Source organism: Phyllopteryx taeniolatus, chromosome 6 (genome assembly GCF_024500385.1).
Source record: "Phyllopteryx taeniolatus isolate TA_2022b chromosome 6, UOR_Ptae_1.2, whole genome shotgun sequence".
NCBI lineage: Eukaryota > Metazoa > Chordata > Actinopteri > Syngnathiformes > Syngnathidae > Phyllopteryx > Phyllopteryx taeniolatus.
In genome coordinates this window covers 6220637-6324844 of record NC_084507.1, presented here as the reverse complement: position 1 = coordinate 6324844, position 104208 = coordinate 6220637, and the positions used below count along the sequence as shown (strand labels likewise).

The following is a 104208-nucleotide window of genomic DNA, read 5'->3' as shown; positions in this document are numbered from 1 at the left end:
CACATTTATCACATCAGTAATAATAATTTAAAAAGTTCAGTTCAGTTTAAATGTTAAATTGTATTACATTCTAAAATCATCAATATGAACAAGCCGTTCATTTGAGAATACATACCTACATATTGGGCTCATGGTCTTGAGATATGTCAGCAGTAAAGCATATTTATGTAAACCCATAATTATTTAAAGCATATACACTCCCCTCCATAAGTATTGGAACCTTTATTTCTGCTACAGACATGAATATGATAAAACAGTTCCGCATTTGATCTTTAATTTCCATGTATTGAGCTTCTGAATGATCCAAGAGCTGACTTGGAGCCAGTCACCTATGACAAAACCCCTTTCGAGTCTGCATTTGCTTGTGTCTCGGTCAAAGCAGCGCACTGTGACAATTGCTTGGTGCTGACCTATCCCAGATCAGTTATTTGGGTGTTATGCAATGTTGCATAAGATGAGCACTGGGGACGAGTCAAATCAAACAAAACATGGCTTTAATGCGGTTGCTGGCTTAACCAAAATTATTGCCGTGATAGATTTATTTGTGAAATGATTTGTTTATGGGATAGCCCCTTGAAATGAATCATCTTGTTTTTAAGATGGTTATTTTCCATCACTCAGTAATATATTTGTCTTCCACTAAGACTTCGCAATGCATCACTTCAAACTTCTTTTCTGCTTGCAATGCTCTTCTAAATGTTTCATGTTGAAAACCATCAGTGCTACCAGCCAATCAGTAGATGAAGGAGATCTTAAAGAACACATTGCTAGGTGTGCAAAGGTAAGAAGAAAATATCCAAATCACATTTTGGGGAAATTCCCACTCCAAAGAGTGGAATGCTGGGAAGTATAGGAAGTATTGCTAGAACTTGAAAGCAATACAGACAGTCATGAGTCAGCAGGTTCCCAGTGAGCATAAACTATATACTGAATATATACCGGTAGACTTTGCACATGCGGTCATCTGAAAGAGTACAATTCTTCAGGATCAGAAAGAACTGTGATTGATTATTACAGATTACAGTATAATATTGAAAATAACCTGAATAAAGATTAATGGTGAGCATTGCAGTTTGGTAAGTGTGGAAGCGACCGTGACCAATGACAGTCCAGTTGCTTGATGACGCAAAGAAGTGGAAAGTACAGTATCCTCTTTAGAATGTTTTTAGAAAGGGTACAAACCTTGATGATGCACTGTATGTTGTCTCTCATAAAGATGGGCACCCCCCCAAATAAATCTACATTGGATGTTTTTTTTAATTGGCAATTTGGCATGACATGCAAGTCATTGCAGTTTGTATGGCGAATTTGCATCCTCCTGTGGAGACTCTGTAAAAGAGATGCGAAAAGAGATGATGTGGGAGAGGTTCATTGTTGGGGAATGTTGGGAAATGTATGGGGGTGTTTTTTCATAAAAATGGAGAGGAAAAGGTCCAAACTTTCAGGTGCACAATTTGGAAAAAAAAAAAAAGGGAAGAAGAATATGATAAATGAGCAAAGGATGCAGGTATGTATGACAGCTTTGCTCGAAATGAACACAGTGTAGTAGTGTATTGTTACTTTATTGGCGGGGTCAAGGGCCCAACTTGAAATTGTTGACGTAAGGTTAATTATTAGCATAGTGTCACTGCCTTGTAGTGTCTCTTTTATTAACCAGTTGCCAACATGCTTGATTGATTGCTTCAGATGATTCCCCCCCATACATATATATATATATATATATATATATATATATATATATATATATATATATATATATATATATATATATATATATATAATTAATATATCATATATATAGTTATGATATATACATATATATAGTTATGATAAATTATAGTCTATTCATTTATTATATTATCCCATAGTGTCTGTGTGATTTACCTCAGTAGTTCTTTTTCAAACGTACCTCGTACCTTAATTGTTTTTTCCCTTCCCTCATCCTGTCTCAGTGCTTCTACCAGCCTTCCTTTCTCTCAAGGACAAGATAAAATAATTGTTTGAATAGGCCTTTCTTCGTTGAATCCATACCATTTTAGTTTCACTATGCGTTGCTCTTCCGTGTTCTTCAGAGTCAGAGAGAGGCGTGAAGCAACTGTCAGCTCTCTGTCTGTCTTTCTCTTTGCAAAGATTTCCTTAAAATGACAAAAGACAAGATCGTTTCCTGATTTAATTCATATATATATATATATATATATATATATATATATATATATATATATATATATATATTTATGCTATTGCTAATTTATTAACTCCAACAATTATTTTATTGTGCATTAATGTAGTTTGTATTTTTTTTATGGTAAGTCTTGCTTAGGGCTGCGGTGCTCACTGAAAAGGGAAAAGAAAAGTAGTGGTGGATAAACAAACATGGAGATGGGTACGGACGTTTTACACGGTCATTTTAATTTTAAAGTTCTTCCAGACGCCACAGTCGAAGGTACAGTATTTGCAACCACTGCACAGTTGAATTTTCTTATCATTGACCTACAAGACGTATGAAATATCATCTACAGTAAATGAAACAGACGCTGTTGATACCAGCAAACCATTCAACGAAACAAACAGTGGCGCGATGCTTCGGCAGACTACGTGAGATGCAACGTGTGGGAGAACAGTTGATAAACAAAGAAAAGAGAAGCTAACAAATGCTATAGCAAAGTGGATAGCTACAGACTGCAGGCCGATTAGTGTTGTGAAAGATGTCTGTTTCAGAAACGTTCTCAGAATTGCAACAAATGACGACAGGTATGAAATTACCTCAAGACACACCATCACAAGAAAACTTGAGATGTATGAAAAAGAGAGGACTGAAATTAAGAGACAAGTTTTACAATGTACACCCTTCTGTTGCTCTCTCTGGGGACTACATAACATCGTTAGATAACCATAATTACCTTGGGGTTACAGTGCATAATATGGATGAACAGTGGGAGCTGCATTCACATGCACTGGCTGTAATGAAAACACAGGAGAGACATTATGCTGAAATGTTCACGGGACACTTTATTCAAGCTGCACAGCAGTGGAACGTGTCAAATAAAGTCACCACACTCAGCACAGACAGTGCAAGAAACATAATCGCTGCTGTGAGACATCTGCCGTTTGAACATATCCCCTGCTTTGTGCACAGTCTGCAGGGTTCTGTCACAGATAATAATGCGTTTGACAGTGCCCTGGCCATGTGCATAAAAGTTGAGGAGCACTTTCAACACGGTCCAACTATTGCTGCAGAATTAGAGCAACGACAAGTTAATCGTGGACAAATGAAGGAGTCGCTTATGCAAGACCATTCCAACCAGATGGAATTCAACTCTGGTCATGATAAAATGCATCATCAGAAATGGACAGCCACTGAGGGATGTCCTCACCGCACGCACCACGATTGCAATGCCAACTACAGCTGAAATTGACAAACTGTAGAAGTTGGAAACGCCCAAAAACAGGGTGCCAATGTTTTCAAAAGTGGGAGAGAAAATGTATAAAGAGATGAACGTATATGTATTCTGTAAGTTTCAGTTCTGCACACAAAAAAAAAAAAAATGAACATTCACTTTCTCCCAGCACATTCCAAGCATTACAGAGAGTGATTTAGGCCCACTCCTTTGTCCGTGATGAGGCAAAACAGTGGAAAATTCTACAAAGAGCGTGTTTCCAACAGGATAAAAGAATTCCACGATTCAACCCATCACATGTTCCTAAAATTGGGATACTCAGCCTTCAAGTTGCAGCAGCAATAAAACTTGCCATTATTTCCACACAGTGAAAATGCCATAAAACTAAAAGTATTTTGAAAAAAAGAAGTCTTGAGTACGAAAAGAAAAAGAGGAGTGGTTCTATCTTTTGTTGGAAGTTAACAGCTTCGGAGCATGTCTAAGGTAAGAGACGTGAAGTTTCCTACAAATATGCCCCATGGATAATCAACAAGCCTTTTCACCAAATTCTAATATGTACAGTAAATCATTTCATTTTTTAAATCTCCAGTTTCTGTAACTTCACCATATACATTAGGAATTTCTGGACAACTCCCGAACAGGAGTTAACAAAACAGAATTACAGAATGCTATTCAACAAATACAAGACGATTTGTAGGGTAGCCATATGTGTCAACAAAGCCATGCACAAGCGCATCGGTTGCGTGCGCCGTGTACGCCAAGCCAAGTGTCCCGACCGCCGGCCCGAGTACCGGCGAAGATTCTAGCCTGTAGGCTACACCATGTGTTTATGATACGTGACTTCGTCGGACCCTTGCTGTTGTGCCATGCGTGGTGCGACCAACAGTTGTTGTTAAGCAGCAAACAAGCACTAAGCAGGTCGTCTCCACCCCCTAACCGCACACCAGACGTGAACCAAAATGTGCAAAGTTGGCAGATCTTTTCAGTGGAGAAAGGGTCCAGCAGCATGACTACAGGTGGACTCAGTGGGAAAATGACAAAATATTAGACCTAGTAGACTATGCATTTGTTATGCAAATGATTTGGTGTACACGATTGTGAAATACTTTATACCTTATGTATTGCAAGCATCATTGATTCTTGTGTTGCTCACCATCAGAAAATGATCAAGTCTCTGTGACCTGACTTTGTGATTTCCACTTTAAGCAATGTAGGGTTACTTACATATTATTTGATATGTGAACAAATGAGCAGGATTACTGTGATATGAGAAAGCGTAAACCCTCCAACAGGGTGCATGTGTGTGTGTGTGTGTGTGTGTGTGTGTGTGATTTATGGCATTTTCTTACATGGATTTCCTTTGTGTATTAAGAACATAACTCTTGTCATCATTTCATTCATTCATCTTCCGTTCCGCTTATCCTCACTAGGGTCACAGGTGTTCTGGGGCTAACTCTAGGCGAAAGACGGGGTGCACCCTGAACTGGTTGCTAGCCAATTGCAGGGCACATATAAACAAACAACCATTCGCACTCATGTTCACACCTACAGGCTATTTAGAGTCTTCAATTAACCTACCATGCATGCTTTTGGGATGTGGGAGGAAATCGGAGTACCCGGAGAAAACCAACACAGGCACAGGGAGAACATGCAAACTCCACACAGGCGTGCAATTTGAACCCCTATTATCAGCAGCAGCAGTACCAGGGGTGAAGGTGACTAGCAGAGGGCTTATTGAGGGACTGGGTGACACTATGGTGGCAGTGAGGAGTTGGTGCTGGTCTTGGAGAACGAGGAGGAGGAGGAAGATTTGGTGGTCTTATTGCGGGAGAAGGAAGAGAATGGAACATGACGCAGCAATAACCAGACAGGTATAGATGCCGTGTGTAAGGTTGCCATATTGGGCAGGCAATTGTATTATGCATACAGTGTATAGAGCAAAAATGATGACACCTAAAATCACAGTCACCGCTCCTTGGTTAGTATTCGGGGCTTTGTTGCAAGGCAGGAGGAACAAACCAAAAAAAAAAATTGGTCTTCCGTTGTGTGCACTGGGGGCCTCTCCATCGAAATTCCCAGGCTGCATCACAGTTATATACTCCCCCCACTTCTTCCTTCCTTTCACTTCCTGGGTCACATCAGTCTGCGGTCAAAATCTTTCCTACCCTTTCAACCTTTCTGCAACCCACTCACACTGTCAACAAGCGCATAACATTAGCTGCCAACAGAGTGACATTCACCTAACCTTGAAGAAATAACACTTTTAAATGTGGAAGACAATTTTTTTTTCCAGCCAGCAAGCCCTGCTTGTTATCAATAGAGCAATGGGGCACATGACTTCTAACCACAATGGTATGAGTTCTTTTGTGCTACTTTCAGTATGGCTGGATTGTTCACAACAATTATAATGACCACAAAGGTCAAATAAGTGGTCTGATGTTAATTTAAACCAGAACTGTTTTGGGAACACACAAACACAGATGGACTGATGGAGTTATGAATGGTGAACCAACACAGACAGAGGTTGATATATTACAAGTGACAATCTAAACAATGGCAACACTGTGGTTGCTATTTAAGCCTGTGTAATTGTAAATTAATTTAGCCTCACAGACGCAGAAGTCCATGTATGCATAAAGACATGCACATTTGTACAGTGTCCATATTCACAGACTACTTGACTGGAGACTAACATACTCTATAATACTACTCTCATGTATCCTTGCAGGGGGGCTGGACAATGTGCCAGCCATGACTCACGCCCAGACGGATGCCCGTTTTCCGCCCCCATAAGAACAGAACCGCTGCCAAACCACACAAGGTGATGGAAATGGTATTTGGAGGAAAGGGTTTTGTTCAACTATTTCATTACACACACGCACACACACAAACACGTATACACCAACACACACATGCACACACTGACTCATAACCACATGAGCGCACGCAAAACAGAATGTAGCCAGGCAGCAATTAGAGGCCTGTTCATTGTTAACGCAGTAAACTTGCTCGATACATTTACAAGCTAATGTTTGAAAAAAAAAAAGCACAATTGTTGATGTTCATGCAGCAATCAGAGGTGATTGAAATCCTCAAGCCATTTTTGATTATTTGACAGCCCATTTCACCAGAGAATATGCATGGTAAAACACACCAAAAAACACACACACACACACACATTGTAAAATATTTGTTGAGTGGCGTGGACTAATATCTGAACACTAATTTATACGAATTCGATCTACCTTCGACATTCTCTGAGATTACAGTATGTTCACATTCCGAATGTATTACTTGGGAATGATGCCAGTTTGACTGCAATGCGTCTTTTCTGTGTTTTTATTTACTTTTCTCAATATTTCATTCATCATTTTTTTAGTCTTATACTTTGAAACATAATGGCGATCTTAAAAGCATACCAGGATTTTAGAGAACTGCATTATAACATCCATCCATCCATTTTCTTTACCGCTTATCCTCACTAGGGTCGCGGGCTGCTGGAGCTTAGGTGTTCTGGGGCCTATCCCAGCTATCTTTGGTCGGGAGGCGGGGTACACCCTGAACCGGTCGCCAGCCAATCGCAGGGCACATAGAAACAAAAAACCATTTGCTCTCACATTCACAGCGACGTGCAATTTAGAGTCTTCAATCAACCTACCACGCACGTTTTTGTGATGGGGAAGGGAACCGGAGTACCCGGAGAAAACCCACTCAGGCACGGGGAGAACATGCAAACTCCACACAGGGGATTGAACCCCAGTCCTCAGAACTTTGAGGCAGACACTCTAACCAGTCGTCCACTGTGCTGCCTGCATTATAACAATATAGTGTAAATACATTTGTAATTTTACGCCATTTTTGTAATTACATCACACCAAAAATGCTCATTTTGCACCTTCCATTTTTGCTCCTCTCCAGTTTTAAGCCTAGGAGTACATTTGACGAGTGAGCAAGCATTGCTCATATAGAAATAACACTTTTCTTCTGTACCGTTTATCCTCGGGGGCAAGTTGGAGCCTATCCCAGCTGACTCTGGGCGAGAGGCGGAGTACACCCTGAACTGGACGCCAGCCAATCGCAGGGCACAGAGGAAATACTGCCTTGCATAATTTATATTTCACACTGATGCAATGTTTACACAGCAGACCTTTGGAGGGTTAAACTGTTGCCATCATAAAACCTTTATTAATTGAACACGCATGCGTTTCAGAAATGTAAAAAATTAATTAACCACTGTCAATATGACTGACTAAGTAAACACAATGAAACATTTGAAGCTTAACTTTAATAACACAGGTGCAATGGAAATATGATTCACATTGCTGATGGGCCTCATTTCTCAAGTGCTTAGATCAGACTACAATATTTTAGCCGTGTTACTGGTCCGATTTGCATCATGACCGATTTCCCACATTGGACCCAACATTTTTTGTCCGAAATGTCAAAACTCCTTGCAGTGTGACATAAGCCATGATCAACGATTTGGCATCAGAGAAGCCCTACAATGCTAAAATGAAAAGTCTCACATTAGATTTTTTTTAATATCTTCCGTATCATGAGACATATCAACGAGAACCCCGAGATGTAGCACCTTGACGTGTACCAATCTGATTGTGTCTTGCAACGCTGCCTTACCTCCCGTGGTTGCTGTTGTCACCATTTATTCGCACGCACCATATAGCTAAAAAAGAGGGAAGAGTGGAACAATGAAACTGAAGAAAAAGCAAGTGGACTTAGCAGCACCCCACACTTTTGATGTTGGGAGTGACAATTATCTTAACGTTATGGAGCGATCTACTTTATCCAGCTATCTTCAGTACGTCACGTTATGTCGCCTGCTTCCTTGTGGTATTAAAAGTACACGAACATTAACTCGAGCTTTCCTTGAAGAATAGACAGCCCAAACCGTCCTGACCTCATGTTTTTTCTTCTTTTTGTTCTTTTTTCCTGCATAAAACATTGCCACAATCAAATCTACTTCCTCCGTGATTGCTGTTGTTGCCGCTATGGTAACAGTTAGATCTGGTAGCGTTGACACATTATTAGTCCCACCTTCCTTTGACACCTTGAATTGACAAGACTTACCCAATGATTTTAAAAGACGGGATACGGTGATGTCATAATACTGTACGGGGCTAATAAGTCATGTGCATCATAGGTGGCGAAAATGTCAGTCGAATTATGCATCTATTGGAACATTTGACTTTAGACAACTATTGTCATGTTATTCAAAAATAAAGCTAACTTCTGTAATAAATTCATTTTCATTCATTTGGACAAAGACTAATATATGTTGTAAATGCAAACACAGCTTACCCTGTTGCAACAGGATAACTGTTAAACATCCCAATGTTGAATTGGCATTGAGAGCACTTTAAAATGCTGACAGTATTTCTTCAGAAGACCAGTAAATGAATGGATAGCTGACACACTGAAATAGAACTTTGGAATGGTTTTTGGTTAGTGTTCCCCTTGACCACAGTTGTTTCAGACTCTCAACCGACAAATGAGTCATCCCTCTTGTATGGTTAATCATTTAAACCAGCATCAGGCGAGCTCTAGTGTGAACCAGAAACTCCACCGCAGGTCATACTCAGCAGTTAAATGCTGTAAGTCATCTGCCTCCATACACTCCTACGTAGAGAGACAATTAGTGCCACTAACATGAGGTCAAGACCCTCTTGACAGCTGACTTGATTGAATGCGCTTGCCACACACTGAGCAATAAACTCTGCTGGGCTAAGGATGATGAATTTGCTGCATAACCAAAAGATCCAATCCCCAGCAATTTAGATACAATACCCTAACTTCTGAGCTCCACCTCCACCCACTTGAGGTATAACTCAATATACTGTTTGTACTTATTCATGTATGAATGGATAATTCCTCTTCAGACCCTCCAAGTGAAGGCCAATGTTGTTTCTGATTAATCGCACTGCATAAACAGAATCTGAATGAATGGTGGGAAGGAAAACATTCCAGAACAATGAGACCCCCGCCTTACACCCTACTGTACTCATACCCACTAAATCTGTTTACCCACAATGCAACACTTGGCTCAAGTAAATAACCCTCCTGGAACCAGGGCAATGCCCACTTCAAGAAGCCACAAGTGTCAGCCATGGTGCAAATACATGCTTTCCTGGCCCTTAGTGAGCACATTATATCCTCTTCAACTGGTCTTAATATACTTTAATAAGACCTGTTTTTGATTATTTCTCCCTGGAAACCGGTAGTAACACGGCTACTTGGCACATATAAAATTGAATGAATGGAGTAGGATTGCCAAAGAGTCAGGAGGGGGAAAAAGAAAACTTGTGGATTTGTCCACACCAGCTGGATTTGGAGCCCAATATAATACTTGGGCCCATGGCTCTGAAAGTACTACTATGAGGAAATATATGCCCAGCCTGTAATGTTTTTAAGGTGTGCATGATTCAGCTCAGGTCATAAAGCACTCACATATCACATCCTGTGTGGAAGGACATAGAGGCTTAATTTTCCTCATGGGAACAGGTACAATGGTTAATGTGTTGTACTTGGAACCCTAATTTCAGAGCAACATGGGCCAAGAACTTATTGCACTCATGGGGAAAAGCTATACCAGTATGGTGAAAAACGCCTGCAGTTACATGGATGGTTATAAAAATCCATGTCCCCAATGCACCTGTTCTAACCAAGCTGAGCTGCAGGTACACTTACACGCATGTAAAAATGCTCCCCTCAAAAAGTATTGGAGTACTGAGGCCAATATCTGGATCTTTGCTGAAGACTAAAATATTTTGGGGTTGGCATCAAGAGATGAAAATCAACGCCTAACCCTTTATTTCCGCAAACTGTGTTTAGATCTGGGAATGATACGCAAATTAGAAGAATTATTTTGTGCTTGTAATGAAACTGAATTTTTAGGTGAGCAAAAGTACCGGAACAGAAAGATTTTAAGGCAATATTTTTTTGCTAATTAAAACGGTCCCCAGGAGCCTGAACAAAAAGGTCTTTCAACATTCAAGTGTGTGCTGGTTATTAGAAGCTAACATGGTATTATATGGTGACACTGCAGCTCTGCCTACCGACCACCCTAGCTGCCAATTCGTGAGTGGAGAAACCGGGGTATCATGTAAATTGTGACGACACAATCCAGGAAAATTTAGAATGGCTCGCTCGCATACAGATTTTCAGAAGTAGACAGATGAAGGATTTATTTGGCTGTTTCATTTCACACGTTATGGTTAGCCAGACACTCAAGAGACACATCTATTTGGATGCAAGCAATTAAAAAGTACATTTTCCATAATTTGTCCCCTTTAAGTCAAACTAAAGTGACTCCATCCATCCATCCATTTTATGTATCAGAATGCTTTTGTTAAAACACTTTAAGATCACATAATATGGAATTTATTTTGTTTTGTAATATAAGACTCGATAAGATATTTTGTTAATATAGTCAGTCAGAGACTTATCAATGTCCTCTGACCACCGTTCCTGTCATACTGTGTTGTGTGTAAGCAGATAAAATAAATAATAAGGGCGGGCCTTATTTTTCATGATTTCAGAAGCGTTAAAAAAACAACAACAATATTTTGTCAAAGCCAGGTGTGAATACGCTAAGCAACCGGAGACAAATTCCTTGTGTGGTTTTTGGACATACTTGGCAAATAAAGATGATTCTGATTCTGATTCTGATTCACCCACTTCATTCGTTCATTCACCCCTGTTCTGCTTTCAGCCTGTACAAGTCTCTGATGTACTGTCTGAGCTGCTCAACATAGACATAGTCACACATTTCCCAATCTGGATGGGCGAGATCTTTTGTTTTTTGAAAACTGGAGCTCACAGGATTGTAGCCCCCATCTGCGATCTGTTCAACCTTTCTCTACATACTGGAGTGTTATAATGCATGCTATTGGTAACTCTCTTGCCCATTTGTACGCAGATAACACAATTTATTTATATTTCTAGCTCCTCCAGCCATACTCCCCTGTCGACGCTACAGATGAGTTTCAGTAACATTCAAAATGCTTTTCTTTCCCATCTACCCTTGTCACTGAACATAAGAAAAACAAAATGTATGATCTTCAACAGAAGCCTCCCACAAACTGAGCACCCCAGCAATATTCTGTCTCTTAATAGTTATGCTGTTCAATTCATCACTGACTATATATATATATATATATATATATATATATATATATATATATATATATATATATATATATATATATATATATATAATTATTATTATTATAAATTAAACACTCATTGGCAAGACCCCGCTCTATCTTTGCTCACTATGCACACCACCACACACCCTCAGTTCTGGGAGTTTTATTAACCTCTTTGTTCCGCATAATCTAATAATAAGCCCCTAACAACTGGAGCACTCTGCAACAAATTATTAAATTTAGCACATTAATCCCAATATCGTCGTTTAAAATGTTAGTGAGGGTTACTGTACAGGATCGCTGCACTTGTTTTTTTTTGTTTGTTTGTTTGTTTTTTCAGCCTTTTTGAACCTTTTATTCACCATGTGCTAAGATGTAATATATTATGTAACTATGTAACTATACTTTTTGGAATTTGGGTAGGTTCCAACAAAAGATGTTACCTTCTAAATTTTGTATAAGGTGCAGATTTAATTTCCTAGAAATAAATCCTTGAATAAAATGTTGATCTAGTGTCTCATATTTATCTTTTTTGACAGGAAAAGATGAAAATGAGTATAACAGTTTAAGTCTACATACAAAATAAATAATAATAAATAAAGGAATTTGTCTCGCTCTTCAGATACTTTTGGAGTCGAGTGAATCTACACTTTAAATACTTTAATGATCCCCAAGAAATATCCCAGTACGAAAGATGAGCATAGGCACACTGCCCATTTAGATATGCTGTAAGCAGAAATACAATATATCCTACGGTATGAATATGGTTATTATAAAAAGAGGATGCTGTATTTCCAGTTCAGCACCATAAATGTTTTGCAATTTCCTTTTCCGTCATTTTCATTCGGAAAAAAACTCTAAAGCAAAGTAAAAATGGTCACAGACAATTTACTTTTATTGAAAAAAATTTATTTAGGGCGTTAGCGAGCAACACTATATTAGGTCATTCAGAGTAGACTTATTTGACACTTTGGAGTTGGGTGATTTAAAAAAAACATTGCACCATACACTAGCTTTTTACACAAAATTATGGTCAACATATGGTAATCGAATTCATGAGCATTAGTATTCAGACATGTTTTGGCTGAACCCCAAGGCTGACCAATGTGATTCCAGATTCCAGACAGAGGTGATTCATAATAACTGAATTATAAAAACATGTATCATCCGCTGCAAATCTATTTGCCATTGGAACAAATGTGTCACTTGTGCTCCAACTTCACACTTACTGTAGGATACAGCATGGTAAAGTAGAGTGTAGCTCCTCATCTTATCCCTTTACTGTCTTCCATTGCATGCAGTAGAACCACGACACCACTAGTAACTTGCTATAAAGCAAAGATTGCTATCACGGCGGAGCCCACTGGGTTATTTCCTGTTAGTGGTTGCACTTGTTGGGCCTTTGAACCAGCCTTTAATAATAGACTTAACACGACTAATGAAAACGCTAGCAGTCAGACTAAAAGAGTGGTTCAGTCTAAGCCAACTAACCGCATTTAGAGCAAACACTGAAAGACAAACACATGCATGCATGCACACGAGCATGCACACACACGCACACACACACACACAGTTTACAGATGTGGTTTCAAAGGAGAGGACTATTCCCTCTGATGTGTAGATGACTGCTACCCTCTTACCAAGTGCCCCATATCTAATGCATGCACAAAGCAATGTCAAAGTAGAATGGTGGCAGTAAAGTCATCCTTTCATACAGGATGCATTTTTCAATTGCTTATTTGTAGCCAATTTATTTCTGCTATACACTGTAAACTATGTAATGTGTGCTTTAGTGGTGGTCTTGTGTTTACTGCATGCACTTCAGCACAAAAAAAGCCTTTAAGGTTTACCTAGTTTAGAGGAGTGATAGTCTGGCCCAGGAGATGACATCTGGGAATCGCTAATTAACCTACTGTGTAATCGGCAGCAGATGTCTTTAAAAAAATCCCTATTACATGAGAGCTGATCTTCTTTTTATGGAATATTTGTTGTTTGCTTGTCTGACGCACTTCTTAGTAGAAAATAATGTCTAATAATTAGGTAGCGTAATATTGAGGATCAAGGCAGCATGGGGTACTAGTGGTTAGCACGTCTGCCTCACAGTACTAAGGTTCGGGATTCAAGTCTTGGGTGCGGCCTTCCTGTGTGGAGTTTGCATGTTCTCCCCATGGTTCCATGTGTTTTCTCAGGGTACTCCGGCTTACTCCAACATTCCAAATACATGCAATGTTTGGTTCATTGAAGACTATATTATCCATAGGTACTGTATATGAATGTGCATGTGAATGATTGTTTGTGTATGTGACCTGTGATTGACGAGCAGTCCAGGGTGTCTTGCCCAAAGTCATCTAGAATAGGTTACAGGTCACCCGCGACTCTAATGAGGACAATCTGTATAGAAAATGCTGGATAGATATTGAGGCTCAAAACACATCCATCCATCCATTTTCTGAGCCGCTTCTCCTCACTAGGGTCGCGGGCGTGCTGGAGCCTATCCCAGCTGTCATCGGGCAGGAGGCGGGGTACACCCTGAACTGGTTGCCAGCCAATCGCAGGGCACATAGAAACAAACAACTATTCGCACTCACAGTCATGCCTACGGGCAATTTAGAGTCTCCAATTAATGCATGTTTTTAGGATGTGGGAGGAAACCGGAGTACCCGGAGAAAACCCACGCAGGCACGGGGAGAACATGCAAACTCCACACAGGCGGGGCCGGGGATTGAACCCGGGTCCTCAGAACTGTGAGGTTGACGCTCTAACCAGTCGGCCACCGTGCCGCCGGCTCAAAACAAACAAAACAAAAATAAACAAAGTGGAGTAGAATTCAAGGCGTTTTCCTATTTCAACAATAATTTAGATCAGTATATTTTTACAGCCTCATTTAAATTTTCAGTTCCTCATTTTTACATTTTTTGGGCTTGGCAGAGATCGGATTGAAATTTTCCACAAGCAACCTGCTGGGCCAGGAAGTGTAAGGAACTGGTAAAAACTGTTTCTTTTACAGCCAGACGCAAATGACTCACAGTCACAGGAAATTATGTTTTCCCAGCAAAAATGTTGTCAGACAATTTTGACTTGTATATGACCTCATAGTGATGTCATAGTAATGGTAGTCAAACCCCGAGTTACTGCAGTTAGTAGTCGGGTCAAGTTAAAATTTGGGTTGCCACCAAATAGGCTGCTTGAGACCAATGGTAGGGTGGTCGTCTGTCAGCATGAAGGCTGCAGATTTTCACCTACAGTGGTGCCTTGAGATACGAGTTTAATTCATTCTGTGACCATGCTCATAACCGAAAACACCCATATCTCAAATAATCTTTCGCCATTGAAATCAATGGAGGAAATGCCATGAATCCGTTCGAGTCTCTCCACAAAAACAAAACAAAACAAAAAAAACTAATATTTTTGTAATGTGTTTTTAATGAGCAAAATAGGACTCTATAACAGTGATTCTCAACTGTTGTCAACCTGGGCCCTGTATTTTCTTACTGTTGCAAAGTTGCGACACACTTTTGTAGACTTTTCAGAGTGTAGCCACATATATTAGAGCTATAGATGATAACAAACAATCATCATACAGTCACATGAAATGTTGTTTAATAAAACACAATGTACACATATGCAGTCCTATGACCATACATTTGCTGGCGTCTAATTATTAAACTCAGAATATATCAAAGCAGAGTTGTATACGTCATTTTTGCTTCTTCTTTGAAACAATGAAATCAGTAGATGTGGTCGAATGGATGGAATACAACACTGTTACATTAAAAAAACAAATTCTTGCAGATATGCACATTATGTCAAACTCAAAGAATATTAAAGCATATAAGAGTAACAGTATGAGGCAAAACGAAATTGTCATTGAACAAAAAAGTACCAAATAGAATTAATAAATAAATCAAATATATACCATATAAATGAAGTAGCTATGTTTTGACTATGTTATTGTTTTTAATTATTTTAATCTGCAACTTGGTATTACAGCCGTTTCTCTACAACATTTAGAATGGTGAACAAGTCAATACTGAAAATACAGCAATAAGCTTTCAGAATTATATAAACTATGTACATGTGTGTCTCTTGCCATGCGAGTCAAACAACTAAAGTTCTTAGGGTTTTTTTCTTATGCACACTATACAGTTAGAGCATACAGCGGACTGAACGTAAACAGTTTGTGCTGAGGATAAAATACTTTTCAACTATGCATGGTAATTTATTTAATATTACTCTCAAAAATGTACAGAACATAAAGGCCACACATGGGAACAGTCCATATCCATTCAGACAGAAAGGTGAGGGTAGCTTTGACATAAATATAGAAACAAAACAACTGTCTCTTTCAGCTCAAGGTGCCATTTTCTTGGCCGTCAGCCTCACTTTCCTTAGCCCAATCTCATACCTCTTTATCCTCCCCCATCTTTATACTTGCTCCCTAGTTTCCTCTCCCCTTACCTACTCGCCCTTGAACAATATAGCTTGCCAACTCTCTTACTACCTTTCTCTTCCACCTCCCTCTATTTGGCTTGCCCGCCTTTCCAGTCTCTGATTGCCCCTCCATCCTCCATCACCCTAGACAGTTAATGACATTATTATTGAGGGGAAATGAGTTCAGTCATGTCAACTGTAAAGGTCCACAAGGCAAGGCGTGGGGTGGGGTCACGGAAATTGAGTCACCTGGCTGAACAGTGCAGCCAAGGGGAAGCAGCAAGAGGCAAGTGTGTGGAGTATGTTTTTAGAGTGTTGGTACTGATATTGTATAGTAGACACGTACTGTATTTTTGCAGTGACAAATTTACCAATCATAGCAATGTTCTGGTAGGTGAGGGGGTATATGGGATGTTATTGGAGGTCTGAGAGGCAAGAGAGGTTGACGGTGCTTTGTGATATTTGTCAGTCAGAGCATGGTTGCAGCTAGCAGCTTCGCGTAGGTTCTTTGTTCAATGGTGAGTCCATCTTTTCAGTCCTCACTGGCTGGAGCGTGCAGAGGCCAAGTGGTCACTGTGCTGGTCCTGGGCCCAAAATCGCAGCCTCTTCTTGTTCTTTTTCTTGGGTTCTTTGGATCGATGCTTCCCTGAGCCTCCTGAGAAAAAAAAGAGAATAAAATGTTATCCCATTAATCAGCTCCTTTCTCATTTGCTTACCATAAAACTCCGGTTGTACCTGGAGAAACCCCACACAGGCACGGGGAGAACATACAAAATCCACACAGGTGAGGCTAGATTTGAACCCCATTCCCCAGAACTGTGAGGCAGATGTGCTAGCCAGTCACCCACTGTGCCGGCTGCATTATAACAATATAGTGTAAATCAATTTGTAATTTTAGGCCATTTTGTAGTTTCATCACCCCAAACATGCTTATTTTTATAAGCCTGGTCCCTGCCACCCCCAGTTCCAAAATCCCATCTGCGCCCCAGGTACTGCCCCAGGGAGGCATGTTCTTTTACAGATATCAGTTTTATCATGATCAGACAAACAGTTATTTAAAGCGATTAGCTGTCAAGCTTTGTTCATGTCATTGCCTTTATATTTCATTTTGGCATTCAAAAGAGACAGCATTTTACCGCTTTTCTCCTAACTGACACTTGTGTTACTTGTGCTCACCAAGCTGGCAGTGGAACCAGCCGGACAAGCCAGTTTGTGAACCTGACTTTGTCCAATCATCTTCCAAGATTTACAGTGCTTGCGCTTTCAAAGAGTTTCCATGGACTCTTTGGTTCTGTTATTACCACACGCTAACATGATATCAAATACATACAAAGCATTAAATGAATCTGTAGTATATGTTATTCGGGTCTGAACATGAGATTTGAACTATCTGTTCACCCCAACACTTTCCAGTGCCAATGGAACAGAAAAGCGCAGAAACTTGTGAAACTCAATTCTTCCCAACTTCGTCCCTCTGCCCAAGGTTAATCCATCCCAGGTTTTCCCACTGGGACGAGACATGCTGGAAAATGACAGGCTGTCCTCATAGAAGCATGTGTGGTGTAGGTTTTGCACCCTCAACTCTCTGTGACAGGGAAAACGCAGGCTACTAAACCGCAAGGCAACAATCTGGCTGCCAAGGCCACAAATAAGATAACGAGGTGTGTGTGTGTGCGCGCGCGCGCGTCTGTGTGTGTTTTGTGTGTGTGATTTATGTAGAAGGGAGTGAGTGTGAGGGAATTTAAGGTAAAAGAAAATCTAATGGGGGGGAAAGTACAGTGAATCTTGGATGATGAGACCAAATCTGGGTCCTGATGTAGAAAACAGTTCACTCCACGCTATGGTTCATGTGAGAGTGGAGTGATGCTCGAGAAAAATAAATATGTTTTGGCAAAGCTTTCAATAGCTTCTGGCTCTCCTTATTGCACTTGTTCAAGCTCTTTCTCACGAAAAAATAGGTAACCGTGTGTAAAATGGCATTATCCCTAATTGCCTTCTCATATGTGCTTACACTTGGCCTTTTAAGCACCCCGAGAACACACCCTGTGCCCATTCCTGGAGTAAAATTTGCACTTTTTTTTTTAAGCTGACACGCATGAGAAGGCGAGATATTGCCCTGCTAATAGGCTCTCTCGATGAATAATACAGATGCATGCAAACATCAAACCATCTCAGAGCTATTTCCTGCAATTAATCTCAATTGGTTATTTTGAGCCACATTGCCAATTTAAGCCATGGCCATAAAGCTTCTCACACACAGTTTACCCTGTGAGAACAACTTTCACATCACTTCCATCGAAATTGTATGCCCTGACATGGAAGAATGTGAGCGGAAAACTTTGTACACTTGCTTAACTGATGCCACTTTAGATTTTTAGCATGGCTTACAGCGCGAGAATGTTTGTTAAAGCAAACCTGGACCTGAAAGACATTTGGCTTATGGCAGAGTTTTCCTAGCCATTTAAAGAGGCAATTTTCATTCAAAACAGTGTTGCTAGGTGCCTGATAAACAACACTATTAGTGAATCAAACTCATTGTAAATTATATTTGACAGCTATAAAGAAACTGGTCCACCATTAAACTCCTGTAACACGGAAAACTCGATTCGTTGAACACAAGGTTAAATTTAAGCATTTACAGCAACTGTTTGAAATGTAAATAAAGATGAAAGTGAAAAAAACAGTTGTCGTTCGGGATTGGGAACTGGGAACGTCTACAATGAAGCGTTAAATGTTTATACTTGTGTTTGGTATCCCTATCAGACTTCTGCCTTCTAGAGGTGTTATGTGCGGATCATTTCGTACAAACATTGACCAATTGCTCAATTTCCCGCTTTAAAAAAAGTTTTTGTTATTGCTTTGGAGTTTGGTACTGTGTTGTTTTTATTTCTCATCCATTATAGTGTATTTGTCTTTGACAAGTGGACAGCTCCACTGTGATGGACAAGTGAAATATAAAACATTCTGAATAGCATAAGAGGACGTTATGGAAGCAATTACAAAGCAAATGCACCCTGGGAGCTTATCTCTGATGTTGTCCAATCATCGCATTTATGAATAACACAATAAATAATATCCTTAATGCTTAAGATTAACCTGACTACCATTTGTAGTAGATTCATACAGTACATCCAGTCTTACTATATCACCATTATTATTGTACCATATTGAAGGATTTGGCCCAAACTCTGCAAAGTGACTGGCATCCGTGCTATTTTAGGCCGCATGTTGAACACAAACTTCTCAGTGTTGGCAGCTAGAGGGCAACCAATCTCCACATAAACCTCTTCCTCCAGATTCTGATCCAATCAGAGATAATATATCATATAATTTCCAACAACTCCCGTTTAGTTTTTCCTCGAGGCACCATGCATCCTGTTCGCTTTCATCAACTTATATTTCAGTAATTACTTAAGCTTATTGCCAAGGTTCACAGAGGAGGCTGCTTCATTTACCTGGAAACAAATTATTAACTTAAATTGATAATTCCTTTCAAAACTAAGAACATATTCATAAATCTTATGGAATGTAAAGAGGATTTTATCTTGGGAAGCACAGAAAGTTTAAACCCATTTGCTGTCTCCATTTTTACATTGTACGTGGAACATAAAGAATTGAATTAAAGGAGAATAGCTTTTAACAGAAAATTATGATCCTTCATATGCTATTTATTTCCGTTATGGCTGCCTTTACACACCACAGCAGAAGCATAACTCACCAATGTTTAGTTTTCCTTTACAGATACAATCTTTTTCTGCCGGCTTGATATTTGAATTTGAGCTGGAAATGAATGTAAATCAAACAAATAAACAAACAAAAAAATCTCAAGTGCAAATCAAAATGTTTTGTATTGAAAATCAGAAGCAGAGCTTGTGGCGGGACAGTTGTTTATTGCTGTCAGAAACGACCTTTGGTGGAATTCTTTTAAGTTCATGTTCCTGTGTCTGTGTGTGTATGAAACAAAGGCATGCCCGTAATTCCTTGTATTCCTCTGAGTGTAAGCTACTATATCATCTACATGCAACTGAGAAATACTTTGGCAAAAATTTCAGCTTTTTCTGCGCTGTTCGCAGCCCTCAGAGATAATCAAGGGAAATTCATGGAAAAGATCCAAGAACAAGTTGCTTTTCCAATTAACTATTACACAGATCATATTATTAGTCTTGCTGCTGCTTAAAGGTATTAATATCACACAAGAATAAATCTTAGCAATTGTTTCCAACCTTAAACAGAAAATATGGAATAGTAGCTGCAAACAAGTCTCTAACAAGGCCACTACTGCACATGAACTCTTTAAAATCACTGACATTTGCTTCAGAAAAAAAGGACAAACGTTATTAGGGAAGGAGGAGGGCTACACTTATGGTTATTAAAATTCATAAATTAGCATTTAGTTTAAAGATCAGAAAGGGTTGAAATGATTCTCTTGCGCAGTTTGGCACACTTTGGGCATGGGCAAATTAAGCGCATTTTGGATCCACGAATTCTATTTTGAGTATTTTTAACGTGGGAAACTTTCAAGTCTTGACAGGCATTGTCTGTCATGTATTGTAGGGAGAAGGAAGCAAAAATTACAGTATTGTGATTTCCAATTCGTAAACTGTCCAACAAATTCTCATGAGCAGATGTTGCTACTCTGCGACTGACTTGTGAACAAATAGAAATGCACTGACTAGAAGTGTAGCCCAAAGGATTTCATCCACTAACAACGCTGGTAGCACTGCACAAATTGAAGGCCTAATCTTATCTCGATTGTGTGTGGTTTGAGAAAAATCGATGACTGACCTCAAGAAAGCATTAAGACATACTATAAATGAGATCCTATTCTGCTGTAACCGCCCCTGCCTATTAATACCCTTCACAGAAAAGGGAGGGGTTGACATGTTGTAAATCAACAAAATTGAAGCGGTGCACTGAATGACAGTAAATTCATATTCAGCGGCTCATCTCTTACATAAACAGGCCGTAGTGGAGGCCATCATTTGTGAGGGGGAAAAAGAGAACTACTGGCGCCAGTGAGATTTGATTTCAGGGGCAGGAATTGGATTATCAACCATTAAGGGCCCCCTCGCACATACATTTGTAACACAGTGAAGGGAAAAGGAGACATATCCAGGCAGTGCTCTCTTTACTTACACACTGGGAAAAGGTTACATACGATGATGCTTCTCCAAACTGCTATTAAGAGCTCATCTGATTGGTGGCACACAGCCAGATGACATCAGGTGAGCTAAAGTTCTATAAGATCTAGTCCAAAGCTTGGCCCAAACACTCAAATAAGGTTCAGTTAAGTTACACCTCAATTCAGAGTAGGAGATTATTTCCAGATAAAAATGTACCAAATATGTGGCAAAATACATCTATCCATCCATTTTCTGTACCGCTTCTCCTCACTAGGGTCGTGGGCATGCCAGATGACTCTGGGCAAGAGGCGGGGTACACCCTGAACTGGTCGCCAGCCAATCGCAGGGCACACATAAACAAACAACCATTCACACCTACGGGCAATTTAGAGTCTTCAATTAACCTAGCATGAACTTTTTGGGGGATGTGGGAGGAAACCAGAGTACCCGGAGAAAACCAACGCAGGCACGGGGAGAACATGCATACTCCACACGGGCAAGGCCGGATTTGAACCCGGGTCCTCAGAACTGTGAGGCAGATGTGCTAACCAGTCGTGCACCGTGCCGCCCTGGCAAAATACAATATTTTAGAAATACTAAGGCAAACACATGCTGGGAAAAAGAACCGAGCCTCATGACTGGGAGAACAATCATTTACAAGACGCTCATCTTGCCAACCAACTGACAAGAGGCTCTGCACAGTGTCACTAAACTCTAACAAGGTTACTGTGTGTCGCACTCTTTCATTCACTCTTACACTTTGTCCTTCTCTTCCCCGTCCCATGCTCTGCTTCCTATCACTAGGCAGCAGGGCGAAAATGATTTAAAACATACACATTCCAAATCAAAAAGCTAATGTTGGGATTAGTTTGGTCATTATTTTCTCATCTAAAACCTGGTGCTGGACATGCAGAGGGATTAACGCATGTTAGCTCACCCATTTACTCTTTGATGCGCTTTTTTACTGACAATAAGTTAGAGTGAAAACCAACTCGGAGATTAACATCTCTAAGCGGAAAAGTCCCAGCTAAACATGCATGAATGACAAGGTGATTAATATGGCGAATAGTCAGTATGGACAGTGTGTTTTTTCCTCTCTGAGAGGGTCTATCATAGCAGTGAAAATCAGCCACAAGTGGTCCAGTAGGGCCAAAGAACAGAGGATGACCCTGCACATTAAAGTATCCATCAGTCTGCTCCAAATTTAATATGACACTTTACTGCATTTCACAATTTCTTAACAAATTCCCTTGTGTAGTTTGGGATACCACCTCTGGCTCCAGTGTTAAAGGTGGATTAACAAGTATGATGGGAAAAAACTCCCACGACAATTTCTAAAAATGCTCAAATTCTGTTCTGTGACTCCGAAACTTCTCTTCCATACCCATCCATCCATCCATCCATTTTCTGAGCCGCTTCTCCTCACTAGGGTCGCGGGCGTGCTGGAGCCTATCCCAGCTGTCATCGGGCAGGAGGCGGGGTACACACTGAACTGGTTGCCAGCCAATCGCAGGGCACATAGAAACAAACAACCATTCGCACTCACAGTCATGCCTACGGGCAATTTAGAGTCTCCAATTAATGCATGTTTTTGGGATGTGGGAGGAAACCGGAGTGCCCGGAGAAAACCCACGCAGGCACGGGGAGAACATGCAAACTCCACACAGGCGGGACCGGGGATTGAACCCAGGTCCTCAGAACTGTGAGGCTGACGCTCTAACCAGTCGGCCACCGTGCCGCCCTCTTCCATACCTTCACTTACAAACATCTACTGTCTCCAACAGACTCATTGGAAACATTGTTTCCAACTGTGCAAGGAAAGATGTAATTCAATGATTTGTTTGTTCGGATCGTTAATCCTGGAAACACTTGGACATGCGTTCTCATCCTTCCAAGATGCACTTTGGAGGATACAGTATAACTGTGGTATTGTAGTTTCAAAAGCAAATTCAGTTGGGAAAATCAGAACCGCACTGAAGTTAAATAGGATGTTTGTCTGGAGACCTACAGTCTGCAACTAAAACAAATCAATTTAATCACATATTATTTATGGAAGAGAGCATTTTGATTATCTTCCCTTGGCCGCAAGTGATACAGTTCGGTTCGATTTGATACAGAAGGAGGTGTATTGCGTTTACATTGTAAATCTCTCTCTCTCTCTCTCTCTCTCTCTCTCTCTCTCTCTCTCTCTCTCTCTCTCTATATATATATATATATATATATATATATATATATATATATATATATATAAAGAATATCTGACCCGAACTGTACCACTTTTCAATATTGCATTTTGGTGGCGCAGGTGGCATTGGAACACGAAAGCAGGCTTGTAGGGTAACTATGAATTCAGTATCATCCTGAAGGATATTTTATTCTGCGAGGAATCAAAAGTTGAAACAGTGACGCTGCCCACTAAATCCGATACAATCAGCTCACTTTTCTGACAATCAATGCATAGCTCAACACTCTTCACTACACGTCAACCGTAATGGAAATCAAAGTATTACTCTTTGAATGTCCTCTTTATACAACTTCTGGTGTAAACTTTTCATCTCTTGTATTTCTTCTCCTAAGGCCCCTTGTGTAACCTGATCTTTCTCTTGGAATAAGTGTCACAAAATGACAAAGAAAAAAGCAAAATACACACTCAGTGAGGTCTAGCAAGACTTGGCAGTTCAAACTCTGAAGATCTGTGGGACTTTCAGTGGCATATTTCCTCATAAGACTTTAGGAGGATTCGACGTAAGAGGCTCGCAGTATTGCAGACTAAGGACGTTAACAAGGGCCCCACACAGGACCAGATGGTTTCTTACCGCCCCATGCAAGGTTTATTAGTTTAAAGCTACTCTCTGCAAGATTTACACTATATGGAAAGATACACCTGGTTTTTCTTCAAAAAATTTTTTTAAAAAAGAATCCAACTCCACAGCAGTGTAGTTAGACTATTACACAATACACAGCACCCATCCATCAATCCGACTAAGAGTCTGCTCTAATTGGGGTACACCCTGGACTGGTCACCAGTCAGTCATAGCCTATTGAGTATTCACACTTACAATCACACATTTTGATAATTTGGAGTCTTCAATTAACCGAGCAGGAATGTGTGGAAGGAAACCAGGGTACCTGGAGAAAAATCATCCAACCTGAGGTAGAACACACAAACTCCACACTGGATAGTCCAAACTGGGATTAGAACTCAGAGCCATTAACTGCGAGGCAGACATGCTCGCCACATGCAACACAATTCTACCTAAACAGTAGCCTTTTTGTCGAAATTTAAATGTACTCCAGTTTGAAAAATTATTGATTGAATGGAAAATGATTCAAATGAAATCTAATGCTTCTAATGCAAGCAGATCTTGTTTAGCTATTATTAGTGAATTCTATGTTGCTGTACAATATCATACACCAAGAAAGAGAAATAGTAGAAGAGTTCCATTTCATGACAATACGCCTTCCAGTTTTTTGAAGTGCAATACTTGAGGTGCTAATTCAAGGCAGAAATAAATACCATCAATATTTGCTCTGTTTCTGTCTCTCTGTGTACACTGGCTGCTGAGTGCATGAAGCTCCTTTTTTGTTTTCCACTTTGATTTCCCCCCGCCCCCCCTCTCGACTAAGTAACAGTGATTTCACCAAGCCAATGGTGCCATGAGGGTAAGCAGCCAGGCAGTGAACAGCCATTAACGACAGGCCCGCTCAGCTTGATGCGCCTGGAAACCACAGGACTCCTGAGACGAGCGAAGCCCCCTCTGCGGTTTGCTATCTCCCGACTGACTCATCGACACATCTGGACTTAAGTACATGTGGCTCTCATGCCGCATGGGCACTTGGGTAAGTGAGGCATAATTAGGCTTAGTTGACTTTAATGAATGGCTTAATGTGGTGTTTCATTTCGGATGAGAAAAATATCAAGCTCAGCACTTATCAAAGGAAGGGCCGTGGTGATGCTCCTGAAGGCGTGTTGCTCTTGTGGCCCTGATAGTTTTGTATTTCTTGTATGGCTGGGGTCAAGGCAAAGTGAGCTTAAGATAGCAGCGGCACACGAGGGAGTAGTTGCAATTTAACGAAAGATTTACAGATCGGTCACACGCTGGGATGAATGGTAGCAAATTGATCATTCAAACTGTGAAGTTAGTACAGATGTGATCTCTGCCATTAATAAAGGACACAGAATGAGCTATAGTTGGCTGCGTTTCTTATGCGGTAGATCAATATGAGGAAAGAGTCTCTGATCATCTCATCATACTTTTACATTGCTTCATGACTCTCTGCATCATCTGCACATTTTGTCATTGGATCAGTATTACCGAACTATTGGACACTTTATATTGCTTAATGACTCTCTGGACTTTTTTTTGTTTACAGTGGCTTCTTTGCTGTAGTACTATTGTGGCTCCAACTACCATTCATTTGATGTTTTAACATAATTAAAAAAGATGGTTCTGATTCTGACTATATTACACACGTACTATATGATATGATGCAGGCAATGCCTTGCAGACTTAATTGATTGCTTTATTCGAACATATAAACAAAAAAACTATCTAAAATAAAGTAAAAGTGGCCATAAATGAAATCATTTGGCACAATTTACATTTTCAAAAGGTGTAGGAGAAAAAAACAAACGTATCCATCAACCCAGACTTCATCTATTTACATATATGCATACATACATACATACATACATACATACTGTACATGGATGCATCTAAAAAAACAATGTTTGAGCATTTTGCTCAACCTCTTCCATGATTTCACTACAATTCCATGATTGGGCATAAAAGGAGCTTCCCTGAATTGCTCAGTCATTCTCAAGCAAAGATGGGGCGAGGTTCACCTCTTTGTGAAAAAGTGAGTGAGAAAATAGTTGAATAGTTTAAGGACAAAAAGTTCCTCAACGTACAATTGCAAGGAATTTGGGGATTTCATCATCTACGGACCATAATATAATCAAAAGGTTTAGAGAATCTGGAGAAATCACTGCGTGTAAGCGGCAAGGCAAAAAAAACAACATTGAATGCCCGTGACCTTCGATCCCTCAGGCGGTACTGCATCAAAAACCGACATCAATGTGTAAAGGATATCACCAAATGGGCTCAAGAACACTTCAGAAAACCAATGTCAGTAAATACAGTTCGGCGCTACATCCGTAAGTAGAACTTGAAACTCTACTATGCAAAGCAAAAGCTTTATCAACAACACCCAGAAACGCCGCCGGCTTCTCTGGGCCCGAGCTCATCTAAGACGGACTGATGCACAGTGGAAAAGTGTTCTGTGGTCCGACGAGTCCACATTTGAAATTGTTTTTGGAAAATGTAGACGTCATGTTCTCCGGGCCAAAGAGGAAAAGAACCATCCGGACTGTTATGGACGCAAAGTTCAAAAGCCAGCATCTGTGATGGTATGGGGCTGTGTTAGTGCCAATGGCATGGGGAACTTACACATCTGTGAAGGCACCATTAATGCTGAAAGGTACATACCCCCCCTCACACACACACACGGTCTTGACTACGTTTCACTGCACCTGAATTCTGAAACTGGATCCAGACAGGAAAAGAACATGTTCTATTTACAACCATTGTTGATTATTTGAGAAGGTGGCCCTACATTATCACCGTGTGTAAGATGGGGCTTCAGGTAAGATGGGGGGTCAAACCATGAAGAGGGGTCGAGGCTGCTTGACTTACTTGGCTCCCATCAGTATCAATGTTATTTTAAAAAAACGTTTCTATTTTTTTCTAAATCGAATCTATCTAATCTGAATGTTGTATATTTAAAACTCGAGAGTCTAACAAAAGCTGGTTTAGAGTAAAATCTAACTATCATAGGTTTGCCCAAACTAGGCTGACAAGAGTACTCTTTCCCTTTTATGTCTTTTGTTAGCGTACAAAAAGCATGCATGATTTCACTACCTTACTTTTCACAATTTCTGTTCTTAATGTAAACAATTTCAAACCATAAGTTATTTGAAATACACTTGGGATTTCATTACTTCATCATTGGCATGCACTCTTCTACGGCAGTGGCTTGGGTTTCTGCTTAGGTCCTGCTTTTCTACACGTTCTGACAGTATTTTGCCAATTTTACATGTCACTATAGTAACAACACTGACTTGTTGTCACAAAAATGATGAAGCCTTCCTGTTTACGACTGATATTAATAACACCTCAAGCTGCTTAATATAACAGCCATTGAAACAGTCAATCAATTTACTTTATAGTGAGACAGACAAAAAACAGCGACCATGGATGTTCCCACCATACAAAGAATTTGCCTTCATGCCAAAGTGTTCTTCATTCATGTGCGTGCACACATTGATTCCCTAATTTCCCCTAGACTGCATCCCCCTGGTCTCCATGGACCTGTAACGGAATGGAGGACAATATAGGAGGAAATTGTCCAGGATGATTCACTCTAATTTCTGCACAAGGCCTTTCATCCCTCCTTTTCTCTACTGAGAAATGTTCATGAGGAAATCCCTCACATGTTTGGACATGGTGCACAACTGTCCCAAAACAGGACCAGACCTCAATGAGAGGGGACTCAAACTAAGTCAGGCAGGCTTAGGCACTAAAACAGAGACAGAGGCCATCAGGATCAGGCAGCAACCCCTCTGCAATAGCGGTGATGAGGGAATACATTCAGGCTGGTGCTTTTTGTTTTCTCTGATTGTTGTACTAACCCTGGAAGGCGCTGTTCAGTCTCCTTTGGTGAGCCGACACATATTGTTTGATAAAAATAGCTCATTAGTTCACAGAGTTGTGGAAGGAAGGGGAGTGTGTGTTTGATGTATTAGCAAAGCTGCTGCTGCACAGGGTAAAGGAAAAGCCCATCCAGGAAGGGCCTGATCCTCTTTAAGGCCTGCACTGCATCAAACACTTGTCAAACACCAGGCAGATGGACAGCTGAGTGGCTACGACAGATTGGATCACAGAAACGGGTCAGCAAGAATCACTGCTGCTCAGCTCATCTAGCCAGACATGGCTCTCAAAACTTCTGTCAATAATCCCCCTTGCGTCTCACTCAAACACAAACAGAGGGCTTTGGGCCATATGGCAGACATTTTCTTGTTGGTTTTAGATGTGTATGATTACAGTGCAATTTCAACCGTCATTTCAGGGTCTCACCTCACTGAGGTTTGTGTACTCCAAAAGGCAGCAGCATCTGTTAGAGATACAGCACAGGAAGGTGAAAGGAATCAAATTAAAGAGAGACCTAAACTCCCACTAATCCAAGAGATATGTCCAAGGTCTATTGGGATCACGGACCTGTACCTTGCCACCCAGCAAGAAAGGATATTTATGTTTTAAAGAGGTTTGATATGGTACCTGGACGGAGTGCAGTTTCTTGACAGTAACCTTTCAATTATGTCTTGGATTTTGCTTATCATTCAGTTATGCAGTCTGCCCACATCTATGGACCAAAGGTGTGTCTATGACAACTTTTTCTTCTAAGGGCTGTATACAGAAAAATGGATGCAGGATGCAAGGGCCATTGACATTCTTTACCTTTAATCTATTTAACAAGCTAAAACCAACCCATCAGCATAGGTAAGGTTTTGATATTTTGAAAACAGCCACATCCCCAGTGATAAAAGCGTGTGCACACTTGTGCAACCACATCTAAATTGGACATTTTTACTTCCGCTCCCTAAAATACTTTTTTTTCTTCCAACTGCGTTGTACAGGTTATAGGTTATTGATCTAAGCCTCATTTTACGTGACCAAATCCTGGCAATTCAACAGGGATGTGGAGACTATATATCCAATGCAATTATCCATCCATCCATTTTCTGAGCCGCATATTCTCACTAGGGTCGCGGGAGTGCTGGAGCCTATCGCACACGTAAACAAACAACCATTCACACTCACATTCACACCTACGGGCAATTTAGAGTCTTCTATTAACCTACCCTGCATGTTTTTGGGATGTGGGAGGAAACCGGAGTGTCCGGAGAAAACCCACGCAGGCATGGGGAGAACATACAAACTCCACACAGGCGGGGTCGGGGATTGAACCCCGTTCCTCAGAACTGTGAGAACGATCTAACCAGTCGGCACTGTATATTAGATAAATTTATTCAAAAACCATGTAGGTGATGAAGCAAAGAATCAGGGAGGTTTCAGGATTTTTGGGTGACCAGCGGGCCTGTATCCCGTGAGAATAGATCCGCCACTGTAGTGAGAGGCGCAGAATCACAGCTCCACTTTCAGAACTAAAACAAGTGCAATCGGTTCAAAGCTCACATTCCCACCAATGATAAATTTAAAGGGCCCGTATTTTGGCTATTTAGACCTACATAAAGTTACGAGCTAACATGGATTTAGTATAAAAGTGTCAATTACATTTTAAAAAACACCTTGGTTTTGTCATACGAGTGTCCAGAAAAGGCTCCTCTGACAGCTACTTCTGTTTGACCCAGTTTTGTATCTGCTTTGTCCATATTTGGCTAAGATCGCCCCCATTCCTCAGATTGGTTGCCTCCGTGTAGAAGACCCACTTGTGAGAGCACACGTGTTTGTTATGTGCTGGCTCGGGAGCGGAAAGGGAAGGCGCAGATCTTCACTAGTGACGCAGATAAACTTGAGAATTTCGAATGACTTGATTACCGGAATGCATGGACGATTTTAATTCCTATTTCACGTTTACTGAGGCACCATACAGACAAGATTACATCCTAGATAGATACTAGAAAAAGTTGGTTTTGGCAAAATATGTCCCCTTTAAAGATTTCCATTAACTGAATATGCATGTTTTTGAAATGTGGGAGGAAATAAGAGTACCCTTAGAAAACCCATACAAGCACATGTGCACCATGCAAATGCCACACATAAAAATCCGATAAGAGCCCCCACTGTGTTGTCATCCATGTCAATTAATGCCCAATGTTGTAAGGTAACATAATAACATGGCTGTATTTACAGCATTTACTCTCCTCAATTGACCAACATCTGTGAATGCAGATCATACTTGTGATAAACCATAGGCCAAGTAAGTAGCTCATAGATTTTTCTAATCCTTTTGGCAAGAAAACTCATCTTCATTCAATGTTTTTACATTGGCTCTGGCAAACTTCGGGGCTCTCTGAGTTCATCTTCAATTCTTGGTGTAAAAATCTCCTTTTTGTGGTCACTGGCACCAAAAAAGGGACTTATCTCCAAAGTTAACAGAACAGAAGACGTTTGTAACCTTCAACAGCCTCATGGATCCAGGTTGGTTCTTATGTTTTATGTCATCAGAAAACCTGTTAAAGTCACTCCTTTAAGCTCAAATTGCGAATGCGTGACATCACCTCAGTGTTCAGCTTTTCAGTGATTGTGGGAGTGCAGTGCAGGGCTCTGCTGCGTGGTCTCTACTTACCACCATAAAGGTTCTACTTTTAGTTGCCCCCCCACATTTCTCACTGTGAAGTTGAAACGCACACACACATGCACACGCACGCACACACACACACACTGAAAATCACAAAGATGTGCATACAACCAAAGACAGTAGGTCTATACTTGTCACTTTGTTGTGTCTCAAAGTCTCCACCCGAGCTCATTGCTCATGGACAAGATTGGGTCAGAAGTCTTGCTCTGAATCACTAGATGTAATTAAAAGCTGTAATGTCTCCATAAAAGTGACGGCCAGATATAGAGATAGACAGGGAAGGAGGGTGGAAAGAAGAGGAAAGCTGAGAATGAGGTTCTGGCGGCTGAGTCTGAGTTGCTGCAACTGTGCACCAGATGTTTTCGGGCACCCTTGTTCAGATTTCCTTCTTTTCTCCTCAAGCCAGATCACTGGAAGCAGACAGCATGCAGAGCTGCTCTCAACTAGGTGCACCATATCCTCCTCTATGACATGCGTGTTGTTCCTCAGGCAGCCTCGCTGATTGAAATGTAACAAGCAAGCCAGAGTCATTCCTATCTGAGACAGGAAAGGCGTGGAAACAAGACCAAGAAAAAGTGCTGCTAGTGTGGTGACTTGCTCTGCCTGTGAGGTCGATTTTATTGTTTCTTAGTGACTTTTACTTGTTTCTCACAGTCTGTTTGAGAACGTATGCATGTGATTCCTCATCTGCATGGTGTGGGATATGATGAAAGTTTTGTGGCCGACTGGAGAATTGTCAGCAGCACTGACTGAGGTCTGGCAGACTAACCAGCTTGGGTTATCTAAATACAGTATGAGGTCAGAAACTCTGACACTGGGCCTGCTTAAAACAAAGGTTAGATAGATATTTAGACAGGTGAAAAATTTGAGCAAGCGGTCAGAACAGCTTCAGTGTGCTTTGGCATTGATTCTACAAATTTCTGGAATGCCACGGGAGTAATACAAAGCCATTGTTCCTAAGATATTTCCTTTGTTAGTGGGGGTGAGTACCTTCTCCAATGTTGATCCAATGTTGAAACTGTCCTTATTAAATTGAGTTCAAATGATTTCAATTCCCCAATAAACCATTAAGTGGTCTATGTTCTATCAGATCATCTGCATTTGTTTCTGTTTTAATTCATTCACAGTTTACCTTTTGTCCTGAGTCTGTGGATACTTTTGGATGCGAGTATTTCAAACAACTTTCATACAACCTTTGCAGTCAGTTGTAAATGTGTTTTTTTTTTTTTTTATCAAATCATTACATGAATCGCTTTCCATTAAATTATTTGAGCACAAACTTCTTAAATAAGTAGCTGCTACTAGACATACTGTATTTAACAATGTATTAACAAAACATGATTCATAATAAAGTTCTTTATTTTTGCTTTTGGAAAAATCCAATCAATCAGTCATCACCATCATCATCTTCAATTCTTAGATAATATAAATACTAATTGAAACAATTAAAAGTTTAAAGTTATTTTTGTGTTACCAGAAAAAATAACAGAAACACTACTTCACACTACACCCCCTCCACATCCTCGTTTCCTTTTTGTCATCTTTTAAGCAGGCAGAACTATGGTCGAACAAAATACTATGCTTCGATCTGAAATGCATTCTGGTCAAACAGCCACACTGTTACGATAGTTTATACATTTTTGTGACATTTTAGAAAAACACATGATTACTAAAAATATTCTGCTCTTTCTCTACCTTTTAATTCTTGGAACGTCTCTCATCTTGGTGACTACAAAAATGATTGACATAAGCATTTGTTGTCCCTCTGTCATTAAATTGCCCTTCCCTCCCATCAACTTTTTTGATGGATGTTTTCAAACTACCATTTTCAAACTACTGCTCTAATTAATGGCTGATGGATTAGAATTAGGCGGCACGGTGGACGACTGGTTAGAGCGTCAGCCTCACAGTTCTGAGTTGCGGGGTTCAATCCCCGTCCCCGCCTGTGTGGAGTTTGCATGTTCTCCCCGTGCCTGCGTGGGTTTTCTCCGGGCACTCCGGTTTCCTCCCACATCCCAAAAACATGCATTAATTGGAGACTCTAAATTGCCCGTAGCCATGACTGTGAGTGCGAATGGTTGTTTGTTTCTATGTGCCCTGCGATTGGCTGGCAACCAGTTCAGGGTGTACCCCACCTCCTGCCCGTTGACAGCTGGGATAGGCTCCAGCACGCCCGCGACGCTAGTGAGGAGAAGCGGCTCAGAAAATGGATGGATTAGAATTAGAATCTTCATTGTTATTACAGTGTTCAACAAAATTTCCGATGCATTGTGGGATGTAGAATAATGTATGTTCACTGTAAAAAAAAAAAAAAGGGGCAGATGACTGTATTTCAAAATAATATTATTGTTTTCTAGGTCTCAGAACAAAGGGCAGGATTTGCCTAGGGGACTTGGTTTTGACGTATGTGTCACATAGTGTAAAAACCAGCATATACTGCCCATCACGTGGAATACTCTCCAAGGTCCGCTTCACAGCCTTAAACAGGTCATGGGTAATATCAGCCCATATACTGCTCAGCAGGGGGGAATAGCTTCCATTTGTGGAGCATGGGATCATGAGAAACATTCTACTTGTTCACAGTATTCCTTGCTGTTTTCTCACCTTGGTTTTCTTGCTACCTTATTAGCATATTGCATGGGGTGTTGATGGCAGCCCCTTATATCCTCCGCTCTCAGTGTGTGATTCATACTACGCACGATATGGTGAAATATGACTGTCAATATGAATATGTGAAAATAATCCTCAAACTCACAGGTGACACCACTGGGCCAGGTACAGTATGTAGACATCAACCATAGGAGTTTTCCAAGATAATCGAGACGCATATTGTGTATTCATCAGAAAGTTTCTGTTCCAAATATTACTACCAAAGCAGAATTTATAGCAAAGAATAATCTTATTTAAGGTGTTTACATGAGTCTCCAAAAGGCAGTTTAGCAGAACCATAACTCCACTGGAAAGTGAATAGTGTGAAAAAACACTGAATGGCACTACTCCTCTTTCGTCCTGCCTTGAAACAACCAGATGACAATAATATAGAGTAAGATGCTGAGAGCATTGCTAACCCTTTCACCTCCCACCTTCCATCCCTCCTCCCCCAAATCTTTGAAAACCTCCACGTTTATGGCTCATGCCTGTGGTATAAAGATGGGTGATCCATATAAAGCCACCAGGATTATGGGGTGTTACATATATTCCATTTTTGAAGAAAGTTGACGCCAAAATGAGAGCAGTCTGGTATTTATTTAGCTATGAGAGCAGGGGCATTAAGTGGAAAGTTAATCAGAAGTCCAACAAAACAAAAGGGGGTCGCAGTAGCTCATCTGTAAGGACCTAAACATAGTAACCGGACAGTCGCGGTGTGGACAAAATACTTTGCAACTAGTTAGAGAGGCGCATGGAGAACTACTTCTTTAAAGCATGAGGGCGTATTTCTTGTTCCTCTTTCCAGCTGAGCTCTTGAGTTTTACAACAACAAAGTTTTAATTGAGATTTCATGTAATTAATACACCTTGCAAGATTGCAAGGTATGGTGGTGATAAAAAGGGCAAAGAGTCCCACTGAGATTCAAAGCTGATCTAAACTTCCGGATCTAAACTGGCCTGACAAGTCAGGATACTTTTGAGCCCTTCTAACTAGCTCCTGTCTGCCTATATGGAGCGGTCTTATTAAATGCAGATTAAACCATACTCCCTCAATCACAACAGGCCACAATGTGAACCACACATAATCATTATGACAGGGCAACTGCCAATTAGTGCTCACTTGCTGTCCTGAGAAAGCACTTCTCACTTGGCTCCCGCTGGCGGAAAGGACTGATGCAGATTGCCCATTGTATTAGCCTGGCCAGAGATAACCTTCAATCACCACCCATCATTCCACGGTGGCAGAAATTAGAGCAGGACTCATCAATCATGTTCTTGTCCTCTCATCCAAAAGTCTCAATCTTCTGTACAGTACATCAAACAAATCATCATAAATCATTTATGTGTGCTTTTGTCTTTATTTGTTTATTTCTTTAATGTGCCTTTGAGTGAGGCTTCTATAGTATTAGCCCGTGTGTGTGTGTGAATTGTGGCAAGGCACAGATCTGGCCAAGGTTACAAAGGTTTCTGCTGCACTTAAGGTTTCTAAGAGGACAGTGGCCTCCATAATCCTTAAATGGAAGACGTTTGGGATGACCAGAACCCTTTTGCTGGCCGTGCGGCCAAACTGAGCAATTGGGGGAGAAGAGCCGTTGGTGAGAGAGGTAAAGAAGAACCCAAAGATCACTGTGGCTGAGCTCCACACATGCAGTCGAGAGATGGGAGAAAGTTCTAGAAAGTCAACCATCACTGTAGTCCTCCACCAGTCGCGGCTTTACGGCAGAGTGGCCCTATGGAAGCCTCTCCTCAGTGCAAGACACATGAAAGCCCACATGGAGTTTGCTAAAAACACCTGAAGGACTCCAAGATGCTGAGAAATAAGATTCTCTAGTCTGATGAAACCAAAATAGAACATTTTGGCCTTAATTCTAAGGGGTATGTGTGGAGAAAACCAGACACTGCTCATCACCTGTCCAATACAGTCCCAACAGTGAAGCATGGTGGTGGCAGCATCATGCTGTGGGGGTGTTTTTCAGCTGCAGGGACAGGATGACTGGTTGCAATCGAAGGAAGGATGAATGCGGCCAAGTACAGGGATATCCTGGACGAAAACGTTCTCCAGAGTACTCAGGACCTCAGACTGGGCCGAAGGTTCACCATCCAACAAGACAATGACCCTAAGCACACAGCTAAAACAATGACGAAGTGGCTTCAGAACAACTCCATGACTGTTCTTCAATGGCCCAGCCATAGCCCTGACTTAAACCCAGTTGAGCATCTCTGGAGAGACCTGAAAATGGCTGTCCACCAACGTTCACTAGCCAACCTGACAGAACTGGAGAGGATCTGCAAGTAGGAATGGCAGAGGAAACCCAAATCCATGTGTAAAAAACTTTTCCCAAACCATTCCCAAAAAGACTCATGGCTATATTAGCTCAAAAGGGTGCTTCTACTAAATACTGAGCAAAGGGTCTGAATACTTATGGCTGTGTAATATTTCAGTTTTTCTTTTTTAATAAATAAATGAATAAAGTTTTTTTCTGTCAATATGGGGTGCTGTGTGTACATTAATGAGGGAAAAATGAACTTGAATGATTTTAGCAAATGGCTGCAATATAACAAAGAGTGAACAATTTAACTGGGTCTGAATACTTTCCGTACCCACTGTATATAAACATCCTCGAGCCCATAGGTGTCAAACTCAAGGCCAGATCTGGCCTGCCACATAAAATGAATGAGTGTCAATTTCCATGATTCTTGCCAAATTTATTTAAATTTAAAAATCTCAGATGGGGTTGGGCATCGTTTGAATTTGAGCGATTCCGGTTCCTAAGTTCGATTCCGGTTCCAAACGATTCTCGATTCAGATTCTCTTCGGGCGGTGGGTCAAAAAAGTTTGCATGGTTTAAATAAAGGGTGCCCAAATTATAAACATCCATTTTCTTAGCAGCCCCCAGCATAGACTAAAATTAACATTTGACTCAAGGTTCTTTATAACGGCTCACTTTGTGATATGCGCGCCGACAATTTATCGAGTTCAGAAAATCTATCATGTCCATTTTTATTTATCAAACGATAAGTAGTCATTATTGTGACAGGCCTACCTGCAGTTGTGAATAAAAGCCACTGCACAACATGCTTTGCCATTTGTTTGAACCTCTTGAAACGACACACACTTTCAAAGTGCAAGGAGAACTGAGAATTATTCTACCACACATGAAGAGTTCGGTGATTATTTGCAAACATCTCAAATTCCCACCATGCGTAACCCGCTGTTGTGGTGGGCCCAGAACAAGGACAGGTTTCCCTGTTTGGCCAAGTTGTGCAAACGTTACCTGGCTATCCCAGCGGCAAGCACACCGAGCGAGAGGATTTTTGTCTCGGGGTTGAAATACCATCACCAGACATTTTGTATTTTAACATGCACGTTCTGTTTGAATTATTTATATGAGCTGTCAATTGTCAGTGAATATGGATTATTGCAGAGCATTCCCTCCTGTCATTAAAAATAATATATAGTACAGGACTTTACTGAAAAAATAACAATAACATCATTAGCGACTGGTCGACATCGACTCGACTTTCATCACTTTAGTCTGAAAATTTGAAATTGTGCAACCCCTAGCTCATACACGATACAAGATAATGTAAGATACTAAAATTGTTTTGTTTTTTGAGCAGAATGGATTTGGGGCAATCGCTGTGCATTGTTCTTCAGGGGCAGATATTTTGAAGCAGATGGTTCACAGACAGTCATGACCAGGGGGGCCACAGCACTGTAGATTCACCCCAGAACCAGACTGGCTGCAGACAGGTCCGGGCATGAATCCCACCATGCAAACAAATCCTCACAGGGCCTGAATGTGAATTTACATTAGCCCTTGTGCCAGACTAGAGCAAAGACTAAAATAAATAAACAACTGCCCCTTCCCTGACATGTCTATTGGGCTTCAACATAGTCAAATATGTTTTTCTATGTTGCCCTCTGGAGGAGTGATGAGGTAGTAATGAAAGTCTTGCAGACTGTACTGTCTTCTAAACCACGATTCTTGGACGCATAGGAAAACTGTGGCAGAGAGAATGAGATGATCCTGATGAAAACAGACATAGTTACAGTAACAACATGTTTATTGACACACATGCATGGTATGACAGAAAGCATATGTGGTGACAGCATTTTGGAGCTTAAATGACAGACGATTCGCTATGGGGAGGCTTGTCCTCCTTTGAGGCCCACAGCAAGAAGAGTGTCTCTGGTTACACATATGAGAAATCAAATCCTTCGCGAGAGCCTGATGCTCAGGTACATCTATCAAATCGATTGGCTAAATCTAATCATAGTTTCCATCTTTTGCATTAAACGTCTTTGTATGACTCTGGCAGCACCCTGTGAGGTGCATCCTACCTCAATTCAGCACGTCTAAGTTTGTTCTTAAAAATAAGCACTTAATACATGTTTTGCGTTTAAAAGGGCTGTGTCATATCATACCAATTCACATGATACAAAAATGCAATACTGCGATAAATAAAAAAACTGAAACTGCCTCAAAAAGGTTGAGAACCTCTGGTCTTGTATGGATGGCTGGCTACAAAAGGTGAGACCTACAACAAGTCAGAATATAACGTGCAAGAAAATAGTTATAGTTTCATGTTACAAATGTACCCAAAATTACCTCTTAAATTACAAAAAAGGATATGGCAACATATTAGTTGCTGCTGACAAGCAGCGAAAGAGGATTTGCTTTGCACAAATACCGTAAGTACGACAGGCTGTAAACTGCAATTACTGTTAAATGTCCTAAACTTTGAGGCTTATTCCTAGTTTCCAAATTGTTCAAAGAAATACATTGCAATGTCTAGACTGAACCCAGATGAAACACATGAACAAATCAGAACATAAGAGATTGTTTTAGAATTCAGGGGTGTCAAACTCAAATTCACGGTGGGCCAAAATAAAAAATGTTTCTCTTCTCTCCAGAAATGTAGTGTTCAAGTTTATCATATGACAACAAACTTAAATTTTGCTTTAACACTGAATCTGGAATAAACAAACTTTAATATTATAAACACGAGAAATTTGCGATAAAAGACATCAGTGGTATTTGTTTGTTGTTTTGCATTTAAATAGATAACATGAATTCTTCCATCTCTCCATCTTCTATTTATCTATCTCCAACTACCTTTCTTTTTGACACAACAACAAAACAACCCAAAAAAATTAGAATGTCCTTCAATAAAAATCCAAACTTCAAACTATTAACAGTCCCTGCCTAGGAGTTGATAAAGGGCATTTAAAAAAAAAAATCAATTATGTTGCAGCCACGTTGCGCCGCACACGACAAACAGGTCTGTCTTTTATGTTTTAGATGAAAAAAAAAAAAAAACACTTTCCACCAGCTCGCTCAGCAACAGGTGCTTGTTATTTAACATATTCACTGGACCCTTTATTAGGTACAAGTTGAATGAGATCCAATACAAGTTTTACCAACAATTCTGAAATGACACCAATCCTCTATTTAGATTGACACTGTCAGAGGAGTGCTAATTTTAACAACGTGTTAGTGGATGTACTTGTGTAGCCCTATACTGTATCGCAATCACAATGAATGATTCAGAAAGTTGTTTTCTTAATATTCTCATTGATTCCACAGGATTCCATTTTATTACAGTACAGTGAGGTTATACATGACAGCCAACTGCAATAACCCAGAACAAACATACTGCTAAATACAATTATTAGCAGTGATGCTGATAGCACTTTACAAAGTAACATAAAGTACCAGTGACGTCAAAAGAAATCGTCAAAAGTTACTTTTTATATTAAAGTAGTCAGATTACAGTTACTTCAATTTATGTGCCAAGAGCTACTTTTTTGTTCATGAGAACAAGAGATTAATATGCGTTTGATAATAACTCATGCTATTTATGCTCAGACAACAGATATTTCTCATTAACAAACTACAGTGCTTGGGAACATGAGGCAAGTCAATAACCAAGACACTTAATTCAATCATGGCGCATGTCATGAATGTAAACCAATTTTAAGCCTTTGTTTTAGTAAGGACTAATAAAACAGACAAAATACAAAATATTCTTAACTATTCATAACTAAAATGGACACAACGACTAACTACAATATCGGAAAAAGGCGAAATATTTATAAACGGAGCCGTCTGGGGCAATGACATCACGTGACGTATTCCACGTTTTCCGCACGTAGTCAGTCAACTCACGTGTACACCAGCAGCAGGGTTTGGCATACTTAAACTGGAAATGCAGTCACTACTTCGAGTTTCTCTAAAGTGCACAATACCAAGGTTCGTTGTACAACTATACACACACACACACAGTTACCTTCATTGCCAAGGTGTGAGTCAAGACACATCTCATGATGGGTAAGAGCGGAGAGCTGTCTCAACACCATCAAAAGGAATTGTTGCAAAACGTAACGATGGCATTGGTTACAGGTGCATATGTAAGCTTCTGTATGATCCAGTAAGCACAGTTGGGGCTGTAATAGTGGATAGCCAATCATACCACCATAAATGTGCGTGTATCAGGTGCTCCTTATAATATTTCTGACAGAGGAGTGCAAAGAATAGGCGGCACGGTGGCCGACTGGTTAGAGCGTCAGCCTCACAGTTCTGAGGACCCGGGTTCAATCCCCGGCCCCGCCTGTGTGGAGTTTGCATGTTCTCCCCGTGCCTGCGTGGGTTTTCTCCGGGCACTCCGGTTTCCTCTCACATCCCAAAAACATGCATGAATTGGAGACTCTAAATTGCCCGTAGGCATGACTGTGAGTGCGAATGGTTGTTTGTTCCTATGTGCCCTGCAATTGGCTGGCAACCAGTTCAGGGTGTACCCCGCCTCCTGCCCGATGACAGCTGGGATAGACTCCAGCACGCACGCGACCCTAGTGAGGAGAAGCGGCTCAGAAAATGGATGGATGGATGGAGTGCAAAGAATAATCAGAAGACTTGTCCAAGAGCCAAGGACCACCTGTAGAGCGCTTCAAAAAGACCTGTAATTATCAGGTACTGTTGTCACAAGGAAAACAGTGAGTAATGTACTCCGCCGCCATGGCCCGTATGCACGCTCACCACGTACGACAATCCCATTGCTGGAAAAAAATTATATAAATATAAAAGTATGTACACCTCCTGGAAGCCATCACCTTATCGTGGTGGAGGTGTTTGTGTGTCCCAATGATCCTAGGAGCTAAGTTGTCTGGGGCTTCATGCCCCTGGTAGGGTCACCCATGGCAAACAGGTCCTAGGTGAGGGACCAGACAAAGCACGGCTCCAAAAACCCCTATGAAGAAAGAAACGAATGGATCTAGGTTTCCCTTGCCCGGACGCGGGTCACCGGGGTCCCCCTCTGGAGCCAGGCCTGGAGGTGGGGCTCGAAGGCGAGCGCCTGGTGGCCAGGCCTGCGCCCATGGGGCCCGGCTGAGCATAGCCCGAAGGGGTAACATGGGTCCCCCTTTCCATGGGCTCATCACCTGTGGGAGGGGCCATAGGGGTCGTGTGGCCAAAGGCAGGGACCTTGGCGATCCGATCCCCGACTACAGAAGCTGGCTCTAGGGATGTGGAATGTCATCTCTCTGACAGGGAAGGAGCCCAAGCTGGTGTGTGAGGTCGAGAAGTTCCGACTAGATATAGTTGGACTCGCCTCCACACACAGCTTGGGTTCTGGTATCAGTCCTCTCGAGAGGGGTTGGACTCTCTTCCACTCTGGAGTTGCCCATGGTGAGAGGCGCCGAGCAGGTGTGGCTTTACTTATTGCCCCCCGGCTCGGCGCCTGTACGTTGGGGTTTACCCCGCTGGACGAGGGCTTGGCCTCCCTCCGCCTTTTGGTGGGTGTATGGGTCCTGACTGTTGCTTGTGCCTGTGCACCAAACAGCAGTGCAGAGTACCCACCCTTTTTGGAGTCCTTGGAGGGGGTGCTGGATTTCGCTCCCGCTGGGGACTGCATCGTTCTGCTGGGGGACTTCAATGCTCACGTGGGCAATGACAGTGAGACCTGGAAGGGCTTGATTAGGAGGAACGGCCCTCCTGATCAGTACCTGAGCGGTGTTCTGTTATTGGACTTCTGTGCTCATAACGGATTGTCCATAACGAACACCATGTTCAAGCATAAGGGTGTCCACACGTGCACTTGGCACCAGGACACCCTCGGTCGCAGTTCGATGATCGACTCTGTGGTCGGGTCATCGGACTTGCGGCCGCATGTCTTGGACACTGAAGAGTGAAGAGAAGGGCAGACCTGTCAACTGATCACCACCTGGTGGTGAGTTGGCTCTGATGGTGGGGGAAGATTCCGGTCTGACGTGGCCTCAGTCAGAAAAGGGAGGTGTGTCCTCTCCAGGTCGGGGATGAGATCCTGCCCCAAGTGGAGGTGTTCAAGTATCTCGGGGTCTTGTCCACGAGTGAGGGAAGAATGGAATGTGAGATCGACAGGCTGATTGGTACAGCATCTGCAGTGATGCGGACTTTGTATCGGTCCTTTGTGGTAAAGAAGTCGCTCAGCCGAAAGGCAAAGCTCTTAATTTACCGGTCAATCTACTTTCCTACCCTCACCTATGGTCACGAGCTGTGGGTCAACCCCAGGGACAACCCAGGACATGCTAGAGAGACTACGTCTGAGAGCTGGATGAAGTAGCTGGGGAGAGGGTCTGGTCGTCCCTGCTAAAGTTCCTGCCCCCGCGACCCGACCTCGGATAAGCGGTAGAAAATGGATGGATGGATGGCTACTATGTACACAAATAGTATTATAAATATTATGCTCTCAGTTGTGACGTGCCTCAAAAGTTCTGGAAAGCAGATCAAACTTATACATCACTTATTTTTGGGTACTTTTGAGGGTTTTTTTCTTTTTTTTTCCCAACTAAATCCTCTCAAGCTGGTCTGTATCGTCATACAGGTGAAACGTTATAAGCGCAGATACTACATATTCCTTAGATAAGTATAAGCCAGCTGATAGCAGCACAATAAATTGCCAAACTTCAAAAGATTACTTCAATGCTGTTTGACAGTTGGATGAAAACAACATATGGATACCACCACATATTTTATACATCCTCCATATAAAGGATAAACCCCCTTCTTTAGGGCAGAAAGAAGAATCAAGACACAGTTATAGTGGAAACACCAGCTGAGAACAGCTAATGAATCTCAGCAGTGTGTGCGATGTATGCTGTTTACACTGACCTGCAACTTATATGGAACGCATCAGACACGGTTTACACCACTCTTAACGTTTGCTAAAACAAGTTGCCTCTTGACATCATCTGCACTTTAGTTTCCATGCTTGTGTCTAGTTTCTCAGAGGATTAGATCATTCCAGACATAAGGAAAAGAATATGATCGGCCTCATCGTTCCTGTACGGCTCGGCTAAACTTGAAAACAGAGATCCATCAATAATGTCCAGTGTAATTCAGCTTCTACGAAATGCAAGCTAGGGTGATCAGATAAGCATTCCCATAAGTAATATACACTTACCTCTGCTGCTTTGTTTTAATTCCTCTCTCTGTTTAATCCACAAAATCCATATGGGGTTATATAATCCTATTCTTAACAAACACATTTGTGTATAGTGTCTAGAGAATTATGCAGATAAAAATGTTCATTTTTTAGATTATTTTCAACATTTAACCACTATAAATCCCTCATATAGATTCCAAAGCTTATATTTCAAGTGGGTATGGAGATGAATGGATAGGTATTTTTTATCTGGTCAAACCGCCTGCAACATGTCTCCCATCCCCTGCATTTCAGAAGTCAATGGATTTTGGTCTTTTTTACTTCTCCATCCCATTCAGCTTCAGCAGCCTTCATTTTCTACATTGTATTTATTTAAAGGAAAGAGTGTTACGTTTCATTGGCTTTTGTCAAGTGGGGATTTTCACAGGCAGTTAAGCAGTGGGGAATTAAAAACACATGCCAGAGTCTGAAACGTACCTCTAATAAAGCATGTCATAAGGTTAGGAACTGCTGTGATGCACATACAGTGACACTTTTACACACAGATTTAAACCCGCACAACAGAGATGTTACTCAGTAAGGATTCATAATGAGAGATTTACAGTGACCACATTAGTGGGGAACAGTAGCTTTGTGAGGGATGAACACAGGGAGCCTGCAACTCTTTTCCAAGAACTGAATAGAAATAGTTATGCAATTCAGATTTTACACGAACATTTCATTAGCACCTTTATGTCAGAGAAAATTTACTGCAGTAACCTTGCGTACAAAACAAGATTTTAATTAAAGATAGTAGCAAAGTCTCTTGAAAAGGTGAAGTAGGCAAGGCAAAGGCATTGGGAGATGTGTGGGGGTTGGGGGTGAATTTCCCTGACAAACAGGACAGGCTTTAAGAAAGAAATGTGCGGTGGAATCACAGTTTCCAGCAGCAAGAGCAGCAGCAGCTTCTGTATCGTTGAAATATGAGAAACCAGCTGAGTTTATTGAAGTTTATTAACTCTTTCAACACTTCACTTAATCACGCTTGGATTCAATGTGCAGGAGTAGTTTTCTCTATCTGTTATGAATTTTGCTTTCTTTACTTGACAGGCTAAATAGTATCTGCTACTGTAATTGCCTCCTTATTTGGTGTATTAAATATTTGTACTACTTGGCCTAACCTAAAGCCATTTACAAGAGAGTACATTAAGGTTTAGGACATTTGTTTTTAAAGCACTGGATACTGAAGCCATCACCCCAAATGGTGTGTTGAACCATTAAAAATGACTACTAAAGATTTGACTTCTCATTTAATGACCTGACATGCTTACCATGTGCACCACATATACTTGTACAGTATCTCTCAAACTGACAGGAGGAAACAGAGGCGACCATTGAGGTAACCTGCAGATCGCACTCAAGAAGGGAGGTGGGACAGTGGGGGGAAAATATACCTTAGAGAGAGAACTGCCTTCAACGAGCGTGCAATGGAAAATAACTGATCCGCGGAAACAACACAGAAAGCCTCAAAAGCACAGACGAAGAAAAAACAATGTGGTGTGTTGAGGTTTCATGAGACAGGTGGAACTGTGAGAGGGTGGACAAGGGCTATAGGATTAGAAGTGGGCTGTTATCTTTTATATACACAGTGTATGCTTTTAATTGAATACGGATGCTGTACAAAGCACTTCAACATTACTGTGTGACATCCCTACCTCTTCTGCAGTGTCTCATGGCCATTTTGCACCTGCGGGACTCGGCAATGGTGGGACACGGTATTGTGTCCTTGGGTGGTTTCTTTACAATGTGCCGCGTCCGGGTCTCCAGACCCCACCTATAGCCGCACGTTTTGTTTCTTCTGGTGCAAGCTCCCCATTCGCTCCACTGCCCAACCTCGCAGCCATCTGTAGACAGGGAAACCACAGCAGAATGTCATATAGAAACAACTCACCGGCTCCAGGTTAAGCTTTAGTACAGGGTGAAGGCGCTTTACTAGGATGTTATAAGCTTCTTGTGTGTGGTCTGCTTGTTTTTAAAATGTGTGAGAAGAAAATCTAAAAAAATATAAACCTTCAATGTGAATATGTGCATCTTTTTCATATTTGTCACCTCCACACTCCATGATGTCCTCCAGTGGGGCAAAGCCTTCGGGGCACATGTCGAAGCATCGCCCTTTGTGTAGGTAAAAACCTGACTTGCATTTCATGCAGAAGTCTTTACTGAAGCAAGATTCACAGTTGTCTATCCTGCACCCTGGAGAGAGAAAGAGAGACATCAGTGTCCATCTGATCAGCCCTTTCATCTGGAGTTGATTGAGAGGTTTTGGTGAGGGGGGTTTGTGAAAGGATTATACAGTCTATGCCTCAGAAAAAGATGCCAGTGCCCTGTGGATCATTTCCCACCAATGTACTGTGAATCTTGAGCTATTTTCCATCTTTTGAGAGAGCAAACAAGTGGTTTAGAGATAAGCAGAAATCCCGATAATGTCCTGCATGTCAGACTGTACTACAGTACATCAGCAGACTGCACCCGCATCTACCTGTTTGGACAATAAAACACAAGTAGCCATTAAGCGTTCCAGTACTGTACAGTTCAGATTGCAACTGTATAATTTGGAACTGTAGGCGGTTTCCTTGTTGTGACTCTGACCCAGTTACCAGAACCCCCCCCCCCCCCTCCCCCACCTTGATAAACTGCATTCTCCCTGCTGTGAGACTGCCCCAAGGAGACGCCTCGTGGACCCTAAACTAATTAACATTTACCCTTGAAGTGTGAACTCCCAAGCATCAAAGGCTCTCAGATGTTGCCACCGGACCACCTGTCTGTGAATAGGAACAATTTCTGGGATAAGGCGACACCCGCTGGCGTCGAGAGGAACTGCAAAGTCGAACTGGGGTGACTCTCATTTGATGTTTAAGCAAGGCTAAATGTCTGTTTTGATATTTCACGAGCTCTGCGGAAATTTTCCAAATGTATGCCCTGATGTCTGTGTCAGTGTGTCAATTTTACAAGTGCAATTGTGAGATTTTGAGGTACGCTCCCACCCAAAACGTGAGTTTTGCGAACATGCTAGCGGACCCCGGACCCAAGGCGGGGAGAGAGACGGTCATACTCTCCCAACAAGGCGTGACTAACAACAATTTTTCTTCGTCCGCCTCTTTTGTTTTGTTTCATTTTTGTGCATCTTTTTCTTCTGCCACCAACCTTGTCGCCGTGCTTCTGAGACACGCCCAGAGAGAGACCACTCCCAGAGGCCAGTTCATTTACGTTCGTGAGTAGACACGGCAACTGATTGACTGTACAATATTAGTGCCAAATAATTTCGGGGAAATTACTAGCTTCAGACAAATCTCAACTTTGTTCTCTCTCTCTCTCGTCTGGAATGGACTTTAGTCCAACACATGATGTTGAAAATGGTAGCTTGAAAACATCCATCAAAAATGTTGATGGGACGGAAGGGCAATTTAATGACAGAGGGGGAGCAAATACTTATGTCAATCATTTTTGTAGTCACCAAGATGAGAGACGTTCCAAGAATTAAAAGGTAGAGAAAGAGCAGAATATTTTTAGTAATCATGTGTTTTTCTAAAATGTCACAAAAACTATCGTATAAACTATCGTAACAGTGTGGCTGTTTGAGCAGAATGCATTTCAGATCGAAGCACAGTATTTTGTTCGACCATAGTTCTGCCTGCTTAAAAGATGACAAAAAGCAAACGAGGACGTGTGTAGTGTGAAGTAGTGTTTCTGGTATTTTTTCTAATAACACAAAAAGAACTTTAAACTTTTTATTGTTTAAATGCCCTGCGATTGGCTGGCAACCAGTTCAGGTTGTACCCCGCCTCCTGCCCGATGATAGCTGGGATAGGCTCCAGCACGCTCTCGACCCTAGTGAGGAGAACCGGCTCAGAAAATTGATGGATTGATAGTTAGACCCCTTTGTGTGTTTCCCTCCAGATCCCTTGTAGATGTCATTAAATATACCATTCCACTCTTGGTTGTATTTGGTGTGTGTTCTGAGTTTAAGTAAGCCTCTGTCATCTAGAACGCAAAATTTCATAAAGTGTAGCAACATCAGATTACGAGACTGATAAAAAGGTTTCCCGTCATGTTCCCTAAATTTTATACATATAAAAGATGTCACGGTGCCCCTTTAAGAGACATATTAGTTTGATTTTAACGATTAAACTTAAAATTACGCAAAACCGGAAGTAACGGAGGCGTCGCTTCCAGCTTATTCTTTTCTCCTGAATTAATTACGTTTTACTTAACCCTCATATACGCTACATCCTTCATGGGGTGTGTGAGCCAGATTGTGCAACGTCAGACTAACAAAACCTTGTAAACTACCAATGAATTAAACAAGGAAGAAAACTGTAAAAAGAAAAAAAAAAGGAAAAGAAAAAAAGCCAACAGTCAGGCTTTGTGTAGGTAAAGGGACATTTGAGTTCTTCCCGTTCCATTCTTATTGCATTAGTCTGTCCACTATCATCCAAACAACAGAATCGCAGCTCTCTCCACCTCTTTGGTAGTGTAGCACTGTGGTTGAGAGTTTGCGAAAGCGGGCCTAAGTGGTACAATATCTAGAAGTTGTTATGATTCCCAACTTTTGAAAATGGAAATGTGAGAAATGGTGCACCATACTCAAGTGAATCGAACTGTGGCGCTGAAGGAAATTTTAACATTTTGTTCATGTTTTCAACTATCGGTATGCTGCAATCAAATGAATACGTGTATGCATTGGGCTATAAATGATGTGCCACTGCTGTGAACCATGTCACTTTCAATTACTGATGTCCAGTTTTCTTGTTTCGACTTGGCTCATTGAGTGTATCTTTTAGGATTCATAGATACAAAAAAGGGAAAATGAGGGGATATGATGGGGTGGGAAAAACAATGTGCACACTATTACTGATGACACGATGTATTTATTCAGCAAACACAGTATCACATGCTACACGCTACAACAGTCGACTGTGCACTTGACACACACAACCAAGGATCTTCCATCCATTTTCTTTACCGCTTATCCTCACTAGGATCACGGGCTGCTGGAGCCTATCCCAACAAACTTCGGGCGGGAGGCGGGGTACGCCCTGAACCAGTCGCCAGCCAATCACAGGGCACATAGAAACAAACAATAATTTGCACTCACATTCTCACCTACCGGCAATTTAGAGTCTTCAATCAACCTACCACACATGTTTTTGGGATGTAGGAGGAAACCAGAGGGCCTGGAGAAAGCAAACCCAGGCACGGGAAGAACATGCAAACTCCACACAGGCGGGGCCGGGATTTGAATCTCAGTCCTCAGAACTGTGAGGCAGATGTGCTAACCAGTCGTCCACCGTTACCCCTAACCAAGGCTCTTCATCAGAAAAAACAAAAAAATCAGACAGGGCTAAATAACTCCAACACACCAATAGACCCTCATGATTAGTGAACTGCAGGGAGTCTTACTCTACCCTTTCAGCATTACACTGGTACTTGGTTCTTTCCATCTTTTGACAATGGTAAAGATTGTGCACCATATCAAAAACGACTTATCTGTATTGCTTGGTGGTGGAAACATGGCATATAATTTGACACTGCCTTTCTTCATCTACAAGAACTGCATCAAGGACCGTGAGTACGTTCCAGCTTCTTGGAGTTGTGAGTTCTCAGATGGTTGTACAGGTCAATTTGTGACCTGCATTGTCGTTGACAGGAAAGGCACTGAAAAGTGATGTCAGCTATGGGTGGAGGTGCAGCGGCCGATGTGGTATGACGACGGCTTCGCCGTTCCTCAGCAGTACGGCCTATCGTGGTTTGAAGATTAACAATGCTTGTTTCGCACATGGCGGCATGGTGGGCGACTAGTTAAAGCATCTGCCTCACAGTTCTGAGGACTGGGGTTCAATCCCCGGCCCCGTCTATGTGGAGTTTGCATGTTCCCCCCGTGCCTGCGTGGGTTTTCTTCCTTAGGCACTCCGGTTTCCTCCCACATCCCAAAAACATGCATGGTAGGTTAATTGAAGACTCTAAATTGCCCATAAGTAGGAATGTGAGTGCGAATGGTTGTTTGTTTGTATGTATCCTGCGATTGGCTGGCAACCAGTTCAGGGTGTACCCCGCCTCCTGCCCGAAGATAGCTGGGATAGGCTCCAGCACTCCCGCGACCCTTGTGAGGATAAGCGGCTCAGAAAATGGATGGATGGATGGATGTTTCGCACATGCTTTGCCATTTATCGTGGTGGCGAGTGACTGTCTCCAGCTGCATGGGTTCGAGTCCATATTTCTTCAGCGTAGCTTTCAGAGCGCTTGTATTGGTCACCTGTTGAGCGACTCCCTTCTTAAAGTTCATCGTACAACACACGAAGGGGGAGCCGATTGGTTGGCATCCTAATGACATGACCAATCCACCTAAGTTGTCAGGGAGTCAGCAACACCTCCAAGGAGAATTTCTTCACACATTGGTAAACCTCAGCGTAAGGGACTTTGTCCCACCAGTGTAGACCCAGGATGCGATGGAGGCAGGAGATGTGAACACGTTCCAGCATCCTGAGTGATGGTGGTAAAGAACCCATGCTTCACATCCATATACAAGCATTGACATGCAAACTGCCTTGTATACACCCACTTTTGTCAGGATGGTGAGGTTGCGATTGAAGAAAATTCTATGGGAGATTTATCACTGCCATTATATGACTTACTCGAGACTTCTCAGGTACGGTGTCATCTAGTCCTTGTGTCTTGTAAGTCACTAGTCAGTGAAACTCCAACTCTAAAAGTTAAATCCGAACTTTTGGAGTTTCTTGAAGAGTAAACATTGTTACTGTGACAGAGGCAGACGGTTGCACTTTTATCTGTGACCCTTACAGGGCCCAGGAAAGGGAAGGCTCTCACAATCACACCCCTTAATTACACCATCTCTAGCTAACCATCAGGCCTCCTCCTCGACATTCCTCCAAAACAAGGGGGTCCCTCCCCACATTACTTTGAACCCTAAAGTATGGCCTCAGCCCACTCACTCTGGTCTCACGCTTTCCAGAACAGTCTAAACAAATCATGGACACACACATGCACAAACACACCCAGCAATCAGATATGGTTTGAGATAGACCAACTGTGTGATAATGGGTCATAACACACTGAAAAGTGTTGCAACACTGAACATAAATCAATGACATATTTTGTTATTTCATCTTCTTCTAGTCGTTTGCTGTTATTAAAATTATCATTTGATAATATTTCCACATATACAGTGATTTTAATTTATTTATTTACTTATTTTTGTCCAATGACCGCAAAGTTTGGGTAGAAATGTGAAACTAAAGGAGGTAAGAATACATCTCTGCATCTCTGCTTCTCTGCTACTCATCAACTTCTGCCTGAATGAAACTAAGTCAGGCAGGTTTGATGCAAACAGAGCACAATTCAGGGGCCATTTGGGAAGCTAATAAATCACAAAGCAAATTAGAAAGCACAACACTGTCTTTTACCCTTCTCACCTCCCAGGCCTGTCATCACCAGAGAGACTTTCAGCTCCCAAAAACAAAAAAAGGGCAATAATAATAAGGGAGAGAACATCTGGCAGTACTCTCCAGCTCTCACAGTTTGTTGTGCAATCCTCAGGTACCGACAGTAACTACAAGCCGGAGGACCAGTACTTAACAAGATTCAAGAATATTAAACTAAAAAAAAATTTTTTTTAAATGTGTTTCAGCCATAAAATGGTTGGAAAGTTGTTGTTGTTTTTTCTAAAAAACGGAATTGAATAGCTTATCGATAAGACTTCATGGGCGTTACAATGCAGAGGTAGAGCTTGAGGGTCACAGGTCATCAGAGAATGGAATGAGTAGGGAAGAGATCATTATGACAGACAACTATCCCTCTGTCCAGTTATCAGGCAAAAGGCTATCTGTGACACTGGAAAATCTCCCACATTGACCACCAGCAAGTCTGCTGCCCGAGTCAGTGGATTGTTCAGCAGCTCCACAAACAGATACAGGGGAGCGGGTTCATTCTCCCAGCGGGATTAACCTCTGGACCACCTTTAAAGGCTTTTTCTAGGTGCCTCTGGGAAACTAATGAGAAATAATGAGGTCATCAGATCTCATTGATGGCCCGGTGCTCCTGGGACTTAAACATATTATCATCATTATCTTCAACCTGGTTCTGCATGTGAGTTATAGCATGAAGGCAGGAAGATATTGGCACTGTGAGAGGAAATTCAAAGGCTGCCGAGGCAATGCGATTATTGCGATGTCATAGCTGCTGCATGACTTTCGAATTCAGATGCATTTTAACTTGAGACATGAGTCATCAAGAGTCACTTGTCACACAGCGGTACATGCTTGGCAGATGCCTGGGTCTGAGGAGGAAGTGTACCAGTTGTATCAAGGACACGCAAAACCTCATGTCAGTTTCAGTTCCTCTGCAGGCCAACCGCGTCAAGTGTAATCATGCAGTTTATTTATAATACTCACTGCTTAGAGAAAGGGTGCTAAAATATCCTGGAAAAGATTGATTAATCTCCTGAGTGTCAAACCAGGTCATTTACATATCTGAGCAGGATATGGTTTGTCAGACCACTCATCTCAGACTCCTTCTGAAAGCCAACCAGACTTGATGTTGCATAGCAGGAGTGTCCATTTCCTAAAAGACCTGGCAATGTGAAAAGGAAAACAAGCCCTATTTTTTCCATTATTTGCCTCCAAGCTGAGTAGAACAGCTCTGACCTACTCTCTAGGCCTGGGGTTTGGCTGACATGGAAGCTTTGGCTTGCACACTGCCACTCAGCCATGACATGCGGTGCTATGGATGGCAAGAGTTCACGGCAAAGGCCAGAGCTGCCATGTTCCTCCCAACTCTTTCCTTGCTGTTTTTTCCACATGGGTGCACCTCTGCATGCCAATGTCAAACTAGATGAAGCAGAGGTGGTGTTCTTGTCAATCACAATGTCCTAGAGAGGAAATGACGACAGCAGAGATTTTAGTGGATCTGCTTGTTTTCTCATGCAAAGAAACAGTCAATGATATACCAAGATCTTCACTTCAGTTTATTTTCAGCCAGCTGCAGTACACACACAAACATGTCTAAGGTTCAGACATTGGTCAAGCACACACAGCATTTTTATAGTCACACAACAGTATGCAGTGTTTCAAAAACATGCAACTGTCCATCTGGCTGTGATGTCCTGGGAGCAGAGCTTGGTTTGTTGGGATCATTGAATTATCTGCCAAATCTGAAAGTGTGGTTGGTAAAGCTGTGATGATTAAATGTGCCTTGGTTAAGTAAAGAAGCCAAAAGCAACTCGTCGTTTTGTTGGTCAGGCAATAAAATGGAAGAACCCGCAAATTTCAGAATTTGACTGCAAATGACAGGAATTGAATGTGAACAATTCAGAGAAAAAAGAGAAAATGTCATCGCTACTGAAGCCAACAATCCAGTCCTTTACACCTTTGGTACTCATTTGACTGATGCCCCATGACGCATGGCTGACAATCACCACAAACACAACCAAGTCCTGTGAGGGACAGTGACCTCAAATGATTTCAAAAAGTTCCAAAGCAGTGATAAATACACAAAAGGAAACACCTATTTCTTTGTTATGACAAAGGCAGTGAAAGAGGAATCACAAATGGTTTTGAGTGGCACCGCATATTTTCACGGAAAGCCCTGTTTTATTTAAACTGTGATTCCAAGATGTTGGCAATGCTGTGCCCCTGATCAAGCTGGATGCTGATTGGCAGTTAGCATATCTGAGGTTTTTGTGTGGTTACAGAACACTGCCAAGGGGTAAGAGCAACTGTGTTCTTGGCCAGACGATATGTGTATGTGAATAGCAATGGGGGGAGGGGGAGTTCCTGGAAGTTGCGCTCATGCTGACCCTCTCAACACATTTTTTATTGTTAAAAAAAATGTTGTGATTGTTGACTTTCCATCAGCAATAGAGTATATTTGCGATGGCAAAATATACTTTGGCTTGGGAATATACTGTATGTAAAAGTGAGGTCTTCTGAAATGTGACAAAATTGGGATGTAAATATAGCAGCCCACTGTGTGACTAATACTACAAATCCTTCCTGTGGATTGACAACCAAAGACATTGGTGAGGGGCCACCACTGGGTGGATGATAAGCGCCCCTCTGGATAATACTAGTATCACATATACTGTAAACCTATCTGAGCTGCCAAAACACACTTTTGGAAAACAAGCACCCATAATAAATAGAAATGTAGCTATATATTAGGCATCAAAAGTAATTTAATAGGAGCATGTTTTGGGCCTCTTGGAATCCAAACCAAACTGGTTTGGGTTCAGCTTCTTCAAATATGTGCTTTACATATAATGCTTTTCTTTTAATATCTTACTCAATCATGGAAAGCTCAATACAAATACATAAGTAGAATTTAGGCATCTGGTAGAATGCAATCACTGTTGACATTACTGTTATCTCTGCTCATGGTAACCAGTGCAGCAGACAATTTACAAAAAAGTAATTTAACATCTACTATGTTGGTGATTGAAACTGGGGTCCTAGTAATTCAAGAGAACACAGTAGCAGACAAGACCAGATTCAGCGAGGCAGAATAAGTTTAAAGCGCCAAAACAATGTCAGCATCCGCAATGTAGGCATAAATTACAGTTTTACGACCAGGGGCTTAATTTGAGTTTACTCAGCAATGTGAAAATCCATCATAAATTCAATAATATTCCATGATATTTAACACATTGAGGGGATTGTGGAAAATAATGTACCATATTATAAAGGTCTATATTCTTCTTGTAACTTGCATCATAATGCATTATAAAGCCAGGTACTGTAAGTGTATAAAAATAATATATCTCCACTGTCTTTATGTACATTCCTGTGACTTCCCAAGAATAAAAATGAAAGTAAGGGTATAAGCTGCTTTCTGGTCAAGATCTTGTTTTCCTTTATCCAAGCAATCCACAATGAGATAAGGTCATGCAGGAAAAACTCTGGAGTATTAATAAGCAACTGCCCCTGTAGTGTTTAAAAAGCTCATGTTAACAGAGACATAAATGCAGCGTTTCAGGGCCCTTGGAAACCATGAGCACAGCAGTTTCATGTCATTGGACAACATCTGTTATTTGCACACTGTGCCTTGGAACCCTTGCTTACCTGTAACCCGCCGCCAGTCCATGTGTAATACTCACTGACCCAACCGCGGAAAGGAAATACAATATCCATTTACTGCATGAAGTGCAGAGATGAACTATTTTATGATAAGTGTGGTGAACTCGGGAAACTAGATCAGATAGACATGACTAAAGACATGATCGTAGCAAAATTGGTCTTACTCAATCATTACACTTTCATGACGGTAAATGACCAGTAGAGCTGGGCTTTGTTAAGAATTTGATTCAATTTCAATTCTTCAGGTTGTGATTCGATTCATTATCGATTCTTTAGGGTTGCAATTTGATTCGATTCAGTATTGATTTAAATGTTATCTGCTTAGTTGCAGACACTTTGATTTTAATAACTGCACCAAGTCTGTGACTCACTGGCATCCCCAACCTTTTGCTTTCTTCTTGTGCCATGCTTTTCCAGGCTTTTCACTGCATCTTCATCCTCAGATGTGATTTATTTTCTCTTTTTCGTCTCCTATTTAGCAAGTAAAATGCATGTTCTATAACACAGGTGTCGAACTCAAGGCCAGATCTGGCCCACCACATCATATTATGTGGCCCGCGAAAACAAATCATGTGCATGAACTGCCATGATTCTTGCTAAAATCTGTAGGAAAAAAAAGAATTAAAAACCCACACAGGCACAGGGAGAACATGCAAACTCAGCACGGGTGAGGCCAGATTTGAACCCGGGTCCTCAGAACTGTGTGGTAGATATGCTAACCAGTCACCCACCGTGCTGCCTATACAAGAAACAGTGCGGCCAAATCCTTCAATTGGGTTGGACATCAACAACCAGTTAATTTTTCTGACACACAGCTGAGAAGGGAGCACCTTGTGTTCCTATTACAATGATTGTTCAAAAAATAAATAATGTAATGTGTTTATGCTCAGTTTCTAATTTGAGCTTTGCTTGTGAAGACTGCAAATATATTTGTTAGAGTAGTAACCAACTTGAAAACCAGAGAGGTGTCTTTGATTGAAAATGAAGTGTGAAGATGAGAGAAGACTGCAAATTAATTAGCCATTGCCAGAACTTTGTCCATAGCCAGTACAACCATTTGGAAACAGATGTTGAAAAAGTGGGGTGAAAACATTTAAAAAGTTGTTTTTATGTTTTGGGAGGAAACCAGAGTGCCCAGAGAAAACCCACACAGACACGGGGAGAACATGCAAACTCAACCCAGGCGAGGTTGGATTTGAACCCAGGTCCTCAGAACTGTGAGGCAGATGTGCTTACCAGTCACACCGTGCCACACAGAATAGGCATTCATTATGTGAGCCACTTATCCTCACAAGGGTTGCGGGAATTCAAAATGTGCGCACAGGCATTATGTTGCTTTCTAACGAGAAAAAAATTTAAATGAGTTTGTGTTACCTTAATAGAGTCATAGAGATATTTTCTATTTTAACTGTATTACTCTTAAAGGTTAATGCTTTATCGCACTGCAGTCAAAACACACTTTTGATGGTGTGGAATCTGGAAAATTCAGCTGTAACTGGCTACATGTTCAAAGTTAAAAATTACTTTGACTGCCAATAAATTACAGTCTGGTAAAAGTCTCAAATCCACAAGCTCGCAAAAAAATTGCCAAGAGACATTAGCTTCATGCTTTAATGCTAATATGCCATCATCTTTGTTGCTCAAAGGGTATTCGATGACATGGCTAAATACAACCCCAATTCCAATGAAGTTGGGACATTGTTCATTCATTCATTCATTCATTTTCTGAGCCGCTTCTCCTCACTAGGGTCGTGGGCGTGCTGGAGCCTATCCCAGCTGTCATCGGGCAGGAGGCGGGGTAAACCCTGAACTGGTTGCCAGCCAATCGCAGGGAACATACAAACAAACAAACAACCATTCGCACTCACAGTCACACCTACGGGCAATTTAGAGTCACCATTTAATGCATGTTTTTGGGATGTGGGAGGAAACCGGAGTGCCCGGAGAAAACTCACGCAAGGTACGGGGAGAACATGCAAACTCCACACAGGCGGGGACGGGGATTGAACCCAGGTCCACAGAACTGTGAGGCTGACGCTCTAACCAATCGTCCACCGTGCCGCCTGGGACGTTGTGTTAAACATAAATAAAAACAGAATACAATGATTTGCAAATCATGTTCAACCTATATTTAATTGAATACAGTACAAAGAAAGGATATTTCATGTTCAAACTGATAAACTTTATTGTTATTAGCAAATAATCATTAACTTAGAATTTTATGGCTGCAACACGTTCCAAAAAAGCTGGCACAGGTGGCAAAAAAAACTGAGAAAGTTGAGGAATGCTCATCAAACACCTGTTTGGAACATCCCACATGTGAACAGACTAATTGGAAACTGGTGGGTGCCATGATTGGGTATAAAAGGAACTTCCCTGAATTGCTCAGTCATTCACAAGCAAAGATGGGGAGAGGTTCACCTCTTTGTGAACAAGTGCGTGAGAAAATAGTCGAACAGTTTAAGGACAATGTTCCTCAACGTACAATTGCAAGGAATTTAGGGATTTCATCATCTGCGGTCCATAATATCATCAAAAGTTTCAGAGAATCTGGAGAAATCACTGCATGTAAGCGGCAAGGCCGAAAACCAACATTGAATGCCCGTGACCTTCGATCCCTCGGGCGGCACTGCATCAAAAACCAACATCAATGCATAAAGGATATCACCACATGGGCTCAGGAACACTTCAGAAAACCAATGTCAGTAAACACAGTTCAGCGCTACAGCCGTAAGTGCAACTTAAAACTCTACTATGCAAAGGAAAAGCCATTTATCAACAACAACCAGACATGCCGTCAGCTTCTCTGGGCCTGAGCTCATCTAAGATGGACTGATGCAAAGTGGAAAGTGTTCTGTGGTCCGACGAGTCCACATTTCAAATTATTTTTGGAAATTGTGGACGTCGTGTCCTCCGGGCCAGAGGAAAAGAACCATCCGGACTCTTATGGATGCAAAGGTCAAAAGCCAGCATCTGTGATGGTATGGGGCTGTGTTCGTGCCAATGGCATGGGTAACTTACACATCTGTGAAGGCACCATTAATGCTGAAAGGTACATACAGGTTTTGGAGAAGCATATGTTGCCATCCAAGCAACGTCTTTTTCATGGACGCCCCTGCTTATTTCCGCAAAACAATGCCAAACCACATTCTGCACGTGTTACAACAGCGTGGCTTCGTAGTAAAAGAGTGCGGGTACTAGACTGGCCTGCCTGCAGTCCAGACCTGTCTCCCATTGAAAATGTGTGGCGCATAATGAAGCGTAAAATACGACAACAGAGACCCCGGACTGTTGAACAGCTGAAGCTGTACATCAAGCAAGAATGGGAAAGAATTCCACCTACAAAGCTTCAACAATTAGTGTCCTCAGTTCCCAAACGTTTATTGAATGTTGTTAAAAGAAAAGGTGATCTAACACAGTGGTAAACATGACCCTGTCCCAGCTTTTTTGGAAAGTGTTGCATCCATAAAATTCTAAATTAATGATAATTTTGTAAAAACAATCAATTTTATCCGTTTGAACATTAAATATCTTGTTTTTGTAGTGTATTCAATTAAATATAGGTCAACCATGATTTGCAAATCATTGTATTCTGTTTTTATTTATGTTTAACACAAAATCCCAACTTCATTGGAATTGGGGTTTATGGATCAATATGAGAAAATTATGTGCATTATGAAGGCACTCTGAAAAAAAATATAAAAGCAACACTATTGTTTCTCCTCCCATTTTACATGAGCTGAACTAAAAGATCAGACTTGTTTTATATACACAAAATGCCTATTTTGCTCACGTTGTTTACAAATCTGTCTAAATCAGTGTTAGTAAGGACTTTTTCTTTGCTAATATAATCCCTACACCTCAGAGATGCTGACGAGACAGCATGATTATTGAACAGGTTAGCCCACAATAAAAGGCCACTCTTAAATTTGCAGTTTTATTACATAGCACAATGCCACAAATGTGACAAATTTTGAGGGAATGTGCAATTGACATAATGACTGCAGGAATGTCCAATAGAGCTGTTCCGTAAATTAAATTTCAATTTCTCTGCCATAAACTGTCTCCAAAGATGTTTAAGTGAATTTGGCTGTAAGTCCAAATGGCATCATAACCGCAGACCATGTGTAACCACACCAGCCCAGGACCTCAACATCCAGTATCTTCACCTCCAAGATTATCTGAGACCAGCCATTCAAACAGGCACTGCAAACAATTGATTTACATAGCTAAAGAATTTCTGCACAAGCTGTCAGAAACCGTCTTGGGGAAGCTAATCTGCAATGATCGTCACACACATCAAGGTCTCGATCTGAATGCAGTTCATCGTCAAAACCAACTTGAGTGGACAAATGCTCACATTCGATGGCATCTGCCACTTCAGAAAGGTGTTCTATTCACATATGAATACTGGTTTTCACTATCGATGGCAGATGGCAGAAAGCGAGTCTGGCCTTGTGTGGGTGAGCGGTTTGCTAATGTCAGCATTATGGATCGAGTGGCCTCTGGTGGTGGTGGGGTTATGGTGTATGTAATGGACAACAAACAGGTAAATTTTATTGATGGCATTTTGAATGTGCAAAGATACAGTAACAAAATCCGAAGGTCCATCGTTGTGCCATGCATCCACGACCATCACATCATGTTGCTGCATGGTAATGCAGAGCTCCATGTTGCAAGGCTCTGTACACAATCCGTGAATGCTGAAAACATCCCAGTTCTTGCATGGCCAGCATACTCACCGGACATGTCACCCATTGATCATGTTTGGCATACTCTGGATTGGTGAATACGACCTTCGTAAAGCCATTGAAAGGGGTGTAGGCCAACCTTCCACAGGTCACAATCAACAGATTGTTCAACTGTATGCAAAGGAGATGTGTTGCGCTGTGTGAGGCAAATGTTCATCACAAATACTAAGTGGTTTTCTGGGAGTCTTTGAGCAATTTGAGGTGAAGTGGGGAAAGGAGTTGATGGTGAAATGCAGAGTAGACATGCAGGAGAAAAGAGAATGTACAGCCTAGGATCACTTACTGGAACACATGTTGAGTTCGGGGCTGCGCATGCCATAGTACCCAGCTGGACAATCATGAAGACACTCGCCATACTGTCTCATCCTTTCTCTCCGCAGAAACAGGAAGAGTTTGGGCTGGCAGTTTACACAGCCATTGTCTCTGGAGCACACTGAGCAGCCTTTACAGATGGGATACGCTCCATAGCTAGCTGCAGGACATAAAGGAGAGGCAATCAGCAAAGGAGAGGAACAAAACTAAAGAATTTAAATCCCACAAACGCTGATAATCACTTTGTATTTAGATCCTTCAGTAGCTAATTCACAGTCTCTGGTCCAAATCTTTTGTTAAATTGTGTTTGTTTGCTTGCTTTCATTTGATTTCCTTTTTTTTTATTTAGAAAAGAAAATCCTTCGCAGCAAACTCATGGTGATTGCTTTTCCCACCACCTTTGTTCTTACTGTGTGCTGCTGTGATTCCTTTTTTCACCTGACTAAACAAACCAGTCATCCATTTTTTAAACCACTTGTCCTCCAGTGGTCACTGGTGAGATGGAGCCTATACCAGCTAACTTTGGACGACATCAGGGATACATTCTGAACTGTTTACCAATCAATCACAGGGCGCATGTATGACAACAAACAACCACTCAGACATACATTCACACCTACAGTGTGGGAAATTTAGAGCCTTCAGTTGACCAAACTGAAATTTAGAATGTGGGAGAACATCTACACAAGCACTAGATTCTAACCCAGAACCCCTCGACTTGGAGGCAGATGCACAAAACAGTGCGTTGCCTCACCCAAACAAAAAACATCTAAAAAAAAAAAAAAAAATGAATCTGACCAAAACTAAAGCATGCAGGTGTGAAACTATTTTGTGTGTTTTCACATTAAACGTTGGTGTTTTCAAAGCTTGAACCTACTGTATATTTTACTTAGAGCTGCACGTTTAACAAGTAATTTCAATGCATCAGATACATAAACCTAAAATGACCAGGGAGTGATGAGAAGAATGGGTAATGTTTAATACAGTAACACTAACCTTTAATGTGGATGACTGACCACAGTATAAGAATTTAAAAACAAAAAAACATGTATAAGCTAGATTCAAAGCAAATGTCCAATTCAGGAATTTTGTCACTCATGCAAACAGTGGTTCCCCTTCTAAATGTTGATTAGTGATGAATCTGATAATTCTGGTCAGAGCTGGAATCCACAATGATTCAGTTAAGAAACCCGTCGAAAGCCCAAAAAGCCGCAACGACTTGTCTCGACTGAAGTTGCCTGTAGAAGACAAAGAATCCAATATAAAGACAGCTGTTTTCCACTATATGTGACTTTCTGTGTAATGTTCTTAGCAATGCATTCACCGGAAAAAGTCCTTGGGCAAATCCAATCTCTTCAAATAAGGGAAATGTCAGTTGATCGTCGCCAAGTTTTAAATATCCCAAGCAGTGACCACGCAACAGCGCCGATCCAACGCAGCGCCCTACCACAATGCTTCATAAAACACTACACAAAAATACTGGACAAACCTTAAAAGACAGAGCAGACGATTCCTGCTTTATTAGCCATGGATCATAACATTAGATTTCGCTGGACAGATGAAAGTGCAGAGCTAAGATGGCCCAGTACAAGTTTATAATCAGGTAAACACCAATCGGTTGATGCTGCTATGGTCTCAACTTTTAAAAAATATATATTTTTGTGTGTGCTTTTGGGGGGTTTGCTAAATGCCAATATCCACAAGTTTTGCTTCAGCAAAAGTGCATGGAACTAATATTAGGTGTCACCACAGTGGTCTTCAGCCGAGGAAATCAGCATAATTCACAGTTTAATGTTGCATTTGGCCACCTGGTTTTGATCAATCAGACTCAATTTAGCAGAAAATTACACTTTACTGTTAGTCATCTGTTCTGAACGTTACGTTCATTAGCCAAGGCTGTTGACCCTTAGTTTATTAAAACAAAGTAACGGTGATTGGTTAGTGTTTGCGCGCGCGTGTGTGTGTGCATGTGTGTGTGTGCGCGCGTGTGTGTGTGTGTGTGTGCTCGTATCTAATATAAAGTGAATTAAGGAGGTGTGGTTTAATGTGTCCTATGATTTGACGGAGAGTTCAGGTATCAAAAGGAGATACTTGCACTGGGTTCTACAATATGTCAATTTGTATTGGTTATTTAGCGCCAGAACTTTAAGCATCTGTAATCTAATGATGTCAAAGTCCTGATGTTGAAATTTTCATCAATGACAGTTATGTTCTTGTTACATTAAACCTCTTTAATTGAAAATGTCAAGACCGAGAATCTGGGGGCACGGTGGATGACTGGTTCGCACATCTGCCTCACAGCTCTGAGGACCCGGGTTCAAATCCGGCCTCGCCTGTGTGTTCTCCCCGTGCCTGCGTGGGGTTTTCTCTGGGTACTCCTGTTTCCTCCCACATCCCAAAAACATGCAGGGTAGTTTAATTGAATACTCTATATTGCCCGTAGGTGTGAATGTGAGTGCGAATGGTGTTTTGTTTGTATGTGCCCTGCAATTGGCTGGCAACCAGTTCAGGGTGTACCCCGCCTCTTGCCCGAAGATAGCTGGGATAGTCTCCAGCACGCCCGCGACCCTCGTAAGGATAAGCGGTACGGAAAATGAATGAATGAATGAATGAAAGACCGAGAATCTATTTTATCATCTGCTTTATAGCTGAATTGCATCATATTGTGGAGGTATTGTAATCTTGTTGCCAATGAGTCTTTTCAGCTGTTTCTTTATTGCATTTTCTCCTGCAGTCTTACCATTTAACACATTTCCTTCTCTAACATTCTCGATCATCATGATTAACATTGAATTTACATTACTGCATGCTAAAAAAGACTTCACTGACAGAAAAGGAAAGATCTTGGCAAAAATAATGAACTGTGTGGCTGGAAAGCTAATTCTCCAGCTTCTTTTGAGCTGGCTTAATCGTTTAAGTATCATTTGTGTGCTATCAATAGTATCCTTTAAATAATAGAAAAATAAAATCTGAAGTTGTCATTTAGTAAAATTAGCCATTTTAGATCACCGGCTGGTCAGACAACGGGGAAATTAAACTCAATAGAATGTCAATTTTCTAGATGGATCCATTCCCTTTTTTTACTTTGAGAAAAAAATTGTATTTGCATTACGCTGTGATTTTGAATTGTATAATATGTTTGATGCTGTGGAACAGATCCCATGTCCTGGATTAAGCATGTAACTGGGGCAAAAAAGAATGGCTGGATAGAGTGGAGACAACCTCTAATGCTGATCTTGGGAGATTAGCTTGTATTTGTCTGTGGAAAGGTTTTGAGGCTCAGGCCACAGGTATGTCAGAAAGCAGGCCATATTTCACAGTGTCTGGAGCTGCACTGTCCCTGCATGCAAAACCAGCTAGTGGACACAAATCCACCAGCAGGTTTCAGCAATTGTAAAATACAAACCACTTGTGAATGTGATGTTTTAGATGGAAATAGTAAACTGAAACGGAAGTTAAATGGTAATCTGAAAATTGTAGAAAATCTTTATTTAGAAGAATTTCTAAACACCTTGTGAGTGGCAACGAAGATGAGATGAAAGTTAAGAAACTCAAGCAAGCAGCTGTTGGTCTTGATGCAGCAAGCATGAGTGACCTAACTTGGCATAAATATATCCTTAAATGTGTAAGTGAACCGGCCGTGTTGTGGCTATTATTATTATTTTTTGTTATAACACACACATCGAAGTCCATCTTTTCAAACATATTTTACATTATGACGCATACATCTCTGTGTCTTCTCCATGTCATGTAAAGACACAGATTTATTTATTTTTTAAATTTCGGTTTAATTTTTTTTTTCCTCTGTCAGACATGTTGAAACAGGACTTAGATCTACCGAACATATGAAAATAAAGTGGTTATTGTGAGATTATGTATTTGAGGTTTACCATATTGAACAAGTTCAAAATGGGATTGAGGCACACATGCCATTTGAAGAGTCACTCCCTGCATTTGATAAAGTGGATCATTTTGTGTTTCAGCCACGAATACATATGATGTGACGCAAAAGAAAGTCCACATTTCCCACTTCTATCATTCTAAGTGAAAATTCCACTGACCCTAAAGCGTATTTATGAAAGACAGGGTCCATGCAAACATCATGGCAAACATTAGTGAAGAAACCCTAGTGAGGACTTCTTAACAACAAGGCCTAATATGTGACTCAGTGTGACAGGCCCGCAAGGCAAATAAACGTTTATAAGGCCACTGGTCTTCTTCAGCAACCACATTTAAAAGTTTTTAAATATCCCCTGCCTCACCCATCAACATGTAACAGCTAGATTATGAATTAATGTGGTGTGCTTCTCTAAGATTATAGTTGACTTTAGATTTACAAAGGAAAATGTGTTCAATGTGGACAATATGTTTGAAAAGAACAGTTCAGCATTTTTAGTCTTATTTGCCTTCTTTAAGTTTTGAATTGAACGAAAAAACAAACAAACAGAAAACCAGTAGTCAAACTGGCTGCTAATGAAGCTTTCATCAATGATATACACTTCCCTCCAAAAGAATTGAGATAGTGAGGTCAATTCCTTTATTTGTGCTCGAGACTAAAAACAATTGGGTCTGACATCAAAAGATGAATATGCCACAAGAAATCAACATTTTGGCTTTGTTTCAAGGTGTTTACATCTGGATCTAATAAACAACTTAGCATTATTTGTAACAAATAAACAAACCAAAAAATTATTATTTTTTTTTTAATTGAGTGGCAAATTTGGGTTAGCCCTTCCCACGCCGACTCTGGAGCCAGGCCCAGCAGGAGGGTTTCACTCGACTCTGCCGGGGCCACAAACGTGCTTCAAAGCTGCCCCACATCCATGTTTCATCCATAGAAAGCCCTGGTAGAATGTGAGGAACATGAGGGACCCCATCAGAACGTGACAGGGCTGGTAGGGAATGTACTGGCATCTGTGTTAAACCGCGGGCCGACCCATAGTGTGCCTTTCAAGCGCCGGGACTCAGCAGCTCCTCCCCCTAGATGGTCATTCACAGACTGTGAGAAAACTTAGCAAAGAACCGAATACAGAAGGAAAAAATAGCCAAAATGCCACGTTGCGGGGGACTGCCGTGGTTCCCGGGAACAGGGTGCAAACGTAGCTAGAGGGTCATGTCGCATTGTGGACAAATAAAAATGTCCAACGGTTTGTTGGAGAGATGTTAGTCTGCTTCTTGACTACTGTCGAGGTGTCTTCAACAAGCCCCCACCACTCAAGCTCAAGCTCAAGAGGTGCAGCACTCTGCGCAAAACAAATGCACAGCAGAGTGTGAGTTAAATGTCCCCATGAGGTATTATAATGTATAATATCCATCCATCCATCAGAATCAGAATCAGAATCAGAATCAGAATCAGAATCAGAATCAGAATCATCTTTATTTGCCAAGTATGTCCAAAACACACAAGGAATTTGTCTCCGGTAGTTGGAGCCGCTCTAGTACAACAGACAGTCAATTTACAGAACACTTTGGAGACATAAAGACATTGACAAAAAACAACAACAAACAACAATTGTGCAAAAAGATGCAGAGTCCTCAGTTCGAATGGCTAATATCGCAATAGTCCGGTGCAATGACCATTGTGCAAAGGGCACTGAGACTTCAAGGAGTGTATGCGGTTTAAAGTGACGAGTACTGCGATAATCTGGGACAATGGTTGTGCAAATGTTACAGATACTCCTCAATCAGTGTGCAAATGGAGCAGATGCTACTCTGGCATGAGTGGCCACTATATGCAAATAGTGCAGCACGGCGAGACAACTACAGTGAGTGCACGAGTAATACATAATACAGAAATGTGACAACGAACTCAAGTCAAAAAATTGCCAGCTTGTTGTAATGGAATTGTAAGTTAGCTGTTCAAGAAGTTGATTGCAAGAGGGAAGAAGCTGTTGGAATGTCTACTAGTTCTAGTTTGCATTGATCGGTAGCGCCTACCTGAGGGAAGGAGCTGGAAGAGCTCAAGGGTGGGTAGGGGGGTACCGACAATCCCTTCAGCAGTTTTGATTGTCCGTTGCAGTCGGAGTTTGTCCTTTTTTGTAGCAGCACCAAACCAGACTGTGATGGAAGAACACAGGACTGATTCGATGACCTCTGTGTAGAACTGTCTCAGCAGCTCCGGTGGCAGGCCATGCTTTCTCAGAAGCCGCAGGAAGTACATCCTCTGCTGGGCCTTTTTGAGGACGGAGTTGATGTTGGTCGCCCACTTCAGGTCCTGGGAGATTGTAATTCCCAGGAACTTGAAGGTCTCGACGGTTGACACAAGGCAGCTGGACAGCGTGAGGGGCAGCTGTGGCGAAGGATGCCTCCTGAAGTCCACGATCATCTCTACAGTCTTGAGCGTGTTCAGCTCCAGGTTGTGTCGGCCGCACCACAGCTCCAGCCGCTCCGCTTCCTGTCGATATGCAGACTCGTCACCGTCCTTGATGAGGCCGATGACAGTGGTGTCATCTGCAAACTTCAGGAGTTTGACAGTCGGGTTCGCTGAGGTGCAGTCGTTCGTGTGGAGAGAGAAGAGCAGCGGAGAGAGGACACAACCTTGGGGCGCCCCAGTGCTGATGCTGCGTGTGGATGAGGTGGCCTCCCCCAGCCTGACCTGCTGTGTCCTGCCCGTCAGAAAGCTGTAAATCCACTGGCAGATGGCAGGTGAGACGCTGAGCTGGAGAAGCTTGGATGAAAGGAGTTCAGGGATGATGGTGTTGAACGCTGAGCTGAAGTCCACGAACAGGATCCTCGCGTAGGTCCCTGCACTGTCGAGGTGTTCTAGGATGAAGTGCAGTCCCATGTTGACTGCATCATCCGCAGATCTGTTCGCTTGGTAGGCAAACTGCAGGGGGTCCAGCAGGGGACCTGTGACACTCTTGAGGTGGTCCAGCACAAGACGTTCAAAGGACTTCATGACCACAGATGTCAAAGCGACAGGCCTGTAGTCATTCAGACCCGAGATTGCAGGTTTCTTGGGGACTGGGATGATGGTGGAGCGTTTGAAGCAGGATGGAACTTCGCACATTTCCAGTGATCTGTTGAAGATCTGAGTGAAGACTGGCGCGAGCTGGTCCGCGCAGACTTTGAGGCAGGATGGAGACACGTGGTCCGGGCCTGCCGCTTTGTTAATCTTTTGTTGTTTGAAGATGCGTCTCACATCCTGTTCATGGATGGTTAACGCAGAGGTCAGAGGTGTGATTGTGGTCGCGGGTGCGGCCGGGTTGGTGTGTGGTGTGAAACTGTCCTTTTCAAATCTGCAGTAGAAGGTATTCAAGTCGTTGGCTAGTGTGCTATTGTTCTCAGCTTGGGGGGATCGTCACTTGTAATTAGTCAGCGACTGGAATGCATGCCAGACTGATTTAGAGTCGTTTGCGCTAAACTGTTTTTCCAACTTTGCTGTATAGATCCTCTTTGCAATGTTAATTTCTTTGGTCAGCTGGTTTCTAGCTCGATTATACAGGGCCCTGTCCCCGCTCTGATATGCGTCCTCCTTAGCTTGGCGAAGCTGCTTAAGTTTAGCAGTGAACCACGGCTTATTGTTGTTGAATGTGCGAAATGATTTTGTTGGAACACAGACCTCTTCACAGAAACTGATATAGGATGTGACAGTGTCCGTATATTCATCCAGGCTGCCAGCTGAATTTTCAAAGACACTCCAGTCTGTGCAGTCTAAGCAGCTTTGAAGTTCCATCTTGGCTTCATTTGTCCACTTCTTGACTGTTTTCACTGTAGGCTTCGCACATTTAAGTTCTTGCCTGTACGTCGGTATTAAGTGAATTAAGCAGTGATCAGACGAGCCCAAGGCTGCACGAGGTATAGCACGGTATGCGTTTTTTACCGTGGTGTAGCAGTGGTCTAAAGTATTATTTTCCCTGGTAGGACAGTCGATGTGCTGCTTGTATTTAGGGAGTTCGTGGTTGAGTTTAGCTTTGTTAAAGTCCCCGAGAATAATGAGGGGTGAGTCGGGGTGTTTTTTTTCAATTTCGTTGACTTGATCGGCGAGCGTTAGCAATGCGGCGTTCGTGTTAGCTTGAGGCGGAATATAGACGCCAGCGAGAATGAATGATGCGAACTCACGTGGGGAGTAGAATGGTTTACAGTTTAAGAATAGCAACTCCAAATGCGGGCTGCAGTGTGTGCTGAGCACCGTGACGTCCGTACACCATTTTTCGTTGATATAGAGGCATATCCCGCCGCCCTTTGTTTTCCATGTCCATGTCGCGGTCCGCTCGATGAATGTGGAAACCGGGAAGCATAACGGTGCCATCGGGTACAGCGTCGCCGAGCCAGGTCTCCGTGAAGCACATGGCCGCGGAACGTCCGAAGTCTTTACTGGTCTTTAACAGAAGATGAAGCTCGTCCATTTTGTTGGGTAGGGAGCGTACATTCGCGAGGTGGATCGACGGGAATGCCAATCTGTGTCCTCTCTTGCGGAGTTTCACCTGAATGCCTGCTCGCTTCCCTCTGTGGCGACGCTTCCGTCTCCATGCGCCGAAAACCGCGGACGCCGCTCTGGTGAGTAACTCGGGGAAAAAACTGAGCGGATATTCGAAAGTTGGTGACAGAAAGTCCGGAGTAGACTCCTTGATGGTTAGCAGGTCTCCCCTTGTGTAAGTGAGTCGTGTAAGGTCTCCAAAGACGGACGAAAAACACAAAAAACACAAAAACAAAGACAATACTAGAGAGCGCGTTACCGAGGCGACCACACTGGTAGGCGCCATCTTAACATCCATCCATCCATTTTCTGTACCGCTTATCCTCACTCGGGTTGCGGGCGTGCTGGAGCCTATCCCAGTTATCTTCGGGCGAGTTCTAGTGAGTTGTGGCCAACTGCAGCTCCTTAATTCTCCCGTTCAGTAAACAACTGAAAGTGCAATTGTTAGTTTGTTGGGATGAAATGCTGGTCTTTCATTCATAATTTATTGGGCCCACAAATGAAACATACAGTTATGGTATGTTTGAACCACTGCCCTCTACAAGCAATTGACAGATTCCAGGAATGCTCTGAATGTCACTCAAGAGAATTTAAGACTGTCGTGAAAACCTGTCGAAATCCAAACTCCGTACCAAGTACATTTTTAGGAGTGCAAAGGAAGCTACATTTTTGCCTTCAACTTTCCTACTGTTACCCATGAAAAAATGTATGCCAGTTGGACACCGATGTCCAGTTCCGTCTCGTACAGACACATCGCTCGGTGTGCGGCTGGCTTAATAATGTCACATTCCAACTTGCCTCAACTTGAAACTCTAACAAGGTAAATTGTGCATTATTTCTGCCTTTTTTACAACCCTGGAGTCATCGTTATCAAGATGAAATTATTATAAAGTGTTAATAATATAGGCGGCACGGTGGCCGACTGGTTAGAGCGTCAGCCTCACAGTTCTGAGGACCCGGGTTCAATCCCCGGCCCCGTGGAGTTTGCATGTTCTCCCCGTGCCTGCGTGGGTTTTCTCCGGGCACTCCGGTTTCCTCCCACATCCCAAAAACATGCATGAATTGGAGACTCTAAATTGCCCGTAGGCATGACTGTGAGTGCGAATGGTTGTTTGTTCCTATGTGCCCTGCGATGGGCTGGCAACCAGTTCAGGGTGTACCCCGCCTCCTGCCCGATGACAGCTGGGATAGGCTCCAGCACGCCCGCGACCCTAGTGAGGAGAAGCGGCTCAGAAAATGGATGGGATGGATGGATGTTACTAATATAGGCCAGGGTGGCTTTAAAACAAAAATCAAACAAATGTAAACATCGGCTAACACATCCTGTTGCCGCAAGTCAAACTAAAACATTTATAACATTTATAAAATATCTCATGTTAAAAGATTTTCTGCATGTTTTCTATATATTCCGTATTTTTAGAAGTTGGCAAAATGTGATGTGAGTGAAACCAGTAAGTGGTTACGTTTCTTTTTCACATCTCACCTGCTCACTTCAGTTTTTCAGTAACAAAATATTATATTAATATTAATATTATATTTGCTTGAAAATACCATCCTGTTATATTTTAATAATTCTATTATTACATTTTGTTCTGTCAAAGCTAAAAATTTATCTTGTCACTAATCATTTACAACCCTAATTCCAAGGAAGTTGGGACGTTGTCCATTCATCCATCCATCCATATCCCAAGCCGGGCACATACAAACAAACAACCATTCGCACTCACATTCACACCTACGGGCAATTTAGAGTCTTCAATTCACCTACCATGCATGTTTTGGAGATGTGGGAGGAAACCGGAGTGCCCGGAGAAAACCCACGCAGGCACGGGGAGAACATGCAAACTCCACACAGGCGGGGCCGGGGATTCAACCCAGGTCCTTAGAACTGTGAGGCAGACGCTCTAACCAGTGTTGTTGGAACGTTGTGTTAAACATAAATAAAAACAGAATACAATGATTTGCAAATCAGGTTCAACCTAAATTTAATTGAATACACTACAAAGACAAGATATTTAATGCTCAAACTGATAAAGTTGATTGTCCATCCATCCATCCATTTTCGGAGCTGCTTCTCCTCACGAGGGTCGCGGGCGCTCTGGATCCTATCCCAGCTATCATCGGGCAGAAGGCGGGGTACACCCTGAACTGGTTGCCAGCCAATCGCAGGGCACATACAAACAAACAACCATTCGCACACACATTCACACTTACGGCCAATTTAGAGTTGTCAATTAACCTGCCATGCATGTTTTTGGGATGTGGGAGGAAACCGGCGTGGCCAGACAAAACCCACGCAGGCACGAGGAGAACATGCAAACTCCACACAGGCGGGCCCGGGGATTGAACCCCGGTCCTCAGAACTGTGAGGCAGACGCTCTAACCAGTCGTCCACCGTAATTTTTTTTTAGCAAATAATCATGAACTTAGAATTTTATTCCTGCAACAAGTTCCCAAAAAACTGGGACAGGATCATGTTTACCACGGTGTTACATCACTTTTTCTTTTAACAACATTCGATAAACGTTTGGGAACTGAGGACACTTATTGTTGAAGTTTTGTAGGTGGAATTCTTTCCCATTCTTGCTTGATGTACAGCTTCAGCTGTTCAACAGTCCGGGGTATCCGTTGTCGTATTTTACGCTTCATAATGTGCCACACATTTTCAATGGGAGACAGTTCCGGACTGCAGGCAGGCCAGTCTAGTACCAGCCACTCTGTGCTAACACGTGCAGAATGTTGTTTGGCATTGTCTTGCTAAAATAAGCAAATAAGCAAAAAAGACGTTGCTTGGATGTCAACATATGTTTCTCCAAAACCTGTATGTACCTTTCAGCATTAATGGTGCCTTCACAGATGTGTAAATTCCCTATGCCATTGGCACTAACACAGCCCCAGACCATCACAGATGCTGGCTTTTGAACTTTGCGTCCATAACAGTCCGCATGGTTTTTTTCCTCTTTAGCCCAGAGGACACGACAATGCACAATTTCCAAAAACAATTTGAAATGTGGACTCGTCGGACCACAGAACACTTTTCCACTTTGCATCAGTCCATCTTAGATGAGCCAGAGAAGCCGGCGGCGTTTCTGGATGTTGTTGATAAATGGCTTTCGCTTTGCATAGTCGAGTATCAAGTGTTCACTTACGGTTGAACTGTATTTACTGACATTGGTTTTCTGAAGTGTTCCTGAGCCCATGTGGTGATATCCTTTACACATTGATGTCGGTTTTTGATGCAGTGCCGCCTGAGGGATCGAAGGTCACCGACATTCAATGTTGGTTTTCGGCCTTGCCGCTTCCATGCAGTGATTTCTCCAGATTCTTTTGATGATATTATGGACCGTAGATGATGAAATCCCTAAATTCCTTGCAATTGTACGTTGAGGAACATTGTCCTTAAACTGTTTGACTATTTTCTCACGCACTTGTTCACAAAGAGGTGAACCTCTCCCCATCTTTGTTGGTGAATGACTGAGCAATTCAGGGAAGCTCCTTTTATAGCCAATCATGGCACCCACCTGTTCCCAATTAGCCTGTTCACCTGTGGGATGTTCCAAACAGGTGTTTGATGAGCATTCCTCAACTTTCTCAGTCTTTTTTGCCACCGGTCCCAGCTTTTTTGGAACGTGTTGCAGCCATAAAATTCTAAGTTAGTTTGAACATTAAATATCCTTTCTTTGTAATGTATTCAAATAAATATAGGTTGAACATGATTTGCAAATCATTATATTCTGTTTTTATTTATGTTTAACACAACGTCCCAACTTTATTGGAATTAGGGTTGTAAATAATTTTAATAAAAAGAAATAAAAAGTGTTCTCCTGCCAACTGTTCATGGGAGTACACATGCAGCATTAACAATCCAGCAGAATTCCAGCAAACTGAAATAAAGAATCCAAAACATAAGTGTTTCTGCTCTCACAGTTTTCCTTGGGCACCTGGAATTGAAATATAATCATGCAAACAGAATGCAGCAAACTGGGATCAATAGTTTTTTTGGGAGGAGGGGGGGCGGTGAGAAAGACTGATATTGTTAAGTAACAGAACAGCAAACATTATTAATATTTGCTCATCATCTGACAGTAAGCGTCCAAATGATCGCACTTGAGGTTTTTGGGTAACAGTAGCAGCAGGTCAAAGATTTATGTTCTCTGTGAAAGCATTACATTTACAATAGATATAGGCTGTTGTAAGATTTCTTAGAGTCAATTATTGATTGCCCACTCCATTGTTAGCCCTGAATGATGGTATAAGTTCACTGGTGCTCGAGTTTAAAAGAAAAAGAGAGAGTTTGATAAAGAAAAAGAGGAAACACAGGACCATACAACATTGCCGTTACCAGCTATTGTAGATGGACTGAAGCAAACCAAAACAAGCCAAAATAAACCATTAACATTATGCAAACTTGTGAAAAGATGCCGAAAAAGAAATGGAACTGGCAGCAATAGAAGCCACTAAATGTTACACTTAGCTAAAAAACAGTGGAGAAAAAGCAGTTGTCGGAGTGAGACGTGTGATGAAGGCACATTTTTTTTCCAATTTAGCAGAAAATATGTTGGAGTCCTTTCCAGCTGGAAATAGTCAGGTTCTATGGTCTAAGGCTTTTCCTTCCGTTAACTTTTAACTGATCATATTGTAAGCATGTGTTTTTAATTTCAAACTTCTCTGCTGTTTATAATAATTTAGCAGGATTAAATTGAGAAAACACGTTTGGTGTCAAAAATATTAGCCAGGCCAACAGAGTTCTGTTATCTACTGGGTGAGGCTTGAGAAAAAGCAGCCAGTCAATGCTGAAACAGGCACACAACTGCAAAATGTGGGCTAAATGACAATTTATAGACCGTATTGTAACAGAAACTTAAGGGAAGTTGGTTGGTTCTATTCAGCAGGTTGTTACCAATCACATGCAGGTGTGGATGTACTGTACAAGACACATAGGTTGTGTAGTGGTTCACTCCGCTGATTTTAGTACTCCTGGCGTGGGCGCAATTCCCATGCTAAAATGTAAATTCCACCCAAAATTATGAAATTTGAATAATGTTCACTTGTGAATCTTGTCTAAAATGACAGCTGTCAGACAGACTTTGAGTGCATTTCGTCACTCTGTAAACATGTTCTGCACTTTCTAGACATCTGTCCACCTCCACTCATGTGGCTCTCCCCTGTACCAATTCAAAATAAAGACCTGAGGTTCGTTCATTGTTCGGCGTTGTTTTAGCATCATGATAGATTATAATTTATAATCCCATGTCTGAGGTCAAACCACGTCTGGGTCAGTTGATGTTAAAGGAAAATTACAAAAGAAGGTGACCTTGCCGACCTAATCGTAGATTGTTATGTAGCTAGTCATGACCAACACCATCCATGCATGTAACACGGAAAAGAAAAGAAACTAGAATTTATGAAAGTGAATCACATTTCAATCTTTGAAACAATGCTCTTCTAACAAAAGTATGTTTGTGAGTAATATCCTGCTATTTCCAAAATGTCACAATCAAGGGGCCATTCGCTTTTGGTTGTTTATGTTTTTATCACTGGCAACTAGTGCAATTTGGGACTTAAGTTAAAAGCCAAACTACCTGTAAATTCTGTTAGCCCAAAATGTCTCCTTTTTCATTCATCTTTTGTTTTACGATATCTTCCTGTCAAGAGGCACATGCCATCAGTCGGCATGTGCGTTTCATCCTTGGAATAGTGATATCCACTGCATATATTGTGTTTGGACAGAGCAGGTGTAGGAGCACTTTATGACACTAAAGAATTGAAGCACAGTAGGAGTTACCTGATGACTTACGATGGCAGACTGTCTCTCTCTGGGTAGAAGCTAACATGTGGTTTGCTTCTTGCCAACTCTTCCCTTCTCTTACCCATACATCTTTATTCAATCTTTCTTATAGAAAAGAAAACAGATGTTACAGTGATTTGCCCCAGTTGAAACCCCACAAGAGCTATAAATCGCCAATTGAGTCAATACAAAAAACACATTTTCGTCAATAAAGATGATACATTTCAAACCTAAGTTATTGCTGTTTGAAATTTTATATTATGACTCAATGTGGAAATGTGTCCAAAACACCTTTGGTGAGTCCAGAGCTCGTGAAAGCTACATTTGGGAATTATTAGTGCAGCTGTGCAGTAGGTGTTTGCAAAAAACAATCAATTTGTCAGGAAATTAAATTTGATGTGGAACTTCATTAATCTAGCAAAGCAAATATTAAGGACCTGATTTACTAATATCCCAAATATCAGGTGCTAAATTGTGTGTTCATTCACTCTAACACATTGCTCATGCTTTTGGCAACAGGTGCAAAAGTGGTGGAAACCGCAGGTTTCAAAAAACGGTTTCACTCTTTAGGTAGCTCTGATGGTTTTCACTATCGAAAATTTGGGAGAGCACCACAAATGGCAAAATGAAGTTTCAACTGGAAGTGTTAAAGGAAGGGGCAAACAAACATATTCCTGAGTTACAGAAAATCAATCTATCACTCAGATAATTTTGGGAAAGGCAGAAGCCGAAAAAACTCCATGTTTTGTTTGATTTAACTCGCAGAAAGTGCATAGCAATAGGATGGAGAGCATCTGCCCACAATGTGTAACGTTGCGTTCAAAACAAGGGACAGGGACAGGGACACCAGGAAAACTGCTCTGAGAGAGGCCAGCATCAATTGTCAAAGTGCGCTGAAATGACCCAAATGCAAAGAAATGTTTTGTCATATGTGATATGTCTCCTTCTTATCACTGGCTCCAAGTCAGCTGTTAGATCATTCAGAAGCTCCAAAATTCCATTGCTGAATAGATGATAAATTGTGCTCTTGTCGATCTTTGTTTCTGGCATTTCAAAAATGTTTGCACGAGTGAAAAAGATCTGTTCTCCCTGTCGCCTCTTATTTTTGCATCCACCTCCTTGTCATGGCTACAGACACCAGTGCCATTTGAACCTGCCTTTCAGACTTGCTTTTGAAAGATGAGAGAGAGAGAGATGCAGAGTCAGCCATCGCACGTCATCTCAGCTTTGATAAGTCACATTGCCCAGGCTAAATTATTCTCGCTGCACGTTTCGCAGATGCAAAACTGGGTTAATATCTTAGCGTCCACAACTGTTTTCATTACTAATCAAGTTCGTGTCCATTTTTGCACATTTAAACCTTTATTAAATCAGCCTCTTGGTGTTTTACATGTAGATGATGGCGCTTTAGGATATGGACAAAAAAGGGGCAACCTATACTGTGGACTAAAATTGCGAAATGGGCTGATCTGATTTTGGACCTGAAGACTTTAATCTCATTCACACAGTAGAACATTTGTGAGATCAGATTGCACTGGTGTTGGATGAGACGACCTTGCCAGCAATCTACAAATATGTCAATCTGTCCCAAAGCTCTTTCAAGGCTCTCAACTTCTTCCCCACCAAACTCAACCTCATGATGGAATACTTCAGATTCAAGTGGGACAAGGGAAGACTTGCCAAACAACCAACAGAATAATGACATCCGGAATCTCCCCATTGTATGTCTAATAAAGGCCTATTTTATGCAATATTACTTAAAGGTGAAGACTTGTGTGAATACAGTATAGCATCAATTTGTAATATTCTCTTTTGTGTTCTAAAGTTAATTCTGTTTAGATTTTTAAAAAAGGGACATTTTGTACGTTTTGAGTTTGTGCTGACAAGGCTTCAGAAAGGTTCTTAAGTTACAGTAGAACATGAAGAACTTAGGCATGTTCTGTCTATACTTTTGAGAGTCTTTACAAATGTTTTTGTACATATTTTACAAGCATGTAATCCTTTTAAACTGTGGAGAAATGTGACTCCCTTAGGAGAACACGGCAAAGGAAGCGCAGGGGCGTGATCTGTCTTGGCTTTCACAATCAAAACTCTAGTCCTGTCCAGGAAACAATGTCACTCACCAATGTTGCTGGTAAACAAATGGGATCTAAAAGGAAGTTTGGTGTTTTAGATATTTCATTACATACAGTATGCGCCCTAAAATCCGCTCAAGATGTGAGAGAAATGTGTTTCCCTTCGCAGGAGAGAGAAGAAAAAGGTAGGTGGAGTGGCTCTGATTAGGCCACATGTTGGTAATTCACAACACATAAAACTCACACCTAATTTTCACACCTCTAGCTCAACATGCTGTAAGTCTAGTAATTCGCTCAGTCACTCCTGCACACAGTTCAATGTGTCTTTTCTGTGGCTTTGCTTCAGTGTCTGACAACGAGGACATCAGAGGAGAGGATCAGTAAGATGGTGGGCATGCTTTGAATATTTGCACTCCATGTAGCCTTGCTGTGTCTTTCTCACCCAATGTGCTGACCGCACTCTCTGTACCATTTGTCATCACAGTGCCAAAACCCATCCCCACTTCCAACTCTCACATCTGAGAACCAAAAGGTGTTGGATGTGGATCTTTCCTACATGCCAAGAAGTTTACGCTCCAGATGGGAGATATATGTATTTTGACCAGGTGACTCACAAAATCAGATTGTGAATCATGAAAAACTCGATAGATGATAGAAATATCCTATACATGTTTTATTGTAGTCTTACTGATTGACTGTGCCAGCAGAAGTAGCCAAATGCATTGAAGAACAAATTGTTTCATGGACCATGATATCATTGGATGGGAAGAGAAATAGTCTGAAATATTTCTTTACAAAACTGACTAAATAAGCAACAGGAACAACGACAGTCAACGCTGGGTGATGCAGTAAAGTTTGTTAATAATCCTAATCTAATCATGTTGTGTTATTTCAACCCATTTCCATGGTAACAACCAGACCAAAACAATCAATTTTTTTCATGGCTTCAACTCATTATAAAGTTAAATACTGTAATTAAATGTGGTTTTTTTTCTATCTTATACTAACTGTACAGAATAAAACACTAACATAAGTGCAGAGTCTTATATAAAGTTAAAAGCCCAAGAATAAAAATGGTCTTTAAGAGGCGTTTTAATTTAGATTTTTTCATTGTTTTTAACTTTTTTTTTTTTTTTTTTTTTACTGTTTTAATTGTTTTGTTAAATTGTTTTGTCTCATGTCTCATTATTTTATGTTTGATCTTTGTACAGCACTTTGTTCAAGCTGTAGTTGGTTTACAAGTGCTTTATAAATAAAGTTGAGTGAGAATTAGATTGCCATATCACATATTCGATGCAAAAATCATGGATGTACAAAGTGTTGAAGGCAAAACAAAAAAATAGCAACACAAAAATCACAACACATTCTTGTTGGCAACAAACATCTTCTATCACACAGATGGTAACGACGCCCAACATGATGGCTTCTTCAAACTTCTACCTCATTAACCTTTTAACAAGATACAACCTAACACCCCACGTCGCCCACCAAGGCCAGGACGGAGATCTGAGGTGATCACCAAGGGTCAAAAGTGGAGCACACCACAGGGGACACATGGCAAAGTCTTGGTCTCAGTTTCATACATCGTGCCTGCCACAAAAAGAAACGAAAGATCAAAGCTTTGTTTATCTCCCCAAAAGCAGAGCTGGATCTAATATCCACTATTGTACAAAATAAAAACTTATAGTAATGACATAATTAAATAGAATTAAAATATTTAAACTGTTTTTGTCACACTTTGCATCAATTGAACGGCCATTAGGCTGTTGCCTGCCTTGGCCATCTGGGGGCAGTATAAGACAGACAGATGGCTACACCCTACATGGACGTCTGTCTGTACAGTACAGGAATCTTAACTTCTCTCAGCTCGTCTCCGGTCCTCGCAGAGAATAAAGAATATATGACTGTGAGTACTGTTATGTTGACTATTCAAATGTGTTGCCGGACCATTCGTGTTCATATATCAGTTGCTTAAAGGGTTATATTTGCATTTTCCATTATGTGTTAGCGACGTGCAATTCTTGCAGTTTTCTGTTTAGTTTGACAGTAAACCTGAAGTGGGAGTGGAATTAAACAGCTTGAAGCATCTTTTCAAAGAATTGTTCACTATTTGCGAAAGCGCTGCTAAATGTGAAATGAGTTGAATTGAGTTCACTGCCGCCAAACAGAGGTTGTATCTCAAGTTTGCACTCGCAAGATAAAGCAAAAAAATCTGCCAAATGACGGCTGGCATCTCGAAAAACTTGGAAGTCAGGCACTCGTATCTCAAGGCACCACTATATAGAGTATACATTGGCCATACTAAGTAGCAGCACAAAGAATGACTAAAGCGAGATGTTCATTTGTGGTTTAACACTTATGATAAACAGATAAATTAATTGTATCCAGACATCTAGCAGGTGCCTGGTGCTCTGTCATCTGGCTTCACTGTTATTTCATCACCACAAAACTGCTCCTTAATGGCTGGCACTACCCGGGCATTGCACCAGCAAATGAATTGTGTTGGCACTCAAAGCACAGCCCTTAGGACTGTGTTATTATTATTTCTTTCATCTGTGCCATGTGGGAATAAAATCTTAGGAAGAATGCCATGAGGCAGGAGTGTCCAAAAAAGTCAGAATGGATCACATCAAGAAAATGAAAACAATGATGTCTGTGCAAAGGTAATTTCCTCTCAGGAAAAGTTCTGTGATTCTGGGTGTATAAATGTAAAGAGCTGCCACAATAAAGAATTCCGTTTAGGCTTCAGAAGGTATCTGCGGACAATATGATCTTGTGAGAATGTCATTTGAAATAATGTGAAATTTAAACAATATATATTACATGAAAATTGGCCAACTTTCCAGCAAAAGATGTTGCAACACAATGCACAAACATGGCTAGAAATTTCTGAACTGAAAACTTTATTTAAAAAGTATTTCATTATAGTTCATGTTAGAATGTTTGGGTTAGGGAAGTTTATGAGAGGGTGGGTGTACAATGTTTAAAATCACACACACACACACACATATACACACACACACGCACACACATGCTGCTTAGCTGTTGATTTGAGTTTTTGTGTGTTTAACTGTGTGTTAGTCGGATCAAAGTGGCCAGAATGATAAACCAAAACAGGAAATGCTGCTTAATGTACAGTATGTATATGACAAATGCATGAAAGGTTGTCTTGCATGAGGTGACTCAGTGTAGCTTTACAAAGCTCGAACAGAATCGGATACAAACTGTGCCCCTGTTGTGCCTTCAGACCACAGTTGATTATGCTCACATCATCACCCGTAAGAGTAGACAGTCCTCGCCACTCATGCATATGGATGAGTCCTCGCCACTCATGCATATGGATGCACGCACGCACAAGCTAACCAGCCCCATATTGGCAGCTGCACTTCACTCCTATCCATTACCACAACAAAGCAGTACCCAGTTATAAAGTAATTAGCCAGTAAACATATAAACTACATGTGACCCCTCTCTGAAGATAGCCAAACCTTGTGTCTCCTGCTGGTGACAGCTGTTTACTTAACTAGGACTGCTGCTTGTGCAAGCTGGCCCCAATCCAAATAAAATAATATACAGTTAAGAAGTCAGATGTAATACAAATGTATATAGTGGGGGAAAGAGTGGAGGATTTCCAGAAAAGAAAGAAGAAAGAAAAGTCATTAACATTTATCACAATTAGTCTTTATCTAAAGTCCTACATCACTAAATGCCCATGTCCACACCTAGACAGTGTATACATTGGCTTAATTCAAAAAGACAACACCAAAACAAACACGCATTTACTGGGCCAAACATGCAGTATAGTACAGTGAGAATCAAATTAAAGAAGTAACTCTTCAGTGTCATCATTGGGTGTTCAGGCAGTGTGCTGCTACTTCAAAGCTTTTTTTTCTTTCCAAGTGTGGCTCTCATCTGGAGGGATTAGCTAGAATCAGATACTGAGGCTGTTTTGATGGACGTCAATGCCGAGCACAAAACATAGGTGAGCTTATCAAAACACGATAAGCGTGGACATAATGTATTTATCTTTTTCGGGCTCATTAAATCATCCTATCAACTCGGTTGTTTCCTTTAGTTTACCATGCAGCTGATGCTATTTCAAGTGTGGATTTCAACTACTGCACTACGACTTAAATTTGTGAGAGTTTTTTTTTTTTGGGGGGGGGGGATTATCCCAGGCTATGTAAACAGTCTTGACATACAGATGAATCTAATACTGTTAGATACATAATATAATGTGTAATATACAGTAACCTTGCTTTGAGTTGGGTCTCTGGCCATCTAAAAAATATTTTGCACCCAACTCAACTCACCCATTTTATGTTCACCAGATGGTTGTGATCTTTGCTTGCTGTTTGGTTTCCAGCTGACAGTGAGTTCATTGGCAAATTTTTGTATTTATTTATTTATTTTGTACTAACAACAGACAGCCAAAACAATGGACCCACGTTACGCGACAATCCTGCCAGTTTGAGGGACAACTCTCATGACATGAAGGCAGTCATGTGATCTCCTGCTAATATAAAATACTTTTTGATAAGCAGTCAGCTGGTTTGGGCTTACAATGTGAAACTGAAATCATAGCTGTGATTATGAGGAAATCTGGTAAGTGGTGGTGGGGGGGGGGGGGGGGGGGGGGGGGTGGACGACAACATGCACTATATAATCACCACATTGAAAGCCAGAGTTTCAACCAGAGTTGTAAAAACAAAGCATTCTTGTTTCAAATACTCACATATTAAGATCATGAGTGACAACAGGCAAGGTGCTCTAGCAGAACAATACACTTTGCTCACTTTCATTACACGATTGATCCAAACAGCCTTGTTGTTTGACTCTTTAAAATGGGGGTGGCAAACTCATTTTTGCTGCAGGCCACATTGTACTCGCGGTTTCCCCCAAAGGTCCATTATGACTGCAAAACCATATAATGTATAATGTAATGTAATGTGTAATGTATGTATGTATAATATTATTGCATGTACACAGCAAATTGATGGATGACTATATTTAGAATCCCCAGTCAAGGAAAATATTGTGTTCAACTGTTCGTCAATTTATTTTAAACATGGGTTTACTAACAAAAAAAAAATCTTACTGTATGTCACTATTATTAAAAGTGAAAAAGTTGAAATGTTGTTACTGATTTCTAGTAAGAAACATGAAGTAGACACAAATTATTTGCTGTAGCGGGCCACATAAAATGATGTAGCCCGCGGGCCTTGAGTTGGATACCTGTGCATTAAACAGACTGATGCATGTCCCATCAAATGAATCTTCCACTCATACGACCTTTGCATAATAACTTACGTTCCCAATGTGCCTTTTATTCTGACCACTTAAAGCTGCAGCAGATGACCCTCCAAGACCTCTTTACATCTGACACGCACACTACGTTTCCCCTTTCTGTTACCCGCCCACCCCCACTTACTCTCTGAGAGACAATGAGCTCAGCATCAAGGCCCAGTAATGACTCCCAGCCTTACTGATTAGAAACATGCCGGGTGCTTCTGCACTCCGCAGGCAGCCATGAGGCCTCCTCACACCACAAGGCATAAGCTTTGAGAACAGATCTTGAATAGATGTGTAAACCTCTCCTACTATTTCATTCATTGCTCTTGTACCAACTAGTCCAACACAGATTTTACAGACTTGGGTCATTTTCATATAATTTATTCAATACCGCTAAAGACACAAATTCTAATTTAGCATTTTTGCGGGTTTATATGGGTAAATGCGTCCCATGCTGAAACGGCCATGCTTAAAGTGCTATTTTCAAAAGGTTATTGATAATGTAGGCATTCATAGTAAAGGCAATCCAATGTTGGTGGCCCACTGTAATACACTCCTTGCATAATGGTATAGACAAAAGTGCATGACTGAAAAGACATAAACAGCTTCAGAAAAATCTTGTGAGTTGCACAATTTACATGCCTTGCCCTTCAAACTCGGCATATACAAGTGCATAAATAATCCTAACTTCTCATTAAACGCACATCCTGGCACTTCAGATCAGACATCCCGCTGGTGTATTGCAACAACACAATAAGACTGTCTTCAGTGGCATTAACGGTAAAGACAGTTTGAGCGAAAAAGAAGGACAATTTCTAAAAGGCCCAAAAAGGAACTCTGAAAATACTAAAATGCATTTGTGTTAGTTTTCATGGAAAACGCATGGGAGAAAAATTGTATATAGCAAAAAAATGCAATTAGCATCTTCAGAAAACATGTTGCAAATAATGAAACTTTATTTGGGACACATAATGGGAAGGACATTTTGGCATTCAAAGCTTGAAAAATATCACTTTAGAATATTTATTATTATTACAATTATTACCATTTGAATGATAACAATTCCCAATAATTCAAATACTCATATCAGTAAAACTAATTGATTCTCAAAAGGAAATTCAGAGCGGTATGTTTTTACCAATATTGGTCAATTTATATTAAAATGACCCACAAGCGTTCATTCAATCCAAAAGGTGCCTTGTTTCCAACATTAACCTCATTCTCAGTCTTTACAACAACATAGACTCAACAGAGGCTGCTTGCAGTCCTTAACTGAGTCTCTAGTATTTCCTAAGTTAAGGCTCACACCACTAGCAAGCCACAGAGAGGAACTGCTTACTGTATCACTTAATTCTACAGATTTGTCACAGCTCCACAGAAGGATCTACTACATCAGACAGTGAGTGGGCAGCATGGGGGATTACAGCGCCTTTACCTTTCTTAATGGTCATATTTGGGTCACAAAATTACAGGCAAGCTCTGGAGAGAGATGCTTTATTGCATCTGACCAACTTACTTCCTCTCAATAACAAAAGCATTGCATGCTGAGCTGTAGTTTGATGTGGTGTGTCAGCATAATTAGAGGTCCCATGAAGGCAGGGAGATGGGGGAGTGAGGGGGCGTGGGGCGCGAAAGAGAGTCATGTCCATCTGTCAAGTGTTAGGGAGGTGGGCACAGGGTTTAGCAACCAGGGTCCTATTGCTCACTGTTTTTAGGGCGGAAGCCAATCTCCTAATATTATTGTTCTTGCAAATAGTTACAAAGTGTGTGTGGGGGGGGGGGTCGATGAGAAACGGGTAGTTATCTGCACGCACGCAATAGAACACAATACAATGATATGGCAAGTGGTAGTAGACAGCAAGCAGGGCATTTTCTCGAAACATTAGACACTAAAGTTAAAAGTTACAAATGCTGGCCCCCAGAATGGATCAAGGTGACATGGTAAAGACAGTTAATCGACAGTATTTATGTGTTTTTTTTCCTGCGGAACCTATCCTCAGTTTTCACGGAAACATTTTTTGCACTCTTTCAATAATGCTTTAAGATGCCACAAGATGGTGCCAAAGTATTGTGTCAAGGAAGTTAGAGATGTGTGAGTACTAATACCCGGTGTCTGAATCGGGCGGCGGCACGGTGGCCGACTGGTTAGAGCGTCAGCCTCACATTTCTGAGGTGCGGGGTTCAATCCCCGCCTGTGTGGAGTTTGCATGTTCTCCCCGTGCCTGCGTGGGTTTTCTCCGGGCACTCCGGTTTCCTCCCACATCCCAAAAACATGCATTCATTGGAGACTCTAAATTGCCCAGAGGTGCGAATGGTTGTTTGTTTCTATGTGCCCTGCGATTGGCTGGCAACCAGTTCAGGGTGTACCCCGCCTCCTGCCCGATGACAGCTGGGATAGGCTCCAGCACGCCCGCGACCCTAGTGAGGAGAAGCGGCTCAGAAGATGGATGGATGAATCGGGCCAATACCCGCCTTAGTCCAAGGTATGGGGTAGTCGTGAAAGCTGCCGATACCAGCCAGAGATACTTAAGGCAAAAAAATCTGACATTGAATAAGTCCTTCATTGTCTGAAAAAAAAAAGTGGTATCGACCATCCCTAGCTGAAGTGTTACATGTTGACAAAGAAACTAACGTCTTTATATGTCGGAACAAGTTAAGTTTAGCCTGGATTGTTAGAGGCATTTATGGAGAGTCTTCGCCACATGTGCACTTCTGGTAGATTTTTTTCAAAATCAAACCCTCCGTAAGAAATGTATTTTTAAGACTGATGTTGTGAGATGAGTTTGAAATGATAGTAAAGTGTTTTGAGATCATGGTGCATCGCAGTGGTTCTCAAACGTTTTACACCGAGTACCACCTGAAAAAAAAATACTTAGCTCTCCAAATGCTACAGTAACGTAGGAGATGTGGGGGTTCAAAAATGAGGCAGTTTGTCATTTCTATTAATGTGAGTCACTGTAATAGAGGGACTGTACTTAAATAATTACATATAAATGCATTGCACATAAAGTTAAATAAAAATTGTACCTAAATAAAGGTTAATTTTTTTTTCCTAAAGATTAAATGCAATTGTATTTTACTTAAAAGTTAAATCCAACTGAACTGTACTGCCCTGCATTGAAAAAAGTTCAAGCCACGTTAACATTACACACTGTTTGAACATTTCATTTAGTGATTCTTTTGTATACCACTAGAGCGAGCCCGCCTACCTTTAGTGGTATTTGTACCACACTTAAAGAATCACTATATTGTATATTTACGGTTTCAACTGTGAGCATAGACGACTATAAACATTTTTAGGGAGTTGTCAGTTATGTTTTTTGAGTAGTCACGGCAGGACTCGGTCCCTATCACGGGGGTTACAGTACATACATGCAGTATACATTTTATAAAACTCTAGGTAATTTTGGTCAGTCAAGGTGATCATTGATTGACTAGCATGGCAGTCTTTGAAATGAACTAGTAGAAAGGAGCGGGTGCAGTGACACACTCATTCTCTCTGATGACATTCAGTAGATTCCTTCTTGAAGAGCAATATATAATTCAGTGGGACGAAAATGCTAATATGGGCAACTTTACAAATAGACCAAAAGAAACAAAAGAGTTACAGAAGACAATCTTCACAAAGTATCCAAGATACTACATGATGGGTGCTACGTCCATCAATCTTCTACAAACTTGTCCCAGCATATCCCAGCTGACTTCAGGAAAAGGGCGGGGTAAATTCCGGACTGGTCACCAGTCAATCGCAGCGCACATAGACAAACAACAATCCATATTCACATCTAAATTTATGGATCATTTAAAATGTATCATTTAATCTACCATGCATGTTTATGGAATGTGGAAGGAGTATCCTGAGAACACTCCACACAGAGATGTTCCAACTGTGATTGGAACCAAGACCTCCTGACTAAATATAATATATATAATAAAGAAGAAGAAGAAGAATATTCTGACCCCTTCAATACGTGACTGATGACCCTTCAAGACCTCTTCACATCTGACACGTTTCCCCTTTTTGTTAACCGCCCTCCTCACTGTGGGGGAGACAAGCTAACCACTACTCAACCATGCATCCTGAGGACACAGCGTGCTAGTAATGAAGTCAACTGAACGACATGAAACTGAAATCTTTCCCATATATGGTTTTCCTTCCTGGAGTGGTCAGGCAACTATTAGTAAACTCATAATGGGCAATATTTTTTTTCTACTTTGCATAGGAACCAGACTACAGCTGCATCTCATTGTTTCCATTCAAACGAAGTTGTTATCTTGACACCCAGTTGTCTTGGCTGGAAAACAAAGGTATTTGTGTTCTTAGTTTGGTCCAGGTGTGTATTTAGTAAGGAGCAAAAGGGTGAAAATTGGACGGTTTAAACAATTCCCATGATCAGATTAATTGGGGGAAACACAATGGCAGCCTATTGTATCCACACCATTACCTTTACACAGCTCGTCCCTGAATTCTTTTCGAGTTGTGTATTAGTAATGTGAGAGGAAAGTAGTCTGGAAGTGGCTTTCACTCCAAGCCTGAGGGCTTTGGGCAGCTCTCCTACCTGTGGAACCCTCGTATGAGTCATTTTTTCAAAAATACGTCTTTTGTGTTGTTGTTTTATGTGTTAGTAATGATCCACACATTAGAAATTTTACAGCCCAATAAACTTGAGACATTGGGACCAAATTGCCTGGTCATACTTAGTAGCTTTATGAGAAAACATATTGAGGTGTAATTGCCTCAAGGGAGCATGCACTTGAGGGAACAAGTATACAGTAGGTGAGACTTAAACAAATCTTCTTTGCATTCAGCAGGGACACTGAACTTCTCATCTACAGTTCCTGTTTCCAATAGCCACATTAATATGTGGGCCACATAAGCTTTTGCATAATATGTTCGTTTCATTTTTGATTTCCGAAAAATCTGGTTTTACACTGTGGTAAAATGTCACTTAAAACAAAAACATCTGTTTGGCGCTCAACTTTGCCAGCATATGGGATCCTGTCATGATAATAATTGAGAGTGGAAGAGAAGATCCTGTTTTGTACCTCCTCCACCCTCCCGAAAAAAGAAAGAAAGACAATTACCATGTACTGTTTTCCATAAACACTCGCTGGATGAAACATTAAGTAAACCTGAACAATCGAATGAGATTCAAAAATGAGCAGTATAAAAAAAGATACTAAAATGATCATACAAAAGTACAAATAAGATTTTCCCGTTTCAATTGACATGGTCAGAAAAAAAATACAAATTGGAACAATTATTCATTATGGTGGTTGTACTTCACCATAAGTAAAGGTGTTTCCAATATGTTGTTGCTGTTTTTTTTTACTTGTTTACTACATAACAGAGACAAAATATTAGAGAACGCCCTCTGTATGACGTAGTGTGGTTTGTAGTTTGACACAAAAATACAATTACGATGGCACACATAAGTCAAAACCTCTGTGATAGTGTCAGACAGCAGAGAGACATCCATCCATCCATTTTCAATACCGCTTATCCTGTTCAGGGTCACGGGGTGCCAGAGCCTATCCCAGCTGACTTCGGGCAAAAGGTGGACGACACCCTGAACTGGTCGCCAGTCAGTCGCAGGGCACATATAGACGCGAGCAACCATTCACACTCACATTCACATCGTCACTGAGTGGGAACTAAAACCCACACTCCCAGCACCCAAGTCAGGCAGATGTACCACGACACCATCAGTGACTTTCTGGAGCAGAGAAATATTATCTTCATAAAGGTTTGATAGAACTGTCATTTGGGTGTACCTAATGTTACGGCCAGAAAGGCCTTCTTACTTCAATGTGGACAACTGCCAAAGATGCAAATATAAATCCTCCTCCTTCTATAAGTACATCTATTGTCTATTTAATTTGATTAGACATAATTGTATTCATGAGGAAATAGGCACAGTGAATAACTACGAGGAGAAATGTTGAAAAAAATGGCCTTAAAGAGTCTGTGTCACTGTCCCGCATAGATAGTTCAGGCCACTGCATGCTTTCGCCTCTGCTGGGCCTTTGCGCAGTGTAGTATGGCATGTGCACACTGAGGAGCCTTTCACCAGTTTCATCTGATACGCTGTGACTCCGAGCAGGAGCTAACGCTACAGACAAGGTCGACATGTGCGGGTTAGTAGGTCAAACAAGGAGCTACTCTTTTGACAGAGTTCGGAGGCAGGGTCAGACTAATGTGATTTATCAATACGGCACAAAAGTGATTCATTGTCCGTTATATCGACTACGATAATCCATAGAGGGGCCATGGCCATTGCCCGATGAGTGAGGAAGTGTCGGGGGAAGGTGAATAGGGCGCTTGTCAGGAAGAGCGTGCATTATTGTTCTGGGCTAGAGACACTGATTCGAGCACCAAGAACATGCACCTGCAGGATGACCTTACATTTCAGCTCTTCCGTAACTGCTTCCTTTCCTTGCTCACACGCGCACACACAAACACACACACACACACACACACACACACATTTGGATTAACGGAGGGGCCCGAGAAAAAAAGACAAGAGTTGTGTTGCTGGAGCTCGGGCTCAGGTCAAGACTTGGCTCGCTGTAATCCCTCTCAGGTGATGCTGTTCACATTCAACTCGTTCCAGCTGATCTGCTTAAATATGCCTTCCTCATCCCCTAAAAGCCCCCCGCCCTATTCTCACCAAGCAAGGATGTTGAAAGTGAGGGACGGCTGCTGCTTTTCCACGCCCATCAAAACCTTGGATCATTTTCCAGCCTTTCTGCAAAGCCATCAATGTGTCAGTGAGCTGGTGCCACACAAGAATAAAGTCAACAAACCTTGACAGTTTTGTGGAAAGAAGAAGGTCAGGATGCAGGGCTCACATCACCTGGATTAGAGGAGCATCGTATGAGAGAGCAGTGTCAACAGACTTGCCATCTGCAGGGCCGTCTTCCCTTTTTCCAGAAACTACAGCGGCAAGGCGGGTTATACAGTAAAGCAGCCACTTGGAGCGGTCCCTCTCTCATCAACATATTATATTGCACAGAAGTGCCGGGTTCCAACATTAACAGTGCCAACCACAAACTGAGGATTTTGTATAAGCACACATAGGCCTGCTTTTCAGGGCCTAGAAGGGAGAGGGAACTGTCTGACATTTTATATTTGAACGTCCACAACCTCTTCTTATCAGAACTTGAAGTATAATATCGAGATGAAATAGTTTCCGACTCTATTGCTTGTCTAATGTCTGCTCTTGTTATTCTTTGTTTTTGTTTTTTTGTTTTTTAAAAAAGGGCATAATCAGCTTCACGTCATTAGTATTTTCTGTAGATTTTGGCGTCAAAACACATCCCGCAATCCTTGCACTGACTGTCATCAGTGGTACAACATGGCATGCATATCTGACTTTGCTCCCGACACCCTGTAAGGTCACGGCTGTTTCATCTGAACACTTGCATCCTTTAAAACATCTGGCGATGCAGTTCAGTAACACATCACTGTGAATTGACCATAAAATGATTGTAAATTAGCTGCACACGTTTGGGTATTCAAATTCCGGGCTGTAGATTTGAAGGGGTTAACAGTATCACATGGCAACTTTTCGCCACTCTGGCTGCTATTACATATTCATTACCTGTTTAAACATCTGGCTATCTATGTTGCTCTTGGCAGTGCTACTCAAGGGTTATTTTATGTACTCAGCAGGTGGCATCATTAGCCAGAGAATAGATATAACAAGTAAAACTATTGTGTCTTGTCGACAACCCCCTTTTCACTTGACAGAATAATGGTGGCGCAGTGGCACAATGTCATCTAAAAGACAAAACAGCCGTTACAAAATCAAATGAGAACAATCAGTACAAGATGTACTGTATCAAATATTCAGCATTAAAATAAATGCTAATCAAGCTCAGTATCGATTCACGCTGTCAGAGAGAAGTGTTACAGTTGTAGTTATAGTTGACAGTGGTGTAGCACTCCACTGAGTCACGCTGAGAGGCATTTGATTTATTACCTCATGGACAGTACTTATATGAGTGGAACACACAAAACGACAATCAATATGATACAATGCAGTTTGACACCACTGTAAGCTATAACAACAATATTGCATTTTGGGTTAAAAAAAAAAAAAAGGAAGTTGCATGTTATTTTTATTTGAAAGATGTTAAATAATTGTGTGTTAATAACCGTGCTTAAGATCTTGACAGTAGCCATAATAGCACCCCCTTTATCAGTTTTGAAACACGTGTGACATTTTTTGTCAAAGGATTCATTCAAATATAATATACCAACTCCTCCACTAAGAATGGCGACTTTACATTCTTAATGTTCTTTCTTCCAGTTGTGTACTGGAATGCATGACAGAATCCATAACATGTCAGTTGGGATAGATTGTGGTTGTTTAATATCAATAATAATCATAATTTTTAAAAAGTAGCCTTTTTGATACAACTCTTGCATTGGACCTTAATAGTAGATTTTTCTGCTCTACCTTAAGAGATATCTGGTGATTGTATAGCACAGCCAAACGGAATGTTATGTTACGATCAGAAAGATTACGATCACAGTTTTGACTATATTATTTCAAACATTCAGTTGGTCTCCTTGACATCCTCACAAAATGGCTCAGTACCGTACACCGCTTGCACCTCACTCAGCCATGCTGATACATGCATGCATCACATCAGTGACAAAACATTTTCATGCGTGTTCCAAAAGGCATCAGTGTTGTTATTGTTTCACGTAAAAACAGTTGTTCTCGGCAAGAGCACTGTGGCCAAATTGAGTTTCAAGCGTGTCTGGGACTCAACACTGCTGAACGATTTGGATAGCTCCTGGTACATGGCAGGCGGACTGTATATAAACCTGTCAGAAGAACTTGGAAGACTACAAAAATACGCAAGAATTTTTAGACTGGCCAATGATCTCTTACACACCTTGCTGTGTCGCTGTGATAAATAAAAATAGCACGCACATACCAAACTTTTGGGTTGACTTTCTCAAATGGAACTTCTTTCCCAGTGTTCTGCCAAGGGATTACTTTGATAAGTCACATAGTTTTCAAAACTGGAGTCAGTGTATGTACTTTAAAGCCTTTTGAAAGTTCAATTGTCTTGACCTCGTCTCCAGTGGATCTCCTATCTCAGATACACACCTTCTGTTTCTCTCACTCTCTTTCACGCGCACCCACACACGCACACAACACACACACATACATAACGGGACTCAGTAAGGGGGAGGAAATTGATGCTGAGTCTAAGGGCCCATGAGTGACAGAGGACCTAAAAAAAAATTTATTTTTATTTATTTTTTTCCAGTTTCAATGATTGAAGCTGAGGTGTCCCAAAGTTTTTTTTTTGTTTGTTTTTTTGTCTTTCACAGAGTGCCTAAATCTGGCAACACCCCTACACGAACAAGTAACAAGTAAAGCAAGGGGATGTTGCATTATCATCCAACATATTTAGGATGTTTGAACAGGACAAAACTACACGTGTGACTCCTCGACGCTATCTAACAGAGTCATTCAAAACAGAAGAACAGTAGAACACAAACAGAAGAGTGAAAAAACGTGTGTGAGTGCCAGTACCCCGCAGTGCTTCCCTGATTATTTGCAGATGGACAGTGGAGGGCTTTCAGAGTGTGGAGGTTCCCCCTGGCACGCAGTGCATATGATTAAATCTGTGATTGCCATACAATTTACAAGAACCAACCCCCTCCCCTGACTGAATGAGTTCTCTAGTATACCAACACACAGCGGGGAGCGGTCGTCCAAAAGTTGGTGCAAGAAACAGCTCCAGCCAACACCCATTGGGCGCCCATAGGATCCGATGAGTTATGTCACAAGTCTAAAGAGGACTTGGCTGGGGCCAGCTCTCCTAATCCCACTGTCTCCTCGTTCATTGAGAGTATAGAGCAGTGTTTACAAAAAGGCTGATCCCCCTCCTCAACTGCGCCTCCGCTGAGCGATTGTCATGCGGGTTTCCTACCAACTGTTCAAAGTGGTTATGAGATCAATTAAAACCAGCTTAGGGGGCTTGAGTGGAGATGCGCAATTCATGAGTCGGGGTAAAGGGATTCCGTATCCATTCATTAAATGGCTCTCACCAGAAGAGCCCCTTCTCCCCAATGAGATGTAACTCTTTGGAGCGATGCGCATCAGTAGTTTTTTGGACAGTCACTTTGAGTCCACAATAACAGAGCACCTTTAGTTTGGCTTTTATCCGTGTTGTGTACTTAAAGCACAATTGCAAAGAGTTTCACTTAACATGTTTCCATTGTAATTTTTGCAACTCCACGTGCGCGGTGTATTTGCGTACATTTTACGCATTAGTACCGGCAGTGAAAAACTACGCAGTCTCTTTCTTTACTGTATCTCTTCGACGCCTTTTTTGTCATCTTAGATCACGATGTTGGCATACTAACTTCCATCTTGCTTGCCTTTTGGTATAAGATTGTTGATTGATGTTCCTTGTTTATATTCTCTATGCCAAAACGCACCTGCGTTGTCAGAACCAGAAATAAAGTCAGCGGTGACTAACGTTTAATAACGCCATTTTAAAAGGTGCATGTAAAATGACAGTAATGTGCAAATTAAGACTGCATGCACGATCTGGATGCTGCGGTAAGGTTGTGAGGCTGCAACTTTTACCTCTTTTGTTTCTCCTCCAGCGTTGTGACGGCGCCTGACAGTTGCTGTACTCCATACAGTTCAATACTATCAGGGCAAATGAGAAGAGTCGAAACTGCATCTGGACGGCGATTAAGTTCTCCGGACCCCGGTTTGTAAAAAAAAGAAAAGAAAAAAGAAAAAGAAAAAAAAGAAAAACTCTGTAAGTGTTCCCTTGGAGTTCCTTTAAGTCGAGCTGCAAATTTGTCAAACATCAGACGAGATGCGACATAGTATCAGGTCGCCAATTGGGATCATTTTATGGAGCGAGATGTTCCTCCGCTGAGTATGAGTGTCCTCGTCGGTGCGCTGTGGAGATAATCACAAGAGAGATTAGAGCGATGGGAGTGGAACGAAATCAACACCTAGTCCGGACAATGACGCGTAAAGTGATAGACTTTGGGTTAAAAGACACCAAAAAGAATGAGCCGTTTGTGTGCTAATTTGTTGAAACGCTGACAAGTAGACCAAAAGAAAGAGAAGGGGGAAAAAAACGCCCCTTCCAGCACCTTCGTGCAGTCGTGCGTAAAAGTGAACAAAACGCTCGGCGAAATAAACGTGTGGTGTTCAAACTACCTTGCATCGGATGAAGTGTTATTCCGCTCCGGTTCCGCTTTTATTTTAGGTTCCCCTGGAGTGCAAGTGCGGCTTGGGAACACGCAGCATCACTCCTTGTTTGACAAAACTTGGCTTTCCAAGTCCGACAGAGAAGTGCGTGGAAGTGAACGAGAGGCAACTTTCCCCTCCTTTCTGTCAATTCCGTTCACCTGGGTTTCCTCTAAGTTTGTCCCGTCGAGCAGTGGGCACAAAAGCACGCGTGGTTGTATTCGGACGGCGTGAGAGCGGCTGCTGAGGTTGAGCGGTGACTGACTCCAGATTGGTCCTGATGCTTTCTGCCTCCTTCCTCATATAGAGGCGCGCTGATGTCAGACTTGACGTTTTTTTTTTTGGTGTTACTTCTTATTTCTGCTGTTGACGATGACATGTGTATTCACTCCCCTCCGACCCCCCCCCCCCCCCCCCCCCCCCCCCCGTAAACGAGCTTGTTGATGTAAAACAGCTTCAGGGGGAAAAAAACAAACAAAAAAATCGTTTTGGGGGCTGTCTAGATCTGGCATAGTGAATGCGGGAGTAATTTAAATTCTTCCTGTACAATCACCCATATCCCAAAGAAGATCCCACTTCCTCAATGCTAACTTCTAGCCAATGCTTTCCACTGAGTTTAGCCGGATCCAAAAAATGGAATGATGACATAGGTTTCAGACTGAAACTTTGCTCCACTGACGATATTCCAGTTGAATAATAAGAAGTGGGAGGTTAATAAAACAAAACAAAACAAAAAAACAGAGGATGTGCTTTATGTGCGTAATAAGATGAGTCTGCCAGTCTCGCCACGTCGTTTTATTGCGCGCCAAGGACTAAATCCGCCACAAGTCCCCGAAATTAATGTTAATCGTTAGAGAGGCTCAAGTAGTTGTGGCTCGTGTATAAATCATTGAGTAATAAGGGTTTTCTTGGGTTCAAGCATTTAAGGCTGACCGTGTGACCTCATAAATGGATACAATCTCGGCCGGTCAGCTTCTCCTTCAGTCCGTCAGACGTCCCATGCTGAGGGAAAGACAAGATGCTGGCTGCCTGGCACTCATCCGCTTCCCAGTGACATTCAAACTCTGGCACCTTGTCAATTTTCAAACTCTTTCAAGGAATAATTGTGACTCACAGGCAGCGTGTGCAGCACTCCTGTAATTGAGGGCAATAACAGAACCTTTCATTGGACATGGCTAAAATAATAATATATATATTTTTTATTTTTTAATTTTTTTTTAAAGTTACCAACAAACAGGCCATCCTGTTTTAGCAAACCCAGCATTTACGGTAACATTGATGGGGACACAGATTCAATAATGCTTTACACAATTCAGCCACTAGGTGTGGCACTTAATCTTTCATGTAGTTCAAGGAATGAAACGCTTTTTCAGTACCCAATCCCTTTCATGGACTAATAGACACAATTCATCACGGCATGTTGCATGACAGGACTATTTGACCAGCAAATTGAAAAGAAATGAAATTTGACTATGTTAAAAATTGATTTGCACTTCAAACAACAAGAAAAACAGTGAATTGGGATTTCTCTCCACAGGCAATAAAACATGAGCAAGTTTCTTTTTCATCACTGGGACTAATGAAAATAACATCAAACCCTCTGACAATATATTTAAAAATAAGACCCATAGATGTTTCCTTGCCAAAACCTATAGTGACCTTTCGCCTATCTTTGTTTATTTATCAAGAGAGCAGTGACGGTCATTGTGGTCAGGAGGCCTGTTAGCTGTAGGCAGTGTGATTAGTTTGGGTTCCTCACTAAAATAACATCTGAGAGTGCTTTCGTGATAATTTATGCCTTAGGCACTTTTTATTTTCATGATGTGTCACTGAGAAAGGGGACGGCAAACCAATCACTTTATTCTCCTCTTCCCTTCTTTGCTCTGCAACCTCCCTCCCTGTCATTGCAGTGTACAGATAAATGGAGATGACGTCAGCATTAGGAAGATCTGGCTCTAAGCCCTCAGTGCCATAACAGCAATGAGGTGAGCTGCTGTATACGTTCATCAGAAAAAAGAAAAGAAAAAAAAAAGACTGAATGTGTTTTTGGACAAGCTGTCATTAAACAGTTTATAGTTACAAGTGATGGGAAGTTGTGTCTGAAATTGAAAACCCAATTTATTGAAGATAATCCATGTGCAAAACTCCAAGATGCAGAGGTGTTATAAATATACATATCTTATCTTAGATGCTGTATTCAAGATCATAAATGAACCTGTATGCACCTAAATGTCCATCCATCCATCCGTTTTCCCTACCGCTTATCTTCACTCGGGTCACGGGCGTGCTTGGAGGCCATCCCAGCTGACTCTGGGCGAGAAGCGGTCTCCAGCCTGAACCGGTCGGCAGCCAGTCGCAGGGCAGATATAAACAAACAACCATTCATGCTCACATTCACGCCTACGAACAATGTAGAGTATTCCCTTAACCAACCATGCATGTATTTGGAATGTGGGAGGAAACCAGAGTACCCGGAGAAAACCCATTCTGGCACAGGGAGTACATGCAAACTCCACACAGGGGAGGCCAGATTTGAACCCGGCTCCTCAAAATTGTGAGGCAGCTGTGCTAACCAGTTGTCCACCGTGCCACCCACCTAAATGTTATTAATCATAATGTATTAGAACAACACCATACGAAGCAATTTTTACAGAGGATATAAAAAGTCTACAAACCTGTTTAAAATGCCTTTTTCTGTGTGATATAAAAATAATGCAACCAAGATAAATCACATCATACATTTTTTAATCAATTAATGAGACCTATAAACTGTGCAACTTAATTTCGAGAAAGTATGAAATATTTTAGAGAGGGTGAGTAAAAATAAACAACTGAGAAAATGTGGGTGCACAAGTGTGCACACCCTCTTGTATTTGGGGATGTGACTGTGTGCAGAATTAACCAATCACAGTCAAACCCACGAGTTTTCAGAGAAGTTGCTTTCATGACAATAAAAAACAAATCAGTCAGCCAGCAAGAAATTATAGGTGACTGATTGCACAACAAACAGTTAGGAAACCAGGGCAGTGCTGAAGGATTGCAGCCTCATTCTCTGTGGATCCTGACAGCATATACGGTATACAAACAGCAGTATTCATGTCTTGAATACATGAAGGAGTGCATTAGAACTCTCTTTTGATAAGTTGTGTTCATTTGAAACACTAAGAATGTCACAATTTCTCTTGTAGCTGCCAAGTGCAGTTAATTGCAAAAGTTTTAAGAAAATTAAACAATTTAATTCCACTAAGATGATCAGTGAAAATTTACCTGTGCTATACTCAGTCAGGCATGGTAGTTGACTGGTTAGCACATCTGCCTCACAGTTCTGAGGAGCTGGGTTCAAATCTGGCCTTGCCTGTGTGGAGTTTGCATGTTCTCCCCGTGCCTGCGTGGGTTTTCTTGAGGTACTCCGGTTTCCACACACATCCCCAAAACAATTGACTGGCTGGTTTGGTATTGCTTTTTGATAGAGGAAACACCGGTTAGCCTTCTTTGTCTTTTAAAAGCAAATCCTATCAGGCAAATCCTATCAGGCAAAATAAATATTTGTGCTCTTTTTTGGCTCAACAAACCAGACCATTTACAATTTTCAGACTTTTGGAATTAGAGCTGTAAAGCAGATGTAATTTACATATAATTCTTGTTTAGTTCTTATATACTATGTAAGGGAAGGCTCATTAAAGGCAAGAATGTGAAAGGATTGCCTGTTTTAGGGAAATTGTGATAAAGCTAGAGGGATTCGGAGAAGACTGAGTTATGAGAAGGTTTGATGTAGGGAAAAGTGGGGTTGGTGGGGGCGACATTAAAAAGATTGTGTCCGTCTGGCTAATGGTTCTTTATGGCTCCCTCATGTCCTCAGATGGGCAGAATGACTGGCAGAGATTGTGACCCCTGGTAACTGTACATCACCTCTGTGTGCCCCTTCAGTCGACATCCAACTCAAGTGGACTGCCACCGATGGTAAGTGTACCACTTACACACCATAAAACCAATAGACTAAACAGCCATTCATCATCGCAGCTCACACACACAAAGTGTATTAGACAAAGGACTTTTAACCGGCCCACTCAATGACTCAATATGCACATTAAAACCTCATCAGGTATTACTGTTGCAAGAAAGTCTGACCACTCAAACGTCAACTGCAGAATGAAATGTCCAAAAGTAAGACAATCATTGGTGAACTGGCTTTGTTGGTTTAATCGAATCAGTGATTTGAGACAAGTGTAGAAGTGAAACACACGGGGTGGGGGGAGGTGAATGAAGCTCAAATTAGGAAACATTTATCTTTGTGCAACTGAAGGTTTCCTGACCTGCCCAACTTGGTGTCTGGAAGAAAACAAATTATCAAATTAGACCATTTGGAGATCAAACCCATGTTTTTGTTGTTGATCGTGGGAAATGTGAATAAGTAACAAATGTGCAAGCAGTTAAGTGCTGACATTTTCCTTGTGTGTGTAATGTGTGTGTTCTGTTGGTAAGCTCTGTGTGGCAGTGAGCTGACAGGGACCTTGAGCAGCTGGCCCAGATGGCAGGCAGTAAATGTTTTCTATACAGTGTGTCAATAATTTGTTGCCTTAAGGACATGGGGATATAATGGATATAATAGTGTGCTGTGTGTTGTTTGGCGCTTCTATTATCTAATTACACAAAATATCTCTAATGAGGGTACACTTATTTGTTCGGTTTTTATATATGCAGAACAGGGTAATGGGTGCTGTGATTGTGATGCAAACAATTTGGAGGAGTTAATTGAGCACAACAAAAGTTAGACACTTAAGAGCTGACGAGTTAGAAGTTGAACATTTAAGATGTCTTGTTGAGACGACATGAGCCTGATGGTGTCTGGTAAAGCAAAAACCCGTCAATCAACTGAGACAGACATGCTTGTTTTCAAAGTGTTGGCACTGTGTCAAGTAACAAGTGACATCTCCAGTTCAGAGTACATGCATAATTATAATATTCTGGATAGTTGTAGTACTTGGAACAGTCTACATACCACTAGAAATCACAAGGTTAACATCAAAAACACACTTAAACAGGATGACTGGACCCTGAGCCATATATTGGCAACAAGTTCAACAGGGGACTCTGGGCACTGAGTAATGTTCATTGAAAGCCAACATGAAGATCCACCTTATTTACATTTCTGAGCTGAGTCACTGTGCTCCGGTCTCATTTTATGGTTGCTTGGATTCTACTTTGTCATTAGGCCTTTGAAGAGCAACAGAGGGATTAAAGCGTTAGTTCTTGCTCTTACTAGCTTATTTCTGTAAAAAGAGCTTTTGTTGATGGTTCATCAGCATTCGTCAGCCTTGTTCTTCTGAGCTGAGATTCATCAGCATTCTTCAGCCTGGTTCTTCTGAGCTGATCATTTAAGAGTCTTTGAACAGAGTTTATGTTGACCTAGCCCTTTGAATGGTTAGGGTATGGGTAGTGGCCTGCAGTGAATAATTTAGTGCCTATTCAGAGGCCTTCAGACCCTTCTCTGCTGGCCTAACCCTTATCAAAAGGACTGAACTGCATTTACAATTTACATAAAATTGTAATATTTCCAACAATCTCTTGTATTCATTTCATAGGGTGTGTCTTGGCTGAGCAGCCTCCTGTCTTTTAAGGGTTAATATTTTTGGCTGTGAAGGCCCACGTCCAAAATGCACCGCCCGCCACTGCGTGTACTGTATGTTGCAGGTTACCTCATTGTTTTTGCAATAGATGCACTTTCCCGACTTTCTTGATGGCCAATATTTAGCTGTGAAATGAGTACTGTAATTTCTCATGGATAATGTGCACCCATGTATAATACGCACCCCCAAAGTTGACTTCAAAATTCTGGAAAACCCTTCTACCTATGTACAATAAATTTTTTACAATGCATGATTTTGCTTCAACCCATATGATCAAAACATGAAGTATTATCTGTATTTTTTTTTTGTTTCAAATCATTATTCTTAAGTTAAGCACTTTATTTGAACACATAATTATTTTTATTTACTTGCACTTATTTTGAAATTCACAGCCCTACTTTCATTTAGTAAATGAGAAAACACACAGTTGTGCTCATATTTTTGATTACCCAGACAGAATTTATAAGATGGGTACAATTCTTTAAAGAAAACATGAAGGGCCAGGCGAAACACATTTAATTTTATTTTAATGGGATTCAAATTAAACTGTCAAGGATTTCAGAAAAGCATTACCATTAAACAAAACATAACCATAAAGCAATGAATGATGGTTGTTGTTCAGTCATCAGCTGTATTTAAAGAAAACAATATTTCAGAAATTCTGCCAGGGTATGTAAACTTATGAGCACAACTGTACATATTATGCAGTCATACATACCCCTGTCATATTGGAATGAAAGTGGAGGGTACACTTTTTTCGTAACCGCTAGGTGGCGGTGGCATAGTAGAATGAAAGTATACACCTTTCTCATGACCTCTAGGTGGCGGTGGCATATTGGAATGAAAGTGTACACCTTTCTCATAACCTCTAGGTGGCGGTGGCATATTGAGATAAAAGTATACACCTTTCTCATAACCTCTAGGTGGCGGTGGCATATTGGAATGAAAGTGTACAGCTTTTTCATAATCCCTAGATGACAGCATACATTTATAAATGTGAAAGTTCTTTCCATTTTCCCCTATACCTATGTATAATGCGCAGTATTGACTTTTCTACAATTTTTTGGGCGGGAAAAAATGCAAATTACGCCATTGGCTGGTGACCAGCTCAGTGTGTACCCCGCCTCTCGCCCCAAGATAGCTGTGATAGGCTCCAGCAGGGTTGGAACCCTAATGAGGATAAGCACAACGGAAGATGAATGAATTAATGAAAAAATGCAAATTATACATGAGAAATTACGGTATGTATTGGTTTTCTTTATCAAATAAATCATTCTGTAAATGTAAAGCAATGACTTCACAGGTCAAATTCACACCAAGTGCACACGTATCTCGATAATTCCATTTCATTGTGAAGACTGAGCTACGATTTACTGATTATGGAGAACGTGGAATAACAGCAACATGTGGACAAGGACCAAACATGGCAAGTTACAATTTTCAAATTGTCCTAATATTATGAATCTGTGTGAAAAATACACACCTCCATTTTCAAATTTACAACGGCACCTGTAAAGGATTGTTTGAAGAGTGTTGATTAATTTAAACGAGTAAATACCAAATTACTAGATGGGAGGTGGCGGCACAGTGGTCGACTGGTTAGAGCGTCTGCCTCACAGTTCTGAGGACCTGGGTTCAATCCCCGGCCCCGCCTGTGTGGAGTTTGCATGTTCTCCCCGTGCCTGCGTGGGTTTTCTCCGGGCACTCCGGTTTCCTCCCACATCCCAAAAACATGCAAGGTAGGTTAATTGAAAACTCTAAATTGCCCGTAGGTGTGAATGTGTGTGCGAATGGTTGTTTGTTTATGTGTGTCCTGCGATTGGCTGGCAACCAGTTCAGGGTGTACCCCGCCTCCTGCCCGATGATAGTTTGGATAGGCTCCAGCATGCCCGCGACCCTAGTGAGGAGAAGCGGTTCAGAAAATGGATGGATGGATGGATAGATGGGAGGTGGCGGCACAGTGGTTGACTGGTTAGAGCGTCTGCCTCACAGTTCTGAGGGCCAGAGTGCAATCCCTGCCTGTGTGGAGTTTGCATGTTCTCCCTGTGCCTGTGTGGGTTTTCTCCGGGCACTCCAGTTTCCTCCCACATCCCAAAAACACGCATGGTAGGTTCATTGAAGACTCTAAATTGGCCATAGGTGTGAATGCGAGTGTGAATGGTTGTTTGTTTGTTTGTATGTATGTGCCCTGCGATTGGCTGGCAACCAATTCACGGTGTACCCCACCTCCTGCCGATGATAGCTGAGATAGGCTCTAACTGTCATGAACGGAACAGAGGATAGGACCCAAAATTGCCCGACTCCAAAACAAATGGACAGTTTCAAAAAAGAGAGGTTTAATATACGGGCAGAGGTCAGCACACAGGCAAGCAATCAAAAAAAGTTGACAATATCCAAAAACATGAGGCAAAAAGGCGAGGCCGATAATCGGAACAGGGTCTAGTCTTACTGTGTCTTTGACGTGGAAACAAGGAATGCTGGAACATGACGACAAGGTACAACGAACTGGCGCCGAGAAAGAATGAGACACGAGGTTAAATACAAGGGGTAATTAGGGTGAACAAGGCACAGGTGGTGAAGATGCGCTCAGGAGCAGGTGTGTGTGAAACAGGGGGAAGACAAAAACCATGTAACCAGCGCGCCCGCGTCCCTAGTGAGGAGAAGCGGCTCAGAAAATGGATGGATAGAGCAAGTCCCAAGTCATGATTGTCTTGGACAAGTCAAGTCGCATGTTATAGTAAGTCAAGTCCTGTGATAAGTCAAGTACAGTTTAAATAGTTTTTTTCAACCTTTGCTTAACACATTCACTGCCATTGACGGCTTTAAAAGTCAAATATCCATGTTAACTGGGAAGGCTGGCAGTGAATTTAACCAGGTATGACAATTGAGAACAGATTCTCATTTGAAATGCCAGCCTGGCTGTAGACAGCATAGCAAAACAAAGCAAAATAAAATAAAATTAAAATAAATACAATAAATAAATAAATACAACATACAAAAAACTGTGCAATGTGATTTAGTTACATATTTACATAACACATTACATTACATCATAGCATATGATGAATAAAAGGTTCTTAACAGTCTAAAAACAGGTGCAGCTATCATGTAAAGTATCCCTTGCTAACTTTTAAAATGATGATATTGGGATGAATGAGGTGAGTTTTACTAATATTTGTTGTAGAGTGTTTCAGTCATTTGGGGCAGAAGATTGAAAAGAAGATCCACCAAAAGTAGTGCAAACCTTGAGAACAAAGAGGTTAAAAAAGTGCTGGAACAGAGAGTGCAGGTGTTATGCATGTTGAGCAGAGAGCGAAGATAGGGTGGGGCCTTGCCAATGGATGTTTCATTGATAAACATGGGCAAGTGAATTTGTGTGCATGAGTGAAGAGAGGGCCAATTAATCAAGGAGTACAATTCATATTGGTGAGTGTTAAAGGGAGCTTCTTCTTCTTTTCCTTTCGGCTTGTCCCTTTAGGGGTCGCCTCAGCGGGTCATCCTTTTCCATGTAAGCCTATCTCCTGCATCCTCCTCTCGAACACCAACTGCACTCATGTCTTCCCTCACAACATCCATCAATCTTCTCTTTGGTCTTCCTCTAGCTCTCTTGCCTGGCAGCTCCATCCTCATCATCCTTCTACCAATATACTCACTATTTCTCCTCTGGACATGTCCAAACCATCGAAGTCTGCTCTCTCTAACTTTGTCTCCAACACATCGAACCTTGGATGTCCCTCTGATGAGCTCATTTATAATTTTATCCAACCTGGTCACTCCGAGAGCGAACCTCAACATCTTCATTTCCGCCACCTCCAGCTCTGCTTCCTGTTGTCTCTTCAGTGCCACTGTCTCTAATCCGTACATCATGGCTGGCCTCACCACTGTTTTATAAACTTTGCCCTTCATCCGAGCAGAGACTCTTCTGTCATAACACACCTGGCACCTTCCTCCACCCGTTCTAACCTGCTTGGACCCATTTCTTCACTTCCTGACCACCCTCACCATTCCACTGGACGGTTGACCCCAAGTATTTAAAGTCCTCCACGTTTACTATCTTTTCTCCCTGGAGCCTCACTCTTCCCCCACCACCCCTCTCATTCATGCGCATATATTCTGTCTTCGGCCAATCTTCATTCCGCTGCTTTCCAATGCATGCCTCCATCTTTCTAACTGTTCCTCCACCTGCTCCCTGCTTTCACTGCAGATCACAATGTCATCTGCAAACATCATGGTCCACAGGGATTCCAGTCTAACCTCATCTGTCAGCCTATCCATCACCACTGCAAACAGGAAGGTACTCTTTCTAGGCATGAAACCATACTGTTGCTCGCAAATACTCACTTCTGTCCTGAGTCTAGCTTCCACTACTCTTTCCCATAACTTAATTGTGTGGCTCATCAACTTTATTCCTCTTTAGTTCCCACCGCTCTGGACGTCACCCTTGTTCTTAAAAACATAACACCCTCAATTACAAGTTTCAGCCTCATCACTCAATCTGACACTCTTTTCACCTCTGAGACATTCTTAGCCAACTCTTCTTTGAAAACAACCCCAACTCCATTTCTCTTCACAACTGCACCATGGTAAAATAATTTAAACCCTGCCCCTAAACTTCTAGCCTTACTGCCTTTCCACCTGGTCTCCTGGACACACAATATATCAACCTTTCTCCTAATTATCATGTCCACTAACTCCCGAGATTTTCCTATCATAGTCCCAACATTCAAAGTCCCCACATTCAGTTCTAGGCTCTCTCTCTTCTCTTTATGCCAAAGAACGCACTTTCCACCTCTTCTTCTTCTTCGACTTCGACCCACAGTAGCTGAATTTCCTAGCCATGCACGTTGACGACGCTGGTGGCGGATGTTGTTAACCGGAGCCATGACCAATCCGGTATGGAATTCTTTGGATGAACGCTCATATTTGTTTGGCAAAGTTTAAGCCGGATGCCCTTCCTGACGCAACCCATCCATCCATCCATTTTCTACCGCGTATCCGAGGTCTGGTCGCGGGGGAAGTAGCTTTAGCAAGACTTCCCTCTCCCCAGCCGAGCGTTCCCAGGCTAGCAGAAAGACGTAGTCTTTCCAGCGTGTCCTGGGTCGTCCCCGGGGTCTCTTCCCGGTGGGACGTGCCCGGAACACCTCACCGGGGAGGCGTCCGGGAGGCATCCGAATCAGATGCCCCAGCCACCTCATTTGGCTCCTCTCAATGTGGAGGAGCAGGGGCTCTACTCTGAGATTCTACCGGATGACCGAGCTTCTCACCCTATCTCTAAGGGAGAGCCCGGACACTCATTTCCGCCGCTTGTATCCGGGATCATGTTCTTTCGGTCACGACCCACAGCTTGTGACCATAGGTGAGGGTAGGAACGTAGATCGACCGGTAAATCGAGAGCTTCGCCTTCCGGCTTAGCTCCTTCTTTACCACAGCAGACCGATACAAAGTCCGTATCACTGCAGAGGCTGCACCGATCCACCTGTCGATCTCCCGTTCCATTCTTCCCTCACTCGTGAACAAGACCCCAAGATACTTGAACTCATCCACTTGGGGCAGGATCTCATCCTTGACCCAGAGAGGGCACACCACCCTTTTCCGACTGAGGACCATAGTCTCAGATTTGGAGGTGCTGATTCTCATCCCAGTCGCTTAACACTCAGCTGTGAACCGCTCCAGTGAGAGTTGGAGATCACGGCTTGAGGAAGCGGACACAACCACATCATCTGCAAAAAGCAGAGATGCAATTCTGAGGCCACCAAACCGAAGCACCCCCCAGAGGCACTGTCCCCGATGTCCACGCAATGTTACAGAGGCGTGTCAACCAGGACAGCCCCACAACATCCAGAGCCTTTAGGAACTCCGGGCGAATCTCATCCACCCCCGGGGCCTTGCCACCGAGGAGTTTTTTAACCACCTCGGTGACCTCAACCCCAGAGATAGGAGAGCCTGCCTCAGAGAACCCAGACTCTGCTTCCTCATTGGAAGGCTTGTCTGTGGAGTTGAGGAGGTCTTTGAAGTATTCTCCCCACCAACTCACAACTTCCCGAGTCGAGGTCAGCAGCGCCCCATCCCCAAAATAGACAGTGTTGGTGGTGCACTACTTTCCCCTCCTGAGACGCCGGATGGTGGACCAGAATTTCCTCTAAGCCATCCGAAAGTCTTTCTCCATGCCCTCACCAAACTCCTCTCCGATGCCTGAGTTTTTGCTTCAGTGACCACCAAAGCTGCATTCCGCTTGGCCAGCCGGTACCCATCAGCTGCCTCAGGAGTCCCACAGGCCAAAAAGGCCCGATAGGATTCCTTCTTCAGCTAGACGGCATCCCTCACTGTTGGTGTCCACCAACGGGTTCGGGGATTTCCGCCATGACAGGCACCAACTACCTTACGGCCACAGCTCCGGTCGGCCGCCTCGGCAATAAGAGACTCAAGTCCGAGGACGCGACCACAAACTAGATCATCAAACTGCTAACTAGGGTGTCCTCGTGCCAAGTGCACATGTGGACACCCTTATGCTTGAACATGGTGTTAGTTATGGACACTTCGTGGTGAGCACAGAAGCCCAACAACATAACACCACTCGGGTTCTGATCGGGGTGGCCGTTCCTCCAAATCACGCCCTTCCAGGTCTCACTGTCATTGCCCACGTGAGCATTAAAGTCGCCCAGCAGCATGATGGCGTCCCCAGCGGGAGCACTCTCCAGCACCCCCTCCAAGGACTCCAAAAAGGGTGAGTACTCTGAACTGCTGTTTGGTGCATAGCACAAATAACAGTCAGGACCCGTCCCCCCACCCTCTCATCCACCGGGGTGAACCCCAACGCACAGGCGCCGAGCAGGGGGGCAATAAGTATACCCACACCTGCTTGGCACCTCTCACCGTGAGGAGCTCCAGAGTGGAAGAGAGTCAGCTTCTGTAGCCGGGAATCGGATCGCCAAGGTCCCTGACTTCGGCCACCGGCCAGCTCACACTGTACCCAACCCCTATGGCCCCTCCCACAGGTGGTGAGCCC

At 41.8% G+C, this 104208-nt stretch overlaps 1 protein-coding gene across 2 annotated transcripts; it reads right to left on the bottom strand.

Moving 5' to 3' along the window:
* Positions 1-15143: 15143 nt before the first annotated feature.
* rspo2 (R-spondin 2) lies at positions 15144-91847 on the bottom strand. Of its 2 annotated transcripts, XM_061777797.1 has the most exons (6): positions 91546-91847; positions 90952-91278; positions 58727-58915; positions 44655-44798; positions 44261-44449; positions 15144-16646 (listed from the first exon to the last, which is right to left on the bottom strand). In XM_061777797.1, the coding sequence occupies exons 2-6, from the start codon at positions 91049-91051 to the stop codon at positions 16531-16533; spliced, it is 738 nt and encodes a 245-aa protein (XP_061633781.1). In that variant the 5' UTR covers positions 91052-91278; positions 91546-91847; the 3' UTR covers positions 15144-16530. The 2 variants fall into 2 exon arrangements, with proteins under 2 accessions (XP_061633781.1, XP_061633782.1); XM_061777798.1 differs by lacking the exon at positions 91546-91847 and having other exon boundaries at positions 90952-91401.
* Positions 91848-104208: the final 12361 nt, after the last annotated feature.

Coding starts and splice junctions, on each gene's coding strand:
- rspo2 (XM_061777797.1), bottom strand. CDS start 91,051: ATGCAGTTTCGACTCTTCTCATTTGCCCTGATAGTATTGAACTGTATG. Junction 44,799..58,726: donor CGAACTCAACATGTGTTCCA/GTAAGTGATCCT, acceptor TTCTCTCTCCAG/GGTGCAGGATAGACAACTGT. Junction 16,647..44,260: donor CATGAGACACTGCAGAAGAG/GTAGGGATGTCA, acceptor TTTTTTTCTCAG/GAGGCTCAGGGAAGCATCGA.